The sequence below is a fragment of the Phocoena phocoena genome, chromosome 15 (genome assembly GCF_963924675.1).
Source record: "Phocoena phocoena chromosome 15, mPhoPho1.1, whole genome shotgun sequence".
In the NCBI taxonomy this organism is placed as follows: domain Eukaryota; kingdom Metazoa; phylum Chordata; class Mammalia; order Artiodactyla; family Phocoenidae; genus Phocoena; species Phocoena phocoena.
In genome coordinates, this window is record NC_089233.1 from 87,264,148 (window position 1) to 87,399,301 (window position 135,154).

Below are 135,154 nucleotides of genomic sequence, written 5' to 3' on the forward strand. Positions count from 1 at the left end.
AAACATACCCTTCTGTTGAGTGATTTCATTAATAGGGGAAGCCGTGCACGTGTGGGGGCAGGGAGTACACGGGAAGTCTCTAGAACTCTTTCTCAATTTTGTTGTAAACCTGAAAGTGCTCTGAAAACTTAAGCCTTAATTAAAAAATATAAAAATAAAACATACACTGTACAACACCAAAAATGAACCCCAATGTAAACTACAGACTCTGGTTGCTGATGGGTCAACTGGGGTTTGTGATTGTAACAAACATACTACTCTGGTGAGGATGTTCGTGCTGAGGGAGGCTGGGAAGGGGGTACCTGGGAACTCTGGGGGCTCCTGCTCAACCGTGCTGTGAACATAAACCTGCCCCAAAATGAAGTATGTATATTATAATACAACGAATAGAGAATATAGTGAAAATGCAAAGACAAGCTATAGGTGGAAGAAAATGCTTGCAAATCGCATGTCTGACAAAGAACTTGCATGCAGAATATAAAAAGAACTCAACAACAACAACACAACTTAAAAGCAGGCAAAAGTGGGGCCTTCCCTGGTGGTCCAGTGGTTAAGAATCCGCCTTCCAATGCAAGGGACGTGGGTTCGAGCCCTGGTCAGGGAACTTAGGATCCCGCATGCCGCAGAGCAACTAAGCCTGCACGACGCAACTAAGACCCGACGCAGCCAAATAAACAAATAATTTTTTTAAATAAATAAATAAAAGTAGGCAGAAGGTTTGAACAGACACTTCACCAAAAGGGAAGTCCAAATAAGCACACAGAGGGACTTCCCTGGTGGTCCAGTGGTTAAGACTCTGCGCTCCCAGTGCAGGGGGCCTGGGTTTGATCCCTGGTCAGTGAACTAGATCCCGCATGCCGCAACTAAAGGAGCCCACGTGCCGCGACTAAGACCCAGTGCAGCCAAATAAATAAATAGTAAAAGAAAAAACAGTAAACACATAGAAAGATGCTCAGCATCATTAGCCCACAGGAAAATGCAAACCCAAACCGTAACAACACTGCCACACCTATTAGAACGGCTCCAACGGCGCCAGCAAAAAGCTGGCGGTACGAAGACTGTGAGGATGTGTGGCAGCTGGCACTCTCACGCAGCTGCTTGGTGTGGCCACTCTGAAAAGGGTCTGGACGTTTCTCAGAAGGCTACGTGTACTCTTATTACAGGACCCAGCAACCCCACTCCTAAGTATCTGCCCCACAGAAACGAAGACTTGGATTTCCTTAAAAACCCGTACACACAATTCTATGACAGCTTTATTCATAACTGTCAGAAACTGGAAACAACTCACATGACCTTCAGTAGATGAAAAGAGAAACAAACCTCACAAAAGAATACTCCTCAGCAATATAAATAAATAAATAAATAAGCTACTCGATATGTGCGACAACCTGGCTGGATCTCCAGAGAATCGCGCTGAGTGGTTACACACGCAGACCCTGGAGGTATCAGCCACCACGATAAAGTGAACGTCACCATAAAGTGAGGCACATGGCGTTTTTCGTTTCTCAGTGCACATAAAAGTTATATTTACGCTATATTATAGTCTACTATGTGTACAACAGCATTACGCCTAAAAATGACATACATACCTTAATGAAATAATAAATTTATTGCTAAAAAATACTGACCACCATGTGAGCCCTCAGAGTCTTAGCAGTAAGACCAAAGACCACGGATCACAGATCGCTGTAACAAACATATTAATAACGCAAGAGCTTCAAAAATTCCAAGAATTACCAAAATGTGACAGAGACCCAAAGTGAACAAATGTTGTCGGAAAAATGGCGCTGATAGACTTGCGCGATGCAAGGTTGTCACGAACCTTCAATTTGTAAAAAATACAGTATCTGCGAAGCACAAAAAGTGAAGCCCAATAAAACAAGGTGGGCCTGTAGGCTGTATGAGTCCACTTACATGACATTTTGGAAAAGACGAAACTCTAGTGATAAGAGAACAAATCATTGGTGCCAGGGGCTGGGGGAGGAGGATAGGCATAAAAGGACAACACAAGGGAGATTCTGGGGGTGACGGGATTGTTCTGTATTCCGATCATGGGGGCAGCTACACGATAAATCTATACAGGTGTTAAACTCATAGAACTGTACACCAAACAACCATAAAAGTTTACCATTTGCGAATCTTTTAAAAAAATTAAATTGGCCAAAAAAAAATGCTACTGTATCCTGGCATATATGGTCAACTGATTTTTGACAAGGGTGCCAAGACCATTCAATGGGGAATGGGGACAGTCTCATCCATATGTGGAGCTGGGACAACTGGACATCTGCAGGCAAAAGAATGAGGCTGGACCCTTACACCACAGACAAAAATCAACATAAAATGGATCAAAGATCCAAACATAAGAGCAAATACTGTAAAACCCTTAGAAGAAAACACAAGGGAAAATCTTCCTGACACTGGATTTGGCAAAGATTTCTTTTTCTTTTCTTTCTTTTTTTCTTTGTTTTTGGCTGCACCAGCACAGCTTGTGGGATTTTAGTTTGCTGCCCAGGGATGGAACCCAGGCCCTCGGCAGTGAGAGCGCAGAGTCCTAACCACTGGACCATCAGGGGGTTCCCTGGCAATGATTTCTTGAATATAACACCAAAAGCACAGGCAACAAAAGAAAAAACACATAAATTAGACTCCGTTAAAATTAAAAACGATTGTGCATCAAAGGACACTCTCAGGAGACTGAAAAGACAACCTACACACTGGAAGACAGTGCCTGCAAAGCACGTGTCTGCCAAGGGATTCACATCCAGGATACAGCTCAACAAGAACACAACTTAAAGCATGGGCTAAGGACTCAGAGTAGACATTTCTCCAAAGGAAATACGCAAATAACCTGTAAGCCACTGAAAAGATGCCCAACATCCCTAATCACTAGGGAAATGCACACAAAAACCACAAGGAGATACCACTTCACACCCACCAGGATGGTTATTATAAACAAACGGAAAGTACATGTGGTCAGGATGCGGGGAAACTGGAAACACTGTGCACCATTAGCAGACAAGCAAAACGGTGAAGCCGCTGTGGAAACCAGTCTGGCAGTTCCTCAAAAGGCTACACGTAGGGGGGCTTCCCTGGCGGTCCAGCAGTTAAGACTCCGCGGTCCCAATGCAGGGGGCACGGGTTCAATCCCTGGTTAGGGAACTAAGATCCCACAAGCCACACGTTGGCCAAAAAAAAAAGACCACTTTAAAATCGCCCTTAAAGTAACGTTGCTCCGTGGTGCTTGGCTCTCACCGAGGTACCACCGCTTTCACCGGGTGGACTCCAAGGGGGCCAGAAAGCCACGCTTGAGCTCAAAGCTGCAGAAAGGCAGGGACCCACCCTATGGGTGGCTGTCCTCACCCACATCTCAAAACCGCACAGAGCGCTAAGCGGTGGGAACACACAAACCAGAATTCCTGCCTCTCCAATATCAAGTTTTCAAAATTCTTCTTTCCCAATTAACCTTGAGGTAAAGAAGATAGGAGGAAGTATTTCTAAAGTAGCATTCTTAGGCATAAATATACAAAAACAGGACAAAAATGTGAGTGTGTGGTCAGTACATTGGATTCAGATCTGACTTTCCGTTGTCTTCCAAATAACCACAAAATTTTTTTTTGATAAAAATACCACTAGAAACATAGCAGAGGTCACAAAGCAGTGGCCAACGGACACAAGTTTTATTTTTTTAATATTTATTTATCTTGGCTGCGCAGGGTCTTAGTTGCGGCACGCCGGATCTTCATTGCAGCACGCGGGATCTTTAGTTGTGGCATGCAAATTCTTAGTTGCAGCATTCATGTGGGATCTAGTTCCCTGACCAGGGATCGAACCCAGGCCCCCTGCATTGAGAGTGCAGAGTCTTACCCACTGGACCACCAGGGAAGTCCCAGCACAATTTCTTTGATTCTCACTGTGTTTCAAAATTTTTAATTAGTTGCCAGCTTTTTCAAATTTTACAGGGTTCACATTTTAAAAATCAGATTTCCGGCTTCTCTTGAAAAATGTCACAAGAATTCATCCCTAGAGGTGGTCCCCCTAGTCCTGCATTTCCTTGAGAATCTGGGCTTCCTGGCCCTGCCCTCCTGGGGGCAAGGGCGGCACAGCGCACTAGCTGACCAGTCTCGACCACACCCTGAGTCACACCCAGCCAGGACGCACCCGGCTCTTAAGTGTATGATGTATATGTACAAATCCCCGCCCCACTCCGCCCCCCGTCCAGTATGTCTTCCCAAAGTTTTATACTTCCTACAAAGAAACAATTTTTTAACAGTCTGCTTAATTTATCTTATTACATTTGGAATTTATTTAATCCATTTGGTTTTACCCTAAACGGACTGACCTACACTGTTGGTGGGAACATAAATTGGTGCAGCCACTATGAAAACGGTAGTACCCAGGTTCCTCAAAAGACTAAAAATAGAACTACCATATGTTCAGCAACCCCACTTCTGGGTGTACATCGGAAGGAAAACAAATCAGGATACCCAAGAGACACCCACACCCCATGTTCACTGCAGCGTTATTTACAATAGCCAAGATATGGAAGCAACCTAAATGCCCACGGACAGATGACTGAATAAAAATTTGGTATACACATACAATGAAATATAACTTAGCCTTAAAAAAAAAAAAAAAAAGGAAATTCTGCCATTTGTGACAACGTGGATGGATGTAGAGAACGTCATTCTAAGGGAAATAAGCCAGACACAGGACAAAATACTACATGCTACCACTTACATGAGGAATCTATAATAGTCAAACGCGGAGAAGCAGACAGTGGAATGGTGGTTGCCAGGAGCTGGTGGAGGGGGAATGGGACACATCAAAAAGTACAAAGCTTCAGTTATGCGAAATGACTAAGTCCTAGAAATCTAAGGTACAGCATAGGACCTATGGTTAACAATATCGTACTGTATACTTAAAATTTTGCTAGTTAAGCCTTCTTATCACAAACTAATGAGAACGGGAATAAACTTCTGGAGGTGACTGACAGGTTAATAGCATAGATTGTGGTTTTATGGGTGCACACTTAACTCATCAAGTTATATACTTCAGTTATGCACAGATTTTTGTAAGTTAAAAAATACTGATGTAACTGAAACTGTATTTGCAGTGTTAGCAAAGAAAGAAAACGTTGATTCACTGGAAGTGTCGCTCGACTACATGAACTATAAAGTTAAACAAATATGTGACAGGTCATTACTGGCAATGGACCCATATTGATTGGTTCCTACCACGGGGACCAAGGAGATACGGGTCTCACCAAAGGGTTGCACGCACGCAGCCCCCACGGGAAAGGGGGGGCATTCACCAGGCCCCCACGAGAGGGGGGTGTATCCACAAGGCCCCCAAGGGAGAGGGGCATCCACAAGGCCCCCAGGGAAGGGGAGAATTCACGCGGTCCCACGGGAAGTGGGGGTAGCCACGCGGCCCTCTCCATGCAGCCCGGCCTAATGCCCTCCCGGCACCCGCAGCCCGCGGCCCGCAGCCTTCCGGCAAGATGGAGGCCGCGCCGCCGCCGACGCGCCTGACGCGGGCCCGTGACGCCCGTGACGCCCGCCGCGCGCCGCCGCCCCTCCCCCGCTCCCCTCCCCCCGCCGTAACGTCCTGACGCTCCGCAGGGACCCCTGACTGGACGGCGGCGCGCGGCGGAGCGAGAGGCCTCGCCGCGGGGGGGGCGACGGGCGCTTACCTGGGCCGCGGCCGGGCCTGCGCGGGCGCCAGCGGGCGGGCGGCGGCGGCAGCGGCTGCGGCGGCGGCGGCCGCGGGCTCCGCTCCTTGTTGGGGATTCGGCGGCGGCGGCGGCGGCGGCGGCCCGGGCGCGCGCTTCCTAGTGACGCCGGCGGCGGGGCCGCGCACGCACGGGCCAGGGCGAGCCTGGATATTTATTTGGCGCTCGGCCGGGAAGCGGGAGGTGTCGAGAAATAAGGCCCGGCTGGGCCCGACGCGCGTGCGCGCGGGCGAGGGCGGGGCCGGAGGTGGGTGCTTAGGCCCGTTAGCTGGGCGGCTGCTCCGCGCCCCGCCCGCTGGCTCACCTGCCGGGACTGGCCGACGCACCAGCTCGGCGCGGAATTCCCGGGGAGAGGGTGCGTAGGGGGACGCGCTTAGGGTTGGCGAGAAAGGTGAGTGACCTGCCCGCGTGTGCAAAGGGTCTCCCCAGAGGCAGGCGGGAGGGCTGCCCCGGGAGTCGTACAGTCCGAATCCTGGGATTATCATGGCTTATTTTTGTAGCAAGCGTTAAAAACGGCTTTAAACATCCTTTAAACTTCTGGATTCGCGCGGCTCCCCGCAGTGTTCCTGTGTCGACCCCCAGCCGCGCTCTCCTGTGCTGTAGTCACTGGTCACGTGTGCTCATTTCAATTTACGTTAACTGAAGTTAAAATTCAGTTCCTGCGCTATCACAGAGGCATTAAAAGACACCCTGATGAAGGGTTAGGAACGCCCTGAAAACTCTCTTTTTTAATGGCTGGAGTGCAAAGTCCCTGCGTTTTCCAGAACGTGAGAAGGTTAGCATCACTCAGCTTTCCTGGAGTTCCTTTGACTTGGGAGCGAGTACAAACAGGCCTTGCTGTTTGATTGAAAGGTGCAGTGGGGGCCCAGGGGGTGGTGAGTGGGGTCACCTGCCCTGCCCAGGCCGGGGCACTTGTGAGGCATCCTGTTCCTGCCCCAGGACTCCTGGAGGAAGCGCTGCAGCCGTGGTGGTGTTGGGCACATCCCCACATCTCCCTGTGCTCTGTCTCCCCACCTGCACCGGGCAGTCAGGGGGACCCAGAGGGTGGCTGAGGCTGGCTGTTCTCAGACCAGGGAAGGCACGTACGAAGTTTCCTCGTGTGTGGTGTCACTGCTCTGGCAGCTGTCAGCTGCGGGAGACTCCGGTGCCCAGTGAAAGGCTTCAGGGTCTGCGGATGCTCCCTCAGGAGACAGAGAAGGCAGAAAACAAATGCCTTCTTCAAGACCAAGCCGTGAACCTGTGTTCATACTTAGGTAGGAAGACCACTGAAGGCCATTTCCCAGACTGGGAAGTTTCAAGCAAACTTCATTTCAGGGATGCTATAATTGGGAGAGTTACCGCTTTCATTCTGTTTTCAATAATATAGAGTGTACTCAAGCAAGTGATGAAAAAGTCACTGTTTTTAAAGATTAAACTATTGAGCCTATGTCAGTGCAGCTATTTTATTATATGGTAAATACAAGAGCAGGTGTGTCTGGTCTGTGCATATCATTTATTTGAGTTTCCCTGTCCTCACGTTCCGGAAGTAAATGCCCATAAAGTCAAAGGGAGAGGGCTTCCCTGGTGGCGCAGTGGTTAAGAATCCACCTGCCAACGCAGAGGACACGGGTTTGATCCCTGGTCCGGGAAGATCCCACGTGCCACGGAGCAACGAAGCCCGTGCACCACAGCTGCTGAGCCTGCGCTCTAGAGCCTGTGAGCCACAACTACTGAGCCCAACTACCGAATCCCACGTACCTAGAGCCCGTGCTCTGCAACGAGAGAAGCCACTGCAATGAGAAGCCCACGTGCCACAAGGAAGAGTAGCCCTGCTCGCCGCAACTAGAGAAAGCCCGCGTGCAACAACGAAGACCCAACGCAGCCAGAAATAAAATAAATTTTTAAAATTAATTAATTTTTTAAAACTGTTAAAGGGAGAAAGCTCAGAAGGATGCAGGAGGCAGACCAGGCCAGGTCCTGCGGCTGCACAGTTGGGGTGAGCTGTGGCCGCTGGCCTTGGAGTCTGGGCACCCCAGACTCCCCAGTCTGAGTTTCCACTGCTGCGTGGCCTCCACGTATTTCTGCCACAGGACCTCAGGCCTGGTATTTGAACCTGCGCTCACGTTTTCTGTCTCCGAAGCATTGGACTCTGCTTGGCTGACAGGATGGATTAGTTCCTTCTGGGGTCTGGAGTGGTGATTTCTCCCCTGTGCTCCCAAGGGGAGGGGAGCTTCCACTCTTGGTTTACTACAGAGGAGGGTAAACCAGGAGAGACTGTCATCATGGGCCCAAGGATGCTGTGGGGTTGTCATGCCCCACCCTCTACTTGGGCTCCACCACACACAGTCCCTGACCACACTGGAAGCAGGACCACGGCAGGCCCGGCTTACCCAGCAATACCCTGGCCCTCCCTTCCTCCACTCTGCAGGCCCTGAGGCCCAGGGCCTCCTGCCTGGGGGAGGGTGGCACACGCACTAAGAATTACAGAACCGTGCATGGGTAAAAGGTGTGTTTAAGCTCAGGACAGACCATTCAACCCGTGGAAGAGTATGAAAGGTTTATTGCTATGGCTTCAGATTCACAGTGCAGCCAACCTTTAAGAAACTACCCCTCATCTAGCTTTGGTTTAGTATTAAAGACCAAGCTATTGAAATAGTTTCTTTTTCCAACCATGTATCTGTGTATGGCTAGATTTTTTTCTCATATGCTTCAACCATTCTCACTAATTCTTTTCTTTTTTAATGAAAACGTCACTTTTTCATTTTAAAATGTTAACATGTAATGGGTGTATCATTTTTTAGTGACTTTTTTAAAATAAATTTATTTATTTTATTTATTTTTGGCTGCGTTGGGTCTTCATTGCTACGCGCGGGCTTTTCTCTAATTGCAGAGAGCGGGGGCTTCTCATTGTCGTGGCTTCTCTTGTTGCGGAGCATGGGCTCTAGGCGCACAGGCTCAGTAGTTGTGGCTCACGGGCTTAGTTGCTCCGCGGCATGTGGGATCTTCCCGGACAAGGGCTCGAACCCGTGTCCCCTGCATTGGCAGGCGGATTCTTAACCACTGCGCCGCCAGGGAAGCCCCTGAATTACTGCTTTTTTAAAATATGTATTTGGCCGCGCCGGGTCTTAGCTGCACTGTGCGGGATCTTTAGTTGCAGCATGCAGGATCCAGTTCCCTGACCGGGGGTCGAACCCGGGCCCCCTGCATGGGGGGCGTAGAGTGTTAACCACTGGACCACCAAGGAAGTCCCTGAATTACTGGCGGGTGTTTTGTTTGTTTGTTTTAATTTTTGGCCGCGCCACATGGCTTGCGGGATCTTAGTTCCCTGACCAGGGATCGAACCTGCGCCCTCAGCAGTGAAAGTGCGGAGTCCTAACCACTGGACCACCAGGGAATTCCCTGAATTACTGTTTTTTTAATTTCTGCGTTTTAATTCCCAGTGTGGTCCCTGTCGACCCGAATAGCCCACATAAACAGAGCTCTTTGGGGGTCCTCCATAAACTTTAAAATTATAAGAGGTCCCTGAATCCAAAAAGTTGGGGAAGTTTTCTCAGAAATCCTAGTACATCCATGAAATAGATGATTGTCCAACGCTTGAAGCGATGTTTGTGAGGATGTAGGATAAGTGCGAACACATCACTGTGCACGTCTCAGAGGTCTGAACTCGGGCTCACTTCAGCACCTCTTGAGGGGTAGGTCCTCTCCAGGGGAAGGAGTTTGGTGGATCAGGATTTTTGTCTTTACACTGTGTAGTCTGCAGTGAGCATGTATTATGTTTGTAACCAGAAAAAATGTTAGCGTCATAAGATAATGCCTACTCTGTTTTCCTCATAGTGGGCCTGGTGAAGGTTAAAAACTTTTCTTTCTTTTTTTTTTTGCGGTACGCGGGCCTCTCACTGTTGTGGCCTCTCCCGTTGCGGAGCACAGGCTCCGGATGTGCAGGCTCAGTGCCCATGGCTCACGGGCCCAGCCGCTCGGCGGCATGTGGGATCTTCCCGGACCGGGGCACGAACCCGCATCCCCTGCATTGGCAGGCGGACTCTCAACCACTGCGCCACCAGGGAAGCCCGGTTAAAAACATTTTAACGTGCTTTAAAAAATCATAAACTACCATATGTAACATAAGGTTGTATTGACTAACATGCAGTTTCTCACAGGGCAGGGCCTGGGTGTTCAAATCCATCAGTGTTCTCTGGAGTGAGACACACAGATGGAATAAGCACTCACTAACTCATGTTGAAAACACAAATTAGTGCATGGATGTTTTAAAGTTACGAATTATGTACCTACAACTGCTGCCTGGGATTGACTTGTGTCCTCCAGAGGTGTGGTGACATCACAAGTCCCAGGACCTCAGAATGAGCCCTTATTTGGAACTAGGGTTGTTGCAGGTATAATTAGTGAAATAATGAGGTCGTGTTGGACTGGGGATCCCTAATCCAGTGACTGGTGTCCCATAGGGACAGACACACAGAGAGAGAGGCAGAGACACATGTGCTGCGTCCACAAGCCAAGGATAGCCGGTGTCCAGCAGAGCCCAGGCTCAAGTTCCCAATCCCTGGGGAGGCCCCCACTGCGTGGAGGCTGGCACTGCTCGTCACAGCGCCAGCCGCCTGCAGGGGATAGAAGTCCAAACACTTCGTTCCCGGCCTCCTGACATCCAGGTCGCCAAGGAGAACGCGAGGCAGCCGAGCACCGACAGGACAAGCTTTACTCAGGAGAGAAGAGACCAGGTCGGCTTCCGCCGTGGGCCTCGTCCCCACGCCGGGTCCTCCCCACCCTGCTGGCCTGCACGCACCCATCTTGTGCTGCAGGAAGGACCTGACCCCTCCTGAGGAGTCTGACATGCTGAGCGCTGGGGGTGCATCCATCTCACAACCGGAGGGAGGTCCACACACAGGCTCTATGGGCCCCCATCTATTGAAAAGAAACGGTGCCGTTTGTAAGTGGCCCTTCGGGGACGGAGAGACGGCCTTTCCCCACAGCTGAAGCTGGGAGGGCTGATCGTGGTCCCCCACTCCCCTCCAGTCCTGACAGAGGTGGCCTGGCAGCACCTGACTTCCAGCTGAAAGGAGACACCTCTGTGGTCTCAAGGCCCCCAGTCTGCTACACACGTTACAGTCGAGAAAACTAATTCTGCCAAAGAGCCCAATGATTTTTCCTCAGCAGCAAGAGAAGCAGCTGCAGTTCGTACCATCCCTTCTACTCAGCCACACTCGAGCTCGCCCGGCAAGGACGTGTGAGGGGCTGGAGCGAGGCTGCGCTGCGACAGGCGTCTGTCTGTGCTTCCACCTTGCCTGCCTCGCTGGACACCCTGTTTCACGGTGGGGGCCCACTGCTGCCCCCAGGCACCGAGCCAGCACCCACTGTGTCCAGAACTCATAGGGTCATCAAGGCAGAGTGTCTGAGGTTTTGAAACCTGTCCCCAGAGTCTGTGACATTCCTCCTTTCCAAAGGTGGGGCCTCACCCACCCCACCCCTACCTTGAGGGTAGGCTGTTCTTAATGACTCACTTCTGCTTCCGTGACTAGTTCACCCCCATGTGAGCCAGCCGACTTGGAAGTGGGTACTCCAAGCCCACGCAGCCTCCAGACAACCTCCACTGATGTCCTGACTGCAGCCTCCTGGGAGGCTCTGGGCCAGAACCACCCAGCTCCTGGAGTCCTGACTCAACAGAAACGATGTTTGTTGTTTTCAGCCACCGCTTGGACTCACTTGTTACACAGCAGTAGGTAACGAATACAGCCCTAAATGGCTTCCCAGGAGTCCCCCATTCGTTTGCTGCTCTTTGTTAAGGAGAAGCGTGATTGCTTTTCTGCAAAGGATTCCCCATCATCTCCCAACCTCAGAGGCTCCATACGGTGACTGTCCCTCAGTGCCTTACCAGGGCCGCCTAAGAGGTAAGAGGCCCTGACCTTGATCAGCTGCTCTTCTGGGAGTTCCAGGGCTGTGCGCTTCTATGTGGTGAGCCTGTGTCTGTGAACCCAGATGACAGGCATACATAACTCACGCCTCATAAAAATATTTTCCATGTATTTCCTTCCACTCCTGCAGATTTCTGATGCCTCCACCTTACTGGAGGCTGTGTGTCCTGGGTTCTGACTTTCCCACCTCTCCCTGGACAGGGGAAGGTGGGGAGATGGTGAGAGTTCCCTGGAGCCTGGGGAAGTAGCTAGGACTGCCCCAGGAGAGGGCTGTGGGTTTGGGGAGAGGTGAGTGGGTCTCTGGGTCCTGGGGAGCAGGCATCTCTCCAGGGCCTGTACCTGAGGTCCATGTGTGGACCTGAGCATGGCTCAGCGTGGACATTACCAAACATGCCTCCTCTCCAGCAGAGGGGTCCCTCCCTGCTGGGCACCCCAAGGGGCAGTTCGGGGTCCCCTAGGACAGACATGTCCACCAGTGTGAGTCACGATGTCTGCTTGTCTCTTTTTGCCACTGCAGGTCCCCACGTTGGGACCAGATCTGTGTCTGTGAACCGTCAGCTGCCCATCGGGGTCCACAGAGTGATGGGACACACCCTGGGATTCTAGGACCACCCCCCATCCAAGCAAGACCCACAGCCGTGGTGAGTAGGGCAGGCCCCAGACCTCAGACCCTGATCTTCCTTTGCAGCGGCAAGCTGAGAGCCCGGCCCACAGGAGGGCGCAGCCCTGGGGGAGCTGGGGCGGCCCCACCTGCAGCGGAGGTCCCAGCCTCCCCCTCTCCCACCCCCACTGTCTCCTGGGGCTCCGGAGGGGAAAGTGGGCTTGCGTGCTGTTTATATGCTCTTTTCTTAAAATCGCCATTGTCATGAGAACTGTTTGCAGTTGTGGTGATGACACACGAGGGTGGGGTTTCCAGGGGGACGCCTGCACAGGCAGTGGCCTCGCAGCTCATCTGACCCCACAGATGCAGGACACACGCTGGGAGGGTTCAACCGTTTCTTAAACACACACATTTTTTTAAATTGTTCATTTGATTTAATTTTTGAGTTCACTTTTACTACGTGGATGAGATGGGTGTGTATTACACTAGGGCTTCCGCTATGAGAGAGCTGCCACCGCTCAGAGAAATCCAACCCTCAGTCCCTTTCTGCTCCCCTTTCTGAGTCCCACAAAAGCCACCGGTGGGCACTGCTGGGTTCCAGTCCTGGCTTGTCACTCCCTCGGGGGCTGTCTCAGTGGGGACAGGGATGGGGGGCACAGGTCCCAACTTCCCCAGAAGCCCACTGCAATGGATCAGTACCCACCCGTGCTCCCGGGCTTGGCTCTGGGAGGTCACCAGCAGTGTCCCCATAGGTTTCTGTAGAACGAAAGCCAGGGGCACTGAGGGCTGCAATCATCTGGTTTCTGAGGCACTGGGTCCTTCCTGCAAGAAACGCCTCAGGCTTTCCACCAAGAGGCTGGCCAGTGAGGACTCGGACCCCAGCGCCCAGTCGTGGGGCTGGGCTGCCAGGGAGAAGAGGAGGCTGCTGCTGTGTCCAAGCAGGTAGCCGTCCTCAAAGGCTGGCGCTGGGGGGTCTGGAGGCCCCCCCAGACTGAGGGAGGGGGAGGAGGCCAGCCGAGCAGGGTCTTGGCAGGAGATAGAGCCAGGCCTCCAACCTGCAGGCTGGCCAGAGTGGGCCACCAGCCAGGAATGGAAGGATGGAGGAGGTGGCTTGGGAACCCTGTCCCCTGCCCCCCGACATCTGAATCTTCAGGCACTGGTCCCCCGCCCCCCAGCATCTACTCAGGGCTCCCAGAGGGGCACTTGTGGCTGCCACCCACTCACACTGGGCCACCTGTCCAGAGGTGCGCCTGAAAGCCCTGTGGCCAGGAACAGTGTGGGAGCATCTTTTGACCAGAGCAGAGGGCACACGGGAGGGGGCTGAGACTCCAAAGGGATATAAGGATGGGTCCTCCAAGGGCATCCACAAAGCGTGGAGGAGAGGAGGGACAGTGGGAGGCTGGCTTTCCCCACACAGGTGCTGGGCTAGAAGGAGATGGCCCTTCTGGGAGGAGGGGCCGGCACGTGTCCATGCTGCCCACAACCCTCTAGTCCACAGCAGCTCGCTCACAGGTCCCTGGTGGAACATGCCCACTCCCCTGAAGACCCAGGCCAAGCCACACCCCACCTCCACTCCAGCCAAGGGCAATGACCGAAGCCTCCCAGGCCAGCCGAGGGTGCCAGCCTCAGGCCAGGGGGTCTCAGAGGGCCCCTGTGCCACCACATTAAAGCGTGCTGCAGCTCCTACCCACCAGTTCCAAAAAGCACCACTGCACACGAGATTCCCAGGGCTGGCCAGTGACAGGGTACCTGCCCCCCACTGCCCAGAGATCCTTCTCTGTCCCAGTCTGTCTTCCTCCGCCCACTTCTGCGTGCCCAGCCCCTCTCCCAGAAGAGGACATCCAGGTGGAGGTGGCCCTGCCTGCCGGCAGGAGCTCCCTCAAAAGACGTGCCCTAAGTGACAAGGTGCTCACAGCACAACGACCTGCGTGTTCCTGCCACCATCGCTGGATTTATTGAGGTCGCCACCACGTCCACTAAGAGGGCTGCCGAGAGGGGACCCAGCCACGGCCAGCCTGGGGCCTGAACTGCGGGGCTGTGTGCCACGCCCTGGGGGCTCCACAGGGAGAGCCTGTGGGCAAAGCCTTGCCACGAGGGCTGGACAGCTCGGAACGCGGAAAGAGAAGCTGAAGCTGGGAGAACAGGAGGGGAGGAGGGACGGGAGCAAAAGCCGCATCTAGACAAAGTCGAACAAAACAAAACCGAAACCCAGATGTGTTCCTGTCTCGTCTCGGGATCCAGGCGCCGCGGTGTCCAAACGGCCCCTTAGCCGGACGTCTCCTCTCGCTGCTCCCTGTTCCTGCGCACTTCGGCAGCGTGCAGCTCCTGCGGGACAGGCGGGGTGGGCGGGGCCCTGCAGCCGGCAGGGGCGGGGTCCTGCCCCCCCACCCCTCCTGGGCTCTGGGGGCCCTGCCTCCGGCTCCCGGGCTTCGGGAACCCTGGGGTCTTTTCCTCCCTAGACTGGCTCGGTCCCAGGTGCGGCAGATGCGACCAATGAGAACACCTTAGTGACCAGGAGCAACAAAGGGCAAGGGCAGGCCTGCGTCACGGACTGCAAGTGCGGCTTGAGGGTGGGGGCTGGCCCTCGGGGAGCCCGGGGTGGTGTCCAGACCCGAGCATTGTGACTCCGGGAATTTCCCGAGGAGTGCAGGCTCGGGGCTCCCCGGAACTAACCCGGTCCCGCTCGCAGGGAGGCTGCTCCGGCCCGGGCAGGGACTCGCCTTACCCTGGCTAGCCCCAGTAGGACGGGGCGTCACGGGGAGGCCGGACTGCGGGAGCGCCGCTGGCGTAGTGGGCAGGGACCGGCCAAAGGCCAAAAGAAGGGGCTCCTGGGGGCCCCCTGCTTCGGGCCCCGCCCGTCCTCGGCCCCGCCCCGGCGCGCACCTTCTCGCGCAGCCGCTCACGCAGTGCGGCCAGGTGCGCCTCGCGGATCTCCTTGCTGAGCTCCATCTTGTAGTTGAGCTTCTCCTCGGCCAGGCGGCTGAAGTTGTTGTTCTCCTCCAGCGCCTTGTGCAGCACCTCGCGCTCGTGCTCGCGCCGCTCCGCCAGCTGCTTCAGCACCTGCGCCTCCTGCGTCTGCGCGGAGGGCCGGGCGGGCGAGCGTGAGGGGCGGCCGGGCCCGCCCCGCCCCGCCCAGTGCCCCGCCCGGTGCCCCGCCGCCCAGCCCGAGCCCAGCGCCTCCCGCCCACCGGACTTGTCCTCGGGGGGTTCGGGCCTACCCTGTCCTGCCGTTGGCTGGGGTGACCACCTCATCCCCAGGCAAGCCCTCCCTGTCCACCCTCGGCCGCAGAGCTGCCCCTCCCCGCTGGGCTCCGGGCGCCCCCCGCACCATCCCGCTCCAGAGTCCCAGCTGCCCTCGGGGAACGTGGGAGGAGCGGAGGAAGCTCTTGTGGGCTGTCACGGAGCCTTCCCCGTCTTTTCCTCAAACGTCTGCCCGCTGAGCACGAAGTAGGTGCTTAATACACACCGGGTTCTGAGCTCCCTAAGGTGCCGGGGGCATGGGAGGGGTCCCAGGGCCGCTAGGGAAGGGACGAGTTGGAACGAGGAGGGTGGGGCTGCTGGCGCCACTGTCCAGCCCTGCTGGTGGCCGCGGGAGTGGACCCGAGGCTCCCAGAGGTAATTAGCCTCCCTCAGCCTCCTTCAGAAGGCTGCTGGGCTCCACCCACGTGCCAGTTACTACTAGTTAACCCTGAGAAGCCTGGGTCCCCAGGGCTCACCGGTCCTGCCGTAAGGGGGATAGAGCTGCTGCCCCTGCCCAGTGGACTTGGGCACCAGGACTGCACTCCTGAGAGCACGTGCTTCTCTGCGTGTGTCTCAGTTTCAGAGGGGTTGGTGTGAGAAAGGGTGGGGAGGGGCCTGCTTCTCCCAGGGGCCCCCTGAGCTCCCAGCTCATGGAAAGCCCTTCCTTCATGCTCCCCTGCTCAGGAGGCTGTCGCCCAGCCTCCTCTCCCAGGGCCCCTCCTGGGGCTACCACCTGACCCTCCCACCCTGCCAGCATGGCCAAGGGTGCCCCTCCCAGCAGTATCTGGTTCCTGTCTCCCTCCAGCTGGCTGCCATTGAGGAATCCTTCCTCCCCCGTCTCATTCTGATGGCTCAGGAGGTGGCCCCGGGACCGTGAGACCCTCTCTGCTACACAGGCCCACAGCCAGTCGAGTGCTTGGAGCAGCCCGCACCTTGGGGACGCTGTCTGTGGCCAGCAAGGCCCCCGACCGTCTTTAGCAGGACCCAGAGGGGTGGCTCCTTACCTTCCTCCGCCCCTCAGCTGCCTCCAGCCGCTTCTGCAGCTCCTCCAGGGAGGTGTCCTTCCTCTTGGGGGGAGAGGAGAGCATGGGACTCTCCGGGGAAAGGTCGGAAGGGGATTTGAGGATGACCTCAAAGCTCTGGCCGGAGGCCCTCTTGTCCAGCTGCTTCACCTCCATGTCTGCAGGGCAAGAGCAGACGGGGGCTTCAGGAGGGCTGCTCAAGGAGGGGGCAGGCCGAGCACACACCCAAGTCAAGGTCTGAGAGGAGGGCTGAGGCTGCTCACGTGGGACTCCCAGGACCGGCCCCTCCCCGCAGGGACCTCTCTCCGGAAGGCAGCCAAGCGCGGGTGCACAGACACCACGGGAGGGGGTAGCGAGGTCAGGGCAGCAGCAGGGCACACTCACCCCCATACTGGTAGACGGTGTTGGGGTGCGGCTGTGAGTAGAAGCAGGAGCAGAGGAGTGACAGCACCGACAGCTCCTTCATCTTCTTGTAGGCTGTGGGCGTGAGGCCGGCCTGAGCAGGCGCCGTCCCATCGCACCTCCAGCCCCACCTCCCTGGATGCCCAGGCCTCCCTGCCTCTGCCCCCGTTGCTGCCTCCTGGCGCCTGTCTGGCAGCCTGTTTACCTTGATCTTTTGTGTCCCACATCTCTGACTCTCTCCGTCCGTCCCTCCCTCCCTCCCAGATGTTGGCTGTCTTTCCCTGGGCACGCCTCCCTGTGGGTGTCCTGCATTGGTCTTTCTGTTCCTGTCTCTGAGTCCCTGCCCCCCTCGCTCTGTCTGTCTCTGCCTCTCTCTCCCTCCTTTTCTCTCTCTTGGCATTTCTGTCTCTGTCTCCGTTCATCCTTCTGTCTTTCTGGCTCTCCATCTGTCACTACCTCTCTTTGTATCTTTACGTCTCCATGATTCTTTGTCACTGTGTATCTTCCCGACTCTCCCCTCCCCCTGCCCCTCCGCGTACTTCTCCTTCCTCCCCTTTCCCTCTCGTGGACACTTGCCCGGTCGGTGGAGAGGTTAACCACCACACTGGTGACTGGGCCAGCACAAATGTAGAGCTTCTGCAGGCAACACTTTCTTGGTCTGTGCACTTAGGTGAAGCCCTCAGACCCTCCTGTCTGCCCCCCAGCCCACCCCCCATTTACCCTGTAGTGCGCCCACCGTGGAGTGAAATCAGGTTCTCACCAGACACGCACTGGCTGCTCATCAAAAGCCAAAGGGACGGGAGCTGTCCGTTCAGCACCACAGCCCGCCCTCTGGCCTTGCAGGGTGAGTGCCCACAGCCAGTGTCCACACTACCCAACCAGAAAAGGAGGTAAGCCTGCTGAGGCCCTGAGCCTTGTCAGGGAAGGGGAGATGCTCGCTCTCAGAATGGAAATAACTGAGCTCTTTGTGGTTGGTTCACAGCAAGCCAGGCCCCAAAGTAGACACATGGGTCTGATGTCTCACTGGCTCTCAACAAACCTGTATGCCCAATACTGTCACCCCCACTCAACCAAGAGAACACTGGGCCCAGTGTTCTTGTTCAAAGCTCCTCCAGAGCAACCCCAGGTGGTCTGTGTTCTTTCCACCACTGCAGTAGGTCCCAAAGACTTGGGGGCTCAGACCCATGCACCTGCCTCCCTGGCTGGAGAAGCTAGTATAGGTCTCTAGAGAGATACTCCACGGAGAGCGACTCTGGCTTCCATGAAGAGCACGCGTAGTTACCCACAGCGTTCTTCCAAGGGGCAGACAGGTTGGACAAGAGACTCTCTGATGAAATTTCACTCAAGATAATGTTTTTAAATTGATTTCACATAAAACTGGGGAAAGTGCTGGTGTAGAAACAGGACACAGGACAGAAGTGACTAGGCCCTGTCTGAGGGAACAGCTTGCTGTGAGCAGGGTCCTCCAACAACCAGTGCAGAGAATGATGTTATTTGATCTAAGTGTCCTGATGACCCAGACTCTTCCGGAGAGAGCCTGAGAAGTTGTGACGGGAGCACAGAGGATTCCTGAGCGAGCAGCAGGGAGAGCCTTTGCGGTCTTGGAGGAGATGCAGGGCGAAGACACATGACTTGGTCATTGGCTCGGGAGTGTGGGAGGGAGGGCCAGGTAGGCGTGGGCCTCAAAGAGGATTTTGACCTGACTTGTCGATTTTGCTTTTTCACAAGCAGAATCTACTCGCGTATTACTTATGTCATTAAAAGTTAACTTTAGAAAGGAGGCTGAGGGGTACCTCCCAGGATGTGTGCTTGGGAGTTAGAGGAGGCAGGACCAGGCAGAGCGGCTCTCCAGGAACAGCAGAGCAGGAGATATGTGGACACTTGCAGAGGCTGGGGAGGTAGCCAGGCCTGTGCTCAGAAGGGAAGGTGGGGCAGGGAGTGACAGGGAGTCTGGTCAGGGGCCTAGCTGGGTCCTGGGAGAGGCCAGGGAGGAGGGGCCTCAGTCTAACCCTGCCAGCACCCACCACTCTGGCAACAGACACCAGCCCCCTACCCTGACCTTTCAGAGAGTCCTTTCTCATCCCGTGTTAAAAGCTCCGAAAGAGGGCTTCCCTGGTGGCGCAGTGGTTGAGAGTCCGCCTGCCGATGCAGGGGACGTGGGTTCGTGCCCCGGTCCGGGAGGATCCCGCGTGCCGCGGAGCGGCTGGGCCCGTGAGCCATGGCCGCTGAGCCTGCGCGTCCGGAGCCTCTGCTCCGCAACGGGAGAGGCCACAACGGTGAGAGGCCCGCGTACAGCATAAAAAAAAAAAAAAAAAAAAGCTCCGAAAGAGTCTACCTTACAGGCCAGGAACCTGGGGCCTCACAGCTGCTCAAGGCCCTCACTGCCTCAAGCCTGAGATTTTCCCAGGAAAAGGGTTGCAAATTAATAACAGAGGAATTTTACAGACAAATGCCAGGGGCTCCCTTCCAGGCAGCTGTCACCTCAGCCTGGAGGGGGGCTGGTGGCAATTCAGGGGCAGGAGGGGGAGCTTGGGCAGGTGTGAGTGTAGGCAGGTGAGAGGGGAGAGGGCTGGGGGCTCAAGACTGAGGTCAGAGTCTCTGAGGTCATGGCTCTGCCCAGGGGACAAGTGTCCAACTGGGAAGTGAAGGACTATGTCCCGCGGCTGCAAACAGGGATGCAGCTTGGCGTCTGGTGGTCGTGGAGATCCCCTGGGTTGGTGGCCTATGAGGACCTTCCTTCTCAGAAGACCCTTCCTCAAGAAGCCCAGTGGGAAGGGGCAACTCCCCAGGAGGGGGCTTGGGAGTGAGGCCTGCGCTGTCGTCTGGTTGCAAGTCAGAGGGGACTGCATGGTGGGTGGGGAACCGGCAAATTTGGAGACAGTGAGCAGGGGGCAGCCTGCACCGGGGTTGGAGATCAGGGCTGGGCCCAGCCACATGCAAGACAGGAGGGTACGCCTGTATTTTCAGAGCCGGAGGGGCTTAAAGTTCCTCTCATTGCAGAGGGAAGAGGTGGAGGCCCAGACCTCTCCACAGACATAGCTCCAGCCAGGAAGTGGGGCCTCGAGGCACGCCCTCCCTTTTCTCTCCTCACCAGGACCCTCTCTTCCGTCCCCATCACTGACTTCAGAAAGTCATTAAAAACAAATCTCTACCGTGAACTGGATTGCTTTGATCCCCCTTCATAGTAAATGTTACACATGCAAAAGTGCATATTGGCCTGTTGGATGATTACATCTCAGAAGAGCAAGAGTTAGAAGGCACCAGGTCAGCCTAGAGTACCTGGTGACAACAGTAATCGTGCCCAAGGGGGATGAGGTGGGCACACCACACCCTTCCTCCGAACTGACTCTCGAGACCAGCCAGACCAGGCAGACACCCTCATCAGCCTCATTTCTACAGAGGAGAAGGAGGTGCAGAGAGGGCAAGTGGCACCCCCAAAGTCACACAGCATGCCAGGATGGCAGCCCTGTCATGAGCCCAGGCCTCTGCACTTTCCTGTTGGGAGCCTCATGGTGGGTGGGTGGGGGGTCTTCCAGAACTAGGAGGGAAGGGGGCCCACAGATTCCTGCTCACCCCTAAAAGGGCCCTGGAGGCTGCTGCTAACTGCCTCCTGACAGATGGAGCTTGTTGCCACCCAGGCTGCCCCTCTCTCACTTGTCAGAGTCTCCTCCCTCAGTGTCGGGAGCCCAGCATGGCAGGAGTTGACAGCAGCATTCACCTTTCTCTGGGAAAGGTGACTGCAACAGTCATGCTGCCTGGCGTGGACTGGGCACTCACCTCTTGCCAGGCCCCGGGCCAAGCACTGTTTCCTGAAATAGCTCATTCAACCCTCAGAACAAGCCTAGGGGAGGTGCTGTCACTATCACGGTCACCCCGATGGGGAGATTGAGCCCCTGAGCGGCGAGGTAGCAGGTGCAAGGCCTTGCAGCTTGCCAGAGTTGCATAAGGGGATGAACATGAGCGAGTCTACAAAAGTGCCTGAAGAGCTGAGCACCTGGGAAGGACACCAAGACGCAGTGTCCTCAGAACACAGCCCACCAGGAGGCACTCAAGGGCGAGGCAGGGGCAAAGCTTTCCAATCTATGCACAAAGATGAGGCTAAGAGCAATCCTGCAGCGGCCACAGACCAGAGCAGAGGTGACACTTCAAGGCCACTGAGGCACGAAAGTCTGCTCCAATCAAAGATGTGTTTTCAGAGAGAAGCCATAGCTGGTTCACTTACACCAATTTTGGCCACAGTTACCGGCGCTGTCACGTAGCCACTTCTGGGCCAGACCTCTCTCCTATCAAACTGTTATGTCCGGGAGAAGCTGCAGGGGAGCACAGGTGTGTGTACACACGGGCTGCACTCTATAGAGGGCAGTGCTGATGACAGAACATGAAAGGCCCAGCCCCATGTGATGTCAGCTATGAGCAGTTCTCCAGCTGGTACTGCAGTATGTCTTTGCTGGCCATGCTGGACAAAACTGACCAATGGCACTCATGGTCTCCTTCTTTCTTTTTTCTTTAAAAAAAAATTTTTTTTTTTGGCTGCTTTGGGTCTTTGCTGTTGCACGCAGCCTTTCTCTAGTTGCTGCGAGTAAGGGCTACTCTTCGTTGCAGTGCGCAGGCTTCTCATCATTGCGATGGCTTCTCTTGTTGCAGAGCACGGGCTCTAGGCACGTGGGCTTCAGTAGTTGTGGCATGTGGGCTCAGTAGTTGTGGCGCACGGGCTTCATTGCTCCGCAGCATGTGGGATCTTCCCGGACCAGGGATCGAACCCGTGTCTCCTGCACTGGCAGGTGGATTCTTAACCGCTGTGCCACCAGGGAAGTCCCATGGTCTCCTTCTTGACACCAGGGGTAACTTGGACACCCAGAACAATCCTGGGGAAAAGCATGGGTCAGCAGTGCCCCAAAGTCTGGCCAAGAAGAGGGTCTGGTGCCAGGAAACTCTGAGGTCGGAGGGTCTGGGCCCAAGCCCTGATGGCCATCGATGGTGTGGCTTCGTCTGCGTCCCTCCAGCGCCTAACCTCAGTCTGCTCATGTCAGAAGGATGAGAAGGAGGCCTGTGCAGGGGTTTTACCAACGAGGTGAAAAGCTGATAAATGCTCCCAGAAGTGGCTGCCCACTGTCCCCCAGCTCAGGCACAGATGGTGAATGAGGACGCACAGACCTGCCCCAGTGTGGGACTGGGGCCGCACTGGCCACCCTCACCTGCTGGTCCCAGTATCTCTGGGGATGTCAGGGAGAGGGTAGGGAGCGTATGAAGTCCAGATGGATAAGACCCCCAGATGGATGTGGGGGGGGTGGTCAGTGACGCACGTGGTCCCCTGCCAGGCTCCTGCAGAAGTCACTGGGGGCCAGAACCGCCGGCCCTGAGGGGCGGGGTCAGGGCGTTGCACACGTGGGTGGGCGGAGCTCTGGCGCCTCAGACAGAAGCGGGCACTGCGGACAGAGGCGAACTATCTGGGGAGAGGGGATTGCACAGAGCCGCCCCCAGGGCGGACGGAAGGGTGGGCGAGGAGACGGGGTGGAGGTGGGGGCCGCCTGCCCGCCTAGCCATCTCGGGCACCGAGTGCAAAGGTGAAGCCGGTCCTGGGAAAGCCAGACTGGGCAGAGCGTTCCTGAGGAGAGCGACCCCCGCGTCCTTGCCCCGGGGGTCGCCTGGCAGCACTCCCGCGTCCAGTATGTGTCCCGCGTTTCCCGCCTTGCCCGGTGCCCGCCCCTCCGCGGCAGCTCCGCGCCTTCTGCAGGCCCGGGAAGAGAGGGTCGTTGCCTTTGAGGGCGGTGGGTCTGCAGCTGGGGAGGTGGAGCGGCGGGGGAGGGAGGGGCAGACGCCCCCATCCTAGAAAGGCTCGGAAACAGCGGCAACCCATCCCCCATCCAAACCCGCAGCGTAAAGGGCGGTGGCTTTTTCGACCGGGGCGGGTGGCACCGTGTCACAGAGGGTGGTCCCGAGCCCGCAGCGGCGAGGGGAGGGGCGGCGACGCGAGGTGAGGGCGCGGCTCGGCTCAGGTTTCCGTTTCCCGTCTTCTCGCAGCGCCCCTCCCGTTCCCCGGCCCCTCTGTTGGCGCAGGGAGAGCCCGGGCCCCGCCGGCCCCGGGCTGGGACTCCTGCAAAGGGTCCCGCGCTCCTCCCTCTGACCCCCGAGAAGGCGCGGTCCGACCCGGGTCTGGGGTCCCCGGGCGCCTTAAGGGACCCTGCCCGCATCCCGCGAGCGCGCCCACCCACCCATGGGTCTCGGAGCCATCCTGAGGCAGTCGCTCCCGGCCTGGCACAGCAGCGCCCCAAGGGGCAAGGGCACCCCTGCACCGATGCCCCCACCCCGAGCGGAGCCCCTGCTCTGCGGCCCAAGTCCGTTAGGCTGGCGCCGCAATCGCCGCCTTATGGGCACCGAGTCTCCCCACCCGGCGGCCCTGAACCCCGTCTCCTGCGGGTTCCGCCCGGAGAGCGCCCGCGCCCTTGCAGAGCGTGGGGTCCGAGATGGGAAAACACTCCGTAATCGGCCCAGCGGTGGGCGAGGCCCGACAATAGCCTCTGCTCAGATCCGCCGCCCCAGGACTCCCGATGCCCCCGGTGCCTACCGGACACGGTGCTGGCCATGGTGCTGGCGGCGGTGGGGTTGCGGAGGCCGGAGAGACGCGGGCGGTGGCTGGAGCTGCAGTCGGCGAATGCTGCAGTGTCGGGGAGGGGAGGGGGCAAGGGAGGGCAGGAGGCGGGAGCAGCGGGGAGAGGGAGGGAGGGAGAGAGAGAGAGCGAGAGAGAGAGAGAGAGAGAGAGAGAGAGAGAGAGAGAGAGAGAGAAAGCGCCTGGCTGTTGCACGGGCTGCAGCCGTCAGAGGGAGGGGATGATGGGAGGGGAGAGATCAGCCTGGGACGCAGAGCTGAGCGCTGCAACCCGTTGCCCATCCTCCCACCGCTCACCACTTGGAGCTGGTGCCCCCCCAACCTGACTTTGTGCACTCCCCGGGGGGGTGGCGGAAACAGCCCCCAATTCCCCAGGGTGGGTGCAGCAGGAGGCGATGGGCCTCAACATCAGAGTGGGGTAGGAGAGCTCTTCACTGAGGCCAGTGGAGGCTGGGTGGTGCCTTCTGTGCGCCCAGGCTTGTGCTGAGGGCTAAGCGAGTCATGGATGGTGAGGGTGGGGGCTGATCTGGAAGGCCTCCAGGGGCATCCGAGAGCAGCTCCTTAGGCAGAGAAGAGGGTAAATTGATGTGAAGAGGCCTAGAACAAAGGCTTTGGAGCGAGACGGAGACTGGAGCCAATCCCAGCTCTGACATCTACTTGCTGTGTGACTGAGGGCGAGTTTCTGACCTCTCTGGGCCTCCATTTCTCGGGTGTGAGATGAGACAATGGTGTCAGTGCCCAGGTGGTGTAGGAGAGATGTGCACACTTGGTGAGTCGGTGGCGTCCTGCCCCTCCCCCCGCCAGACTCAGGGGTTTGGTTGATACCCCCAAAGGCAGAGCTGTTCCCGCAGTGACCATGTCACCTCTTTGGTGATGGGGATGGGAAGTCAGGCAGATGGAGCGTCATTCCCGTTTTAGGGACGGCACTGAGGCCAAGAGAAGTGCTGACTCCACAAGCAATGAAGTCCTAGAACCAGAGCTAGATCTCTGGGAAACCTCGGGAACACACAGAGAGATGAGGAGGGCCCAGGACCTCTGTGTGCACACACAGCAAGCATGTGACTGGTTAACATCTGTCCTGTGGTCCACATGGGGTCGGGTCCACCATGGGAGTCCCACAGAGCCTGGCAGAGCAGACACTCAGTGCAAGTTGGTTGACTTGCTCGAGATCGCAGTGCCTGCTGAGTGGGCTTGCTATGGCCAGCCTTCTTCTCCCCTTCTGCTCACCTCTCAGGACTCAGTACCACAGCATTTACGTGTTATAATTAATAGGAGCCTGGGCAGGAGTCCCTATGCACAATGTGTGACCAGGGTCCTCAGCTCCCTTTCTGGCCCAGGAGTTTGCCAAGTCTCTGGGTCCTGGACTTCCCTTCCTTGGACTTTTGTGGGGGAAATGCCATTACTCTCAGAAGATGGGGGGTGTGGAGGTGAAGAGTGGGACTCCTGGCTCTGGGACTTGCTGCCATCTTCGGGAAATCTACTAACCACCCACCCCGTGCTTCCTTTCCTCACTTGTAAGGAGTGGATCATAAAAGCACTTATCTCAGGGGTCGTTGGAAGGACAACCGTGTTAATGCCTGCATGGATGGTACTGAAATGTGTGCCTAGTGAGCATTCAGCAAGTGTGTGGCTGGGTCTCCTCTTCTCCAAGCTCCCTGCTGAGATAGACACTCTACTGTCCCCTCACTGGAACAAGTGGGTGTGGGTGGATGCCAGTGTGTGCCAGGGGCTTCCCCAAGCATGATCTCACACACATCAGCCTAGACACTCATGTGGCATTAAGGTGCCATCAGTGGGAAAACATCTGGACATTAAACAGCCCACAAGACCCTCTAAAATCAGCCTTGCCAGCTGACTGTGGGCTGTCACTTCAGCGTCAGTTTCTTCCTGGTGCTCTTTGGGGCATGCTGGGGTCACCTAGGCAAACACTTCTTTTTTTAAAAATATTTATTTATTTGGTTGCGCTGGGTCTTAGTTGCGGCTCATGGGCTCCTTAGTTGTGGAATATGAACTCTTAGTTGCAGCATGCATGTGGGTTCTAGTTCCCTGGATCAGGGATGGAACCTGGGCCCCCTGCATCGGGATTGCAGAGTCTCAACCACTGCGGCACCAGGGACGTCCACAGACAAACACTTCTGACCACACAGAGCTGTGCAGACCCCTGGAACCTCCCTGTTGACTGCCAGCTGGTGCTGGGTGCTGGGGATTCAGAGGTCCCGCCCTGACCAGTGGGGGACATTGACCGGAAAAGCGGCTGGACCTAGAGGACAGTAAGGAGAGGATCTGGTGAGGCTCTCAGGAGCCGAGTCACGGGCAAGGGGCAGCCATTTGCGAAATTTAAGGAGAGTGATCAGCTCAGACTCGAGTCTTTAAAAGACCTCTGGGTCTTTCGAGAAAAGGGAAGCCACAGGAAACCTGTTAGAAGGCTTGTGCTGTTGTCCGGGCAGTTGTCCGAGGGGGCTTGGCCCAGGGGGGAAGTGGAATGGAGACCCTGGTGGGGAGGGAGGAGACGGCGGGACCCCAGGTTCGTGCCCGCGGGCGAGGAGGTGCCGGTCACCGGGCTCAGGGTCAACTGAAGGGGCGGGTGCGACGTGGAACGCTGCGCGCCAGCAGAGCGCGGACCCCGAGGGAGGGGACCAGTTTCCGGCCGGAGCACTGCGCAGCGGACCGGAATTGGGGGCGGAAGTGCAGCGCGTTCACGGATGACTGCGCGCCTCAGCCCGCAAGGTCGGACCGGCTGCCTCCTGAGGACGCGGTGGTGGTGAGTCGGACGGACTGGGGCGAAGTCCTGGAGATCCCGGTCGTGGAAGGCTCCCCGCCGAGACCCTGGCACTGGAACCTGTGCCCAAGCGGCGGCTTCCGCAACTGCAACTCCCGGCAGGCCCCGCGCAGCCCTCGGGCCGCGCGCTGGCGATTTTGGCGCGCTGCATTGTGGGGCGCGTAGTGCCCGGCTCCGAGCTCGTGGAGGGCGCCGGGTACGCGGGAAGGGCGGCCCGGCGGGGTTTAGGAGCGCGGGCTGTTAGTCCGAGTGTCCATGCGAAACCAGGCCTCGGGGGGCTGAGTGGTTTGCTGGGCGCCGCACGGATTCGCGTCCCAGGTCAGACGCAGCACACGTGCTCTTTCGCTGCCCACCTGGGAGGGATGGGGCTGGTCCGTGGAGCGGAGGGTTGGGAGCCGCAGGGGCGGGGGGGTCCCGACCGGCCCAGGCTGGTGGGGGCGCTCCGCTGGAAACTGTGGCCCCTCAAGCTCTGGCGGAGGTCAGTGCAGTGTTATTGCGGGTGGAGCACGTGGAGCTGCATCTGGCCCCTGCCCTGTCGCCTCTCCCGGAGCACGGTGGAGCTGCCTGGGGCGGGAGAACAAGACAGGGCCGACACCTCTCCGAGCTTCTTATGACAGGATGTCACAGGCTCACCTTCGGACCTGTTTGTGGAGGCACTGCCTGAGGGCACTGGTGAAGTGGCCTGGCGCTCGGGGAAAGGGTCGCTACAAACAGTTTTGTCATTGCAGTCTCTGCCATAGGGGCTCCCGTGGAGAACGTGTCCCAGCGGCACAGGCTGGCATAACTTACCTGGAGCGGCTGAGACCCTGAGATGTTCGGAGAGGGGTTTGTCTCGCAGACCCACACAGCCTGCGTTTCAGCCAGCCTCTGTGTCCGCCCGAGACAGAGAGTAGGCCAGTATGCCCAAGATAACCCTGAATGGCGTGACAGTGGATTTCCCTTTCCAGCCGTACAAATGTCAAGAGGAGTACATGAGCAAGGTCTTGGAGTGTCTGCAGAAGGTGAGGCTGCAGACGGAGGGGCTTGTTCCTGGGGGATGGGTCAGAGTGGGTAGAGCCTCAGCAAGACCCAGTGTACACGTACTGTCCCATTTACTCCGGTCAGGTCCTCCTGGTGAAGCCACCCTTCTGGACGTGGGAGTCGGCCATAAATAGGGCTCATGTTTTAGGTGGGGTAGGAGAGATGCTAAACAAATAAACAAAAAGGATAATTCTAGATGGTGAGGAGTGCTGTAAAGAAAAGACATAAGGTGATAGACTTAAGAGCGCCTTGGGGGCCTCTCTGCGCAGGTGGAATGTGAGTGAGGCCAAGCGGTGAGGGCGTCCAGCTGAGGGTCTGGAGGAAGTATTTCCACACAGAGGGACAGGTGGTGCCCAGCCCTCCTTAGGGGAGGTCGTTAAACCTCACGGGTTGCAGCTTGCTTTCTGCTGGGTTTCTGGGCATGCCCTCTTGTACCCTGCCCAGGCCCCCAGCCCTTGAGGGCTGCCTGAAGCTGGGCCCATGTTCCCATGCCTGCGGCAGCTGGGGGCAGCTTTGCAGACATGGCTGTGTCGGCCCAAGTTTCCACTCAGGCTACCGGCCGAGAGCGGCATTTTACGTCCCCTGCTGAGTGGGGGCAGGGGCTGCAGGGCTTGTCTCAGGTGGGCTGTGTGGCCTGCACAGCCTGCCCCTGCTCCCCCGTGACCCTGTTCCCCACCCCATTTAGAAAGTGAACGGCGTTCTGGAGAGCCCCACGGGCACGGGGAAGACGCTGTGTCTCCTCTGTAGCACGCTGGCCTGGCGGGAGCAGCTCCGAGACGCCGTCTCTGCCCGCAAGATTGCCGAGAGGGTGTCAGGGGAGCTCTTCCTTGACCGCGCCTTGGCGTCCTGGGGGAACGCTGCCCTGGAAGGAGATGTCCCAGGTGATGCCCCTTTTTGCCCCTTTCCTGGTCCCGGGCTGGGAGGCGGGGAAGGAAGGGGGGTCGTAGCTGCCGTGTCATTTCTCGCCATCCTGGCTGTAAACCTAGGGTCAGAACCTCATGCAGAGACCCACTGCACTCCTTCGTGTAGCGAGTGTTGGGCATCGATGCTTAGCTGTCCCCGGGCCGAGTTAGCTGGGTGCCCCGGGTTAACTGCACACGCGGACCATGACCTGTCCTGTTCCCTTGTGCCGGGCAGCGTGCTACGCGGACGTCCCAAAGATCATTTACGCCTCCAGGACCCACTCGCAGCTCACTCAGGTCATCAGTGAGCTCCGGAACACCTCCTACCGGTGGGTCAGGCGGCGTCCACCCCTGCCTTGGGGTCACGGGGGTGTTCTGCCTGGACCCCACCCCAGGGTCGCGCCGTGCTCTGGCTGTGGGGCTGCCGCCCTGACCTCAGGCTCATACCCTGAGCTCCTCGCAGCCATCGGGGTGTCAGCTGTGGGCGTGGGTCAGGGCAGCTGTGCGGTGGAGGCCCTGCCCCGTGTTGGAGCCCCCAGCACTGCTGCAGGAGAGTTGGTGTCCCCTCCCCGCCGGCCTCCCACGAGAGGGAGGATGCAGGTGGCAAGGTCTCCCTGAGGCCTGCCCCAGTCTCTCGGCCTCGCCCTGGATGCTGACTCAGAGCAGGCCGTGCCACGGTGAAAGCCCCTCTCCCCTCTCGAGCCTGGGGCGGATTTCCGCCCCAGCCACTCCCTCTGGCTGCCCGGGGGTGTGAGCCAAGCTTCCCTGGGCTCCCGGTGCAGCCCATGTGGCTCCTGCCGCTGGACAGCACTGGGGCCCCCGCCCTCTGATCCTTGGGCCCCCCCAACCGTCTCCTCCACCAGGCCCCGAGTGTGTGTGCTGGGCTCCCGGGAGCAGCTGTGTATCCATCCCGAGGTGAAGAAGCAGGAGAGTAACCACATGCAGGTGGGCTCCTGGGGCGCCCAGCCTGGCCTTGGTGGGTCTGCTGCTGCTGCGTGGGTGCTGCCCCTGGGGGACGGAGGGGTAAAGAGCTGGCGGGGGTGGAGCTGGGAGGGGGTGCCTGGCTGGGGCTGGGGCAGGGCTCGGCCGTCACACGAGCCCAGACCCCATGTTCACCCAGGTCCACTTGTGCCGCAAGAAGGTGGCAAGTCGCTCCTGTCACTTCTACAACAACGTGGAAGGTGAGAAGGCTCGAGGTGGTGCCTCCTGCCCGCGGAGAGCGCGCTGCAGGGGGAGTGGAGTCTGGGCGCCTCTGAGGGCTGGGCTCAGCGGCCTCCTGGGCTGCTGGCTGCTGCCCCTCAGTGCCCCGCTCTGGGCTGTCGAGGTGCCTGCGCTCTGTCTCCTGACGACCGGCGTTGGCGTGCGTGCAGAGGAGCTCACGCGGTGGGGCCGAGGAAGGGCCTGAACCGTGCCAACAGCATGCTTTGTGCAGAGTGCGTGCTCCCTTCTGGAGGGCTGGAAATTGGGCGCCTGCCAGTCAGGGGTGCCCACGTGAGCAGCCCCCAGTGCCCCCTGGGCGCTGGGTCTCTGGAGAGCATTTCACTCGTGGTCTCAGCTCGTTCTGGGGGAGTCAGCCAGGGAGGGGGTACTGGAAGCTCCTCCACGTGTTTTTCCCTTTGCTGATTTTGTGGTGCATCCTGTCACTGCCGCCTGTAACTCGGTGGGTGTGACGTGCCCCGAGCCCCTGGGGTCCTCCTAGTGACTCCTCCAGCCTCATCCAGAAACGGACGAGAGTGGAAAGCGCAGTGTTTGTGACAACGGCCGGCCCAGGTGCGGCGTGGTTGTGTGACCGCAGGTGCCCAGGGCCCTGTGAAGGGGACCCTTTGTCTCCTGTCACTGACTTCCTTGGGGCCCAGAGTGGAGGGGCGGCACTGGTGCCCTTGCCTCCGAATTCCTGCTTTTCCGCCTGTGGCTGCCCTTTGTGTCTGTCAGGACTTCTGGAGCCAGAGGTGATGGCAGAGAGGCTTCTCTGTGGTGTGGCCTTTGCAGACGGGGCTGTGTGGCCTGGGGGCAGGGTCACGCTTCTGTGGGGTCAGGGTTCCCTCTGTTTCCTGCCTCAGGGTTGGGACTCAGACCCTGCAGTGAGCCGGGCCCCAGAGAGTTCACATTGGTGACCTGCAGGCCACCGTCTACTTGGGTTGCGAGAGCCCAGCGGGCCAGGCCTGTGCTAGGCAGTGGGTCAGGACAGCAGTACGGTCCCAGAGGCCTGAGCTGGGAGTCCCAGCGCCCTTGGAGAGAGGGAGGGGGGTTGCCTGATGCGGGCTTGGGTTCTGGCGGGCCGGCTGTGGGTAGGGCTGCACGGCTTGGCCTCTGGGGCGATGACCCAGGCTCCCAGGCTCATTCCTCACCGCCTTCCCTTTGGCGGTGTCCCTTGGTCTGGTGGCGCCAAGGACCCTCAGGACAGCAATGAAGTGTAAGGCTGAGGATGGCCTGTGGCAGCTGTCGTGGCCCCGGGCTGGAGACTGCTGGCCGCCAGCTCTGCTGTCCCGTCGGCATCAGGCCTGTGGGTGTCGGGTCGCCTGAAGGCTGCTCTCTTTTCTTCGTCCCCCTGCTGCTCGGCCCTCGGCCCTCAGTCCTGCCTTCCCACGGGCCCTGGTGTCAGGCCCGTGATGCTCGACGGAGCCCCCCCTTTGCTGCACTGTGGCTGCCTCCCCTGTCCTTGTCCCTGGCAAAGGGGGTTCCAGGTGTCCTGTTGGCCACAGGCCAGAGCCGTTAGGGTGTGAACCGCTCCAGCCACGTTTCCACAGCAGCTTGGAGTGGCCAGCTTGCCCACTCTGCTGGACCAGCCCTCACCTGCAGGGTCCTGTCCCTCACCTGCAGCACCCCTCACCTCACCTGGAGGGTCCTTGAGGAGGGAGGGGCCAGGAGGCCAGGGGACGGGTGGGAGCTGGGGGGAGCTTCCCGTCCATGGTGGAGGCACGCTTGGAGCTGCTGCGTGTTGGCCCCTGGCTGCAGGCCCCTCCCCGCTGCCCCAGGCCCTGTGTGGCAGAGCAGGGGCTGTCCCAGCTGGCCTGCTGGCTCCGGCCTCTCTGTCCCCTCCCCAGTCCCTGCCCCTGCTCTGCTGTGCTCTTTCTGCCTGTTCATCGAGGGCATCCACTCACCGTAAGCCGGTGCCCCCCGGCTGTCTCAGCCTCCTTTACCAGCTGACGCACGGGATGCGATGGGGTGTCTCCAGCAGGTGCCCAGGCCTTGCAGGGGGAGAGGAGTGGGCAGAGACCCCAGGAGGGGTCTGAGAGGCGTGCAGAGCGGGAGCCCTGCCTGGCCTGGCTGCGTCCCGCGGGGAGCAAGCAGTGTGGCCCGGCCAGGCCCCTCCCTCCTCTCCACTGCCCGCTCCCCAGCCCCCGTCGCCCCAGGTAGGGGACCGGCCTGCTGCAGAGCGTGCCGATTGGCTGGTCTGTTGCTGTGGTGCTGCTGAGTGGATGGTTCTTCTTCCTTCCCCTGCCTGCTGTCGGGGTTGGGGGGGCACCCTGGGGGCGGCCACTGCTGAGGGCTTGTGTGTTCTGGTCTGTGCTGTTAAGGGCTGGGCCTGGTACCTGCCCCAGTGGAACTGGGAGCCGGGGACCTGTGTCCACATGGGGCTGCCCTGAGACTCCGGGTGCTTATTAGAGGAGACCTTTGCTCCCATCTGCTGGGACAGGCCTGGGTGTCGCTGGGTTATAGTACTTCCCTGGCCGATTCCTACGGGCCCACCTGGGGGGCCTGTGTCCCTTCTTGAGGCCCGTCCCGCCCAAGGACACACAGCCAGCAGGGAGTGGGGCCTGTCTGGGCTGCATCCTGAGGAAGGGGCGGGGCCCCAGGGCTGCAGGGCCTCAGGTGGGCTCTGCGCCTCCCGCCCCGACAGCACAGGCAGTGACAGCAAATCGTTTGTGCCGCTGGCCGTGTGCAGCCTGGCTTCCTTAAGAGGGAGACTCTGGGCTTGTTCTTGGGGGAGTGCGGTGAAGCTAGAGGAAGGGACTTGCTGCCAAACTGAAGCCTGATTGCAGGGCAGGAACCCCGGCGCTCACGGGAGCCGCCCCGGCCTGGAGAGGGTCTGGTGGTGACAGGCTGAGGGCCGGCCCCCACCCCACCCCACCCCGGGGTCTCCTCTTGGTGTTCAGCCTCAGGCCTGCATCTGCCCAAGGCACAGAGCAGGGCTCCCTTGGGACTCGCTTTAGGCTTGGCGCCCTCCCCAGGGGCTGCCTGTTGCCAGGAGCCATTCCATCCCGGGTGCCTCCCGCGGTCCGGGTACTCTGGACCAGAGAGCCTGTGTTTACACCCGCCCGTGTCCCCAGAGAAGAGCCTGGAGCCGGAGCTGGCCAGCCGCGTCCTGGACATCGAGGACCTGGTCAGCAGTGGGACGAGGCACAGGTAACCCGCCAGGGCTGGGCTCCCTCCATGCGCACAGGCAGGCACGTTTCTCTCCTGAAGCATCGGAAGAAGTGAGACGCTCCTTCCCAGCCCCCAGCCCCGTGCCCCCGCCCACTGGGCCTTTGTTCCTGGGGCATCCAGCTCGTCCTCCACCTGACACTGCCCCTCCTCTCTGAAGCTGGCTGCGACCTTGTAGCTTCAGGGCTCCAGTCGTGGTGACACATGCCCGACTGCCCTGCTTCTCACCATCTCATCCACCTGCCCAGGATCAGGCTTGGTCTTTTTGTTTTTGTAGATTTTTAAATGAGTGACTCACTCACACGGTTGAAAACTGATGGTGTGAGGGGTGGCCGGCAAGCCTTCCCGCTGCCCCAGGCCATGGCTCTCTCGCGCCCCGGGGAACCCTCCCAGCCTGCACTGTGCCCCAGCACCTCTTCTTCCTCCAGAGTGTGCCCCTACTACCTGTCTCGGAACCTAAAGCAGCAGGCCGACATCATCTTCATGCCCTACAACTACCTGTTGGACGCCAAGGTAAGGCCTCGGCCTGCGTAGCTGACGATGCCTGATGGCAGGGCACGTCCCAGGCTCAGGAGGGGCCAGCAGAGCCCGTGCTGGGATCAGACCTTCGCTCGGAGCCAGCGCTTGGAGCCACAGGCTGGCACCGAGGGACCAGCCCCTCACCGGCCCGAGGCTGTGACTCGTTCTGAGCTCCGGGAGTGTGTGGCCTGGTAGGAGTGAGGGGACCCCACGCGGCTGGGGTCCGTGTCCCTCTCTCCAGCTGGACCCCGCGAGACCGCCTGGGAGCATCAACCTCAGCCTGGCGTCTTCCTCTCTTGCTGTAGAGCCGCCGTGCGTATGGCATCGACCTGAAGGGGACGGTCGTGGTCTTTGACGAAGCTCACAACGTGGTGAGTGTCTGGGTGGCCTTCCCGACACCCCCTTCCTCCGGCCCACTTTCTTGTGCACGACAGCTGGGCCTTCCTGTCCAGACCCCCGCGTCCCACCGTCAGGACCAAGCAAAACTGGGCAAGGTGGGCTGCCGACCTGTGCCTGCCATTTGCACGCAAGACCCCCAGACCCTTCCTGCCATCTCATTGCTTCTCTTCCCTTTTGTCCCTGGTGGCTGCCTCCCTGCTGCCTGCTCGCCCTGCCCCTCCTGTCCTGTGGCCTGTGTCAGGGCCCAAGGACCGTGTCTCCAGGAGTCGTGGACCTTGACCAGAGCACTGGAGGAAGGCCACCTGGGGAGCCTGGAGGGGTCCACAAGAGCCTGGCATCCTCAGCCCCACTGGGTTCCAGGCAGTTGTTGGCATGGGGACGGTGGGCCCATGGGCCAGATTCGGCTTTCGAGAGAATCTAGAAGCTAGAGTTTAACGGGAACTTTCTAACTATAAAATGTAGGCAGGTCAAGTAGAATTGTTTTCAAACACTGTCTGGGCCAGACATCCATCTCTGGGCCAGTTTGAGACCCGGCCTTGAGAACACAAGGGGCCTCTTGCTTCCCCTCCCTCTGCCCCCCGTCACCTCTGCCTCATCGAGCCCCGTGACGGGTGTGCTCGGGCTCACAGGAGAAGATGTGTGAGGAGGCCGCGTCCTTCGACCTGACGCCCCACGACGTGGCTTCGGGACTGGACGTGATAGACCAGGTGCTGGAGGAGCAGGCCAAGGTGGCGCGGCAGGCCGAGCTCCACCCGGAGTTCAGCGCGGACTCGGCCAGCTCAGGTGCGCTCGCGGGCAGGGACCGCAGACCAGACGAGGGGCCAGCCTGCCCAGGGCCCTTCTTTCAGGTCTGCCTCAGGGGCAGCGCCAGCCTCTGTGAGAGTCTTGGCCTCACAGACGGAGGTGGGGAGGTGGGTACCGCCCAGCCTGTCAGCACTCTCTCAAGTCCTTTTCACCGTTTCCCCAGGGGTGTGAACTTGCCTCTACTGCAAGGAAGTGAAAACCGAGGGTGTCAGCTGTAATGACGTTTTGTAAGGACCCGCGAGCATCGTCCACAGGAACGGCGCTCAGCGACTCACACCCCGCGTTTTTCTTTTGCAGCAGTGATTGCAGTGTGTGTAGAAATACTTGGTGGACGCAGTTGGTTTGTCCAGACATTCTGCGTGGCCTTTGTTAGTGTTAGGAATCCACCTTTTGCTCGCCAGACCACTTTGTAGCAAGCGTTCCTACTGTCGAGTTGCTGCAGGTTCGTAGCATTTGCGCCCGGCCCTTTGGACGTCACCCACGTCCCGTCGTGTCCTTCACGCGAGTGAGGGGCGGGGCGTGAACAGCCTCAGCTTCCCGGTCCCTTTACAGTCACACACATGGACAGACTCCAGAGGGCGCAGAGGCCCCTTCTCCCGCCAGGCCACCTGCTTCGGCCCCCTCTGCGAGGGTCTCCGGGCCTTCTTTGACGCGCTCACAGGCTGTGTTGGGGGAGAGAAGGTTTGTAAACGGCTTTGTGTGTTTAGCACAGAAGTTCTCAAACGTGTTGGCCTCAGGACCCTTTATGTCTTAAACTTTACGTTCTTTTTTTTTTTTCTTCGTGGTACGCGGGCCTCTCACTGCTGTGGCCTCTCCCGCTGCGGAGCACAGGCTCCGGACGCGCAGGCTCAGCGGCCATGGCTCACGGGCCCAGCCGCTCCGCGGCATGTGGGATCCTCCTGGACTGGGGCACGAACCCGTGTCCCCTGCATCAGCAGGTGGACTCTCAACCACTGCGCCACCAGGGAAGCCCAAACTTTACGTTCTTGAAATGTACTGAGCTTTGTTTATGTGAGTTACATCTATGGATAATTAGTGTATTAGAAGTAAAAACTAAATAACAAACTCCTACGTGTCAGTTTCCTAGGGCTGCCTTAACAAAGTACCACAAGCTGGGAGGCTTCAACAACAGAGGTTTATCCTCTCAGTTCTGGGGCTAGACGTCCACGTGTTGGGTGTCAGCCGGGGTGGCTCCTTCTGTGAGTTCCTGGGGCATGTGCTCCAGGCCTCTCTGTCCCAGCTCTGGCAGCTACTGGCAGACCTGGGCTTGTAGACGCCTCACTCCAGTCTCACTCCCATCTTCACATGGTGTCCTCTCTCATAGGGATGCCTGTCACTGGTTGAGGGCCCAACCCAGTCCTTTAGGACCTCATCCTAACTGACCATATCTGCAAATAAGGTCACATTCACAAGGGTCAGGGTTTAGGAATTGAACATAGCTTTCTGGAGGACACAGTTCAATCCATGACATGTTAACATAAATAACACTTTTTTGGAAAAATAACTATATTTTAAAAATTAGAAGAGTGGCATTATTTCAGTTTTGCAGATCTCTTTAATATCTGGCTTAATACAAGGTCATTGGATCTCGTAACTCTTCCTGTTTTGGGCTGACGTGATACTACACACCATGGCTGTATTCATTTCCTAGTGCTGCTAAAAGAAATTTCCAGACTTAGCTTAAAGCAACTCAAACGTATTACCCTCATGGTGCCCAGAAGCCCAGGATGGGCCAGCAGTGCTCTTCCTTCTGGAGTCTGCAGACGGGGATCCGTTTCCTGGTCTTTTACAGCTTCTAGAGGTGCCACGTTGTTTGGCTTGTGGCCCCACGTCTCCGACCTCTGCTTCTTCGGTCTCTTCTGATTCTGTAAGGACCCTGCTGTTCCATTTTGGGCCACCCCAGATAATCCAGGATTATCGCCCCATCTCGAGGTCCTCAACTTCATTGCATCTGCAGGTCCCTTTTGCTGCGAAGCTGACCTATTCATGGGTTCCAGGGATTAGAACACGGACATGTGTGGGGACCAGTATCAGCCTCTGGGAAACTACACTGTATATTTGTGAGAGAAAGAAGGGAAAAGGCAAATCGTGTATCCATAGGAAGACAGTAATGGCAGTAGCAGCACCACGGAAATAGGTTGGCCCTGCGGCCGTCCTGGGCAGGTCTCGGGCCGGGTCCCTTGGCCTGCTGTGCTCTGCTGCTTAGGTGTCCTCGTGGATGCATGGTCCTTGCTTCACCGTCTTTACCTGCGATGGGAATTTCTGAGTCAGCTGCTTTCGACCCCGAATGCATGTACGTGAGTAAATAGGTCAGCGTTTCTCCAGGGATGTATCTAGGAATGGATTTTCTGATTGGCAGTCACGTGCATCATAAACCTTGCTGTTTTAAAATTGTCTTTTACTTTTAAAGTTGGATGTTGTTTTAGGACTTTTTTGTCTTTTGAAAGCCCAGTAATTTTGCTGCAGTTTGTCTCAGTGTTGATTTTCCGGATCGACGTCTGATGACCTCTTTCAGCCTGTAGTTCCAAGTCTCCTCTTACCTGGGGGGATGTTGTCCCGCACAGCAGTGCTCACGGCCCTGCCTTGGCTTCGGTTTCTGCTCCAGGGATCATGTCGTGTCTCTTCCACCTGAGTTCAGAACCTGTTACTCTCTCAGATCCTTTTGTCTCTATTTTTCTTTGACTTATAAAAATTCCCCCCTTTCCCCATCTGTTTCTTTTAAGATGATGTGGCATGGATCTACTTCTGTGTTCTTCTAATTTAATCTTTATTTCTCAAGTGTTTTTTTCTCCTAGTTGTCTCTGAGTTCTGTTGCTTCATTTCTGAGCTTTAGAAAACCTGGCTCGTGTTGTTGTTTCATGTCTTTTTTTTTTTTTAATTATTTATTTATTTTTGGCTGTGTTGGGTCTTCGTTGATACGCGCGGGCTTTCTCTAGTTGTGTCTAGCGGGGGCTACTCTTCGTTGCGGTGCACTGGCTTCTCATTGCAGTGGCTTCTCTTGTTTCAGAGCACGGGCTCTAGGCACGCGAACTTCAGTCGTTGTGGCACGCAGGCTCTAAGCACAGGCTCAGTAGTTGTGGCGCACGGGCTTAGTTGCTCCGCAGCATGTGGGATCTTCCCGGACCAGGCCTCGAACCCATGTCCCCTGTGTTGGCAGGCGGATTCTTAACCACTGTGCCACCAGTGAAGTCCCCGTTTCATGTCTTATATCCTGTTCCGACACCGTCATTTTCTGTTTTCTCGCCAGCTCACAGATAACTTGCTACAGCTGCTGCGTGCCTTCCCCAGACCCCGCGGCTGATGCTCTGCCCCATTTGACCAGCCCCCCACTGAGTGGACAGCTTCCCTGTTTCTCTGCCTCCTTCAGGGCGGTTGCCGGCCTGACACCTTTACTCTGTGTCTTAGCGTGTGTTTCCTGAGAACAAGGACATTCTCTTTGACGATCCGATCATAAAACCAGCATCCGTACTGCACTCTCGTCTAATCGGCAGCCGCATTAGAATTTTCCCAGCTGTCCTCGGTAAGGCCCGAAACACAGCCACCCCTCTGCCCGGTGCTGTGGTCTCCGGGCCTGTGAAGAGAAAGGCTAGTTACTTCGTCGACTGTCCTACAGTTTGGATTTGTCCGCTGTGTTCTCGTGGTTGGATTCAGGGTTTGCATTTCGGTGGGAATACCGCGGACTTGCGTCGTCTAGCAGGTGATGTTGGTGGCGTTAACTTCAGTCTGGTTACGTGGCGGCTGCCAGGTGTTTCTGCCGTGCGGTCACTGCTTTTCCACTTGTGATTCTGAAGTCGCCTGTGGTATCCATTAATGAGTCGTCCCTGAAGTCAGGATTTCCACGATGTTTGCAGAATGATGGGTCTTCTTATCCTCCTGTCTTCTGCGTGAGGTCTTACACTAACCTCCGCATCCGTGTCAGCATGTGAGTCCATGTGCTTAGGCACTCACCCCCACGCCCGTGTGCGTAGAATTGTGAGTTCACGCTCTCCCCCGCCCCAGTTTTAGTCCAGAACCACGCAGTTATTCTTCTTTCCTCCCTTTCCACGTTTGTAACGCCTTTTGTGAGGAAACGAGCTTTCATTTTTCTCTCAGTATCGTACTTAATTTGTTTGATCCTAGAACCCACAGACAGTTGTTTGAGAATTGCCAGCCCACCCACGATAAATGAACATCTACTCACTAGGTTTAATGTTTGTTCACGTCCTTTCCATCGTTGGTCTGCGACCACAGAGTGAAAACGCTCATTCAGAGGCTCCTTGGGTGGTTTCTTTCCGCTTCACTGTGGTCATATTACTCATTTTAAGCTCATTTGTAATGTTTATATTTCATTTCGTACTCCATTTTTTGCCGTTTATGTTGATCTTATTTACTTATTTTTGGCTGTGTTGGGTTTCCGTTGCACGTGGGCTTTTCTCTAGTTGTGGCGAGTGGACTGCTCTTCATTGCGGTACTTGGGCTTCTCATTGCAGTGGCTTCTCTTGTGGAGCACGGGCTCTAGGCGCACGGGCTGCAGTAGTTGTGGCACGTGGGCTCAGTAGTTCTGGCACACGGGCTTAGTTGCTCCGCAGCATGTGGGATCTTCCCAGACCAGGGCTCGAACCCCAGACCAGGGCTCGAACCCAGGGCTTAACACACGCTAAGACACAGAGTAAAGCCCGCTGCATTGGCAGGTGGATTCTTAACCGCTGCACCACCAGGGAAGTCCTAGCAGGTGGATTCTTTTTTTTTTTTAAAGAAGGTGTCAGGAGTAGGAGTTTATTTATTTATTTTTGCTGTGTTGGGTCTTCGTTTCTGTGCGAGGGCTTTCTCTAGTTGTGGCAAGCGGGGGCCACTCTTCATCGTGGTGTGCGGGTCTCTCACTGTCGCGGCCTCTCTTGTTGCGGAGCACAGGCTCCAGACACGCAGGCTCAGTAGTTGTGGCTCACGGGCCCAGTTGCTCCGCGGCATGTGGGATCCTCCCAGACCAGGGCTTGAACCCGTGGCCCCCGCATTAGCAGGCGGACTCTCAACCACTGCACCACCAGGGAAGCCCTCCTTTGCCTTTGTCCAGGACAGTTTCTCAGACCTCCCTTGGTGGTTTGGAGGAGGACTGCTCTGACATTGTGTAGAATGCCCCTTCATTGGGGTTTGGATTTGTGTGATGTTTCTCCCCTGGACGTACAGGGGTGTGGGATTTGGGGAGGAAGGGCTCAGGTGCGCAGGGCCCGCCTCAGTGTATCGCATCCAGGTCCCTGCAGTTAATGCTGCATGACTTATGACCTTGATTGCCAGCTGAAATCGGCTTTGTCAGGAGCTCCAAGTTACTCGTTCCCCTCCTTTCCACACTGTTCTCTTTGGACGGAGGTCACTCTGCACAGCCCACACCTAAGGAGTGGGGTTATTCACCCAGGTGTCTATCTCCATGACCCTGCGTCAGGCAGCAGCTTCTTAGAAGTAACACCAACAGCACAAGCACCCAGAGAAAAAATAGATAAACAGGACTTAACAAAATCAAAATCGTTTGTGCGTCAGAGGCCACCATCAAGAAAGCAAACACATCCCACAGAACAGGAAGAATTTTTTGCAAATAACATATCTGATAAAGGATTTGTATCTAAAATAGGGAGGAAACCTTTTAATGACTCAACAAAAAGACAACCCAACCCAATTGAAAAATGGGCAAAAGATATGAATAGACACTTCTTGAGAGGCACACAGATGGCCAGTGTGCACGTGGAAAACGGAGCCCATTGGTCACCAGGAAAACGCAGCTCAGAACCACGTCCACGTGCATAGCCACAGGGTCTCTCTGAAGGTGACCGCCCCCCTCAGTTCAGGCTGCTGCTTCCAGGTCAAGTTCCAGCCGTGTGGGTTTCAGAGCCTCTTCTGTCAGTGTCTTGCCCTCCACACCAGCATCCTGGCTCCTTAGGACGGGGTGGTGGAATTAGAAGGATGCAGACTTGTGCATTTGCGCTTTCCTTTGCCCAGGGCTGAACTTGGAGCTGGAGGACCTCGCGAAGCTGAAGAGTAAGTGCCCCCTCCCCCCGCCTGCCGTGGACTGCCCCCCACAGCCCCGCCCTAAGAGCCCCTAACCCCACAGCGATCCTGCTTCGTCTGGAGGGGGCCATCGACGCCGTGGAGCTGCCTGGAGGTGACGGCGGTGTCACCAAGCCTGGGAGGTGAGGGACCTAGCAGGCGGCTGTGCTAGGCTCTGTCCCTGCAGCGTTCCACTCCATGTGGCCTGGAATGTCACTGGGTCAAAATCCAGAGAGTCTTTCCGTCTTGGAGGTCCGGGAGGGTTTGGTCATTGAGAGTGTCGGCACCGCCACCCTCTCCTCTGGTTCACCTCTGTCTGCACTGCAGTTGCCTTTTAGAACGAGGCACCTGCCTCCGTGCCACCTTCTGTTAGGACGAAAAGTCACCTGGAACGTTCTGAACGTCCCACAGGCCTCCGAGCCGCAGGGTTTGTTCCCCATGGGATGGTGGCCTGGGGCAGGTGTTACTCTCCTCGGTGCACCACTGCCAGCTGCGCTGGGACCCAGGCCCAGGTCTTTCGAGGCAGGGAATGTTCTGGAGCGCTGGGCCGCCTGCCTTGTCCCTGAGCCCCATCTGCTCCGCTCTGCTCAGGCCCTCACAGGGCTCGGTTGCTTCCCAAATGGCCCTGACGCCTCCCCGTCTCCCACACCCACAGGGCTTCCTCTGCAGCTTCCACTGCCCACCCTCCCTCCCGACTCTCCAGAACTGCCCTTTGGGTGCCCTGCCCAGAGCCACCACCTCAGGGAGGCCCTGATGACCTCCTCCTGGGCCCCATGCGGAGCCCGAGCCCCGAGCCCAGGCCTTGTTCTGGGTACGCTGGTCTCCTGCAGGCCACTGTCCTCCCCACTGAGGCTCCTGAGGGGAGAGGCCTTTCACCTCCAGGTTTGGGCCTCCCCGGAGGCCCAGAGCTTGTTTCTGGGTGAAGGAAACTTAAAATGCTTTTGGCTGTTAGGTTCCCAAAGTGCAGCCTCATCTCCTGCCAGGCCTGAGCTGCCTCTTTCCTCATAGCTACATCTTTGAGCTGTTTGCCGAAGCCCAGATCACGTTTCACACCAAGGGCTGCATCCTTGACTCCCTGGACCAGATCATCCAACACCTGGCAGGACGTGAGTCCCCGGCCACCGTGTGCCCTGTGGCTGACTCCTTACTCAAGGGCACAGCCTGACAGGAATTTGGCCCATAGAGCTGCCTTTCTGATTCGGATGTTGAGATCTTAGCGTGTTTGGTGGCGTGTGTCCTATAAAGAGCGGTCTTCCCTGTTTAGCCCCTTTTAGGAAAGAGCAGTGAGGACCGTGGGTGGGGCAGTGAGCTGTGGGCCCCACCATCCTCTCCCCCAAACCTCCTGCGCTCTGTTTCTGCCCAGAGAGCTTCCATGGGCCCTCTTCCCAGAGGCTGTGCCACGGAGCCCTCTGGTCTCACCGGGGGCGCCCAGCCTTGCCAGGCTCCTGGGCTCTGGGCAGCCCCAGCCTTATCTGGCTGCAGAGCTGCGCTTGTCCCACTGACCCGCGGGAGACCCACTGGGAAGACAGGGTGAGCTGCCCTCTGAGGGCACGCCCCTCAGCTGGAGAGAGCCCAGTGGATGGTCAGCACCCGCTGCCCCTACAGGTGCGGGGCTGTTCACCAACACGGCAGGGCTGCAGAAGCTGGCAGACATCATCCAGGTGGGGACCGCCGCCACGAGGATGTGGTGCCTCCTTTCCTTTCCTGGTGTAAGCTGGTGGGGCTTCCTTCTGCAGAGCTGCGGTAGATTCAAGACGTGGGGAAGGACAAGGCTCCCCCAGCACACGCTTCAAGTCCGCACTGCAGGGCTGGTTTCCTCTCGCCCCGAGCACCCGCCGCAAGCCTTGAGGGCAGGGCCAGGCGGGGAGTGGGGCCGCTTAGGGTGAGAGTGTGGCAGGTCCCTCCAGTTTTCAGACAGGCCCGGCAGCTCCTGCCCAGCCAGCTGCCCCCTGTTCTCCAGTTTCTTGCTGACACAGCTTTTCAGGGGAAAGTTAATGCAGAAGCCCGTACCGGAGTCGGGGGCGTGGACTCTGTCCCCCAGCCCCTGTTGCATTGCTGGGCCAGCCTCGCCCAGAGGGTGTTGAGACGAGGGGTGAGTGTGTCCCGTCGACGCCCATTAGGTGGGGCCTGGGGCTGGTGTTTGGAGTCAGTGGGTGGTCTGCAGGTCCTCTGGGCCAGGCCGGCCTCAATCTGGGCTTTGGGATCCGCTTGGGGGTAGGGGCAGCCTCCAGGGCTCACCGAGCCCCTCCTCTGCCACATGCAGACCCCACTTTCCCCAGGCCAGGCGACCAGGGGGGCTGTCACACGCCTCAGGGCCCCTGGATGTGACCACTTCCTGCCCCTGACGTGCCGTCCCGTGTGTCCAGCTGTCCTCCTCGGGCCCAGCTGAGCCGCTTCCTCAGCTCAAGTGGACAGGCCAGGGCCTTCCTTCCTTTGGCTGCGTGGCTGCCCAGCTGGCCGCTGAGGGCCAGTCTGATGGTTCCAGGCACTCCAGCCCCTCCTGCGCCTCGCTGGGCCTTTCTGCAGAGGCCCCTCGGCGGCTGTTGGTCCTTGGGGAAACCGGGGTACCCGAGGCCCCGTGTGGCACGTGCGTGGCTGCCCACGCTGCACGGGGTTACAGTGGGGTGCGCCTGGCTGCAGACAGGCTCAGTGGGCTCGAGGCCCTGGGTGACCTGCCCTGTAGCGCATCACTCTGTCGCCCCCTCCTTGTCTCTCCCCACCCCTCACGGTGCTTCCACGGCTACACGACACCTTCCACACTGCCCGCCAGGCCTGCGGTCGGCCTGTGCAGGGCGGCATCCCCGGGGCCCCTGGCCGCACCCACAGGTGCTCATCATGATGGGATGTGGGGTGAGCACCTGCTGGGTCACACTTCCTCCAGCTGGAGGGGACATGACAGGCTGGTGAGCGAGTATGGCCCGTAGGCAGCTTGGGCAGCAGAGGAAGCTGAGTCACCCGCCAGGGGCTACTTAGAGCAGCTGCCAAGGGAAATTCCAAACCAATGGGGTTAGTGGTGTTTGGGTTCCAGAGAGTTCCTCCAGAACCCAGTTCCTCTGGGTTCCTCCAGAGCAGGGAGGAACCCGCTCCATAAACGGCGTCGGGGAGAGGAGGGGCCGTGCAGGCCCGGAAGCGAGGGTGCCCTGCCCTGCTGGCCTGTTCAGCTGCAGGGACCCTTGAGGAGGGCGGGAGGACAGGCAGAGGGCGCCACGGAGGGAGGGCCCGCCTGGAAGGGACAGGGCCTCCGGGGCAGGGCCGGGGCGCCACAGCTGGGGCTTGGGACTCCCTGGAGACCCAGCAGTACTGGTGGGTCACCGCCCGGGGGGCAGAGGCCTGGGACGCTTGCTGCCCCGGCCGGAAGTGATGGGAGGAGGGGGGCAGAGCCCGGGCCTGCAGGATGCCACGCTAGAATGTTCCTTCTCCGTGAGCCCGGCTGCTCTTCCAGTCCCATCCCTGCCTCACAGATGGGACGGAGCCCCCAGGGTGGAGTGCAGAGCCGGCCGTGGGCAGGCAGCAGAGCCCAAGCCGGGGAGGGGGCTGCAGCGGGCTCCCCCAGGGCTACAGCTGCACCCGTGCCTGCCACCTCCTACCCGCCGCCCACCCGTGTCTGGCACTCGGACACAGGGCAGCCACACCGCTGTCTGCAACTCCTGGCCATCCCTCGAGGTGTGAGGGCCGCTCTGGGGCCACAATGCAGGGGTTTGCAGAGGAAGCCATGGCCCCGGAGCGGCCTCACCAGGCGGTGTGGCCTTCGCTCTGGGATCAGGTCCAGTGTGTGTGGTTCCGCCCTTGCAGGCGGACACTTCGGTGAATCGCGAGGCCCGGTGTTTTGCCGTCTGGACGAGGAAAGTGGTTCTCGAAGCTCCTCTCGCCCTTAGAACTTACCCCTCACAGGCTGCACTGCACCTGCAGGCCGTGCTTCTGGGCCCTCACGCGCAGGGCCACGGGGTGCCCGCTGCTCCTCCCGGCCATGCGCCCGCGTCCCCTGGGCCTGGCAGGAGCTTGCTGAGAACAGGCTGGTGATCCGGGCTTCCAAGGCCTTTCCTGTTTGTAGGAAGATTTGGTGGGTGGGGCTCCTGCCCATGGGTGCTGGTGGTGCCGGTCTTCTCTGTTTTCATGGACACCGGGTAGAAGTTGTGGCCTCATCCTCGGCCTCTAACCCAGCAGAAGGCGCCTGGGAGTGACGTGAAGACACGGGGCTGTGGAACACGCCGTCCCTTTTGAACGTGTCTTGGCCTTGTTTCTACCAGCCGAGTGTCAGAGTCAGAGTGTTCCCTTTCTGTGAGGAGCCTCTTGGGCTTTGGCCGGGATGCCTTGGACTTTCGGGTTATTGTGGGGAGAGCCGGGGCTCTGTTCTCCAGGGCGACCTCCCAGACTGTTCCGGAGCAAGTGACGTCTGTCTCTTGCTTTATCGCCGGTGTTACATACTTTTGTTGCTGTCGTGAAAGGGGTCTTTTTAACTCCCTGGTGCTTGTGCACAAGAAAAGTGTTGACTTTTATTTGTTGGTCTTGTGTGAAGCTACCTTACTAAGTTTTCAGTTCTAAAAGTTTGTTGTCTGGTTTTCTGGGTTTTCTAAGTAGACGGGCCAGTTGTTTGTAACGGCTGGTGTGTTGTGTCTTCTGCCCCCGTGTTTGTCCCTCTTGTGGCTTTTTCTTGGCTCGTTGCATCGGCTAAGAGTACAATTCTGCGTATTGTCCTTGGGGATTAATTTCATCCTGTTACTTCTGCATGTAAACGGGGTTCCTTTCCCCTATCCCCTGAGCCAGCCCTAGGGGAGAGCGGAGAGGGCGGGCTGCTGACCTGGACCCGGTCCCCGTGACAGCCTTGGACTGGCTGCCGAGGAGGGGCCTGCAGGGCGGCTGTGTCTCTAGTGCGCGGGGCCCCTGAGGGGAGGGGACAGGCAGCTCCGGCTCCTTAGCCTGGGGTCCTGCCCCAGGGACACTGTTGGCTTGGAAGCAGGGGCAGGTGGTGGCTGTGTCCTGAGTGTCCGTCTGTCCTGTGTGGGAGGGACTCAGCAGGAGTGGCAGCCTCTAAGTGTCCTGCTGACTTTTTCCCTCATCTCTGCTGTTCAGATCGTGTTTAGCGTGGACCCTGCTGAAGGTGGCCCCAGTGCCATGGTGGGGCCGGGGTGTCAGTCCTACAAGGTGGGTCTGCTTCCTGGATGGGGAGCTCCCAGGCCGCGGTCTCACAAGGTGGGGCTGCCTCCAGGATGGGGGCTCCCGAGTGGGGCCTAGGACACCTATCCATTCCACCTCTCCAGGTGCACATCCACCCTGATGTTGGTCACCGGAGGACAGCTCAGCGGTCAGATGCCTGGAACGCCGCGGCGGCCAGAAAGCAAGGTACGGCACCTCAGGTGGCTGGGACATGCTCCCCCTGGGGCGGTGCCCCATCCAGCTATGGGCTCCCGGCCACCTGTCGGTCCAGCCGTCTCCAGGTGATTCCCCACCTGCCCTCTAAGAGTCAGAGCTGTCAAAGTGAGAGACCTCCGAGGGCCCGGCGGCCCGGGGCCTGCCTGGAGTTTCCACGGGGGTTGGCCCTCAGACCCCCGCTGGACAGAGAAACCAGAGCGCCCCGAGACCGGTCTCCTGGCTCCCCAGTGTCCTCCATGGTCACTCCTGTCCTTGCTGGTGCAGGGCTGGCCCAGGACACTGTGGACTCAGAGCCGCACTTCCATCCTCCCCACTGAGGGGCGGGTCCCATCCCGGAAGTTGGAAAAGGCTTCTCTGGTCCCAGAAAGTGGTTTGCTCTTTTCTGGGAAGTGTCCCTGCTGACCTGTGACGTGGTCTTGACCCGAGAGTCACAGTTTGAGCATCCGCTTGTGCTATTCCATCTGCTGTTTCCGGAGCCACTGGGAGCGCATGGGAGGGCTGGCGTGTCTGCCTGCAGGCCGTGCTCTGGCATCCTCCCTGGCTGGGCAGGACGTGTGTAGGATGTCGCCCCTGGCTTCCTGCCTCCAGGGGCTGTGGGCCTGTGCCCCTCCCTCTTCTGCAGTCCCACCCGGAGTACAGGCATGGGGAGGCCAGCTCTTCACTGAGCCACAAGGACATCTAGGGTTGGGGTAGGCTGACCTCTCTGGAAGTGACTTCAGCGTCCCCCTCCCCCGGCGCCAGGATGCTGGCGGGCTTCTCTGGTCTGCTTCCTGCTCCTGGGACCCCGAGGGAGGGAGGGCAGGCAGGCCCCCCGGGGAAGACTTGTGCACCTGGGCCCCAGGGCCCAGCACCGCCTTGGGGGACACACGATGGCTGCTGGGCAGGCGGCTTGGGCCTCACACACGTGCTCCCGCCCCCCGCAGGGAAGGTGCTGAGCTACTGGTGCTTCAGCCCCGGCCACAGCATGCGTGAGCTGGTCCACCAGGGCGTCCGTACCCTCATCCTCACCAGCGGCACACTGGCCCCCGTGTCCTCCTTCACCCTGGAGATGCAGATGTAAGGGCTGACCCTTGGCCCCCCCGCCCTGGGCTGCCGGGGTGCTGGGGGTCCAGGATCTCACAGGGGCCACCCCCTGCCTCCCTCCAGCCCTTTCCCAGTCTGCCTGGAGAACCCACACGTCATCGACAAGCACCAGATCTGGGTGGGGATTGTCCCTAAAGGCCCTGACGGAGCCCAGCTGAGCTCCGCCTTTGACAAACGGTAGGGGGCCTGGCGGGTGAGGCGGGTGGCCGAGTGCCAGGCCCCTCGTGGCAACAGCCGCCCGCCCCCCCCCGGTTCCTTGCAGGTTCTCTGACGAGTGCCTGTCGTCCCTGGGGAAGGCACTGGGTGAGTGCCCACGCTGTCCATTCCTGGGCCCCTGCCCTGTTGCGAGGTGCCGCCCCCGCTCCACTCCCTGTCCTGCCTGGTCTTCCTGGGGCTGGAGGGGTCCTCGGCTGCTGACCCGGCCACGGTGCTTGCAGGCAACATCGCCCGTGTGGTCCCGCACGGGCTCCTGGTCTTCTTCCCTTCCTACCCCGTCATGGAGAAAAGCCTGGAGTTCTGGCGGGTGAGTCCCTCCTTCCAGTGTCTTCTGGGCGCGGGAGGGAGCCCCAAACTGCCAAGGGTCTGACAGGGCTGGGCCACGTGTCTTTGAGAAGGCGTGACGGGCATTCCCTCTCTGCCTCCTCCCATAGGCCCGCGACTTTGCCAGAAAGCTGGAGGTCCTGAAGCCCCTGTTCGTGGAGCCGAGGACCAAAGGAGGCTTCTCGGAGGTCTGGGTCACCGGGGCTCCCTCCCCCTGCCCTGCGGGCTGCCCTGGGCTCAGGCCAGCCCCGGAGTGTGTGTGGCCAAGATCCTGCTGGCCTTTTAGGAAGTTTGGGCTTGGGGACGATGGCAGCAGGTCTGTGCCCGCCCCCCAGCCCCGGGGCCCCTGGGTTTTCTGGGCACGGCAAGCAGGCACTGGGTGCTGGCTCCGGGTCAGCCTGGGAGCCCATGTGCCACAAAGATGCTGCTGCAGCTCTGCTGGCCTGCCTCCTGCCTCGGACGGTGCTTCGTCTTGCAGGGTGATTTCTGGGGTCTTGAACAGCCTCCCTTCCAGGTGATGGAGGCTTTCTACACGAGAGTCGCCGCCCCCGGGTCCAGTGGGGCCACCTTCCTGGCTGTGTGCCGGGGGAAGGTGAGGCCTCTGAGGTCCGGGTCCCACACACCTGGCTGCTTATCCCCGCCTGGAACCTGTGCCTGAGGGGGGCTTAGGGCTCATGACCTGGAGGCCGCACCGTGGGCAGGAGAGGCTGGTCACCTCCCTCAGGCCCCGTGTCTAGCAGACACAGGAGGGTGTGGCCCTGCTGGTCCTGTAGGGGCCGGCCCTCGGGTCCTAGGCTGGGCATTGGGGCCCACGCATGGGCAGTGGGCAGGTGGGCCGGAGGAGGTCCTGAGAATAAGAAGTTGGTTGTGGGATTCTGGGAGCGGTGGACACCAGGTACAGCCTGGTTCGAAGTTGGACGTCTCTCCCACCCTGCCCATCCTGGGGGGCGTGGGGCTGTGAGGGCCCAGGCACGGGTGGGCCCTTAGGGAAGGTCCTGGGCTTGAGTGGAGGCAGATGGGGGAAAAGAGTGCCCACTGCCTCCCAGGCCAGCGAGGGGCTGGACTTCGCGGATGCGAATGGCCGTGGAGTGATCGTCACGGGCCTCCCATACCCGCCCCGCATGGACCCCCGGGTTGTCCTCAAGATGCAATTCCTGGACGAGATGAAGGGCCAGAATGGGGCCCGGGACCAGGTGAGAGGCTGCACAGCTGAGGGGGGGCAGGTGGTGCTCGAGCCCCCGTGGCTGAGGCAGCCCCCCGCCCTGGCCCTGCAGTTCCTCTCCGGGCACGACTGGTACCGGCAGCAGGCATCCAGGGCTGTGAACCAGGCCATCGGGCGGGTGATCCGGCATCGCCATGACTACGGGGCTGTCTTCCTCTGCGACCACAGGTGCAGGCCCGCCCCCCCACCCCCACCCCTGCCGGCGCTCTCGGGCCAGAGCCCTTGCCCCCGGACACCGGCTCTTCCCTCCGGTGAGACTGCCAGGGAGCTGGGCTCCGGGGCAGGCGGGGCTCCTGGGCTGACGGCCCCACCGCCCTGCAGGTTCAGCTCCGCGGACGCCAGAGCCCAGCTGCCCTCCTGGGTGCGTCCCCACGTCAAGGTGTACGACAGCTTCGGCCACGTCATCCGAGATGTGGCCCAGTTCTTCCGCATCGCTCAGAGAACTGTGAGTCTTAGCGCTAGCTGGCTGTGCCCTCCTGTCCCGCCCAGAGGAAGGAGCAGGGCGGGACCTCCACAACCTCCTGTGAACGTCTAGATGCCCGTGCTGGCCCCCCGAGCTGCTGCTCCGAGTCTGGGCGAAGGAGAAGGCACTGCCTCGGTGGCCGTGTCACCCGGCCCCCTCCGCACCAGGAAGGCCACAAGTCTGGATGTGCACGTCCCTAGCCTGAGGCGCAGACGCACGGGTGCGTGTGACTGGGCGACACGGCCGGTTGGGGCCCCACAGGGTGGAGGGCGGGGCGCCTCCCGCAGGCTGGTGGCACGCTGGGGCCGACGACCAGAGTGCCCGGCAGGCGGTGGTGGACATCGTCACCCACGCGTGCTCCCGCAGGCTTGCTGGTCGCCGGGGACGCCGAGGGCAGCCTTTGTGTGGAGTACCAGCAGGAAGCCGTCCAGGCCCGGCGGAGGCCCGTGGGGCTGCTGGCCGCCCTGGAACACAGCGAGCAGCTGGCCGAGGGGCCTGGGGACGAGGCCCTGCCCGCGGAGGAGGAGGTGCGGGACACGGATGGCTCGGCCCACCTGGGCTCGGGCACCACTGTGCTCACCCCTGCACACCCGCTGGTCGGGAGGGCAGGGGGGTTTCAGCAGATGCCTGGTGGTGCTGTGTGCATGCCCCGTCCCGGCACAGCCCCCAGCCCTCAGCTGGGCCCCCAACACACCCCCGTGCTGGACATGGTCCGCTCACTTCCCGCTCCTGCTGTGCCCGAGCCTGGCCCTGTCTGGGAGCCTGAGCTGCGGGCAGGACCTTCTGCCCTGGGGCCTTTGTCCAGAAGCCCGTAGCTCCCCAGCTGACCTGAAGCTCCCCACTTCCCGCCGGGCGTCAGTGCCCGCCCCCTGCTGCCCCGCCCTCTAGGCCCAGGGCGCAGCTGCCCCACTCGGGTTTCTCGTCCCTTCCCGCCGGTGCCCTTCAGCTACTGCCACGCTGCTGCCCGGGACCTGCTCTCACGCTTGGTTCCCTGCAAAGGGCCGAGGGTACTTCTCCCGCCCTGCCGCCCAGGGCAGTGTCAGGGCTTCGGGGCCCTGAGGGCCTGTGGGACACACCTGTGTCGCCCCCAGGCCCCCCGCCACTCCGCCCCGTGGGGCCCTCGTGAGAAGAGGCCAGCGGAGGAGCAGCGTGGCAGGCGGAGGAAGATCAGGCTGGTCGGCGGCCCGGTACGTGGGCGGCCCGCAGACGGCGCAAGTTTGGTGGGTGCCTCAGCCGGTGTGGCTCAGGGTGGTGTGAGGTGTGAGCGGGCCAGACCTGCCCAGTGGCCTGACTCGGCTGTCCCCGCTGGGGGACAGGTTCTGCAGGCGCTCTGCAGGCGTGCCGGCTGGAGCCGGGGCCCAGGGGAGGGGGCAGCCGGGCCTGAGGGCGGATGCAGGGGTGGAGGGAGGGCAGCAGACCCAGGGCTCACGGCAACCCCACCACCGGTGTTTGGCTGGATTCACTTCCTCACGGACGAGCTGCTTGTTCTGCGGATCCCACTGTTACCCTCCACCCGCCAGGCTCATGCTGTGCCAGGGCCTGGCCTGCTCTGATCCCGTCCCTCTTCTGCTTTGATATTTTACTGTGAGAACATCTCACCTCCACTCAGCTCTCAGAACCAGCACGGGGTTCCCATGTGCCCTTTGCTGCAGTGCCACCGCCTGCCTCACGTCTCCTCCCCCTTACTGGGGTCCCTGGGCAGTGCGCCCCCCTCAGGGCAGACCCTCCACACTTTGGAGTCCTGCACACTTGGCAGATTTGGGCCTTTCGTTTTGTGTTGCTTTTTGGTGGGGTGGTTGGGTCCACGCAGGCCTGTGGGCTCCATCCACAGAAGGTGCTGTCTTCCCAGCTGGGCAGGAGCCAGGCCTGGTCCTTTGGCAGGTCTGGTGTGGGGCCTGCAGCCGGGCTGGCTCCCCTGGCCCGGGTCAGGCTGGGCTGTTGGCACGAACGTGGATGGTGAGGTTCCTGCGTGTGAGGCACGTGGCGTTCCCAGCCTCGGATGAAAGCAGTTAAGAGCAGCTGGGTTACATCCTAGAAGCTCCGGAAAGCCCCAAATGCCAGTGCCTCTGTCCACCACCCTTGGCTTCTGGGGAGAACCAGGTGGTGCCGAGGGGACTGACACTGAGGAAGTGGCCTAGGTGCCAGGGGCCTGGGCCTCTGAGGGCCGAGCTGGGGGGCAGCCTGGGAGCCTGGAGGGTCCTTTTCGAGGGTCCGGGATCAGGGCTGGGGTGTGCCGCACAAGTAGGGCACGGGGCTGTTCGAAGTCCTGGCGTGTTGAGAAGTGTCCCCTGCCGTGGGCACCGGGACCTCAGCAGAGGAGGCACCGCCAGCTTGCACTCTGCCTCTGCTGTGCTCAGCGGGCCTGGCCGTCTAAGCTGAAGCTAACCGGGGGGGTCCCCTGCCAGCTGGGCCAGGCCGGCTAAGCATCCTCCCCAGCGGCCCCCGACGGCAGCTCGCTGCCCCTGCAGATGGGGAGCGTTGGTGCCTCCTGACGGGCACCGGCTGTGTGTCGCAGGAGGGGCCAGAAGCCGGCGCGGACACAGGCAGGGCCAAGCTGTTCATGGCGGCCGTGAAGCAGGCGCTGAGCCAGGCCAGCTTTGACACCTTTACCCGGGCCCTGCGGGAGTACAAGAGCACCGATGACCTCCCGGCCCTGGCCGCTCACCTTGGCCCCCTCTTTGCCGAGGACCCCAAGAAGCACAGCCTGCTCCAAGGTGCCTTGGCCAGTAGAGGCTGCCCATTTGAGGGTCCCACCCTGGGGGCCGTGCTGCAGCCGTGGGCTGGGGGGGCCACCAGGGTCCCCGGTTGACCTGCAGAGGTGTTGGTGGGGACCCCGTGCGGTGGCTGCAGGCCCAGACCCCGCCCCTCCCCACAGGCTTCTATCAGTTCGTGCGGCCCCACCACAAGCAGCAGTTTGAGGAGGTCTGCCGCCAACTGACGGGCCGAGGCTGCAGCTCCCGACCCGAGTATGGCCTTTCCCGGAGGCAGGGAGCACAACCGGCCCTGGACCCCAGCGGTGAGGCGGGCCCTGCCTGGGTGGGACCCTCAAACTCAGACCCTGAGGGTGGGTGGCACCTGGCCCTTGGAGTGGGTCTTCATGTGGCCCAGCCTCCCTGTTCCTGAGGCTGACAGATCCGTGCGGGGGGCCCCACTTTGGGGAGGTGTGGGCCCCCAGAACACACATGGCCCGGGCCTCCGAGGAGGACCTGCACCTGGGGAGTCGTGTACGCACAGGGGTCCTGGAGCCCCGTCCACCCCTGTCTCTACCTGGAGTGGACCCTGCACGTCCAGAGCCTGGGAGTTGCTGTCCCCATTTATTAAGGAAGAGCCCATCTCTGGACGAGACTTCCCCAAGGACGGGAATCACAGGGGGCCCCTGGGGTTGGAGATTCCTGCCTAAGTCACCCTTCTGCTCCTTCCTGGACTGGGGTGTCCTTGTGCCTGCCCCCCACTTTCCTGCCCCCCGTTTAAGGCAGGGGAGCAGGCCTGCCTGCTCCCTGCTGTCGGGGGCCTCCAGCGGTTGTCTGAGGAGAGCTTGAGGCCCGGTTTCCCCTTGGACAGACCCGTCCCCTCCCTGGTCATGCTCTGGACCCTCAGGGACCAGCTGGGCGCCTCCTTGTCTCCGTGTTTCTTCAGGAAGGAGGGAGCCTGACCCCAAGCTGACCGTGTCCCAGGATGCAGCCAGGCAGCTGGACCCCCGCGAACACCTGAACCAGGGCCGGCCCCACCTGGCCTCCGGGCTGCTCCCTGCAGGTACCTGGTCCCTGAAGAGGCTTTGGACCAGAGCCCGGAGCAGAGGGAAGACACTGGTGGGGAGGAGTCTCCTGGGAGCCGCTGTGGTTCTGTGCCCCCAGAGCAGGGGAGGCCAATGTGATTTGCTGGGAAGCTGGTGGACTGAGATGTGTTTACCTTCCCACCAGGAGACCCCAGCCGCCGGCCTCCTGAGGGGTCCGGAGCCCCCGGAGCAAAGAAGCACCCGCCCGCTGTGAGTGCCTACCTGGCAGATGCCCACAGGTCCCTGGGGGCCACAGGCTACAGCCAGCTCCTGGCGGCGCTGACCACTTACAAGCAGGATGACGACTTCGAGAAGGTGGTGGCCGTGGTGGCCTCACTCACCACCGCCAAGCCTGAGGACCTGACCCTGCTGCAGAGTAAGTGGCCCGCGTGGGGGGCGGGTGGAGGCGGGCAGCGGGGTGGGCGGCAGGGCCACGCCTGAGCGATGCTCCACGCTCCCAGCAGGGTTCGGCATGTTCGTGCGCCCCCACCACAAGCAGCGCTTCCAGCAGACGTGTGTGGACCTGGGCACCCAGGCTCCAGGACCCTGGGAGGGGAGCCCTGCTGCGCCTTCTGACCTCGTCTGTGGGGCTCGCGGGCCAGGTAGGGCCGCCTGCCTGGTGCTCCTGCCGCCCTGTTGCCCCAGCCCCGCTCAGCCCTGGCAGGGTGGGCAGGTGGGCAGCAGGGAAGTGCCAGGCACCCTTCGGACTCGCTCCCTCCTGTTTCCAGGCCCCTCACTGCCAGAGAAACCCCCCGGGAAGACCCAGAGCAAGATCTCCTCCTTCCTTATGCAGAGGCCGGCTCGGGGGGCGGGGGCTCCCGGCCGGCCACCCAGTGCCCCCTGCGGGCAGGCACAGTCCGAGTGGGGTAGGTCTCGTGGGAGGGGCTGCAGGGACCATTGGGAGTGGGGGCCCAGCCCGAGCAGGCCTGTGGCGCTCACGTCAGCCCCCTTGCAGTGGGCTTGGTGTGTCCTGGCTGCAGGGCGGAGGACGTGGTCCCCTTCCAGTGCCCCTCCTGCGACTTCCACTGCTGCCGGGCCTGTTGGCGACAGCACCTCCAGGTCGGCAGCCAGACCCTGTGGACCCGGCCCTGTCCCCTGTGGACGTGGCCTGCTGGGCATTGCCCCACATGGTGGGCTGAGGGGCTGGGGTGGGCAGTGGGGTCTGGGAAGGTGTGTCCAGCGCCTTCTCTCCACAGGTCTCTAGGACGTGCCCGGCCTGCCATGCTGCCACCAGAAAGCAGAGCCTCACGCAGGTCTTCTGGCCGGAGCCCCAGTGAACATTGAGACCCTCTGGGCGCTGCAGGGTCTGCGGAGGCTGAGGCCGCCCCTGCCTGGGGCGCAGCCTGGACACTTGCCTGTCGGCTGGGGGTGGGCCAGGCCTGATACCAGAAACCCCTTGGCCAAGAGCGCACCTGACGGGGAGGCCAGTCCAGTGTCCGTGGGGAACCCCCTGAGACGGCAGCAGGATCTGGGCCCCCTGTGAGAGGCCCCGAGGCCACCTTGGGGTCTGGGGTGGGTCCACTGGAAGGTGCTTCCCCAGAACTTCCCTGACCGCCAGCCTGTGGGTGGAGCCCCAGCAGGAAGGAGGGGAGCCCTGCACCTTCTGTCCCGGGGACCTTCCAGGGACCTGCTTGTTCCTCAGGGGCCAGGGTTCTAATAAAGCTGCCGGTACTGCTGGGTAGCGGTCTGTGTGGCCCGGCCTCGGTGGTGGGGTGGGGGAGCCTGGAAGGAAGGAGGCGCCTGGGCAGCCTCCCTCGCACCTGGTTTGTTCAGAGCAGGAGCCGCTACCCCCTCCACCCGCCGGTTGCCAGGCCTGGTAACGGGGTCAGGAGTTGCCCGTGGTGCTGGTGGCCTGCACGGGACCGCCCTGGCACTGGGCTCTGCGGAGGGAGAGGTCAAAGCCTGGGCCCCCAGGTGGCCGACCGCTCCCCTCAGGCGGGGCGGGGCTCCGCGGGGGCGTGGCCAAGCCAGCCCTTATAGGACGCGGCCCGGGAGGCCGCTGCCACTCCAGCGAGACCATGAGGCCCCTGCTGTGGCCGCTGCCGGCCCTGCTGCTGGCGCTTGCGGCGCGGGGGTCGGCGGCGGGCGCGCCCACCTACCCGAGGCGGGACGCGGAGACGGGGGAGTGGCTGGCGTGCGACAAGTGCCCCCCGGGCACCTTCGTGCAGCGACCTTGCGGCCGGGACAACCCCACGACGTGCGGCGCGTGCCCGCCGCGCCACTACACGCAGTTCTGGAACTACCTGGAGCGCTGCCGATACTGCAACGTCATCTGCGGGGAGCGCGAGGAGGAGGCGCGGCCGTGCGGGGCCACCCACAACCGCGCCTGCCGCTGTCGCCCCGGCTTCTTCGCGCACGCCGGCTTCTGCCTGGAGCACGAGCCGTGCCCGCCCGGCGCAGGCGTGGTCGCCCCCGGTGGGTGCAGGGCGGGGCCGCGGCGCCGGGCCCTCCGCCGAACGGAGCCGACTCGGCTCTCCTGACGCCGGCCTCCCCGTTCGTCCTCAGGCACCCCCAGCCAGAACACGCAGTGCCAACCGTGCTCCCTGGGCACCTTCTCCGCCAGCAGCTCGAGCTCGGAGCGGTGCCAGCCCCACCGCAACTGCACGGCCCTGGGCCTGGCCGTCAACGTGCCGGGCTCCCCGTTCCACGATGCCCTGTGCACCAAATGCACGGGCTTCCCGCTCGGCTCGCTGGAGCCGGGGGCACCGGGTGAGCGGGACGGGGGGTGCGGAGGCCTCGGTGGGCTCCTGGGAAGGGCTTCCGGAAGTGCGGTGGGGACAGCCTAGGGGATGCCGTTGGCTGAGGACGTCAGCGCTGGCGGGTGATGCCGTTTCCCGCCGACCTTGGGAAACAGGCGCCGAGGGCTTAAATGGCTTGCGGGAGGGAACGGCAGCGAACGTGGCGGGTCCCCTTTACGTCGCATCCCACCCCCGGCATCGGCCCACGAGCCCCGCCTCCTTGCCGGCCGAGTTTCCCGCGGTCGCCCCGGGTCCTCCAGCACGGCTGCAGCCTCACCCACTCGTTAGCGCGCGGGGATCCCTCGGTCCTGCCCCTCCGGGGCGCGGAGGGACGCTCACGGCGCGCTGGCAGCTAGTCGGGTACCCCCTTGCCCCTCCCTCCCACAGGGACCGAGGAGTGCCAGCGCGCCGTGGTCGACTTCGTAGCTTTCCAGGACATCTCTCCCAGGAGGCTCCAGCGGCTGCAGCAGGCGCTTGCGGGCCCCGGGGCGCGGAGTCCGCCGCCGTCGCAAAGGGAGGATCTCGCGGCGCTGCGGCGGAGGCTGTGGCTGCAGCTCACGGAGCTCCGAGAGGCGCGGCCCGGGACGCTGGGGGCGCGGCTGCTGCGGGCGCTGCGCGCGGCCAGGCTGTCCGGGCTGGAGCGCAGCGTCCGCGAGCGTTTCCTCCGCACGCGCTGAGCACTCTCCCCGTTATTTATCCGCTCCCGGCCCGAGCCCCACGCATGGGCGGCCCGCAAGTCGCACCTAAGGAAGCTTTGGACCCGGCTTCTGTGGCGTTAAATTTATTTTTCATAAAGCCGATTGGCAAACGAGTGTGGTGTCTGGCCGGCGCGCAGTGCGCACATCTGGCAGGGGACACACCTGGGCAGGCTGCCCGGGCGCGGCCTGCTGCCTTCCCCACCCCGACTGGGACGGACCCTCGATGGGGGAAGGGTTGTGGGAGACGGGGACAGCGGGTGGCAGCCGTCCCCGGGCCTCACTGCGTGATCCTCCCCGCCCCAGTTGTGCTCTCAGTGGTTAGGATGGTGTGGAGGGAGGGTTGCCCAGTCCCCGGGCTCTCACCGTGGAACAGAAGCCAGCCCGTGAGTCCTGGGGCACCAGGAGAAGCGTCCCCCTCGTTACCCCTCCTTTGGGCTCCACCCTCAAAGCAGCAGGGGATTTCCCAGCAAGGGACCGGCCAAGACCTCCCGGTAGGACAGCGTGTCTCATTCGCTTTCTGGGAAACGTCGCTTTTCCCTTCTGGGGCAGGTTTGGATGACGGCTTGACTCACCAATCCAGGGGGACTCCCAGTCCTGGCCTGGCAGCCCCCTGCCAGCCCCGGAAACCCCTACCTGACCCCCAGGAAGGGCCCCCACTCCCCCATGACTCATTACCTGCAGCTGGTCCCCAGCCCCAGCCCTGACTCATCCCTTTCCCAGCATCTCCTCCTGGGCCCCATCAGGGAGAGCAGCTGGGGCTGTGACCCTCAGACACGAAGCCACCAGGCCTCTGGAGGAACAGTGGCCAGGAGCCACTCCAAACTGTCTTTATTTCACCCACAGCTAGGCTCATGGGGGGTTGGCAGCTCCTGCAGGGGGCGTGTGGGAGGGCCCTGAGGACCAGTCTTGCCTGGCGGGCCTCTGCTCCTGGACACAGGCCTGGAAAGGGCTTTCTAGATGACTCACCCCAGCCCTGAGGGGGACCCCGCGCTTCACCACCAGCCCACCCCCGAGGTGGTAACTGGTCATCCTAGGTGGGTGGCAGGCAGGCTTGCGGGGGGTGGGGGGTGGGGTGATGCCCACTCCTAGCACAACGCTCTAGCTTTACCGTCCTTGCTGGGGATCAAAACAAGGTGGCTGGGCCAGTGGAGGGGGCACACAGCCTCCCAGGCAGGTCTCCCCTGCCCCGTCCTGAGGCTGCATCAGGACAGGGACGGAGGCGAGCCCAGGTCTTACTGAAGCCGACATCAGCCCCCCAGTCCGCCTCCAGGATCAGAGGGGACAGAGGCTGAGGACAGCCATGGCCCCCCGGCCCCCTCCGTGGGCACGATGTAGCCCCGGGCACTGTGAAGGGCCCCACACCTCTGGAAAAACCCGGTTCCAAGCAGCTGCCCCACAAGGCCCCATGAGGGTCCAGGCCCGCAGGCCTGCTGGAGCAGCAGCTCCAAAGGGAGTGGTGGCCTGCCAAGGCCTCACCCCGGGGCCCCCAAACTGGGCCTTGGGGGCGGGGCCCAGGCCCGACGTGAGGGTCTGGTGGGGTCCCTGCCACCCCAGCTCCCCTCGACAGAATAAGCCTCCAGATGCCTACACTTTTCTGGATACAGAGAAAAGTTTGTCTTACAAGAAAAACAAAGCAAGTAGAACCACCACAAGGCAAAGCCAACCCAGCCCCCGGGGGGATCAGCGGCCGAGTCAGCAGGAGCTCTTCAGGACGAGCGGCGGGCGCCCTGGGCCGGCTGCGCCTATGTGATGTCCCGCTGCCGCGGCGGCCGGTGCACGTTCCGCACGACGCACTTCACCATCCACTCGATGCCCTCGCGCACCCCCTTGCTGTGGAGACAGTGGGTGTGAGGCAGGGCCGGCCGTGGCCCCCGGCGCCCAGGGCAAGCCCCACTCACCCCGTGAGGGCCGAGCAGGCCTGGGTCAGGCAGTCGCGCCTGCCGATCTTGGAGGCGCAGTCGCTGAACACAGTCTTGATGTCGGGGATGGAGAGGCAAGTCTGTGGGAGGCGAGGCTGCGAGGATCAGGCTCAGGCCCGGCCCCAGGGCAGCGCCTAGAGCTGCAGGGGGCACCCCGGGGCTACTCCGTCCAGGAGGGGTCCTGCCCGGTGAGCCGCCTCAGGGGAGCAGTGTCAGGGAAGGTCTACAGGGAAGCAGCGCTCAGGGCCCCCTCCACGCGGATGGCCCTGCACCACCAGTGGTCAGTGGTCCCAGGGGATGAGGCCGGCACAGCTGCTGTGCTCAAGGGCAGCAGACAGGTCGGGGTCAGGGCTGACTCCCACCCTGGTCCCTCTGCATCTTCTTTCCAGAGCTTTCTTTCACCTGGGTCTGCCCAGCAGGAGGCTCCCGCTGGCAGCCCTGTGGCCAGAGGCCTGGGGTGGGGGTGGGGGGCTCTGTCCCCAGGGCAGCCATGCTCTGGTGTCTGAGGAAGGCAGCAGCCCTCCCCTGGGAGAGGCACCCTGTCCCCCGGGAGTGGGGCCCGCTGGGCCCAGGGGCTCACCTCAATGTCCTGCTTGTTGGCCAGCACCAGGATGGGGACACCGTCCAGCGCCTCGCTTGTGACCATCTTCTCTGGGGCGAGCAGAGAGGAGGCAGTGAGCGCCCTTTGTCCGCCTCTGCCCAGAGGTCCCCAGGCCCTCACGGACCCCCTACAGGCGTGGACGCACTCAGCGGGGCCCTCCTGACGTGGCGCCCTCCCCCTCCCCCACCCAGCCCAGCTCTGGAGGTGGGCTGTGCAGACGGGACCGCCCGCTCCCCGCCTCCCCGGCCTGGCCAGCCGCACACACCGAATGCTCGCTTGGACTCGGACAGCCGCTCCTCATCCGTGGAGTCGATGACGTAGATGACGCCGTGGCACTCCGCGTAGTACTGGGCGGGAGCAGAACGGGGTGCTGAGCCGCGGGTACCCGGCCACCTTGAGGCAGCCCCCAGCTGGAAGACCCTTCTGGGGTGCTTCCTGGGGGTGGGGAGGGAGGGCAGAGTGGAGAGGCGCCCCAGACCCCCCGGGCCGGGGTGGCCACCTCCCTCACCCACTTGCCGGGTGCTGTGCTCCGAACACCGCTTCAGCCTCCGTTCTTAGCACCCACCCACACCTGCTGGCCTGACGGCAGCCGGAGGAGAAGGGATGGGGCTTGGGGTCTCAGCAGACCTGGGGGTGGGGGCAGCGGCAGCTTGCCATCGGGAAGCCATGGAAAGCCCACCGAGGGGCGAGTCCAGAACATTCAAAGCAGCTCTGCCCCCTGCGCGGGACAGAACCAACACCTGAGCCAGCGCCGGCGAGCTCGGAGCTCTGCAGGCTGGACCGGGGCTGGGAGGGTGGCCGGCCCTGGGTTCCCTCCCAGCAGTGGCCACACAGGAGCCACCCCGACACTTAAAACCACCAGAGCCCGGGGTATGGGGAGAGCTATGGGGGGTGAACGGCAGCACCCCTGGGAAAGGACAGACACACGAAACGGGCCTGGCAAGTCAGCCTTCTATTCCGCTCAGAAAAGAGTACAGAAATGCCCACACTGGCGGAGCGGGTGACGCCCCCACGCGCACTCCAGCTCCTGCCCAGCGTGATCCCAGGAACCGGGAACACCCACATGTCCCACAGGGCATGATGCCAACTTGTCCCCGCCCCCCCCAGTACAAGTCAAGCCATTGTACCTGCACTCGCTACAGAGAAGGAAGCCCGACACGGGTGGCCTCTGGGTCTGCAGACCGCGTGTCCTACACCCGGGGCCTCTCTGGCCAGCCTGCTGGGTGACGCAGGGCCAGGAGCTGCGGCCCAACCGTGGAGGCCTCCGAGGCAGGAGGGGACAGCGTGGGATTTGCAGCGAGCCAGTGAGGGAATCACTGCTCTGCCCCTGGGGCCCCTGTGGTGGCAGGGGACTTCAACCCATGTGCAACCGGGCCCCGGCAGATGGGCCCAGGTCCACCGCCACGCCCTCGGGCATTGGGTGACGGCCAGGCAGCAGCGGCAGGGACAGGGGCGGCACCCCTGGGGCTGAGCGTGAGCCCAACCTGGAGCGCGAGGGGCTGCCCTGAGCCCGCGGCACCCGCCGTGCCCAGACCCTGATGGTGGTGTCACCTGTGGCCTCGCACCGGAGGGCTCTCGGCTGTGGCCCGGAGGGACAGGCCAGAAGTCACCCCTGTGGCAGGGCGCCAGGGGTCTGCTTGGTCCACAGACCTGGCCTGAGGCTGGCATGCGCACAGACCAGCGGGCAGCAGTGTGGGCACGAGCGGAGGTGTGGGTGGACGGACAGCAGTGGACACGCGAGTGAAAACCCGCCAGACGGCGCCGAATGGCACGGGGGTGGGGGGCAGGCCCCACGACAGCGGCTCAGATCCAGAGCGGGAGCAGAAGCCCCACTTTCCACCCCTCCTGGTGACTCAGAGCTGGGGTTAGGGGTGTGGTCACCTCCATGCTACCTGCTCACGGGGGCCAGCAGGGCGCCCACCCTGGCAGGGGCACCTGACGCCGTAGGCAGGCGGCAGGGCACCCACTCCACCCGAGTCACAGAGCAGCCCGGGGTCCCTCCGAGACGGCAGGCTCAGTGAGCGGGGCTCAGCCCCTCGTGATGAGGTGACGAGGCCACGCCACCAACAGACGTGGAAGCTGGTGGGGGGTGGGGGGCACGACCGACCCAGTGTCCCCTCAGGAGGAGCCAGCCCCCAACCAGAGGCGTGTGTGTGCAGGTGCACCTGTCACCGGCCGTGGCCTGGCTGCCGTGACAAGCAGTGCACCCAGTGCAGATCCCCTTGTTGGCTCCTGCAAGACCCATTCTGACCCATAAAGAGCCATCTGACCATGTCACAGCCGCCCAGGGCAGCCCACTGTGGTGACCTGCCACAGGGATGGAGTCCCAGCCAGCTTGGCCCGACATGGGGCAGCATCTGAGATGACCCCACCCCTGCCCAGGCCCGCATCCCCCCCCCATACACTCGCACCCCAACCTCTGCCGCAGCATCTGCCCCCGAGACCCTGGCCTATGACAGAATATCAGGACCTGTCTCACACTCCCCGTGTGAGTCCAGAGTTTGCACAGACAGCCCCTGGCTTGGCTCTGCCTTGGTCCAACTTAAACGGCCACAGAAGGTCTGTCAGTGACCTTCTGGCCGCAGGATGGAACCTGTCCTCTTGGCTGGAGATCAGGACGAGGGGGACACTTTGGGAGGAAAAAGGAAAAAGTGACCAGGTACCTGCTGCTGGGGTCAAACCAGAAATCAAGACCAGGGCGTGCGAGCCACCGGCAAGTGCTGGGATGGGCACATCTGCCCCCAGAATCAGGGTGAGCTTGTCTGAGCCCCTGGCACTAGGCTGTACCAAACCCGCCACGTCAATCCATTGGGAGGGGGCTGAGGGAAGAGGCTTGTCCTGCCCTGTTCTCTGCTGGACCCCGGTGCCTGGCACAGGCCGACTCCAGTCTCGAGGTCTCAGAAACGCTTCAAACCTACCTCGAAAGAGGAGACACGTGCTGTGGGCTGTGGAGGACACCCTCCCCTGATGGGGAAGGGGCCACCATGGAGGACAGGCCCTAAGCTAGGACTGAGGGAGGACCCAGTAGGGGAGACTCAGGCCCCGGCGCTGCAGCTGAGCACCGAACAGGCGTTGCGTCTCCCCCAGGTCTGCCTCTCGACCATTCTTCACCTCGTGCGTCTCCCCCAGGTCTGCTCCTCGACCATTCTTCCCTCGTCCCGTTCTGATCAGCAGCAAAGTCTCTAAGCCAAAAGGAACCGAGTTTGTCCCCGCTCTTGGGGTGAGTGACTTGGGAACTGGGATGGAGGCGAGCCAGCCTCAGGAACCAAGTGGGTGACGGAAGCCGCCAACAGGAAGAAAAGAAGGGGAGTCCCAGGCCTTCTGAGGAAAGGCAGGAAGAGACCACGGTGCCAGCTAGAGAGATGGCACGACAGGCAGGCCAGGGAGTCGATGTGGCATCCGCCCACCTTACCTTGTCCCACAAAGACTGCAGCTCCTCCTGCCCCCCTAAGTCCCAGAACATGAGGCGGGCCTTTCCAAAGTCCACAGTGCCAACTGGGGAGAAAAGGAGACAGGTGAGGCTGTGGCCTTGGTCCCTGACACACGGGCTCCCAGCCCTCCCGGGAGGAGCACGCAGTGCCGGCGCTCCGCGATGCTGGGGCCAATGGGAGCCGGAGCAGTGGCCTCACCCTCGGCCTCGGTACACTGCAGCATCCTCGGGGCTCTGCCCCGCAAACCCACAGCCGTAAAGGACCCCCTTACTGTTTAGGCCCACAGTGGTAGTGATTTTGGACAGACTCATCCCCTTGTAGTTCTTGTTGAACCGGGTCTTTGACTGCTCCAAGAAAGTCTAAAGGGAGAGACAGAGGCGTGACGTGAGAACTGGGAGACTTCTCATGGCTGTTTCACAAATACCCCTACTTGGGCCTATTCCTCTAAATTGAAACAAAACAAAACAATGTTTTGCTTTTAAAGCAGCTAGCGGTAACTGTCCCATGGCCTTAAGCGGAGTTCGGATCCTATATGGGTACAGAACATGCAGCTAAAAGCATAAAACCAACAGGACCATAGGGCAGCGGGGTAGTAGGGGTGTTGACACGGGACCGCACGTACCGTCTTCCCGGCGTTGTCCAGACCCAAGATCAGGATGCAGTACTCATCCTTCTGGAACATGTACTTGTACAGACCTGACAGCAGCGTGTACATCCTGCCCTGGGAACCCGAGATCGGTCACGGGCGAACCGGCCCGCACCACGCCTCCCCAGCGCCCCTCAACGGGCAGAGGGTCTGTCTGCCTGCTTGACCGCTCAAAGCTGGAGCCCTGAGCGGGGCTCCTCCTGACCCGCCTCCCCTCAGCCCGGCACTGCCGCCGCCGCCTTCGCCTCCGCAACTGCTCCCGCCTTGGCCCGGAGCTCCCGGCGCCCTCGCTCCCACTCCCGGCCCGGCCAGGGCGCTCCGCTCGCAGGCAAAAGGCGGCCCGTCCCGCCCCGCTTCACCCCGAGCGCGGCCCTCGCTCCCCAGCCCGGGCTCCCCTCGGGCTTCGCTCCGCTCGGGTCTCCCCGCGAGCCGCCCGCCTCGCACCCGGCCCGCCGTGGGCGCCTCTCAGAGGCGGGGCGCATGGGTGCGGGTGGAGGGCGGCGCGGACAGACTGCGGACCGGCCGCCGGGCCCGGGCCCAGCTCCGCTCGCCCTCCTCGACTTACTTGCGCCCGCCCGGCCGGGCCGCGGAGCCGGGGAGCCGGGGAGCCGGGGAGCCGAAGAACCGGCGGAACCGCAACGCGCCTAGCCCTTCGACCCCACGCTGACCCCGCGCTGACCCGCGTGGCGCCCGACGGGACGCCGGCTGGCCACCCGGGGAGGGGCGGAGCCGTCCCGGCGGCCCCCGCGCCAGGCACTTCCGGCGGCGGCGGCGGCGGCGGCGGCGGCGGCGGCGCTCTGGCGGAAGTGCCTGTCGGTTGCGGGGGCGGAAGCGGGCGCGGGGCGTCTTTGGCCGGTGAGGCCCGCAGGCCGTCTGTGGCGGCGGCCGGGAGACGGCGCAGAGGAGGGCCGGAGGCGAGGGGGTCTGGGCGACGGGGCCTGGGCCCTTGGTGGCAGGCCGAGCGGGGGCGGGCGGCGCGGGGCCCGGGGGTGGGCCCGGCCTGGGGCATCGGACTGGGACGCAGATACCCCGGAGGAACTTGACGGCAGCTCCCGGGAAGGGAGCGGAGGCCGTGGGGCCAGCGACCAAGGGCTGGCTCTGGCTCTTCTTCTCGGAGCTGGAAACTTCTCTCGGCCCAAACGGGAGGCAGGGCGGTTGACGGTTCCGCAGGCTGTCCGCCGAGGGCGGCGGTTGGCCAGCGCTCAGTGCCAGCCTCGCGGGGACGGCCGGTCCCGGGTTCATCCGGCTTCTCTTCCCCGCATCTCTGGCTCCCACGCCTCCCCTCTGAGGACCCAGGGACCCGGCCCCTCCCGACAGGATGGACGAGGAGAGCCTGCAGACCGCTCTCCGGACCTACGACGCGCAGCTGCAGCAGGTGGAGCTGGCTCTGGGCACTGGCCTGGATCCCTCGGAGCTGGCAGATCTGCGCCAGCTGCAGGGGGACCTGAAGGAGCTGATCGAGCTCACTGAGGCCAGCCTGGTGTCCGTCAGGAAGAGCAAGCTGCTGGCGGCGCTGGATGGAGAGCGCCCAGCCCAGGAGGATGCTGAGTACTTGGCTTTCCAGGAGGCCATTGCTGAGGCAGTGGAGGTGCCAGTAGCCCCCGAGGCAGAATTGGAGACTGTTCCTATGAGAGAGACCGGGCCAGGACCCACGGAGCCTGGGCGGGAGGAGGACGAGGGGGAGGACGAGGACGGGGCAGAGCTGAGTGGGAGGAAGGTGAACGCCCCCTACTACAGTGCCTGGGGCACCCTGGAGTATCACAACGCCATGATCGTGGGCACCGAGGAGACGGATGATGGCGCCCCGGGCGTGCGCGTACTCTATCTCTACCCCACTCACAAGTCCCTGAAGCCTTGCCCGTTCTTCCTGGAGGGGAAGTGCCGTTTCCAGGAGAGCTGCAGGTAAGGCCTGGGTTCCCGGGGCCCCTGGGGTCGTGGGGGGGGTGGATTGCAGACAGGATCAGGGGCTAGGTGGGCCCTCTGGGCTTTAAAGTTTTGTCCTTCTTTGCCCAGCGGAGTGCTGACGCGAAGAGACCTTGGGGGGCAGGGGATTTTTCTAGCAGTGTCCTTGTTTAGGTGTTTAGTTGGATTTTCCCCGGGTAGATGAAGAAGTATGGAAGGGCTGATGTTGAAAAGAATGGACTCTCCCCCCCGCCCCCATCACCAGTTTTATTGTTCAGAATGAAACTTCTAAAATTTGCTTTTTTTTTTTTTTTTTTTTTTTTTTTTTTGCGGTACGCGGGTCTCTCACTGTTGTGGCCTCTCCCGTTGCGGAGCACAGGCTCCGGACGCACAGGCTCAGCGGCCATGGCTCACGGGCCCAGCCGCTCCGCGACATGTGGGATCTTCCCGGACCGGGGCACGACCCCGTGTCCCCTGCATCGGCAGGCGGACTCTCAACCACTGCACCACCAGGGAAGCCCTAAAATTTGCTTTTATTATAGAAACTTGATTATAGAAGTTGTCAAACACATGTGAAGTTAGAGGGAGTAGTGTACAGGCTGCCCGTGTTCCAGCTTCAGGCGTCATTGTCTGTCAAGATCGTGCCAGTCTTGTTTCAACTCTTCCTGCCTCTGGATTACCTTAAAGCAAGTTGTAGAAGTTACTGGGCTTTCCCTTATAAATACTTCAGGATACTACCCTAACCTGAGTGATAAGGATGTTATTTTTAAAACTACCTCCATGTCGCCGTCACACTTAACGGAATTTAACAGCAATACTTTGTTCGTATTCAAATTCCCACAGTTGTGATGATGTTGCTTTTTGCTTACGCACATGACTTTTAACTTTGCTTCTTTTTACTTTTTCTTTGCAAAGAATACTTATCGAGATTTCCAATAGATAATTTTGTTTTTTGTTTTGTTTTTGTTTTTGTTTTTTTTTGCGGTACGTGGGCCTCTCACTGCTGTGGCCTCTCCCGTTGCGGAGCACAGGCTCTGGACGCGCAGGCTCAGCGGCCATGGCTCACGGGCCCAGCCGCTCTGCGGCATGTGGGATCTTCCCGGACCGGGGCACGAACCCATGTCCCCTGCATCGGCAGGCGGACGCTCAACCACTGCGCCACCAGGGAAGCCCAAGGATGCAGGCGGACTCTCAACCACTTCTCAACCACTGCGCCACCAGGGAAGCCCGATAATTTTGTTTTTTAGCCAATAGTCCGGGGTAACTTCCTTTAGTTCTTCCGTTGTCTTATTTCTTTATAAGATCCTTGCTGGGCCTTAAGTCTGATTTGCTACATTTCCCCCTTTTTTCCTTTCATTCCCTGTAAGTTTTGTGAAAGGCGTAGGGTGCATACAGGAAAGTGCACGACAAATCAGTCATAAGCCTCCTCCAGCTTCCACAGGGTGGGTGCGCCCCTATCCTCAGCAAGCAGTCATGGAGCAGAGGAGGGAGCCCTCCATCCTTTCTGCCACTGGTCCCTCCGGAGGGTTCCTCCCTGTCCCTGTGCCATGTCCTGTGTGGTGATGAGAACTAACGTGTCCCTGTGCTGCGTCCTCTGGGCAGGCACTGTTCCGAGGGTTTCATGCGTGTTAACTCACCTGGCAGCAGGCCCGCCAGGTAGGCTGTAAGGCTGCTGTGGTCGCTGGGCCTCCCAGGCAGCCAGGCTCTGAGACGGGCCGGCTCCCCTCTGCCGTGGTCTCAGCTGCTGCCTGCTGTCAGCTTTAGGCCCAACCCCTGCAGCCCACAAACATGCCCCTCACCACCACCTGGGTCTGATAGTTATTTTCTTGCATTTGTTTTGGATTTTTAAAATTTACTTATTGAAAACTTTATTTTAAAGATAAAATAGTGTTGAAGCACCCTGTGACCCACCACTCTATCGCAGTCCCCTCCCCTTCTTGGGAGGCTTGTTGGAACATCTGTGGTGTGTTTCTCTCTAGTACACGAGACCTTTATAGACACGTGTATCTGTGAATAGGACATATTTGTGCTTTATTTTCTAATTAAGTGGTTAGCATGCAGGATGCTTCGTTTTGCAGCTCTTCTCAGAGAGCGTGTCTGTGAGAAAAGTCCACGTTGATATTTATAGAAATATTTTGTGCATTTTAACTGCTGTGTTATTTTCCTCATGAATATGCCACATTTTATTCTGTCTCCTGGTGTTTCCCAGTTTGTTTGTTTTTTTTAATTTATTGATTGATTGATTGCTGCGCGCGGGCTTTCTCTAGTTGAGGTGAGTGGGGGCTACTCTTCATTGAGTAGCTTATTGCTTATGAGCTTCTTATTGCTGTGGCTTGTCTTGTTGCAGAGCACGGGCTGTAGAGCACAGGCTCAGTAGTTGTGGCACGCAGGCTCAGCAGTTGTAGCTCGTGGGCTGTAGAGCACAGGCTCAGTAGTTGTGGCGCACGGGCTTAGTTGCTCCGCGGCATGTGGGATCTTCCTGGACCAGGGCTCAAACCTGTGTCCCCTGAATTGGCAGGCGGATTCTTAACTACTGCGCCTCCAGGGAAGTCCATTTTCCCAGTTGTTATTTATTACAAACAACGTGCTGTGAACATCCTAGTGCACATCTTTCGTCCCTGGTGAGAATGTCCCCGGTGTGTAGCAGTGTGGAGAACACGCGCGTTTTCTGTCCTTGTGCGCCTTACGGTTCCCAGTCCCTGGTCTGCTCCGTAGTCACCCTCGGTCATGTTCTCTTACTTGCGAATTCGTGCCCACTGAGAGCTGGGGATGTGATCTTGATTGAACTTGTATTTCCTTGATTATTAGCAAGATTGAGCATTTTTTCGTACATTTGTTCTAACTTCATCACTCTGTTTCAATGTCCTTATCAGTAAAAACAGATGAGGATGTCTCTCGCAGTCGTTGGGAGAACGGGATGCGTTAATAGAAGTAAAAGAATATTGAACAGTAGCTAACATGTAGTAAGGACACAGCGAACTTCAAATTTTTATCTTGTTACTGTAAAATAAAATCAGACAGAGGAAGTAAAGAAATGGCATGAGGAATCATTGTAACTTCCTAGTACTCGCTGCTCAGATCAAAACTACAGATTTGCCAGTTACCCCAGGAGCCCCTCTGTTTGCCTCAGCCCAGACCCAGCCTTCTCCCTCTGCCAAAAAGCAGCACTGTCTCGACTTTTGTGGTAATCACTTCCTTGTGTTCTTCGTCGCTTATCACTCAGGTGCGGCCGGGTGTAAACGTTGTAGTTTAATCTTGCTCGCTTTTTAAGGCTGCTGTGTCTGCACCCCGCCCCCCCACCCCTGCCTTTCCTGGCCTCACAGTTTCACTGTTGAAGGACCAGACCCTTTGACCGTCATCGGCCGCCCTGGTGCAGCCCAGCATGTTCCTGTGTCCACCGCAGGCTGGCATCTGGATCCAGGCACCTGGTCACACTCAGGGCCCCCATTTGGGCGTGTCTCTACGTGTTGTGCTTTTGTCAGGAGGCACCTGATGTATAGCTGCCAACGGTGCTCAACGCCGAGATCCACTGATACGGTGTGGATTGCAAAAAAGAACTCTTTAACTCTGTCAGTTCATTTACTAGCCGAACGTTGTAGAGAGATGCCTTTCCTTGTCTACAATTTGGCTATCTAGTGGTACAGATCATATGGAAAAGGCAGGGTAATGCCAGACTTTTCTGTTTTGTTTCCTTGGTTTCCAAGATAGCAAATTGGTTCTCTTTCATCCTGAGGTGATAAATTGGCTTTTAAAAAATATTTAATATCCATATGGACTGATGGATTTAAATATATTTGATGAATTTCAGTCCACGAAGATTCTGATCTTTTTTTTTTTTTTTTCTTTGCGGTACACGGGCCACTCACTGTTGAGACCTCTCCTTTTGTGGAGCACAGGCTCTGGACGTGCAGGCTCAGCGGCCATGGCTCACGGGCCCAGCCGCTCCGCAGCATGTGGTATCCTCCCAGACCGGGACACGAACCCGTGTCCCCTGCATCGGCAGGCGGACTCTCAACCACTGTGCCACCAGGGAAGCCCAGATTCTTATCTTTATTGAAACTCAAATTGTCTCACCCTTGTCAAGTGGGAACTTCTTCAGGTTGGCTCCCACATCCTTTTGACACAGCCCCAGGAGCCAGGGTTTCCCACAGTTATCTGCACTCTTCCTACCCCAGACCTGAAGGCACCCAAGTCTCCAAGAAGCCCTGGTTTCTTTCAATGGGAGATGGTATTTCACAACCCACAGTGGGGGCACCGGGATGCACTTTGCTGCTAGTTGGTTCATCACTGTAGGCTTTTTCAGCAGACGGACCTAGGAAATATAGGTGGACACACACTAATTAATGTACATGTTAGTGTTATGTACCCATACCACATACTTATGTTTTTAAGGACAAATACTTTGTGAATTTATACTGATATTTCCAATTCAAATTAAGGATTGCGGTGTTTCTACTTAATCTTTTCTGGATCACGTCCGTATTTCCTTCTTTATGCCAGGACTCTGGTTCTCAAGGACATAGGAAATGATGGGCTCCAAAGGACCCATAATTAATTTGTTTTATCCCATTTTACACACACAGGACACTCAGAATAACATTCATTCATTCTTCCATTATGATGATTGAAAACTGTTAAAAGCATTTTTTACACGTACTACTACCCACATTCTCCCTCTGTCTTTGTGATTGCACTAGACCTGCGTTGTTGGATCTTGTGGCTGTTACAGCCATTGTTTCCCTTTTACTCTCAACCTTAGTTCTAGAAGGACCTCTGCATTTCATGCTTACCATCATTCGATCTGTTGGGGTCCTTTTTAGCGTTTCGGTTGTATGAGACTCGTATTCTGGTAGATTCTTCAGGAAGGGCTCACAGGAATAATGTTTTCGGAGATCTGGCATGTTGATTAGGTTCTGTTTGTGTCTTTTATACTGGAAGAGCAGTTTTATTGAATACATTAAGTCCCCTACATATGAACGAGTTCTGTTCTGAGGGTGCGTTTGTAAGTGCAATTTGTTCATAAGTCCAACAAAGTTAGCCTAGGTACCCAACAAACACCATCAGCTATATAGTATTGTACTATAATAGGCTGTTAGTACTTTTCGCACAAGTAATATATAAAAAACAACACAAAAGATAAAACATTTTAAATCTTACAGTACCTTGAAAAGTACAGTAGTACAGTACAACAGCTGGCATGCAGTGGCACATTTGCATCTTTGAAAGTTCGCAACTTGAAGGTTCGTATGTAGGGGACTAACTGTATAAGATTCTTGTCTCGTATTAGTTTCCTTGAATATTTCATATAACTTATTCTATTTTGATATAAAATATTGTTGAAAATTTCCCTTGTAAATCACATGCTCTAATGGCGTAAGGGTCCAGCTTCATTCTTTTGCATGTAGGTATCCAGTTTCCCAGTACCATTTGTTGAAAGAACTGTCCTTTCCCCACTGAATTGTCATGACACCCCTGACGAGACCTGACTGATGTGTGTGAGGGGTTATTTCTGGGTTCTCTCATCCAGTTCATTGGTCCACACCAATGGACTGGATGTGTTTATGCCAGTACATACTGTTTGGATGACTGTAGCTTTGTAGTAAGTTTTGAAGTCGGGAAGTACATAGTCCTCAAACATTTTTTCTTCTTCTCAAGATTCTTTTGGCTATTCAAGATCCATTGCATTTCCATATGAATTTTAAAATCAGCTTGTCCGATTCTGTGTAAAAGAAAATTGGAATTTTGATAGGAATTGCATTGCATCTGTAGATCAATGTGGGTAATATTGCCATCCTAATACTATGAAGTCTTCTAATTTATGAACATGGGATCTTTTTCCAGTTATGTAGGTCTTCTTTAATTTCTTGCAGCAATGTTCTGTAGTTCACAAGCCTTGGTTAAATTTATTTCTAAGTATTTTATTCATTTTCATGCTGCTGTAAATGAAATTATTTCATTTTTAGATTGTGCATTTTTAGTGTATTAATATGCAACTGATATTTCTATGTTGATCTTATATCCTATAACACTATCAAATTCATTTTTTAGCTCTAATAGGATTTTTTTCTGGATTATTTAGGGTTTTCTGTATATACAGTTATGTCATTGACAAATAGAAGTACTTTTGCTTCTTTTTTTTTTTTTAATTTTTTTTTGGCTGCATTGGGTCTTCGTTGCCGTTCTTGGGCTTTCTCTAGTTGCGGCGAACAGGGGGCTACTCTTCATTGTGGTCCGCGGGCTTCTCACTGCAGTGGTTTCTCCTGTTGTGGAGCATGGGCTCTAGGTGCACAGGCTTCAGTAGGTGTGGCACGCGTGCTCAGTAATTGTGGCTCACGGGCGCTAGAGTGCAAGCCCAGTAGTGGTGCACGGGCTTAGCTGCTCCGTGGCATGTGGGATCTTCCCAGACCAGGGCTCTAACCTGTGTCTGCTGCATTGGCAGGCAGATTCCTAACCACTGTGCCACCAAGGAGGCCCACTTTTGCTTCTTCCCTTCCAATTTGGATGGCTTTTATTTTTCTTGCTTAACTGCTCCGCCTAGAACTTCCAATACTACACTGAATAGAAGTAGCGAGAGCAGCCATCCTTGTCTTGTTCCTGATCTTAGGGGGAAAGCACCCAGTCTCTCACCACTGAGTGTGATGTGAGCTGTGGGTTTTCCATAGTTGCTGTTTATCAGGTTGAGTGTTGTTTTGGTTGTTTTTTTTTAAAATAAATTTATTTATTTATTTTTGGCTGCATTTGGTCTTTGTTGCTGTGTACGGGCTTTCTGTAGTTGCGGCCAGAGGGGCTACTCTTTGTTGTGGTGCGCGGGCTTCTCATTGCAGTGGCTTCTCTTGTTGTGGAGCACGGGCTCTAGGGGCACGGGCTTCAGTAGTTGTGGCACGTGGACTCAGTAGTTGTGGCTCACTGGCTCTAGAGCGCAGGCTCAGTAGTTGTGGCACACAGGCTTAGTTGCTCTGTGGCATGTGGGATCTTCCAAGACCAGGGCTCAAACCCGTGTGCCCTGTATTGGCAGGCGGATTCTTAACCCCTGTGCCACCAGGGAAGTCCCTGAGTGTTTTTAACATGCAAGGGTGTTGCATTTTTTCAAGTATCTTTTCTGTATCAGTTGACGTGCTAGTTTTCTATTAATGTGCTCTGTTTTATTGAATGGCTTTCATGTGTTGAACCACCCTTGCATTCCTGGGATAAACCGAACTGAGTTGTGGTGTATACTCATTCTAAATGCTTGTTTTCTGGTTCAAGTTTTTACTTATTCTGGAGTGTATTTTCGTGAATGTTGTGAAGCAGATGATCGAGTGGGGTGTTGTTGGGGTTTTTTGTATGGGAAACCAATTTTTAATTTTTTCCTCATGAAATCCGCAGTGTGTGCTTTCCTGCCTCATTGGTAACACCTCCTCTGTCCTGCGTGAAGTTTGTTGTATGAGAGGCTCTTCCTGGGTGCACTTCATTCCATTGATCAGGCTGCCTGGGCTCTTGGTTGACGTTCGTTTCATGGACACGCCGTTAACTACTCCCCATGGTTGGGAACTTAGGTTATTTCCAAGTCACATCCTTCTGGCTCAGTCCTTACATACTTTCATTATTGTTGTTTTAGGGTCATTCCCTAGAAGCGCTTGCTGGATTAAGGGGGACACCAAATTTTAGGGCTTCTAAGAGTACCAAAGATTCTTGCAGGGAGGTTTAGTTGGTGGCGTCTGTAGTGTCTGGGTGTGTTGAGGGGGTGTTTGAGCAAATTCGCCGAGTCTGGCATCCTTTCTTGGTTGAGGAGGGCTTTCCAACCACTGTGCCCGCTGGAGGGCACGGGGGCCGGGTTTGCAGCTGCTTGTGCCACTGGCCGTTGGTGGTACCCTGGGTGCCTGAGGACAGTCGGGGTGAGAAGGAACTGGCCAGAACCCCGCCAGGGAGGCATCCGAGGCCACCTTTGTTTGCTCCTGGAAGGTGACTGAAATGCCTTGTTTCCTCTCCTTTCTCCCCATGGACTCAACCTAGCAGGCCAGCCACGGCAGGGCTGGCTGTGTGTCCGGAGCGAGTGCCTGTTTTCACTTACTCTCATGGGGTTAGAACCGCTTCCTCCTTGAAATGGGGGCACAGCAGGAGATGTGTGCGTGGTTGCTTCCTGTCTTTATTTGGCAAAGTTAAAGGTTGCGGCCCTCTGTTCCCACTTCCTCCCCCACCTCCTCCCGGTTTTCATTTTGGTTTCACTGTTTCACTGACATCTAGAAGTCAAGGCAGCACTGTTACAGCTCTTTCTGATTGGCTGGGGAGGGCTCCGTCCTGTGAGAGCACGCAGACACACTCGCCTTGGTGACCTGTTGTATCTGGTGGAGAGGCGCCGGGGAGCTCTCATCACAAGGACGTCTACCAGCCATGTGTGTGCCTGTGTATGCATGACTCTAGCCCAGAGACTGGGGAGAGACTCGAAGCATCTTCTCCTCAGGGTACCCAGGTCCATCCTGAGAGTGAGAGCACAAGCACAAGTGTGTGTGTCCATACATATGCACGCACACATGTACACATGTATGCACACGTCCACACACGTGTGCAGGTACATTGCGTACGTGTGTGTGTACCTATATGTGCACACGTTTGTGTGCGTGTGTGTATGCACGTGTGCACGCGTATGTGTGCGCACATGTACGCGTGTGTGTGTGCGTGTTTCGCACACGTGTGCATGCATGCATAAATGTGTGTGGGTGTATTGTGCGTGTGTGTATACGGGTGCGTGTATGGGCATGGATGTGTATATGTGTGCATACATGCGTACGCATGTGTTCAGTGTATATTGTGTGTGCGTGTGAGTGGGTGTTGTTTGTACACACGTGTTCCGTGTATATGTGCGTGGGTGTGTATTGTGTGCATGTTTATACACGTGTGTGTTCAGTGGATGTGTGTACGTGTGTGCATGGGTGTGTGTGTCATATGTTTGTACACACGTGTTCAGCAGATATGTATATAGATGTGTGTGTCTGTCTCCCCGTCCATCCTTTCTGTCCAGGCGGTGTCCAGGCAGGTAGACGGGATTCTCCCGGCTCACGGGGCCGTGGTGGCCGTATCTGAGTCTGCATCCCTATGGCCCTCTCTGCAGGTTCTCCCATGGGCAGGTGGTCTCTGTGGATGAGCTGCGCCCCTTCCAAGACCCGGACCTGAGCTCCCTGCAGGCCGGCTCTGCGTGTCTGGCCAAGCGGCAGGATGGCCTCTGGCACCCAGCGCGGATCACTGGTGAGGCTGCCCGGGGCCTCCCTGACGGGGTCCTTTCTGGGAACCCTCCCCGTGTGTCACACGTTAGTCCTGCCCAACAACTCCTCTGTTTGGGCATTGGGATCCCACCCCACGCCCAAGAGGAGCAAGGCCCCAACTTGGCCTCGGCCCCGCCCTGCTCCCAGCTTCCAGAGTGGCTCCTTCCATGTGTTGAGGCCACTGCCCTGCTGCCTCTGTGCCCCCCCCAGATGTGGACAGTGGCTACTACACGGTCAAATTTGACTCTCTGCTGTTGAAAGAGGCCGTGGTGGAGGGGGACAGCATCCTGCCCCCGCTGCGCACGGAGCCCGCAGGTTCCTCTGACTCAGACGGCAGTGACGTGGACGACCCCAGCTATGCTCGAGGTACGGCTGCTGCCAACCCGAGAGGCTCCTGGCTGGCAGGGTCCCATACTGTGGTCAGTACGAGGACGCACTCGGGGCAGGGGGCAGATGCGAGGCCCCCACAGCGGGCAGGGGAGATGAGAGGGTGCGTGATGGGTCTGCGGCAGGTCTGGAGACCCACAGATGCAGAAACCCGGAATGATGACAGTCCCACGCGAGCCACAGGAGTAGGTGGGATGCACAGGAAGGGACGGTTTCCTGCAGGGCATGGGGACCTGGCGGGTGGACAGAGGAACTGGCTAGCAGTGTCTGGCCCTCCCCCAGGGGCGTGTCCGCCTGGGGTCTGTTAGCCAAGTTGTCCATGCTGATGGAGGGGAGGACTGAGCTGGCAGGTAGAGGCGAGTACTGCTCTCTGTTAAGGGAACGGCAGCACCCACCTCCAGGGAATAGGACGGGGGCCACCACGTGACCAGGCTGTGACCCTGAAGTGTGGAGAGGGCTGGGCTCTGCCACAGGCTCTGCCTGTTGTTCGCACCACACAGCCCTGGCAACTGGCAGGGAGCCGGGGTGCCGGGGATTGGCCCTGGCCCAGAGCTGAGCTCTTGGGCTAACCTTGGCCGGAGCCCAGGATGCCCCGTATCCAGCTGGGTTAAGCTGTTGCCCTCTGACGCCTGCAGTGGTGGGACCTGCTGCTGCTGATCCCGGGACCTGCAGCTCCGCCTTCGCCGGCTGGGAGGTGCACACGCGGGGCATCGGCTCCAGACTCCTCGCCAAGATGGGCTACGAGTTTGGCAAGGGTGAGTGTGTGCTGCACGGGGGGCTGAAGGGCTCCCTCAGCACGGCCCCAGAGTCCAGTGGCAGTGCCAGCTCGGTGTACCCCCAGGTCTGGGCCGGCATGCGGAGGGCCGGGTGGAGCCCATCCACGCTGTGGTGCTGCCGCGAGGGAAGTCGCTGGACCAGTGCGCGGAGATCCTGCAGAAGAGGACCAGGGGCAGCCAGGCTGGCGCCAGCAGGCCCCCAAAATGCCGGGGCAGAGGGGGTGGGCCTAGGGGCCGCCCACCGTCTCGCAGTGTGTTTGACTTCCTGAATGAGAAGCTGAAAGGCGGGGCCCCTGGGGCCCTGGAGGCGGGGGTGGCGCCCCCGGGAAGGAGGAGTGGCGAGGAGGTGTACCACGCCAGCAGGAGTGCCAAGCGCGCCCTGAGCCTGCAGCTCTTCCAGACGGAGGAGAAGATCGAGCAGACCCAGCGAGCCATCCGGGGCATCCAGGAGGCCCTTGCCCGCAATGCTGGCCGGTACGTGTGGGCCCTGCCCGAGCCACGCCGCACCCCTGCCCGTGGTGCCTGGGTGAGAGCTCGCCCCGACCCGAGGGCGGCGGGCCAGATCTGAGGAGGGGCTGGAGGATGATGGGCAGTGCTGAATGGCGGCCCCTCCCTAGGCACAGCGTGACAGCAGCCCAGCTGCAGGAGAAGCTGGCGGGAGCCCAGCGGCAGCTGGGGCAGCTCCGGGCCCAGGAGGCGGGCCTGCAGAGGGAACAGAGGAAGGCGGACACCCACAAGAAGATGACCGAGTTCTAGGGCCCCCACACGTGGCGTGGACAGAGCTCAGGGACCCCGGCTCCCGCTGCCTTCAGGAAGACCAGCTGTCGCTCGACAGCTAGAATGCCACTGGAAGAGGGGCCAGCCCTCACAGTTGGCCTTCTTGCCGGCCTCGGGCATGTGGCCACTGCTGAGAGGAGACAGGCTGCAGGGGTCCCTGCCAGGTCCCTTCCTGACACTTCCTTGACCATTGAGCCCACCTACCAGTGTCCTGGGCTGTCTCCTGAGCAAGGACATTAAAGTGACTTTGTTGCAGTGTCTTTTAGTAGAGGCTCGGCTGGCTGTGGGGACTTTGAGGAGGAGGGGTCTTTGCACCGGATCACGGGGCTGGGCTGGAGGGGTCCTGAGTGAGGGTGCTGCCCAGCACCCTGCCCAGAGGCAGAGGGCCCAGGAGGACGGGCATCCTTGCTGCTCTCCCAGATGCGGTCACAGCCTAGGGTGCCCCCCACATTGCCTGACACCCACAGGCAGGTGAGCCCGGTGCTGCAGTGATGGAAGGAGACCATGGCTGTGTGGGGCCAAGAGGGAGCGCCGTTATCGAGGCAGGAGGACCCGGTGGGGCGGGGGGTGTTGGCACCCTGGGTCTGTGCCTGCCTGTTTTGTCGCCCACATGCACCCACTGCATCGTGGGTGGAGACATGATTTAGGGCCTCCGATCAGCACCAGCTCGCAGCACACCCCTGCCAAGCCCCGTCTAGGCCCCAGGCAGGGCCACGGCAGGTGGGTGAGGCTGCCGTGGCGGCTGCGTGGGAAGACGCGGCGTGGTGCACGGGCAGGAAGTTAGGTGGGGAGCTGGGCCAAGGGCGACACGAGGCCTTGCGGCTCGAGGTGCCCAAGCTGCCCGCCACCCTAGGTGCTGAATGGGCCCTACCAGGTCAGGGCATTGGGACCTGGGCCCTCTGGTGAGGAAAGCCCACTCCCTGGGTCTGAGCAGACTGGCCCCCACTTTCGGAGACAGTTCCACGCTGCTGGCCCCTCACCTCCGGCACCTGTGCCAGGACTCCAGGAAGCGGACGTCCGATGGCAGGGGCAGTTGGAGGGGAGGGATGGAGAGCCAGGGGTGGGGTGGTCAGTGTCCACAGCAGCCCTTCCTGCCTGCTGACCCCCAGCTTTCCAGCCTCTCGGGGGGGTCAGTCTCTGTAGTGGACAGCTAGGGGGCATCACCTGGACAGGAGTCATGCCTGGGCAGGACATGGCTGTAGGTGAGTCTGTGGCCTGTGGTTTGCTAGCCTGGGGTGTGACCTGGGGGCCTCCCTGGCTCTCAGGTTTGGCCTCAGTGACTACAGTGGGGCCTCAGCCAGGTCCCAGCTGCCCTGCCCCTCCTCAACTGGCCGTGCTTGGCCGTCACTTGAGTCATCTTTGCCAACTCAGGTCCTCATAGGGGCCAGGCAGAGCGTGCCTCACCCCTCACCAGCAGCCCCTGGGCAGAGGTGGGAGGGTAGGCGCTGAGGCTGTGTCCCCTCGGCCTCCGTAGGAGAGAGGGGCTGCTGAGCCCTGGGGTTTCCTGTGTGCTGAGTCAGAGCACGGGGTGGGGGACCTTCCGGCAGCACAAGGTGCAGAAGTGGGGCTGTCAGGTTGGTGCCCAGTCCCCCAGCCCCCTGTCTTCTGCCCCCAGGCCCATCCACGGCCTCACAGGATGAGGCCACAGGTACCCTCGGCCCTCCTGCCCCCCCTCCCCCCACACACACACGTCGCTACGGGCCTTGGACCGGAGGCCGACGCCCCTGACCCGCACCTCTGCCTCCCCGCTCTGATGACCCTCTTGCACCCAGGAAGCGGGCACAGAGGCAGCTGTCTGGGCCGCAGGACAGTGTAATGCCAGCAGAAGCGGTGAGTGCCAGGGTGTCCCTGGGGCCAGCGGGGGACCGGCCAGCCTTCCTTGCCCCCAGTCACTGCTGAGACGACCCTACCACTGCTCCCTCGGCAAGTCGGACAGCAGACTGCACGAGCTGCACTGCAGCTGGCTCTGCAGCAGACGTGAGCTGGTGGAAGGGCTGGGGCCTGGCAGCGGGCAGGCCTCCCCGGACCCCTAAGTAATCTCTGCCCTGCCCCCACCCTCAGCCCCACGGCCTGCCAGCATGGATCTGCGCCCACGGTGGCTGGAGGCGTCCAGAGGCACGACGTCCAGGCCCCCGGCAGCCTTCCCACACCAGGAGCTGCCCCTGGCCACGCCCTCCACCGGCCCTGAGGCCACCTATTCCAACGTGGGGCTGGCTGCCATCCCCAGGACCGGGCTGGCAGTCACCTCTGGGGTGTGGGCAGGGGCACAGCTGCCCGGTCCCGAGGCCAGACCCGTGGTGGCTGAGTATGCGTGTGTCCAGAAGCTCAAGGGAACAGATCGGGGCCCCCAAGGCCTGGAGCAGGGGAAAGCTGAGGCAACCCCAGCTGCTCAGGTGAAGTGAAGGGTGTGAGGTAGGGTGGGTGGGACTGGGCAGGTCCTCGGCTGAGTGGATGGTGCTGAGCCCTCCCTGGACTGGCTTCCTCTCTCCAGGTGGACATCCTGTATTCCAGGGTCAGCAGGCCTAAAAGGAGGGACCCAGGACCTTCCACAGACCAGCAAGACCCCAAGGGTGGGGAAGCGAGTTTGGCTCTGGGGAGGGGCCTGGCCTATGAGGTCCTCCCTCTCAGGGGCCTGGGCGTGGACAAGAGCCTCCTGGAAAACGTGTATGAGAGCATCCAGGAGATGGAGGCCCCTGGGCACCTGGAACCCCCCAGCTCCAACTCCTACCAGGAGAGGACATGTGCAGGGCATGGAGACCCCCTGCTTCCTGTCTAAGCCTGGGGAGGGGTCTTCATCCCCTCTGCCCTGAACACCCAAGTACAGATGATCCTTCCTCCAGAGTGGGGTGCGACCCCTCACTTCCCACAGAGTCCCCTCCCCCACACGCGGCTAACAGCACGAATTCCGGATAGCAGTGCTGTCAGCCTGTGGGGTCCCTAGGGTCCTGGCTGCCATGTCCTCTCTAGGGCAGGGTCTCAATAAAGCCCCAGCTCAGGGAGCATGAACACTGCTATACCTCAGCCTGCTCTTCTTGAAAGCCTGGGAGGCTTGGCGGGGTGGTGTCCGGAAGGAGTGAAAACCTCTCCTTGGGAATGGGCCTCCTCCCGCTGGGGGTGCTGGGTACCTGCGCCCTGTCACACCTGGGGCCGCCGGCTGGTCGGGCTCAGAAGACCGAGTGGGGAGGGAGGCAAGCCCTGGCGGGCAGTCCTCAGGCCGAGGGGCTCCTCCGAGCGGTGAGCCGGCCCACAGGGTGGCTACCCCAAGGTGGGACCTGAACCCTGAACGACAGGGAAGGCTCTGCCACCCAGCCCCTGGAGTTACATAAGGGGCGCGGGAGGTGGGCAGTCGTGCGTTAAAGAATAACCTGCTCCCGGGAAGGCCGCCAAGGAGACGCGGCCTCCTCCCGGGCCCGGCAGCTCGCGCAGGGGCATCCCTCGAGGAAGCCGGCCCGCCCCGGCGACGGGGGCGCCGGGGCGGGGGCCGTCGGGCGGGCGGGCGGCAGAAGCCGGGCCCCCCCGCCCCCGGAGCGGCGCGGGAGCGGCCAGCGCGGGAGCAGCCGGCCAGGGGCGGGGTGTGGCCGCGGGGCGGTCCAATGGGCGCGGGGGGGGGGGCGGTCCAATGGGCGGGGGGGGCGGTCCAATGGGCGCGGGGCGGTCCAATGGGCGCGGGGCGGGCGGGGCCTCGGGCCGCGAGGAGGGGGCGGGGCCGGCCGGCAGCCTCCGGGCGGCGCGGCGCGGGCGGCGGCCGATCCAGGGCGGGGGTCGGTGGCCCGGCCAGCCCGGCCCAGCCCGGCCCGGCCCGGCCCGGGGCCGCGTCCGGAGCGTCCGCCCTCGCCGCTGCAGCCTCGGTACCCGGCCGGCCATGGAGGCCGAGCGCCCCCCGGCGCCCGGCCCGGGCTGCGGGCGCCCCCCACTCCGCGCCGCCGGCCGGGACCCCGCGGCCGCGCCCGTGTCGGTGCCCGCGCCGCCGCAGGTACCGGGCTGGGGGCGCCGACAAAGTTCCCGCTGCGAAGATGGCGTCGAGCTGCACGAACTTCGGGCCCCGGGGCGGGGCGGGCGGGGGCGGCGCGTCGCCGCGCGTGTCCGTGGGTCCGGCGGGGCTGGGCCGGCGCCCGGAGCGCTTCCCGCCGCGGCGGCCGGGGGCGGGGCCGGGGGCGGGGCCGCACCGGCCGCAGCCGGTTTGGGGGCGGGCACCGTCGTGTCGGGGTGGCGGTGGGGGTGGGGACTCGGCCGCTGCCCGCGCTGAGCCGGCCGCGTCCGCAGGGCCCTGCCGTGGAGTTCGCGCTGCCGCAGGAGCCGGAGCCGCGGGCCGCGGACCTCGGGGCCCCGGGGGCGGGGGCGGCGGGGCCACCGACGCCGTCGGCGCACATCCCGGTGCCAGGGCATAGGTGAGCCGGGGTTCGCGTGCCAGGCCGAGGGGGCGTGTGCACCCGTGCGCCTGTGTGTGCAGGGGTGGTGGATGGGGCGCGGGCTGGAGCCTTCCAGACCCCACCCCTGCGAGGGGCGCCTCGGTGGAGGGCAGGTCAGCATCCTGAACTGGGTTTCTGTCCTTGCCTTTCGGCTCTCCAGCCCTGGAGGAGTTAAGCAGAAATGACCGATGTATCAGTATGCCTTGTTCCTCCCCAAACCCTGAGAGCCAGAGCGCAGAACTGGGAGGGGGCGCCTGTCAGCCTCTGTGCCCAGGAGGCTGTGAGGCCCGCGTGGAATCGACTGCCCAGGCATCCCGGGGCCCCTGATGGCTGTCTCGCCAGCTCTGTCTGCAGAAAGAGAAACCCTCCCAGGTGCCTGACACCCCGGGCTGGCTGCGCAGGCGGGGGCGGGCCCTGGCCTTGCCCGCTGGGGCCCAGGGACCCGCTTGTGCTTGGAGCCCAGGCTCCGCTGGCTGCTGCTGGCTGCTGGCTGCTGGCTGCTGGCTGCTCCCGCCCTCCCAGGTCTGGCGCTAGGCCCGCAGCTGCTGTTGCACAACCCTGGTTAATGTGTGATTGGGGGGAGGGCTGGCCTGGCCTGGCCCCACCGGCGGGGCCTCAGACCCCTGTCCAGCAGCAGGGTCTGAAGGAGCCACGGTGGAACAAAGCCCAGGCTGCAGAGAAGTCGGGCTTTGGAAAGACCCCAGCCCAGGCTTGTTCCCGGTGGTTCCTGGGGATTTGGAGCTCGGCAACCCAAGCTGGAGGTGGAGCTGGGCCTCCTGCCCGGCTCCTGGAGTGAGGGAGCTGGGTGCACACACGTGCCCAGGCCTGCACGTGTGCCGGGACGGGGACGGGCCTGGAGTACTTCTTGGGCCCTACCCACCCCTCCACCTCCCCCATCCCCATCTCCTCCAGAGCCCCCCCAGGAAAAGCCCGGCTGGACGAGGTCATGGCTGCTGCAGCCCTCACAAGCCTGTCCACCAGCCCCCTCCTGCTGGGGGCCCCGGCTGTAGCCTTCAGCACAGGTGAGACTTAGAGGCCCGGCTTGGGGTGGGGGGTGCCGGCAGGGCTCAGGACCCTACAAGCTGCTGTGGGGCAAGCAGAGCCGCTCGCCTGGAATACCATCTTCTAAGTGCATCCATCTCCCGAGGCCTGAAGCGACGTCAGGACCCCCAGGGCCCCTCCCTGCGGCCCAAGCTGCAGTGCCCCAGGCCCCTCCCTGCGGCCCAAGCTGCAGTGCCCCAGGCCTGCAGGCCTCCGTGACCTGTCCATCTCCACCTGGCTGGCCAGGCAGCTCCCCACCCCGTACGCTTCTGGTCTTCCTTCTCTGTGCTGGAGAGGCTTGTCCCCCGGCTGCCGTGGTCAGCTCCTCCCGGCCACTACCTCCTCCAAGAGGTTCTTTGCCCTCCAGGCTCACCTGTGGACAGGTGAACAGGCGGAGGTTTTGCACTCAGGGACTCGTAGCCAGCAGCGTCTGCAGCACAGCCGTGGCCCCCAAAAGTCCTGATGCTGGCGCCGGTGTGTGTCCGCAGAGCCCAGCTTGGAGCCTTGGCGGGAGGCCCCGGTGCGGCCACCGGGCAGCAGCGGGGATGGGGGCTGGGGCCCGACCAGTGACCAGTCCTCTCCATCTACCCCGTCGCCCCCGCTGCCCCCTGAGGCAGCCCACTTCCTGTTCGGGGAGCCTGCCCTGAGGAAGAGGAAGGTGAGCCAGGGCATCCCTCGGAGCGGGATGGACGTGGGGGGCGCCGAGGCTGACCGCCCCCTGTCACCCAGAGCTCGCTGCAGGGGCTGTTCCAGTGTCTGTGGAAGCGCTGCGGGAAGGTGCTGAGCTCGGCTTCAGGGATGCAGAGACACATCCGTCTGGTGCACCTGGGGTGCGGCGGGGCCGGGGGTGGGGGAGGGGCGGGGGGCGCCAGGCAGGCCTCTGCGTCAGCTCGCACCCCACCCCCCGCCCCCCAGCAGGCGGCAGGCAGAGCCAGAGCAGAGCGACGGCGAGGAGGACTTCTACTACACGGAGCTGGATGTCGGTGTGGACTCGCTGACCGATGGGCTGTCTGGCCTGACCCCGGGGTCCCCCACGGCCTCTGCGCCGCCCGCCTTGCCCCGCCTGGAGCTGCTGGAGCCCCCGGCCCTGCCCAGCCTGCTGCGCCCGCCCGCCCTGCCCCCGCCCCCGGTGCTGAGCTCCCTGCCCGCCCCCCAGGTGTGCCCCAGTGGCCCCGCTTGCCAGGTGGGTGAGGCCTCGGGTGGCTCTGGAGGGGCGCGAGGCCACAGCGGTGTCTCCTCTCAGGGCTGCCTGGCACCCGTCCACCCGGAGCCACAGCCCATCCCGGTCAGGGCCTGCGCGCCAGCCCTGCCCGCCAAGCCCGGTGCCAACCCGAGGTGCGTGTGTGTGTAAAGGGGCTGGGGAAGGCACCGGGCAGGAGGCTCCCGGCCCGACAGCACCCCATGCCCCCCATGTGTCCCCCCAGGAAGCCCCGAGGTGACGCCAAGAAGTGCCGGAAAGTGTATGGCATGGACCACCGGGACCTGTGGTGCACGGCCTGCCGCTGGAAGAAGGCCTGCCAACGCTTCCTGGACTGAGCCCCGCCCGCCCGCCGGGGCCTCTCCTAGCTGCAGGGTCTTCTTTTTAACCGGTGGGGGGCGGTCCCCACCACTCAAAGTGCCTCTGAAGAAACCAGCCTCTTGGCCTTTTGCACTAAAGCCAAACCTCACAGCTGTCCCCTTGGCCTGGGGTCCCCAGGGGTGGCCGCCCCCCACCTGTCGGCCCTGGACTTGTCAGGGGTGTGACGGGCCCCGCTTTGGGGCCACACGGGGCCGTCCTCGATGCACTTTGAGGGGTGTCGGGGAGGGGGCGCCCCTGCCCGCACTTAATCTGACTGTTTGAGGGCCCGGGTGGACATTTGTACCGTGTTTGCCAAGCTCAGGTGTCTCACGTCTGGGCTGAACCAGGCGAGGAGTAACATTAAAGATTCGGGATTTTTCCAAAAGCTGTGTCTGCCTCCTGGGGGGAGGGACACGGAGCCAGGACCCCGCCATGGGCAGGGATGGCGGTGGGCAGACAGGAGGCCAGCAACCAGGCCACAGAGGGCTGGGGGCGGGGGGCGGTTACTCTCTGGCCCCCTCTGCCCAGGGTGAGGCCGGAGGAGGAGATGCTGTCTGAAACACACACGAGGCATCTGCTCAAGCAGCAATTTCCCAGTTTATTGAAAGTGATCGCTTTGCAAGAAAGTCTAACTAATCCCGTCACAGAAAGGAGACCCACAGGCGGGCCCGGAGTGCGCCCGGCAGACAAGAAATCTCAAGACCACTAGGGAGGAGGTGCTGTTGGCCGTTGACGGCTCCGGGGAAGCAGGCGATGGCCGTGATGTCCCACTGACCAGTTACAAAAGACTCCCCCAAATATGAAACACATCTCCAATACAAACACAGGTTTATAATAATTCATATAAAGTCGATATAATATAGATTATCCCCAGAAAAAAATCAACAATCTTCAAACACTGCCCTTTTTCTGTTTTGTTTGTGTTGACAGGTTGAAAGCATGTTGAAAAAATAAATATTTAAGAAAAGCACACACACAGCGCCCTCACTACAAGTAGTTCTAAAAAGGGCCACATACAAAACACAATATAGGATCTAAAAAATAAAAACACCATTAAGTATGGCTTTCTTAAGAGTTGCACATGTCACAGAATGAGCGAAAATAAGATTATCTTTCATATAATATTGCAAAAAGTTCCAGTTTTTGCATTTTTTCAGAGTTCACTTTTTTAAAAAGGAAGATGTGCAAAGTTGGAAGCAGTAGCTGTGTTCTTTCAGTTGAGGTCCCTATCCAGTCCTGGCAGTGTTGTGACTGTTCCCAAACCCAGAGTTCAAGCATACAACCCGGTCAGGATCCAGAGCTTGATACAAAATCTTGGTTCCCCCGCCCCTCCCCCACCCCCAAAGACCTTGCCGCCCGATGGACCGCGTCCCACATCGGCGTTGCAGACACCAAACACAGACGCACACAGACGGAAAGGTACAAAATGTGAGATGTGATCTACACGCTTTTCCGCTTCATAAAAAAATATTTATTAGTTTAAACATTGATTTGGGAAAAAAAAAAGATCACGTTAAAAAAGAAACTTTCGTTACGCGTCTTTCCCTCCACGCCTCTGGAGGCGATGTGTCCGCCTGCATCTCTGAAATCCAGCTCTCGAGTTAACCGCACACGAGAATAGTGAACACATGGGGCTCGGGGGCGGGAGGTGGGACCCTCGGTTTTCCAGGGTATTGTTTTGAGGAAGAAAATGCCCTTGTGGCACTGAGGGCCCCGTTAAAAGTCAGCCAGGACGGTCCGGAGCGGAAGTGAGCAGGTCCTGAGTGTGGCGCAAAGGTGGCCCGGGGCGCAGGCGGCGGGCTGAGAGGTGGCCCCATACAAAACCCAGAGACGCTTGGTAGCAAAGGTCTGGTTTCCAAATGCATTTGATAAGAAAGTAAGTCTGTTTATAAAAGGCGTTAGAAAGTGGGGGAAAGGTACACAGTGGGGAGCCCCACTGAGGGGCTCAGCCGGGCCCCACTGTGAAAGGCAGACCGGGGCACCGGTCCCGGAGGCACCCCAACCCGCCCTGGGCTCATGCCCCCAGCCCGGCCCGGCCCTTCCCTAAGGATGCCGGCATTGAGGAGTTCGCAGCGTCCCCAGCTGAGGATGGGAGGGCAGCCCTCTTCTGACTGAGAGAAAGGTGGCTATGTTTAAAACAAAGCAAAACAAAAAATGAAGCTGCGACTCCTCCCCGGGCAGGGCTTCAAGGACAGCACCCGTCCGTGTCCACGCAGCTAGCCACTTACTAAGGAGGGTTCTGTGGGATTTGCCTTTCTCCACCTAGAAAGAGTAGATGGGACCCGGGAGAAATGCAGTAAAGCCATTCGGCTTGCAGGCTGTGGGGAGAGAGAAAATCAAGCCAGTGTCTCCTTCGGCTCTAGCTCAGCACCCAAGGGGCCCTGGCACGGTGTCCCGCAGGGGCTCCCAAGCGAGGCGGGTGGAGGGGATGGAATGTATGTGTCATGAGCCTGAAAGGGAGACAGGCCGGGGTTGGGCCCACAGTGTCCTCACAGCACACGGCGGGGCCCCGGCATCTCAGAAAAAAGATAGAGAACGGGTCGTAAGCGTGTTTAAAAGACGGCGAGGGGGCTTGGGAAGAAACCAAAGGAAAGACACGTCTGCGAGTGTGGTCGAGCGGGAACGATAACACCAAACAGAACCATGTTACGTGCCAGCCTCAGTTTCCTTAGCTACTCACGGAACCGGGGCCCGAGCACCTGGGGAGGGGCGGCCCCCGCAGGCGGCGTGAGCAGCAACGAAGGCGAGCCGCCGGGAACGGTCAGCAGGAGTGGCCTGGGCGCGGCAGGACGGGAGGGGCGGAGGGGCGAGCCAGCCCAGAGAAGTGCACACAAAGAAAGAGGAGGCCCCTCCGGTGGGAGCACCTGGGCCCCCCGCCCGGCTGCCTCAGTGGGGGGATAGCACCTGGGCACCCTGGGCCGAGGTCGGCAGCTGCTGTGTGTTGAGCACCAAAGCCCAGAGGCGGGGGGGCCGCGGGGCTTTCTGGACGCCAGACCTGGATCTCGCAGGCTGCCACCGGACGGCACAGCCCTTGAGGGCGGGGGGCAGTGGCAGCTGCCAGCAGTGACCCCACTGCTGAGAAGGGGGAGCGGAGGCGGGGGGACTCGGCCCTGGACGGGGCCCAGGGTCAGGAGAACTCTCCTAACAGCTCCCGGACCCGGGCCTCGGGGCCACACTTGGGACCACAGCCAGCGCTGGCCCCCACACGTCACGGCGCGTCCGACGCCAGACCGGTGCGTCCTGGGCACCCCTGATGCCCACCCCGCGCCCCCGCTGGGGGAGGTGACAAGGGCTCTCCCTGGGCTCAGACCCGCCCCACGCGCGTCCCCAGCCCCACTCGCCGGGGCAGCGCCTGCCTCTGAGCCCCGGGTGTCCTCGAGGGGTGGGGGAGAGCAGGTGAAGGGGGCCCGGGGCGCACGCAGGCGGGGGCGGCCGCGGCCCAGTGCCAGGCCCAGCCTAGGAGATCCAGGTGAAGTCCTTGTCGGTGCCCCCGGCAGGGCTGCGAGGCCCCCGCGGCGAGTCCTCGACCTCCCTGTCGTCCCCCAGTAGTGCGTCCTCGGGGGCCAGGCCCACGTCGTCCTCGTCCTCGCCCAGCTCCTCTTCACCCTCGCCGCGTGGGTCCTCGGGGTCCTCCAGGTACGGCCCGTCGCCCGCGAACAGCTCAGGAGAGCCCTCGGCGCCGCCGCCATCCAGGGGCCCGGCCCCGCCGCCACCCGCGCAGTCGGCACACACGCCGTGGCGCCGCGAGCCGTGCTTGATGCCCACGCTGGCGGCCGACATGAACACGCGGCTACACAGCTTGCACACGTACTTCTTGTCCTTGCTGTGCACCTGCGGGGGGACAGCGGTCAGTGCGGGGGGACGTACTGTTAGTGAGTGGAGGGGGAGGTCTGGGTGGCCCAGAAGCTGAGATCTGGGTGGGTGGGGGCAGTCTGCTAGGCTGCTCAGACCCCTAGCCCTGGCCGGGGGCCGCTGCACAAAGCCGGAACACGCAGAATTGCAGGTGCCACCGGAACTCATCCCCACCCAGAGGGCTGCTGGGCACTAGGCCGGCCGTGCCCCGCCCCCACCCTGGGGGCTTGCTGCCCCCACACCTCCCAGTGAAGCAGGCAGAGCGCTCACCTCTGCCCCGCCCCCGCTTTTGCCCCATGAGGGGATGGCCAGGGCTCTGGCGGCTCCCGGCTTGGGCCTGGGGGGCCTGGGAGCACGGGTGATGGGAGCCCAGGACAGCAGTGACCAAGAGAGACTCGAGGCACCTGCCTTCTGGGAAGCCGTCAGGACAGCCGGGCGCTGGGCTGAGTGCCCAGCCCGCGGGGCGGCGGGGTCGGGGGTCTCAGGGGGGCCGTGATTGCCGCTTGAATGCTGCCTCCTGCCTTTCTGAATTCTCCAACCGACGGGCCTGGCCGAGCGCCCTTGGCTTCCCAGCTCGGCGGTCCCGCAGACCACCGTGAACGTCTGCCCCATCACAGCCTTCCCTGAAACCCGACCACGAGGACCTATGACCGCTGCCAACCAGCCTAGGCCGGCGAGAGGCCGGATGCGCCCTGGTCGGACGGCAGGAGGAGCCGGCCCGCCTCACAGGTTCTGATTCCAGAAACGAAGCCTCAAATCACTTGGCTCCCGGGACCCTTCCTGGGTCTTTTTTGTTACATTTTAAACCCAGGGTTTCCGGGACCCTCTGCAAAGAATAAAGACCCCAGTCCGGTCACAGCAGGGCTGGGCAGTGGGGACAGCTCCCAGGGAGCCACGGAGCCTGTCCTCCGGGACCAGACGGCTGGACACTCGTCCCAGTGAACACATGGATGGGCGGGGAAGGATGTGGGCGCCGTGGAGACCCAGAACTCGGCTCCACAGGGAGGCGGCTGCTGAGACTGCCCACCCACCCCCTGCCCCCTGGCTAAGCCTCCCGGGGCGGGTGGGGCAGGAGCAAAAGCTGCCCTTCTGCCGTCAGGGGAGGTTCAGCTGCCTCCCAGCCCTGCAAACCTGCCCGTCGGGGGGAGTCCACCAGCCTGGGCCCTGGCTCCGGGGGCTGCCTCCCCCTCCAGCTTTTCCACCTGGCCTCAGGGAGCCTCCCCGGGGAGCCCAGCCCCAAATGAGGCCCAGGCCGTGGGCTGTCCCTCGCTCCCTCGCATGGCTCACCCTGTTGGGGCCACCCCTGAGGTCTCGCCTCGGCCCCCCTCGCCGCAGGGATGTGGCCCCTCCACCCCTCCTGCTGGTCAGAGGATCAGGGTGCTGCGGGGGTCCGGCCCAGCCTGTGTGGCCCTGAGGCCCCCTCACTCATGACATCACCCCAGCGTCCTCTCCCCACCCATGCCCCAGCCGCCTGGCCTCCCTCGTTTCTCACCCGCCCCAGGGTTCCTCACGCTGTGTTTTGATGAATCTGCCTCCCTGTTTCAAGGGTGACCTTTTCTATCACTTCCTGGCCAAGCAAATTCATCTGCGCAGCACCTGCTCCTGAGCTGCGAGCCAGGCCGTCAGAACCTTCCAGGGGCTGCGGGGGAGAGAGGCCAGGGTCCCACGGCAACTGCAGGGTGGGGCACGGAGGCAGTGGCCACGTGGCAGGAGCCGGGGGGCAGGGGCAGGGTCCTGGCAGGTTAGGGAGCACCTGCAGAGGCCGGGCGGGAGCAGAGGGGGTCCCAAAGGGGAAGCTGAGGAGTGGGGCTGCGGGGCGATGTGCTCACCTGCCCTTCTGCACCTGGGGCCGGGGGCGGAGCTGCTCAGGAGGGATGTGGGCTTGGGGTGCCTCCCCGCTGTCCTGGTCTTTCCCGCTGCCGGGCGGACCCCACTTCAGGGCTTCCCGTGGCATCCTGGGCAGCCCAGGGCCCCGTCCTGCCCGGACACCGCAGCCCCATGCAGAGCGCGCCCTGGACCGACCCTGTGCTGACCGCACGCTGACCCCATGATGACCCCTATGCTGACCACAGGCCAGCCCCCCGCGGCCCTGCGCCCACTCACCAGAGTGTGCCGCTTCATGTGCTCGCGCCGTGTGAACTTCTTCCCGCAGATCTCGCAGGGGTAGGGCCGCTCGCCCGTGTGGGAGCGCATGTGTCTCTTGAGGATGCATTGGTGCATGGCCGAGAAGCTGCAGTAGGGGCAGCGGAACTTCTTCCTGATGACCGTGAACTCGTTCACTGCAAGACAGGTGGTGGCCGGTCAGCCTGCGGACCCTGCACAGCCCGCCCACCGCCCGCGCTCGGCTGTCCCCGTGGGGCTGGGGGTCCAGAGCCTCCAGTCAGGCCTGGCCCCGAGCAGAGGGGGCTGCTCCCACGTTCTAAGAAAGCGCGCTTCTCAGATCAGCCAGTACCTCCCGTGTCAGCCCCTAAAACACACGAGCGCACGCGCAGAATCAACAGACACAGGAGCGCGGACCCGTCTCCGCCCCGTCCACGTGTCCGCACGCCGCAGCCAGGGCAGGGGTGCCACCTGGCGGATACGGCCCAGCGAGAGGCCACCAGCCCCCGGTGCGCAGCAAGCTGTCCCTCCCCGTGTTTCAGGGAGTGATACCGTGGGCCCCGGGGCCGGGGCCACATTCCAGGGGGCTCGGGGAGAGGTCAGGGGTTGGGGTCCGTGGGGTCAGTCCCGCTCTGCGAGGCCCCCGGGCACTGCAGAGCTCACCCCGAGTGACACCCTTTGTGCCGAGCACCCGCGGACACCGCAGTGACCCCCTCTTGAGCCAAGGGGCGTCCATTGAGGACTCAGCCCTAAGGCCTCCTGGGCTGGTCGTCCCCAGCTCACCAGGGCTGCTGGGAGCCCCCAAGTGCTCGATGGTACTGCGTCCCGGGTAGGGAGCCCGGGTCACACGTCTGCTCTCGGGCCTCTGGAAGCGGACCCAGTCCTCACCCCACCCACAGCGCTCACCGGCCACACCCCAGCACCTGCACCCAGGGGACAGACCAAGGGTCCCGATGGTCAGGCCAAAGGCAGGCAGGCGGGAGGGATGCACGGCAGCAGCAGTGGGAGCCCCGGTCAGACCCCACGAAGTGTCCGTGCCTGCCGGGCCCCGGCCACGCTCACAGCTGCCCCCGAAAGTGCCAGAGGGAAGCAGACAAGGAAACAGAGGCTGCAAGTGACACAGCCCACGGTGTGGGGAGAAGCCGGGGAAGCTAAGGTGACCAAAGCCGACCCCTCTCACTCGAGGGAGCCAACCGGGCCACTGCACAAACGACGGGACGGCTCCATCCTGCCCAGCTCCCCCAACCCCGGGCCACCCCGCACATCACACGGGGGCAGGGCCCTCGCCGCCATCTCCGCGAAGCGTGAAGCGTGCCCCAGGCCTCCAATCCATTCCGGTGCTCAGACCCAGCCCCGGGCAGGTCGCCATGGAAATGGTGCCAACTGGAAGGTGCACTGCAGTGACACGGAGCCCAAGGCCCTGGACGCACCCAGGTCCCCTGAGCATCGAGAGGTTGGCGCTCACTCTGCGCCTCCATCCCTGAAACACACCAGGCAACACTGGGTGTAATGTTTTATTTTGCTTCTTAAACAAGCCGTACATTTTCTCCTGAGACATCTTAAAGGGTGCCTAAATAATCAAGCGACCAGATTTCTTTATCTTCCAGAACACGGGTCAGTGAGGCCGTCTGCAGGGCCTGCCAGGAGCCTGGCCATTCTCATGGACCCAAGAGCTCTCACTCTGGCATCTCCCGCACCCACGGATGGCAGGCACCAGGGACACATCGCCCAGGATGACCCCTGTCCACGCGCAGGCCAGACAGCTTCACCAGGGGAGGCCATCACGGCCGCAAAACGGCCGTGCGGACCCCATCACAGCTCATGACCGATGCCACCCCCGGGGCCCAGCCGCCCACTTGCCTGACGGTGTCTGCGCACCCAGAAGGGGCCCCACGTCCCCACAAAGGCTGGGCAGTCACCAGGTGTCTCTGAGAATCCAAGCCCTGTCCTAAGAAGTAAGGCATTTTCTCACGTGGAGGAGTTTTCGACATGCATGTGGCTGGGAGCTGGGGCAGACGAGAGGCGAGAGGCGTGGACAGTCGCCCATACCCCTTCACACAAGGCGGCCACAGTTCACAGCATGACGGCTGTGACCACATTTTCGTGCTACGATTTTTAACTGTTAAGTTCTTAAATGTACGAATACACCATGATTTGTTCAACAAACACGTAAAGTGTTTCCATTTTTTTACCCTTGTGAACAATGCTTCAGCAAAGTGCTTACAAAAGAACCTTTGCCCCTGGAGAGAAATCCTGAGAAGTGGGCCATGCCGGCCGTCGGGGCCCGTGGGCCATGCACCCTCCTGAGGGTCAAGGCCGTGCTCCGGTACACGGGACACAGATGGCGGTCACCGCTGTTGGCAGAGCTGCTCCCTGCAAGGCTGTAGGCCGGGGTCCCAGCTGCAGGGGCGACCAGAGCATCCGGCAGCTCTTGGACCCGCGAGGAAGCAGCCTTTCCCGGGTGGCGGCTCCAGCCTCCCCACGGAGGGCCCGCAGACAGGTGGGTCCGGGTGAGGGTCCAAGACAGGACAGAGGGAAGGGCACCTAGCCTGGCACGTCTGGATGGACCGCACCTGGCAGCCCCCACTCTACGTCTCCCTTCCTGTCTGACCACCAGGCCCGGCCCGACCTGCCTGGTCGACGAGGCAGCAGCACAGCCCTCCACACCTGCCTCCCGCCGGTTCCCCCAGCACAGACCCCGGTTTTCACGTCAGCACGGAACACAGCAAGTGCACCACCCACTCTGGGATGGAAAAGGCAGGTGAGGAGACAAGCTTTTACGTTATTTTACTTCAAGTAACTTTTTTGAGTTATTTTCTGCTTTCTATTTTGCTTCTATAAACATAAAATGAAAATCTGACTTATTTACTCTAGTCTGCATTTAACAATTCAGACCTACATGTTAAAAAACACTCATCTCTGAACATAAGTGCTGTACTTCTTCCCCAGAAACACAGTTCAGCTGCATAAGCATGAGCGTGACCCCCGCCCCACGCCTCCACTGGGCGCACAGCTGCAGGCTTCTGAGCCTACCCTCCTGCGCCATCAGGGAAGTCCCGAATATCCACAAACCGGGCAGCTTAAAGCACCAGACACCTGTCCTCTCTGTCCTGGAGGCCATACATCTGAGGTCAAGGTGTGGGCAGGGCCACACTCTCTTCAGAGGCTCCAGGGGAGGGTCCTTCCTGCCTCTTCCAGCTTCTGGAGGCCCAGGCGGCCCTGGGCTTGTGGCTGCATCTCTCCCGTCTCTGCCTCCGTCTTCTCGTAGCTTCTCCTCTGTGCCTGTGTCTCCTGTCTCTTATAAGGACACCCATCACTGGATTTAGGACCAACTGGATATTCCAAGGTGATGTCATCTTAAGATCCTTAATTTAATTATGTCTGGAAAGACACTTTTTCCAAATAAGGTCACATTCACAGGTACCAGGAATTAGGATGTGCACGTGTCTTTTGGGTGGAGGGCACCATGCAACCCACTACTTTCATGAACAGTACTGAGGAAAGTTTTCATTGACTGTTATGATTAAAATAACTTCACATTCGGCTCCCCTGGTGGCGCAGTGGTTGAGAGTCCGCCTGCCGATGCAGGGGACACGGGTTCGTGTCCCGGTCCGGGAAGGTCCCACATGCCGCGGAGCGGCTGGGCCCGTGAGCCATGGCCGCTGAGCCTGTGCATCCGGAGCCTGTGCTCCGCAACGGGAGAGGCCACAACAGTGAGAGGCCCGCGTACCGCAAAAAAAAAAAAAATAATAATAATAATAACTTCACGTGGGAAAGAAGCTAACAGTTCCATAACGCGTGGTTTATAGTCTATATGTCTTAGAAAACCTTTCAACGTCATGTAGTTTGACTCTCATAAACACACTAATAAAGCCTTAAAAATCCACATAGAGAAAAAGTAATTGAAATAAATGAAAAAGCACAAATAGCATCAAATTGAAACAGACACTCTCTACCAATCTGCCCTCAAAATGGAGCCCTTTTGTCTGGAACCAAGTGTCCAGGATGAACGGCAAGCTTGAAAATGAGGAAGTGACGTCAGAAGCTGGCACCAGATTAAAGCATGAAGTGCAGTAACACTGAGCTACAACTTTGCAGAAACGTACACACGAGAATACCACTCAGCAAAGCAGCCTTACAGGAAGCCACGTCTCCGCGCAGCCCTGCCGAGAATCAGACCTGTCGTAAACGTCACTGACGAGTGAACGTTCCAGAACGATTTCAAGATAACGCACAGGACACCAAGGGACCGCCAGCAAACGGAAGGCCCTGGCAGGTGGCAGGTGAGCACAGAGGGGAGGCTCCTCCGGAAGGGCACTCAAGTCCTTAACCCGTCACTGGCCTGGATTTGTACTCTTCCTCTGATCGTAATTCTCAAGACACTGCACTTCAAGTGCGTTTCAGAAAGGGGTTCTAACGTGGACCAAACTTTGTTTTTCCATTTATAAGTTCATGCGGTTGCCACTTATCGTGTGTCAGAATATAGTGAAGCTATGATGCGTCCAAATTACTTTCGGAAGGTTTTGAACCATACGTGACGTGCACACACCTTAAGTGTACCTCTCGGTGAGCTTTTACCTGCAGAAAGACCTGGAAACCACCACCCGAACAGGACACCGCACACCCAGGGGCCTGCGGCTGGTCAGTACCACCCACCCCAGGTGACAGCCGCTCGGCTACCCATCACCAAACGCTGGGCTACAACTCAGTCTGTGGGGACCTGACACCCAGGTGTGGCCTGGCTCGTTGCCACGTTGTCATCCACGTGACCACAGGACCCCGTGCCTGTTCGGCAGCGATGGGCAGTGGGTCAGGCTCTCACTTCTGCCGGACGCGCACCTGAGGACATGTGGGCCCCAGTGGAATCAGCACCTCCCAGCCACCACCGACGCCTCGCCCCAGTCATTCGCACACCCTCTTCTGTGACGTGCTCGTCACGTCTTCTGATCCTTCACTGAGCTGCGTTTCCTTTGATGTTTTATTCTTGGGGATATTTTTTGTTTGTTTTTTTAATTTTCTGCCTGCACCGCAAGGCATAGGGGATCTTAGTTCCCCGACCAGGGATTGGACCCGGGCCTCCTGCATCGGAAGCTCCAAGTCCTAACCACTGGACCGCCAGGGAAGTCCCATATGTTAATTTTTTTAATAAAAAATTTTATCAAACTTTCATCGCGAGTGCTTCTTAAGAAGTGCTTAGGGCTTCCCTGGTGGCGCAGTGGTTGAGAGTCCGCCTGCCGACGCAGGGGACGCGGGTTCGTGCCCCGGTCCGGGAAGATCCCACGTGCCGCGGAGCGGCTGGGCCCGTGAGCCATGGCCGCTGAGCCTGCGCGTCCGGAGCCTGTGCTCCGCAACGGGAGAGGCCACAACAGTGAGAGGCCCGCGTACCGCAAAAAAAAAAAGAAGTGCTTAAGAAACTTTTGCCCATCACCATGATCACAAGCACCACCACCGTCCCCTGCTAACCACGTTTAGGTTTGTGGTCATTTCCATCTTAATTCTGAGGCAGGAATCAAGATTCATTCCTTCATCCGCGCCGGCATCCAGCTCACTCGGGTCCCCATGTTGGAAAGACCACCCGCCCCAGCGCCCTTGACAGGGGCCCACATCACGGTCCAGTCAGACCCTCACCCACGGCCTCCTTGCCTGGCCCCCTCGGCCGCTGTCAGGCTGGGCGTCTGCCCCTCCTCCCCTGGAGCCCCCGCTGTCTGCGTTGACCCTGTTCCCAGTCTCTGCACCCTGCGGCGTCTGGGGCCCTGTGACCGCGGCAGGGCTGCCCTCCGGGGGCGGGGTGGGGGGGTGGGGGACATTCCAAGAGATGATAAGTAACCGGCCTGTGAGCACAGCTTCCTGGCGACCAAGCCAGAGCCACCCTGTCCTCTACCAGCTCTCACACTCTGAGTCACAATCCCAGCCTGATCACCCCACGACCAGACAACCAGGGGCAGCCCCGTGTGCCCAACGGGGCTGCCCTCTGCTCAGTTTTGATACACCGTGTTTTTCAGGGAATTTGCCCATTTCTTCCAACTTGTCAAAGGTATTAGCACAAAATTGTTCACGATATTCTCTTACTCTCATTCTAACGTCTATAGGATCTTAGCAATGATCTTTTTTATACCTTTTATTGACAATCAGCTTCCCTCTCTTTTTACAGATCACTGTGACAGGAGTTTGTCTGTTTCATTCATCTTTCAGTGTACCGGCGTTTGGCTTTGGTCATTTTTCTATTGTCTGTCTGCTTTCTATTTCATTGACATTTGCTCTCTGTTTTGCTCCTCCAGCTTTCTTTGGGTTTAATTTGCCATTCTTTTTCTCACTTCTTGACCGCCCAAATTAGAACTTTCCTTCTTTTCTAATAAGTGCAACTAGAGCTATAAATTTCCCTTAAGTACCACTTTAGGTGCATCCTACAAGTTTTGATATGTTGTACTTTCATTATCTTTCAGTTCAAAATATTTTATAATTTCCATTGTGACTTATTCTAGTATCTTTCTATTGTTGACTTTTTAAATCCAATTTCACTGAGGTTAGAGAGCACAGTCTGCATGATTTCATCCTTTGGGATTTGCTGGGACCTGCGTTACATTCCCGCTTGGTCTATCTTGTAAATGTTTCCTGTGCATTTGGAATGTTCTGCACTTGTTTGGTGCAATGTATGACTTGGTTAACCATGTTGTTATAGGCCAATACTTCTCTGAAAAAAGATGCAAAACTCCTAAACAAAATAGCAAGCTGAGTCCAACTATATAGAAACAGAACAGCATCTTGTGACTCGGTGGGTTTATTCCAGGAATTCAAGGTTAATATGTGAAAACTGTGTTCAAATCTTCTCCATCCTTACTGACATTTTGTATGCTGATCTAACAATTACTGAGGAAATCTGTTAAAAATCCTCAACTCTAATTGTGGACTTGTTTCTTTCTCCTTTGAGTGCTGTCAACTTTCACTCCATATATTTAAAAAGCAAGCCTATGCATTTCAGGATCTGCGTTTCCCACTGAACTGACTCTCTTGTCATTGTGTAGTGGCCTTAGAGCAACACCCCTCCCAGTTTACTTTGCTGCTGACATCAATAAGCCTCTTTAGGCTGGTGTTTCCTTGGTTTCTCTTTTTTATCTTTTTGCTTGAAACCTTTCTGTGCTCTTATCTACAAAGCATGTTATCTACAAACAACAAATTTCCTTTAAAAAGCAAGCTGATAATCTTTTCTTTTTCCTGCAGTGTTCAGTCCATTGGTAATAACGGGCTTATTAGTAGAGTTGGGTGATGTCTACCATCTCCCTATGTGTGTTCTATTCTGTCCTTTTATGGTTTTGTTCCTTTAAACTTCCTTGCTTGCTTTCATATTAATCAAGTATTATCCCAGTTTTCTCTTCATAAGCCTTTGAGCTGTACGTGATGATTCTCGCCATTATTCATTGCAACTTTGTAGAAAAGGCTAGACTCATCCAACAGCCAAGCTCGTCGCCCCCACCCCCCCCCCACCCTTTGTGCTGTTTGTGTCACGCGTTATGCTCCTATTTGAGTCAAAAAGCCCACAAGGAGCCGTAAATATTGCCTTAAGTGATTAAGATCTTTCTATAGAGGGCTGGTTTTTAGTACTTCTTGTCAGCCGGCAATGAATCCCCTCGGTTTTCTTTTCTTTGTGTGACATTGTCATCACGTAGCCTTGGTCTCTGGGGGATACTTTTGCTGGGTATAGAATACTGGTCTCGGCATTTCTGCAGCACCTCAGAGACTAGCGCCATCGTTTCCATTGGAAAGTCAGATGTCAATCTCGATGTTGTTCCTCTTAGTGTCTTTTTCCTCTGGCTGCTTTTAAGATTTTTTTTTTAAAAAACCTTTATATTTTTTAATATTTATTTATTTTTGGCTGTGTTGGGTCTTTGCTGCTGTGCGCGGGCTTTCTCTAGTTGTGGCAAGCGGGTGCTACTTTTCGATGCGGTGCGCGGGCTTCTCATTGTAGTGGCTTCTCCTGTTGCAGAGCATGGGCTCTAGGTGCACGGGCTTCAGTAGTTGTGGCGCATGGGTTTAGTTGCTCCGTGGCATGTGGGATCTTCCCAGACCAGGGCTCGAACCCGTGTTCCCTGCATTGGCAGGTGGATTCTTAACCACTGCGCCACCAGGGAAGACCAAGATTTTTATTTTTGTCTTTGGTTTTCAGTAGTTTGACTACAACATGCCCAGTTTTGTTTTTTGGTGGTTGTTTTATTTTAGTGTTCATCCTGCTTTGGGTTTGCTGAGCTTCTTGAATCTGTGGACTGATATCTTTCATCAGTTTTTGAACATTCTCTGCTATTGTCTCTTCGGGTACTGCTTCTGCTCCATTTTCTCTCCTCTCTCCTCTGGACCCCAATTACACGTGTATTAGACATTTTCACTGCTCCTCTGTGTGTCTCTGCTTGTCCCCATGCTTTTCTTTCCTAAGCTTCAGCCTGGATCCTCTCCATCGCTCTGTCTTCCAGTCTCCTCGTCCTGTCTCAGGTGATACCCAGACTTCTGTAAACTACTTAATGGATCCCAGCCTCACACATTGTATTTTCAGTTCCAGCAGGTTCACTGGACTCTTTTTTACAGATTCTTCCTTCCCTCAAGGACTGCAGCCTTCAAGTCCCACCTGCACTGATTGCTCCCCAGGATGTGTGTGTGTGTGTGTGTGTGTGTCTATATTTGTGTATATGTGTATGTAAGTGTGTGTATGTATGTATATGTGTGCGTGGTTTTGGGAGGCCAGCTTTTCAGGTAGTTTTTGCCTGGAGGGTAAGCCCAATACAAGCTAGTCATGGTTGAAACTGGAAATTCAAATTTTATTTCAGAATTCTTTCTTTAAAATAAATTAGTGCCTTTTCTTAGCTCCTGAGTTATGTGCAACCACCAGACTGACAATGATCCAGACTGGATTCTTAAATATTTTAAATGCAGTCTAAACAGTAAGTTAGTATCCCCAATCAAGTAGGAGTCCCCATTTCTACACACACAGACACACACATGCACACACACCCTACAACACATGGTTGGTACCCGAGTTTGTGAGGTCACCCAGTCACATTTTGTGAAAGTGGTAATAGGCCAGGAAGCCCACAGTAAACTTGTAGACATGGAGCAAGTTTTGTGGCAGTAAAGAGACCTAAATTACCAACCTTTTATTATTGCAATCCTTTGTATTCAAGAAAGATTAACATTACATATTGATAAATTTTTAAAAACTCTTTGAAATCAATTCCTGAGCCAAGATATTTCAATGAGAAATTCAATAAAATGTAAGCAATGGAACACCTAAATGGACTTGCTTAAAATTTCTTATGTTGGATGACAGTACTGTTTTAAGGGAAATAATACTGGAACTAAGAACAAACTCAGGGGCCGTCTATCTTAAAATGTTTCCTATGTTCCCATCACTTTACCATCTATACATCTTTTTTAGAAGAAGAGATATTATCTCTCTTTCTCTCTCTATCTGAAAAAGAAATTCAACTCATGTAAACTAAAAAATGCACCAAAACAGTTCATTCATTTCTCTCACCACCCCCCCACCCCCGGAAATCCCCAAACTGTTTGTTCTCTGTATCTATGGGTTTGTTTGTTCTTTTTGTTTGTCTGTTTTTGTTTTTAGACTCCATATGTAAGCGAAATCATACAGTATTTGTCTTTCTCTGTCTGACTTATTTCACTTAGTATGATAAGCTCTAGATCCATCCATGTTGCTGTGTCATTATTTCATTCTTTTTTATGGCTGAGTAATATCCCACGTGTGTGTGTGTGTGTGTGTGTGTGTGTGTGTGTGTGTATGTGTGTGTATACACACTGAATTTTCTTTATCCATTCATCCACTGATGGACACTCAGGTTGTTTCCATACCTTGGATATTGTAAATACTGCTTCAATGAACAAACCTATTTCTTTTAGGTACAACGGAAATTTTCTGAAATTTCTTCATTATTTAAAAAAATTAACAAAGCCTTTTTGCACAACAGTGCGGGGCCTCTCCACAGGGCAGGCTTCCTTGCAGGCGCAGGTCACGCTCCATCCACGCAGGGAAAAGTCCCACAAGCGAGCAAGTAACAGGGAAGCAGCCACAGGGTCGCATCCCCGGGGGCGCAGGTAACCCAGGGCCCAACGTGGGTGGTGCACACGTGCATTCTACGACAGCGTAACCCCATCTGGACACACAATCTCTGCGACCTAACAGCCAAAAATCCCACCGTGACCAGCAAAAAAGGAAAGGAAAACTTCCTTTTCTCAGAAATGCTGTGTATATGCAAACAGGCACTTAATAAACCCTCTCAGAAGGAGTGACACCACCGACAGGTCTTTGAACTCCCAGGGACACTGCTCCGGTGAGGTCACCTTGGCAACAAGCATCCTGGGCCTCCCTCAAAGCCCAACTTTCCTCCATCTTCAGAACTCATCTAATGATTATAAAGACTGGGGTGACTGGGGCAGGTGGGCAGCCTGAGCTGCATGTGGACCACGCCCTGACCATGGCCACGGCCACGGGGCGGCAATGGGCCTGGCAACTCCAGGAATTCGGAACCTGGAATGGGCCGCCTGCTTCCTTCCTAAGCCCACCTGCTGCTTGGCCAAGGGTCCTGGAGTCCCCACAACCTCAGCCACCCGCAGACATGGACCCAACGTGTCCAGGGCAGCTGGACACCAGCAAGGACAACGCGCTTTTTCTGAGAAGAAGCCAGTTTGGTAACTGTCTCCCTCACATGTGGCGGGCAGGGTACTCCGAGGTCGTGGAGACTGGGCTTCATCCTCACATCTTTCTGGAAAGTAACGGGCTCAGAGACATTTTGTTCCAAGCTCTGACACAATCCCCACTGCCTGGAGGCTGGAGGTACACCTGTCCTACCTGCCCACCACTGGGCACTGAAAGGCCTTCACCAGGCCTGGTGAAGGATTTGGGAAGTGACCGTTTTAAAGGCTCACACCGACGCCTGGTGCCAGCTCTGCCATCACCTGCTGGCCACCTGGACCCGACGCCAGGCTGCCCGCGGCAGAGAGGCCCATGCAAACGTCCGCCCCCAAGTGCCAAGCGCCTGTTCCAGCCTGGCCGCCTCAAAACCATTGTCCGCAGTGGAGGCGTCCGTCTCCTTGGGGTTCCTTAGCTGACTTCAGGGTGGAGCCCTGGGCAAGTCCATCGAGGCCGTGAAAGTGCTCCTGGCCACACAATGAGCCAGAAGGAGACCCTGGTCATCCTGGCCGGGCCGGCGGACCCCGTGGAAACCCCAGGCACCTGCTGGAGCCACCTCCGGAGGGGCCCGTCCCTCGGCCCAGGCCTCCCGGTCCGAGGGACGTCGACCTAGAAGGAGAGACAGATGAGTTACAGGCCGTCGGGACGCGATGGAATCGGGAAGATTGGAGTGCAGACGCGCGTCACCCCCTACTCACCGTGTCCCCGTCCAGTCACCACACGGAAACCGCCACGCGTCTGGAAAGGAAGCTGCAGTTAATTCTTGATGAACGGACGCGCGAAAAATCCACGTCAACCGAACGCCTGCCCCTCCCACCAAAACCATCCTGTTTTCAAACGCACGGGGAATAGCATTTGGTTTATTTCAAATTACAGAATATGTGCTCAAGCTCTCCCTCCTTAAATATTTTTTCCTTCAGGGAAACAATGGAACCTAACAGACCTGTCTTTAAATAACCAGCTGTGACCTGAGGCACAGGAAGTGGATCTCAGACGCCTCGGGACAAACACGCAGCCGTCGGCACCGGGGCAAAGCCTGGTGGAGACGGGCCGGCACTGCTCAGTTTGAGGAACTGGGTTTTTAACCTGCTGCTGTATGAGTCTGTATATTAGGGGGGGAAATGCCTCCAAAAACTATTCTAATTTAAATGTCAAAACGGATTTAACTTCATACAACATGTTGCAACTATTACTGCAAAGCTGACGCCTGTGTCACTTTGAGTGACAGGGGGCCGAGGGGACTGTGGGGCAGAGGGTGCACGGGAAAGCAGCTGTGACCACACAGGCTCGCCCAGGACATGTTGAGCACGCGGGTTCTGGGGCGCCATGCCCGCAAGGACATGCGCGGTGGACGGGCGTCTGGCCGGGGCTGCCCCGACGTGGCTGGCCGCCCTCCCGTCTTACCTGGGCTGGGGAGGTGGCCGGCTCCCTGGGCTCCGTCTGGCCGGTCCCCAGAGCGGGCATCCCGGGCTCTGAGTGCAGGAGGGTGGAGGGGCTGGAGGGAGGTGACTCGGGTTGGCGCCAGGCCCTGGGGACACAGGAAACGAGTCTCACCCACGTGAACGGACACCAGCTGGCGGGCTGTAGAGAGTTCAGGAAGCACCGTCCTTGGCTATCCTGCGGTGAGCCGTGCTCTGCCATGTGGCGAGGCCCGGATCTCGCTGGGCGAGGGCGTTTGGGGGCTTCTATCGGCTCGCCACTCCCAAGCGCCAGGGTGTCCACACGTGACTTGTCTGGGGCGGGATCTCTCTCCCAGAAGCAACGTGATTACAATGGGGTGTCTGCACAGGAAGTCAGAACCCGTGGCGTGGACATGGCACACGCTCACCTGTGCTTGAGGAAGGATCTTCTGGAAAGTCCTTCATGGTGTGTTGGCCTGACTATTCACCTAAAAGGGTGGTAATACTTCCATCAAATGCCCTTTCATAAGAGACTGCTTAAGATTCCAGTATCAAGCCAGACTCAAGTAAAGTCCTTGATCATTTTAAACACCAGAAGGAAATACTCTTTCAGCCACAGTCAGAACGAACTCAGCTGCCACTGTCCCCCGACAGATGTCGGGGGCGTCCCCGGAGAAAAGCTGGGCGGGGGAAGCCCGCGGCTGGTGGCCCCCCGGTCCAGGGCAGACCCCGCCCGCCACCACCCCAGGTCTGAGCTCTCCTCCGCAGCAGCACATCCTTCCAGCCAGACGGGGCAGCCCTGCCCATCGTCGTCAGGAGGAATCCTCGACTGCTGCTGCCGGAGCCGTGGCGGCGACGTGCGCAGGACAGTCGGGGTTTCTGGGAGTCTGGGGACGGCGCCGCCCCTCGGGCACTCAGCCCCCGATACCCAGGGCGGCTGCTTCATCTCCGCTTCATTCCCGTGAAATCACAGTTACTCATGTTCTCTCAGCATTTTTCAAGGTCCCTCCCGGATCAACACACACCCACAATCACAGCTCAGGGAAATGGCCGCATTTGTGTGCCGTGAACATGCTGGTCACGGTTTCTATTCCGTGAACAGTGACTTTTAACCGGTGGGATGCCAGCCGCCTGTTGCAAACGTAATAAGAGCAAAAGAATCAACTTAAACCGAATCAAAACAAAAAGTACAAAAGTCCTCTTATGGAGAAATCAGTTAAACAGTGATGATCCAGCAACGAAACCATCTGTGGAACTTAATTGCCAAGCCAAACGCTATCAGACTTGGGAAAGCAAGGAAACTCGGTTTTTCTCGGAGGCTCCAGAACCTTCCAGAAAGGACCATCGGTTACGGCTCTGCACAGCCTGCGAATTTGCTGCATTTCATTTGAACATCTGCGACCACCACCCCTTTCTTCTGCAACACTGCATGCCCGGCAGGCCACACTGACGCACTGCAGGGCTCGCCACCTCAAGACCAGGACGACCCAGCAGGGCCGAGAGCCCCACTCAGCACACCCCACACCACACAGCCGCCACCGTCAGACATCACGATGGGGACGTGCCCTCCCCCTATTCCTCCAACCACGAGTCATGGCTACTGGGACGTCAGTCCTACGGGCCCCCCAATATCACAAAACGAAAGGCTCAGCCCTGGAAAAACCTTGTTAACAACCTGAGACGCCTGGGGGCCGGAGCCAGGAAATAGCCCCCCCCCCCAACGCCCTCGAACCAGACCAGGGGCGAGGGACCCCCAACACAGCAGCGCAGGGCTCCCATCTCCCTTCCGGGCCTCCCCAGAGGAAGTGCGCCAGGCTCTACACCCACCGAGCTTGGGGGTGTCTCCATACTGGAGCCCGGGGGGCGGTGCCACTGCTTTGCCGTCAGTAGTGCCCAGTGTCAATCCAGTTTTCTCCTTCGAATGTGTTTTTAGGTCCCCTGTGCTCCCCGGACTGGGGGTCGCCTGGGCTCAGGGATCGCGTCGCCACTGGGCGGCACCCAGGAGGGGTGGGCGGCACCCAGGAGGGGCCTCCCCATCCGCACGTTCCCGTCGGGCGACCCCTGACAACATCTGCAACTGAACGGAAACCGTGGCCCGTCTGGAAGCAGAGCGGTGGCAGGGGGTGAATGCAGGGGCTCCGGGGGGCCTGATGCTTTGTCGCATCCGTGCACAGAAGCCTGTGAACTGAACGGCACGGAGCAGATGCGCCCACGGGCGCTCCGCAGGGGCCGCCCAGCCCCGGCTCAACACAGGAAGGCAGCCCACCGCCCCTGCCCACCTGCCCGCCGGGGACGGAACACCTGCCACAGGGAGGTGACCGCACAGTCTTGGAAAATAAGTTCTTCTCTGCATATTTCCACTCCTCATTTCAGTGTATGCCCAGAACAGGCAGATTTTCCTTAGGATGTCAGAAAAGAATGTTCTAAAGTAACCCATTCCTCCAGCAAGCCCTTCAGCCTCTCTGCCTGAGGGAACATGGGAGCCCACGCCTGGCCCCCTGGACACGGCCCAAGTCACCAGCTCCCAGCCGCCAACTTCTCAACCCTCTCGTAAGGGCAGAGCTAACGAAAAAAGTGGGAAATTTAGAGTATTTACAGCAAAGAGGTTAAAACATAATAGAAATAACAAAATATCAAAACCCACTAGTCGACTTCACCCCGGGTTAGTCACAGACGTACTAAAAATAGAGCGGATGGGGTTTTACTCCCCCGCGCCCAGCTCCCTGCGAACTGCGAAGGGGGGCACGTGCGCGCACGGGGCCTGGGGACGTGCCCGGGGCGCTGCGGCTGCCCGACTGCGTGTCCACTGGGAACAGACCACCCGAAAGGGTCACCGCTTGCCCTCTGACTCCGCCCAGCTACCCCACCTGCTGCCAGGCCGGGTCTGGGCCTCTGCAGGGACAGGGCCGGAGGACGGGGGGCCCTGGAAGTGGAGAGCATCTCTCCCTGTGCCTCACTCGTCCCAGAGCCCCACACTCAGACCCCTGGCTCGCGGCTAACGGCCTGACCAAATGAGGGTGCAACCGGTGCTTTCGGGCCACCCGGATCCCCGGCCCCATCCCTAGCACAGCTCTGCACAGAGCACCAAAGGCCTGGGGAACAGGCCCACCCCGGAGGAGAAGGCTGCCGGACGCGGGGACAGGAGGAGAAACACCAAGAAACCGTCCACCTCGTGACAACGCGGTTCAGCCACGGAGGAGCTGCTGCGCCTCCCGGGGCCTCTGACACGTGGGGTTCACTCCCACCAACTGGGAGCGTCCAGAAAGAGCCAGAACAAGTGTCCAGCGCTGCAGTTACACACCCAGCCTGCTCCTTCCACGACGTCTGTGAAGCTGCCCAGCCGGCCCCTCAGCAGGACGTTCACCTGCGGACTCGCCGATTCTAATCCCCAGATACTGCAGATACCCCAGGACCACCTCCTCGAGCTATCAGAGCGTCACAAACCCAGATACCCCAGGGCCACCTCCTCGAGCTATCAGAGCGTCACAAACCCAGATACCCCAGGACCACCTCCTCGAGCTATCAGATCGTCACAAACCCAGATACCCCCGGGCCACCTCCTCGAGCTATCAGAGCGTCACAAACCCAGATACCCCAGGGCCACCTCCTCGAGCTATCAGAGCATCACAAACCCAACAGTCTCTGCTGACAAGTTCAGGGTTTGAGCTGAGCGGGAAATGGACTAACGTTGTGGAGCGTTTATCAAACACACTTTGCTTACGTGTCCCGCGTTTCACGTTCACAACTGTGTGAGTGACTCTTGCCATTCCCATTTCTCAGATGCAAAAAATGAGGCCTAAACGGATTTTCTAAAGTGTGTCCAACAGCCTCGGGGGATGCACCCCTGGATCCGACTTCACAGCCAAGTCCTACAACCGCCCTGGCGTCCCACCTGCCTCGGACTCGGCACAGTAAATAAAGAGAAGGTGATGCTGTTCTCCACGGTCAGACTTTATTGGCCACAAGCCATTTTCGTCACGAATCCTTAGGATATTTTAGTGCTCGTGAAAATCTTGTTTTTAAGATTAGAGTAAAAATTAAAGACACGCTCCCCAGACCCCCAACACTGGCTGCAGTTTTCCCCCTGCTTCCTTCAGCGGTGCTCAGGGACCCACACACAGCCCCGCCAGCCATACACGCTTGGACCGCAGGGCCCTGGGACAGGGCCCTTGCCACGCCCTCTGCACTCAGAGCCGCCTGTTCTGGGGTGTGTCACTCTGCCCCGAAGAGGAAAACGGGGCCACACCCGACTCTCCCTCACAGACACCAACCCAACAGAGCGTTTCTCTCGGGACGCCGGAGACAGGGTCACACTGCCCCAGACACCCAGGACCCGGGCACCCGGGATGGATGATGTCAGAGCACCCGAGCCGAGGGGGCATGGCATCCTCCCAGGCCGGCGCCCGGGGAATCCCCGGCCAGCACCGCTGTACCTCATCCGCTCCTTAGGTGACTCCGTTATTTGCTTGTGAGCAACTGCAATCTAGCTGGAGACACTCGAGGTGTAAACACAACACCCAAAGCCTTTTTAAATCTCACGTGCCAGCAGCACCGTCTGGTAGAACGCGAGGATCTGCAGCCTGGCCACACTCCCCAGGCGGGAAGAGTCGCACAGGCGGGGGGCGAGGCCAGCAGAGGGAGCCCGAGCCCGTCACGTCCCAAGGCCTCCCCAGCGCAGGGGTCCCTGTCCCAGGCCCGCTCGGCCCAGCACTGGTCAGCCGGCTCAGGGTTTAGGGTTAGATGCCTCGATTTCAAGTATGAACGTTCGCACAGACACTCGGCCGCTTCCCTCCCGGTGCCCCGACAGCGCTGCCTCCTCTCCGAAGGCCCCTCGACTGCCACGACCCCCACGCACACACCCTCAGCACGTCCCGTCTCGCGCTGAGGCGCGTCGCTCCCGCCCACACTGCGCGCCCGCGCGGCACTTACGGGACAGGGAGTGGGTGCCCTTGGGCAGGTACTCCAGCAGCAGGGAGCTGTCGTCCGCCAGCACGTCGGCCTTGAGGGCCAGCAGGCTGTTCTTACTCATAAGCGCCGCCCGCAGGTTGGCCACCGCGGTGGCCTGGTGCAGCGTGTCGTCCTTCTCCGGGGTGAGGGGGGCTCCCAGGTAGCTGCCTTCTCCTCCCAGGAGCCCCTCGTCCACATGCGCGTAGAGCTCGGGCCTCTCCCCGCGGCTGTCCGAGCTGCTGGCTTCAGCGACGGTCAAGTCGGCGTCTGGGGAGGGAAACACACGTTAGAGACCTCGCCCGCGACTCAGGACCCTCCGAACAGCAAGCAGGCAAGTTTAGGAGAAGCTGGAGCCACGAGCGTCCTGAACCCCAGCGGCCCGGCCTCGAGCCCGATCCCGGCCTGACACGAAGTCCCAGGACAGTGGTGACATCACAGCCAAGACCTCGCGTGGGGCTCAACCCAGAACCCGGGGGAGAGGTGGGCGGGATGGGCGCCCACCCAGGACAGCGGGTCTGCTCCGGGGCTGAACATCTGGGTATTTTCATCCCTCAGAGAAGGGGCAACACTCAAAATGGATCCAAAAGGCCAAACTACACAACTCTTAGGAAAGCTCCGCGGCCTCAGGCTGGGCCACGGGTTCTCGGCTGTGACACCAAAAGCACAAGCACCGAAACAGATTAAACTGGACGTCGCCAAACACTAAACCCCGGAAGGCCTCCAAGGACGCCATCAACACAGTGAGAGGATGCGCGGGAGAGAACATCTGCAAACCGCACGCCTGACACGAGAGCCCGTCTACACACTACAGAGGACTTTACTGCTCCATAAAAGACAAACACCCCAGCTTAAAAGTGGGCGAAGGACATGAACCGGTATTTTCCCGAAGAGGAGACACAAACGACCAGCGAGCAGTGCTCGGCGCCGTTCGTCACCAGGGAAACGCAGCTCAGCGCCAGGACGCCGTTCCCACGCCCTCTGCGACGGCTGCCACCCACAAGTGCCAACGGGACGTGGGACCCTGCAGCCCCCCGGGCTGCTGGTAGAGACGTAAAATGATGCGGCCGCGGTGCAAGAGCTTAGCGGGTCCTCCGAGGGTGGACACCAAGTTGCCACGTGGCCCGGCATTTCCACTGGTGGGAGGACGTCCAAGAGGGGTGAGACCCGCGTCCACGCTCAGAGCAACAGCACCTTTGACGCTCAGAAGTGGAGCAGGGCGTCCCTGGTGGCGCAGCGGTTGAGAGTCCGCCTGCCGACGCAGGGGACGCGGGTTCGTGCCCCGGTCCGGGAAGATCCCACATGCCGCGGAGCGGCTGGGCCCGTGAGCCATGGCCGCTGAGCCTGCGCGTCCGGAGCCTGTGCTCCGCGACGGGAGAGGCCACAGCAGTGAGAGGCCCGCGTACTGCAAAAAATAAAACAATAAAAAATAAAACACATAAATAAATAAATAAATGGAAACTGGGTTTGGTTAAAAAAAAATTAAAACAAAAAGAAGTGGAGCAGCCCAAACGCCCACCTGCCGATGAAGGATAAACACAAAGGAATATGATTCAGCCGTAAAAAGGAATGACACACCGGTGCAGCCTACGATGCGGATGGACCTCGGACACGTTACGCCCGGTGAAAGGGACAAATGCTGTCCGAGTGCACTCACGTGAAATACCTAGAAAAGGCAAATCCACGGGGACAGGAGGAGACTGGGAGCTGCCAAGGGCCGGGGGAGATGGAGGGGGCGGGTCTTGGGGTGACTGTTAAGGGTGCAGGTTTCCTTCTGGGGCGATGAACATGTTCTAAAGTCGACTGTGGTGACGGCTACACAGCCCTGTGAATAGACTAGAACCCAGCGAATCACACACTTCAAATGGGTGAGTTGTCAGCAGTGTGAATTACATCTCAAGAAAGCTGCTACTAACAAGAGGATCTGTGACAACCTCTAGCTCAGGGCCGCATATGCAGGACCAGGAGCCTCCTGTACCATCTGGGCCACGGAGGTGCCCCCAGAACGGGCCGGCGCCAGACGGACCCCAGGGAGAGCTGCTGCCTGGCCAGGGCCCCCCTGGAAACAAGTGGTGACTCGAGAAATCAAAACAGAAATGGGAAAGCAAGACCATTCCCGAGAGGAGGGGAAGGCAGGCGGGGGAAAAGGGATGGGCCCCCCTTCTCCTCCCACCCCCAGGCTGTCTTGGGAGGGGGGCAGCGGGGGCACTGTTGGCGGGGGGAAGCTGGGCAGCCTCAAATGTGGGACGGGCCCGTGAGCCAGTCCCGGAAACGACAGGTCCCTCCTCAGAACCCAGGGAAGCAGGGCCCAAGGCTGCGGAAATCAGAGAGACCCCGAACCAGCCTGAGCATCAGGACCGGACACGGCCTCGTGCACCTGGGAAGTGGGGCCAGCAGGTGCCAGGTGGCACCACAGGGGACCCCATGTGGTGGTTCTATGGCTCCTCCCACAAACACATGCTTGGAGGTGAGCGGAGGGCGGTGGCTGGACCGCCCGCTCACAAAGCACAGGACCCGGTCCACGGAGCCAGGTGTGCAAGGCAAGGACGGCGGGGGCCTGGGGCCGCACGAGCTCCCCGCAGAGACCTGCACGCCAGGGTGGTGCTGAGCGCCGGGGCAAAGACACAGGAGGCTCCGGAGAGCTCAACCGAACATGAAGAGGGCGAGAGCCCGGTGGTCCTCCCCAGGAGACGCGGGAGGACAGAGGGTCTCCTCTGTCCTGAAGGGGCTCAGCCAGCCTGCCCCATGACGGCCCCCAGAGGGCAGAGCGACTTCCGTGACGAGGCCACTCCTTAGCCGCCTTGATGGGTGCACGAGAAAACTCAGACCCAGCCTGCTTCATGGTGCGCCTTCGTGTTGGAGGAAATTACTCGAAGCTGCAGAACCAGAGGGCACGGAGGCAAGAGCCACCATCAGCCAACCCACCAGACTCACCCAAAATGCCTCAGACAGCTTTCACACGACAGCTCGATAATTGCAAGAGACTGGATTTCTGACTGTGGTCCTTGGACAGGAGTCAGGATCAGAACCGAAGAGCCAGGGTAGGCGGAGCCAGGAGCCAGGGCCCCAGGCACCCTGGGGACACATGGCCACTGACCGATGTTTGCAGACACTCCCGAACTGGAAGGGCACATTTGTCCACGCAAGGTGCATAGGAACTGGGTTTTGGGGTGTGGGGTGGGCCCACCTCAGCAGAGCCCCTCAGGTGTCGAGCGCCCTGGGGGCACTAGGGCCCCGGGGAACAGGCTGAGAGATCACAGGGGCCCCGACCAGGGGCGTCACGTCCCACAGGGCAGCTGCCTTCTCCTCCCAGGAGCCCCTCGTCCACATGCGCGTAGAGCTCGGGCCTCTCCCCGCGGCTGTCCAAGCTGCTGGCTTCAGCGACGGTGTCACCGTCCACCACCGGGATGCGTCTCACCTCTCCCCGAGGATACGAGACACTAAGGACACCGTCGAGGTGTAACGCCAGGCTACTGCTGACTGAAGCTCCGGAAGGATACTTTCTTTTTTTCAAGCTATAAGCTTTTCATATTTTCCTGTCAATTCTTAAATGCTATATCAGCACTGACTTTGCATTTCTAGCCACTAAGTGTAGGGATTAAATCAAACTGAGATGAAGGCTTTGCCTCTGTCTGCATGGGCTCCTGTAAGACTTAAGCGGTTCTCAGTTCCGGGGCTGGAAAGGCCAGGATCTGGGTCCAGCAGGGCCCTGTTCCTGGCAGAGGCTGCTTCCTGGCTTGCAGACGGCCACCTCCCCGCTGTCCTCACCTCGGTGGGTGGGCAGACGGAGGGCAGGCTCTGATGCGACACAGATGCCGAGGGCCTCCGTTTAACCTGATGACTTTCTCACCGGCCCCATCTCCAAATACAGCCACACCAGGGTTAGGGATTCAACATATGAATTTAGGGGACACAAACATTCGGCCCGTAACAGACTGAAAACTAAAAAACACCAGATTTCAAAACCAAAATTTTAATGAAATTATATTAACAGTTTAAGTTCAAAAGCATGTAAAAGAAATCAAGATTAGCTGAAAGATTCCAACCACATGTGAAAAGCTAAAAGTTGGGTTTCGAAGAAGGATGTCTGGGGTCTGTTACTGAGAACTGCCGTGAAACGGTGAACCGGCTGCTAACTGCCGTGAAACGAGGGGCGGGGGGGGACCGGCAAGCACGAGCCACAGACACACTTCACGGGTCGACGCTCTGAAGATGCTCGTGGGTGAGCGGTGAGGGCCCACGAGAGGTAGGGTGACAGTGAAGGGAATGAAAGCCGTCGACTGAAAAATTCCCACATGAATATTTATGACTCAGGAAAGGTACCACCGTCCAGGGAATCGAGACCAGACACGCCTGCGGTCACTCAGTGTCCTAACCTAGAGCCCTCGCGGGTCCAGTGGAGAGCCAGCTGCACAGCCCCGAGCAGCTCGTGATAGGACACGCGGACATGCTCTCAGCGCCTGAGTGCACCCTCCATCTCCCAAGCCTTGCGGCCTGTCGGCTGAGCACCCAGGTCGAAACTGAAGCCCCCAATTCTGGAAACAGCACTTGGGACGTCTCCCAGTATAGGGATGATACCAGTCAAACGGAGCTTGGAAGGAACTGGTCATTCTGAAGGTGAGAGCTGTGAAGGAGACCAGAAGGGCTAAGGGGACTTGACTCTCCGACGTCATCTTGATGGGCCGGGCACACGCACAAGCACGGCCTAGGGCGCCCCACGCTGGCCGGGTGGGCTCCTGCACTCACTCTGGCATCCACTTTGGAGGTGCAGGGAGACCCAGTTTCCCCAGAATTTCTTGTTCGAATGAGAAAGCGGAGGAAAGTGCCCAGAAGGGAGAAGGTGTGAGGTTGACCCTGGGCCCTCCCAGGTCCTAAGCCTCCTGCCCGGCAGACAGGCTGGGAGCCTGGCGAGGGGCAGGGGGCAGGGGTGGCGCCTGGGGGCACCGGCCAGGCGCCAGGAGAGAGAGCGGGTCCTTCCCAGGCCCTTGCAGACCACAGCCTGACTTCAAAAGGAGGGATTAAGACGATGAGGTCAAAAATGAAATTCTACAAACAGAACAGGGAGTTGAAAGCAATAGTTAACATTGCAACAAATCCTTTCACAGATAAAGAATTTGATGTTACATAAAGCCACAAAATAGGCTCTTACTAGATTATTGTTATCAAAAAAACTAAAACCTTTCCAAACACTCCGTGGGGGCAGGGGGTGGCGCCAGTACAGCTGTCCTACCCGTTAGCAGCAGCGGCTTTCCTTTAGCAACTTGACATTCATGGGTTAAACCCAGACTTCATTTTGTGCCGCTTTCAGGTGGATCTCAGCTGGAGCCGGGAGAGCTGGGAAGCCAGGCTCGGACCTGAGCTTCAGGAACGGCCTCCAGCCTGAGCCATCAGCCACCGTGTGTGACAGGACTGTCCCCAAGTCCCCTCCAGGCAGGGACATCTCCTGAGCGAGGACCCAGGGGCTCCTTCCTTCAGCTGCTGGAGCTCATCCACCAAGTGACGACCCTGAAAACGTCTCATCTAACATTTTACCTCCGAACAGTGACGAACTTAGACTCGGTGACTTAGAAAAACCCTTAAATAGTGAGGTTAAAAAACTGACAGGGACTTCCGTGGTGGTGCAGTGGTTAAGAATCCGCCTGCCAATGCAGGGGACACGGGTTCGAGCCCTGGTCCGGGAAGATCCCACATGCCGCGGAGCAACGAAGCCCGTGTGCCACAACTACTGAGCCTGCGAGCCTGCGCTCTAGAGCCCGCGAGCCACAACTACTGAGTCCGTGTGCCACAACTGCTGAAGCCTCACACCTAGAGCCTGTGCTCCGCAACAAGAGACGCCACTGCAATGAGAAGCCTGTGCACCACGAGGAGTAGCCCCTGCTCGCCACAACTAGAGAAAAGCCCGCGCACAGCAACAAAAACCCAACGCAGCCAAAAATAATAAAAATTTTTTTAAAAATGTGCAGACCCTTTGGGCCAGCAATTCAACTATAAAAAAAAAACAACAACAACTGACAAACCAGGGGCCAGATGAGGTGCGATGGGCTCGACTGGTAGCTGTGGGGCGGTGGACCCCTTCCGGGTCACCTGGTGATGCCACAGGGGGCTTCCTCGTACAGAAGAGACCACGGCGGCTGGACGGGGAGACCAGCCACCAAGACAAGGGACAGAGTGTGTGCAGCCATTTCACACACGCGTGTGATGGCAGGAAATGTCCCTCCACCGACCGCCCAGGGCAGGGGAAAAGGCGCTCAGGGCTTCTTCCCCAGGCTGACCTCTTTTTAATAAACAAGGCAACCAGGATGAAAAATACCAACATCTAACTGTAAAGGGCCAAGTGCTAAATGTAAAGATTGATTCTAGAGCAGAAAGGGGTTTGGGGGGGGGGTCCTTCTTCCCGTAAGTGATACATGATAACATTTTGAAAATTTCACTCACTTACAACCTTTAGCTGAAAAGCAGAAAAGAGATTACAATTAAAATAAGCAGACTTTCTAAACAATTAAACTAGAAGACGCTGTGTGAGCTGCAAAGTGGGTAATAAACAGATGATGGAGCAGAGGAGGGAACAAGCCCAGGGCCGGGGGCGATGGGACAGGGGCCGCCTCACCACGAGCGCCTGGTCAAAAGCAGACACTCGGCTTCTAAGATTTCCCCAAATCTCCACTCTTCACGATTCTCAAATACGCTCCCAAGCTGCCTTTGAGAGGCTTCCTGCAGATGTCCCAGCCCAGCCCGCGGCCTCTCATCCAGGGAACAGGCACCCCGCGAACACAGATGTGCAAACAGCAACACAGCGGAACCTTCCGGAAGAGTGGAAACTGCGGGGCCGAGGCTGTCTCCCTGGGTGACTCCACCCTCCTGAGTTACAGCTCAAACCAGACCTTAGTCCTAACTTCCGCTAGATCTCACAAACATTGCAAAATAAAGTTCAAAAAACTGTTGTAATTATGCACTTTGTCTAAAATCTACCTTCTTACTTTATGTGTCCAAGGTGTATTATTTCTTAAGTGCTTCTGTATCCAAGTTAAAATCAAGTTACCTCATTTTCTTTAACTACCAAAATGTTTTCACCTCATGGAAGAAATTCTCTTTAATTAAAAAAATATATACAGTTAGTAAGGTAGTTCCATGGGCAGGTGGTATCAGAACAGCTGGACACCACATGCAGAAGGTGACCGTGAAGGTGGACCCCTCGCCTGCCACACGCAAAGATCAACGCGCATCTCAGGCCTGTAGTCACACCCAATCCTCCAGGGGAACCACGGGAGACATCTCTGTGACCTTAGGCAGAGGTCCCTTGGATTAGACCCAAATAGCATGAACCACAAAAGAAAAAAGTTCACATACTGGCCTTCATGAAAATTTAAAATGTGTACACTCTTCAAAAGACACCGTTACAGGAAGAAACGAGCCAAAGGCTGAGAGAGAGTGTTTTCAGAGCACACACCTGACGAAGGACCTGCCACCAGGACACTCGGAGGACGCTCTACTCAGCAGAAGACGCTTCCCCAGGAAGAGGGGTCAATGGCAACTAGGAAACAATGCTCGTTGTCAGAGCGGGACCCCGGCCAGCACAGGGTGCTGGCCGGCCCAGCTCTCAAACCCGCCACCATGCACGGCCCTGAGCAGAGACCGCTCAGAGGAAGACAGGGGAGGCTGGCGAACCCCTGAGAAGACACTCAGAAAACCATAATGAACCTAGGGGCAGGACAGGAATAAAGACGCAGACGTAGAGACTGGACTTGAGGACACGGGATGGGGAAGGGTAAGCTGGGATGAAGTGAGAGAGTGGCATGGACATATATACACTACCAAATGTAAAATAGAGAGCTAGTGGGAAGCAGTTGCATAGCACAGGGAGATCAGCTCGGCGCTTCGTGTCCACCTAGAGGGGTGGGATAGGGAGGGTGGGAGGGAGACGCAAGAGGGAGGGGAATGGGGATATTCGTATGCATATGTCTGATTCACTTTGTTGTACAGCAGAAACTAGCACACCATTGTGAAGCAATTATACTCCAATAAAGATGTTAAAAAGAGAAAGAAAACCGTAAGGAGATGCCCCCACGCCCTCCAGAACCGCTACGATTTAAAAACAAACCAATCCACGGTGTGCGGGACGCTGACACGAGTGTACATCACACACACCCCTGGTTTCTTGCACGCACCCTACCCGACGGCCCAGCAGCCCAGTCCTGGGAGCAATGCAGAGAAATCACACAGATACTCGTCCTGGGACGTTCACGGCAGCTTGATCATAACTGCCAGAAATCACCCAGACAACCCAAACGTCCATCAGCAGGGGTGTTACAGCAGAGAACGGAATAACCTTGGCAGTGAAAGGATGATTGGTGGACGCACGTGGCAGCCTGAGCGAACCCTGAGAGCATGTTGGAAATCGCAGCCAGGGACAGATGAGAAGTTCCCGAGGCTGTGGAGGGAAGCGGCCCGGGGTCCCCTGGTGGTGACTGTGCGGGGCCAGGCTGGTGTCCTGGCCGTGACGCTGACACGTCAGCGTTGGGGGAAGCTACCTAACAGGTGCACGGGCTCTGGCTGCATCACTTCTCACAAGTGACTGCAAATCTGCATCATCTCCAGATGGACACAGGCGGGCACAGCACACCCTGCGTGACGCCCTCCCTCGCGACCCCCAGGCTGGCAGGAGGCGGGGTGGGGTGGGGGGTGTCCAGAGGCTGAGGGGATGTCCTGAGGGGACGTCCGTCATCCAAAGGCACGTGTACGGTGTGGGGAACGCGGGCTCTGGTGAGAGGCGGGCCGGAGGGCCGGGACGAGGTGCTGGTGGCGGCCCTCTGAAATTCAGAGAACGAGGTGGGTTTGGGTGGTAGATGCATAAACATGTGAACACAGCAAGACGTGAGCAGGAGGAGAACCTCAGCGCAGGCAGGCTCACTTGCGTTTTTTCAACTTTTCTGTAAGTGTGAGTATTTCCCCCAATAAAACGGCAGGGAGAGAGACAATAAATTATTCTAACCATACACTTGAAATCTGTACAGTTTATTTTACTTTTTTAATAAATTTATTTATTTTATTTTGGGCTGCGTTGGGTCTGTGTTGCTGTGCGCAGGCTCTTCTCTAGTTGCGGCGAGCGGGGGCTCCTCTTCGTCGCGGTGCGCGGGCTTCTCATTGTGGTGGCTTCTCTTGTTGCGGAGCACGGGCTCTAGGCGCTCAGGCTTCAGTAGTCGTGGCTCGCGGGCTCTAGAGCACGGGCTTCAGTAGTTGTGGCACGCAGGCTCAAGAGCTGTGGCTCGCGGGCTCTAGAGCGCAGGCTCAGTAGTTGTGGCGCACGGGCTTAGTTGCTCTGCGGCATGTGGGATCTTCCCGGACCAGGGCTCGAACCCGTGTCCCCTGCATTGGCAGGCGGGTTCTTAACCGCTGCGCCGCCAGGGAAGCCCTGTGCGGTTCATTGAATGTGTATCGTACTTAAAACAATAGCAAAGGGAATGGCAGTTTTCACCAAAACACCTCGTTATTATCTGTGTTCCCATGATGGTCCCCATGTGTCTGGGTCCTAATCTCTGTGAACACGTCACCTCACGTGGCAAAAAGGACTTTGCAAGTGGGATGGGAGATCACCCTGCCGGTCCAGGGGTCCCTGTCCACACAAGGGTCCATCTCAGAGGAAGAGGGAGGCATGAGGGCCAGAGCCAGCGAAGGGGATGCGGCACCAGAGCTGAGGTCCGAGCGACACAGGGCCACGGGCCAAGGAACGTGGCGTCTCTGGAAGCTGGAAGAGACCGGGATTCTCCCCTGAGCCCCCAGAAGGATCCGGCCCTGCGAACCGGCGACATCTGGGCGAGAGATAATACAGCTGGGCTGCTTCAAGCCACTACGTCTGCGGTGATTTGTCATAGCGGCAGGAAACAGACACGCCCCTAGAAACACCTCTAGGTCTACACCAGAAACACACATGCCACCAGCACCAGAGGGCATGCACCGAGGGTCCTGGCAGCCAGGCCCGTCAAGGTCAGGACAGAGCCTACGGCTGGGGAAGGGGCGGGCACCCCCGTGGGCTCCGTCAACAGCAGACTGACCGGGAGAAACCAGCACACAGGGGCCGAGTCAGGACACACTAGCTGGGGAGGTGGTCCCCAGGATGGGTGTCGGGGTGTCTGGGGGGTGGGTCATGCCCCCCTTGCCGGCTGAACATCTGGGATTTGACTTAGAAGAGTCAAATGTGTATGTCTGCTTCCATCTTTTAAAAGTTTGATAAAAGCAGCAGCATAAAAGTTTTCAAATGAACAGTTAAAAATTACACTCACAGCTCCTTTTAAAATCTCCATTTAAATGTAAGCTCCCAAGCTGTGCTTTTAAGTGTATGTATATAAATACACGTCTATACAGCAAATACAAAATGTACGAGCATCTCCCCGGGCACTTCAACACAGCCAGAGCCTCCTCGTCCCTGGGAGGTGGGTGCCTGTGGGGCTTCGGTCCCCACCCCGGTCGGCACCCTGGGGGCGTCACTGTCACAGTGTCCAAACATCAGAAGAAAACACACACCTGGCTGAAGAGGACAAAACCCCTCAAATTCAAATCAAAACAGGACCCAGCGAGGTGGCGGCACATCTGGGAACCCGCCTGGAAGCAGCCAAGGCAAGTGGCCTCTGCGCCAGGTCAGCAGGGGGCGCCCGCGAGATCAGGAAGAGCAGAAACGCACCCCGGAGCAAACGAGCCCTCGAAAAGCTGCCAGCCGGCTCTGCCAGCACCAGGGGCCCAGCCAACCCCCACCCCTCTGTCGCGAGCGGAGCCTTGCGGGTCCCGAGCGCGACCGCGGGCCGCGCGCACCTGTCGCCTCCCAGGGGCCCCGCCTTGTCCTGACGCACCCAGACCCAGACCCTCCAGCTCCCTCTCAGGGCGGGGTCGGGGGGTGGCCCCGGGTGACCAGCCTCGGCTCCCACATCTGGATGATGAGAGACCTCAGGGGCTCGGTCTTCAGGAACTGAATTTTCTAGAAAGTCCAGGAACTTCCATTTCATCAGAAAAGAAGCTCCGCTGGCCACTCAGCAGAGCCACAGTGACGAGGATCTCCAGTCCAGGTGGTAACTCGGAAGTGCGGCCTCAGGCCAGGGCTGGGCGGCCAGGGGGGCACAGGCCAAGGGTCTCGGTCAGGGCCGAGCCCCGCCCTCGCCCAGGCCCCGCCCCCAGAGAGCCCGCCCTCCGGGGCCAGCACGAGGCCCCTCCCCCACCCCCCACCTCAGCAGCAGGTACGCTCCCCTCCGGACATACCGCCCCGTGAAGACCACTGCTGGGGTGTCAGGGCAGCAGCTGCCCCCTGACCACGGCCCCAAGGTCGACCAGAGGAATTCCAGGCAATTCCAATCCTTTCTGAAAGGAAAACGTCTCGGGGTACAGCCAAGGGAGGGACTGCCGGCCTGGCTTCAGCCCCAGCATCGGGCTGCGAGGGAAGAGACCCTCCGACCTGGGCAGGGGAGGGCTGGGCCCTGGCCCCAGCAGGACGGCAGCTGCGAGCTTAGAGCACCCACCAGAGTCTCTGGAGGCCACCTGCACGCCCTGAAGCCGCTCTGTGGTCCCCACGTACTCTTCAAAATCCCAGGACGCCAGGGTCCACCCTTACCGAGGCTCAGGGATAAACAGTTCCTTCACAAGACCCACACGCTTTATTCTAGCTCAGAACTTTATTTCTGCAGATCCTTTTCGGAACACGGGTGGGATGTCGGGATGGGGCACCTGGGCTCTCCTGACACCAGCTTCTGAACAAGTACAAGCCGTCGCATTGGAGGCTCACGGCCTTGGGATCATAGACAAGGGGCCGAGGCCGGAGCCGGCAGCTACCACGGGCCCGGCCTGTGTCCATCGCACCTGCACGTTTAAACGCCGTTTCCCACAGCTGTAACCCGGAGGTACATTTCAACGGATGTTTTCTTGGAAGCTACTGGGTTAGAAAGCTCTTGGCTGCCTGCTTGGAAGAATCACTTTTAAATGCGAACAGGCCCCAGAGTCCCTGACGCCGAGGTGGGGACACGCAGGGGACAGGGCGGTGGTCCGCTGCAGGGCTGGGCATCAGAGCATCTTCGTCAAGCGCCCTGAATGATCGGCAGGAACCGGCTGACACATTCCTTTGGAAAAGGGCCTTTTCTCCTATAAACGGGATGAGAAGGAAACAATACTCTCCTCTAAGATGTGATCAATCTTTAAGGAAAGCAAACTCTCCTCCACTGCGGATCACAATTTATGCCTCCAAACCCCAGCCCAGGGCCAGGGCAGAGGAGTAAATGGCCACTGTGGCGGGCAGAGCCGTCCCACGCAAGCCCACACCTCGGGTCCTTGTCTTAGCAACTCAGGGGAAATCTCGCAGTTGCCTTGGTAACCCAAGGGATTTCAGACATTAGCAAGAGTACACCAGGAGAAATCACTTGTTGGATTCTAAAAACACCTTCTGCTCGACAACTGCATTTAAAACATCAAACCCACAGGCTTAGGGAGCGTCCCGTTCTTAACGTGCTGGTGGGCTCTCCGATCTAGAGCCTCCAGCCCCGCGGCCCGCCGGACGACCCGTGACGCAGCAGGTGTAGGACAGGACGGGAAGGCTCTGCGGCCCTGACCCACCCAGAAGGTTCCTTAAGTCAGTCCCTGTGGACGCTGCTCTCCAGGCTTTAGTCAGAGCTAAAGGGACGTTTAGTCGTCACGGAGAGAGCAGACACAGACAACCACTGTGCCGACCGCTGGCAGGGAGACAGGTGGGCTTTCTATCATCTCAGAAACTTAACCTTCTTCTGAGTTAGTTCAGTTACACTCAACGGTTCTGCGGGGGGCTTCCCATCAGGGACACTGGCAACGTCACGACCAGGGGTGGGCGGCTCCTGGCATGCAGTGGGCGGAGGCCATGGCACTGCCGATGTCCTACAGCGCGAAGGACGCCACCTCACACAGACTCATCCTGCCGAGGGGGCGACACTGGTGGAACCCGCCTGGACTGAACCTGCAGGAGGCTGGCCCAGCGCTTGGGGCTGGGGACGCACAGGGGCAATGAGAATGAGAACCAGTAAGAAAGGCCACAGTGTCTCCTGGGGGTGATGAGAAAGTTCTGGAGATGGATAGTGGCAATGTATTTAATGCCAGTACACCTAAAAATGGTTAAAGGGGTGAAGTTCATGATACGTACGTTTTACCACAGTAATCAAGCTAGTGTATCAAGAGCCCCAGGGTCGCCCTCCCAGCCCCAGCACAGGCCTAGCACTGGTGACACCTTTCAGGGCTTGTGCCCACGGTTCACTGCCTTCTCTCCACCTCTGTCCACCTCTGAGCCCCCACTGGGTTCTAACCTCCTTCCTGGAGGGGCCTCCCCAACGCGGTCACTTGCTGAGAAGCCTCCATCCTGCTCTGGACCAACCCCGTCCCACCAAAGCCCCTCCTCACTCCAAACGCAGCCCTCGTGGTCCCATCTGTCGCTCGGGAAAGCTCGGTGCGGCCGTAATTATCACACGCTCGGCGCCAGCGAGAGCACCTGGCATCTAGTAAACGTTTCACTTGTTTACGAGCCTGGGAGACAGAAAAACCATCCTCCAGAGGGCGAGGGCCAGTGCCAACACAGCTAAGCTAAGAGCCCTCACGGCTGACGGACTCGGGGCCCAGAAGGGGCTCCCCACCTGTGCGGTAACGCCCACCGGCTGCCCTGTGGGCGAACCACAGAACCCGCACTTGTTGGCAATGAGGAAATAGCCCTCATCGGGAGGGGAGCTTGTGGCCACGAGCCCTCGCGTGCCCAGGACGAAACACACACACGTGGTGTTTCTTCCACGTTGACAACAGTGGCCACGGCTGGAGCCCACACACCTGGCCTGGCCTCCCCTTCCACCCGAGTCACGTCCCTTCGTGCACTTCTTTATCTTCTCAACACCGTCACGTTTAAATCTTTAAAAATTAAGTTACGCCACCCAGTGCCTACGAGAGGCTCCACCACACCCCACGCTGGGGCTCCTTCCGGGTGTCACCCCGCCTTTCCAGCTCCAGAAAATCCCCAGCCCAGCAGCCTCGGTGTGTCGGCGGCCCTGGCGCACCCGCTGGGACGCGTCGGCCCCCTTCCCCGCGCTCACACCGATTTACTACGAGAGGGGGTGACCCGCGGGAAGCCACCAGCGTGAGCCTGGAAAGGTGCCACTGCACGGACAAAACGAGCGGCCCCGGGGCCACCGACAAACGCCCCAGGGCGCCCGAGCCCGGCCTGTAACAAACCAAAGGCTTACTTGAGTCTCGGCTGCTGAAGGGCCACCCGGACGTCGGGAGGAAAGATGGCAGCGGGGAGCCGGCCCGGCTGTCGTCCTCCACCTGCTGCGTGATGTGCCGGACCGTGTCTTTGTTCTTGCGATTCTTCCTCCGGCCCGTGGGCTGCCAGCCGTCCCCTGCCGCCTGCTCTGAGAAGGAGTTCTGAGCGGCCCCATCCCCGGCGGACGGCGGCTCGCTGCCCCCGTAGTGAGCCGGCGAGAGCCGCTCCTCCTTGATGTGCAGGGGCCCGTAGCCCGCGTCGCCAGGCCACAGCGGCTGGGAGGACAGGTCCGCGGGGCCGTCGGCCTTGGGCTCCTGGTCCTCCTTCCCGCAGCTGCTCCCGCCCTCGTGGCAGCTGGCGATGGCCGAGTCCCCAGAAGAGTTGGCGGGGCTCGTGCGGCGGGCCAGCCACGGGGAGATGCTCCTCCCGGCCATGACGGCGGAGATGAGGGCGTCCGCGCCGCTGCTGGGCGGGGCGCCCACCTCGAACTCCGAGAGCTCGTCCGAGGCGTCCGGCTTGATGCTGATGTCCAGCGCGGCCTTGATGAAGTCGTGGCAGGCCTGCACGATGTCCGTCATCTGCAGGAAGCTGGCCGCGGACATCACCTCGATGACGTTCCTGCTGGTGAGGGCCAGGTGGGCAGAGTACATGAAGTCGATGATGGCCTTGAAGCCCTGGGCCGTGACGATGTCCAGGTGCGTGACCGTGGCCTGGTCGGACGCCTTCTGCACCTGGCAGTAGAGCGTCTTAAAGTAGCGGCTGCTGCCGAGCAGGACGTTCTTGTGGGCCTTGAAGACCTTGCCCTCGACCACCACGCACACGTCGCACAGGACGCCGTGCTGCCTCTGCTCGTTGAGCTCGTGGAGCAGATGCCGGTAGTGGGACGCGATTTCCATATCTTCCCGCCGGCTGTTCATCTGGGATCCTGGGGTGGTCTCTTCTACGGACTCTGTGGGGCAAGAACGGAAGGGTTACCCGCACGGTCGACACACACACCGAGGGAGTTAGGAGGGTGCACGGAGGGCGGCCACCGGGCACAGGGCACTCGACGGTGGGCACCTGAACCAGCGTCCAGTTCGAGGCTCACCTGTCGTCGGGCATGTGGCGCTCTGAACTGAATCCTACACGCTGCGGCCAACCCTCCGAGCCAACAAATATTCCAGAGAGGAGGAGAACACCCATCCACAGTCGAAGTGACTTTCTCACCCAAACAGAAAATCAGAACATCTAGGCCAAGTAACCCAGGGGCACCTTCATCCCTCACCCTTGAAGAAGCATCCTTTAAAAACAAAGTGACAGGGCTTCCCTGGTGGCGCAGTGGTTGGGAGTCCGCCTGCCGACGCAGGGGACGCGGGTTCGTGCCCCGGTCCGGGAAGATCCCACGTGCCGCGGAGCGGCTGGGCCCGTGAGCCATGGCCGCTGAGCCTGTGCGTCCGGAGCCTGTGCTCCGCCACGGGAGAGGCCACAGCAGTGAGAGGCCCGCGTACCGCAAAAAAAAACACACAAAGCAACAACATCCTACACAAACAAAACCCCTAGAACAGTAAGGACTGAAGTTGGACATCCACAAACTCCCAAACTCCAGCCCAAGCCAGCTCCAGAGGGAGAAGGCCCTGTGACCAGCTCAGCCCCCAGGAAGGTATCTTTGGGGGAGGGACCCAAGGTGATGAGAACCCCCTTCGCGGTCCCAAGCACCCGAATCATTTCTCGAGTTGGGCCCCACGCGCTGCTCTCCCCAGACTCGTTCCCCAGCTCTTTGCTGCTCCCAAAGTTTCCCGGGGCCACCGGACTGGGCAGACGAAACAACAGAACTTCAGTGCCACCCGACTGGAGGCCAGAGCCCGACCGAGGCTGAGGTGCGGGCAGGACTCCCTCCGAAGGCCCCGCCGGGGGATGCATCCTGGCCTCCGTCAGCTTCCGTGGTGACTGGCTCAGCGTCCTTAGCTCGTGGAAGCATCACCCACCTCTGCCTCTGCCGCCTCCCTGTGTGCGTGTTTGTCCCAGTGTCCCCTCCTACAAGGACACGGTCGTATCGGATTAGGCCCATCCTACTACCTCAGTACAAATCACATCCAAACTAGGTCAGGTTCTGAGGCTCTGGGGGCTAGGACTTCACTGTACAAAATCTGGGGCCAGGCTCACAGCATAAGATGCCCTGCAGAAGACAGGTCTTCCCTGATAAACACACCATTTTCCAGCTAGTCAAAGATGCGGACATCTGTCCACCTTTCCCCAGTTGGGGGGGGGCAGGGGCGGAGGGCGGGGGCCACCTCACTTGTGCAACAACTTCCTTTAGACTTTACGTTTCGCATCACCATCTGAGGTCACCTGGAAACACCCACAGTCCCCAGGCTGGGAGAACAAGGCTGGGGAGGGTCCAAGCCTTTCGCTCCCTTGTCTCCCTCGACAGCCGACCCAGCACCGTCCCTGCCAGGCAAGAACAGAGACCCCCCACTCCAACCAGCCCCCTGACTCGAAGCCCAGAAGTAAACACTCTGCTTCGACCGTGTGACAGCAGCGGGACCTGACCCCGCGGAAGAGCCCTGAGGAGAGTAGGCAAGCCCAGAACTGGCTGCGGGGGCCCTGGGCTCACAGCCAACACCCAGTGCTCGGCCCTGGGTGCGTGGACCACCCCCGAGGGTGGTCAGCAGCCGGTCTGCCCCTCCCCCAGGGCGTGGGAGGCGGGGAGGGGGGGGACAGACAGGCCGTCCAGGTGCGGCTTCACACCGCACACCTGGCGTTACAGACTCAGGTTAGTCAGACACTGAGGGAGGACCCGAAACACACGTCAAGCCGGGAGATCGACCATTTAAACTCAAAGCATCGGCTTCATGCCCCGAGTCCACGCGGAGCTCCGGCCGAACATGGGGGGAGGTACTGAGAGCCCTAAGGACCCTATATTCAAGTTAGGGAGAGGCATGTTTCATCCCCTGACTTCCTATATGAATAATAAGGCTCTTTACTCGCCAGTGAAACAGAGCCTAAGAATTAGGAAGAGCACTGCAAAGGGGCAGAATGCTGGTGCCAGTGAAACAGAGAGCCTAAGAATTAGGAAGAACCCTGCAAAGGGGCAGAATGCCGGGGCCAGTGAAACAGAGAGCCTAAGAATTAGGAAGAACCCTGCAAAGGGGCAGAATGCCGGGGCCAGTGAAACAGAGCCTAAGAATTAGGAAGAGCCCTGCAAAGGGGCAGAATGCCGGGGCCAGTGAAACAGAGAGCCTAAGAATTAGGAAGAGCCCTGCAAAGGGGCAGAATGCCGGGGCCAGTGAAACAGAGAGCCTAAGAATTAGGAAGAGCACTGCAAAGGGGCAGAATGCCGGGGCCATTTTAGAGAAGCAGCAACCACCTCAGGTGGCTTTCGCATTTCTCAAATAATTTCAACTCATATGGAAAGTTCTAAAATAAACTAATGTTCAATCGGAACAGCTTAAAATCAGTTATGTACTTCACAGAGATCTTGTTGTAAGAAAACACAGTTTTCATTAGGGAAAAAAGTCACCTGTACACTAAAAAGAACAGGCATCTAAAGGAATGATAATCAAAAATAGATTAGTCTGGGGGACTTCCCTGGCAGTTCAGTGGTTAGGACTCCGCGCTTCCACTGCAGGGCGCACAGGTTCGATTCCTGGTTGAGGAACTAAGATCCCACGTGCCGTGCGGTACAGCCAAAAAAAAAAAACCAGAGTAGTCTGCTATGGAAACATTAAGGATACACGTAATTTACCCAATTTATCCAGGAAACTTTAAGGGAATAACTGAATTTTCATTACAAAGTTGGTTATGTCTCCACATCAGTAAGAGGTCATGAGGGTCCCACCCACCTGACCGCAGCAGAAGAGCGGCTGCCCAGTTGCATTTCAGCAGCTGTGACCCTAAAAATGGAAGCATCCTGGGTAGTCATGTCATACGATGGCCTGATAAGAAAGATGCAGGCTTCAGACTAGAGCATGCTCACCACACTTTTTCTTTGAGGGCAAGGGCAGCAGAGCATCTGCTACTGTCCAGTGAAGATGCACCTGGCCGTGGGCCACACAGCTGTTCAGGGAACACACACCTATGGACCCACACCTGTTCACAGGACACACACCTGTGGACTGATGACCTGTCATCTCTGAATTACCGGTGCTGCTGCACAGATCACAGGGCATGTTCACGCATCCAAAGGTCCACGCAGGCAGCCCTGTGACGAAGGGACCCTCAGAGAGAAGCCTGCGGTCCTCAGGGACTCAGATGCCACACTGACAGGAGAGCTAAGGCTGGCTGAGACCAAGGGGCATTTGTTGCCACACCGGCACCTGAGACTTCACCAAAGTGACCCATGTGCCACCTGGAAGCCACACCATCTCTCCAGTGTTTTTGTTTCTCCTGTGGGGTCTCTACTGTCTATTTTATTTATAGCCTACTAATCTCAAGACACTTCAGTTTCGGACAGTATCACTTATGAAACGTGACCACTTTGGTGCCAGAACAACTTGAATCCATGATCCAGACCACACTCCAAAAGCTGCGTCGCCCTGCGCAGCGTGGGGCTCGGGGCTGGCCGCCCTCACATGGGTAACCTGGGGCACAGGGACCATGCCAGAGACCCCACAGCGAGTGACGGAGGGGGCAGCCGCGGGTCTGTCCTGCCCAGTGGGCAGCCTGCCTGCTGCGGGACCCATTTCCAATCCCGCAGCCTCCGGGAAGGGCGGAGGTGGTCTCCAAGCTGCCAGGCAGGGAAACTGAGGCTCGGAGATTCCCAGAGTCCGGCCGTCGGGGAGCCACCATCCCGGGCCCCCGAGTCTCACTGTTGCGAGACAGCTCCCACGGCCCGAGAGACACAGGGTCAGCACGGTGACCCAGGGGCGAGGGGGGCTTTGAGGTCTCTCCCAAACAAGCCGCACTCAGATGTGAGCACAGACCTGCTCTGCCAGCCTCTCTGAGAGGCAGGTACCCGATGTGGGTGTCAGGGGTGCTCCCCTGTCTGTCACTTCCAGGGTTCAGAGCCCCCGGCACCCCAATCCCAGAGCACCTCCCGAACCTTTTCCCTACGTCATCTGAAGGTACAGCGGTCTTAACCAAAAGCCATCTTCACAAATTATCAGCAGGAGCTATGTGTCTTATTCATCCAGCGCGTCCATGAGACCACTGATGCTTCGTGGGCAAAAGCCTAATAAACCGCCAAGCCTCAAAATGCACGAGAACCATGAAACGTGGAGACTGTGCTGTGAGTGCGTTTCATTCGCCGCGCTGTGTGTTCAAAGTAGTAATTCCGGGAGCTGGGTGGGGTATTTTTTTCCTCTGGTCCCTGAGGAGCTCCACCTGGAAGGCAACTGGTTTTAATAAGAATGTAAAACAGTGGATGCAATTTGGACGTGTGTCCTGCTGCACCCAAACAAGCCCCAGGTCTGTACAGGGGGCCCCTGGTGGGCCGGCCCCTCCCCCAGGCCAGTCACCAAGTCTCGGTGCAGAAAAACCCAACCCTAACAGGTAAGTGCCTCCAACACCCACAGAACCTCCTTGCCAACCCAACTTCACCTCCCTTCTCACTTCTGCATTTTCATTGCACTCAATTTACACTTCCTTGAAATGTTCCTTCAAACGTTACCTAACGGGCAAATATTGTTTTAAAGCAGAAGCAAGATATCTTTAGCGCTAGAACCAAGCCGCCCCGATGCTGGTCTGCAGAAGCCAAGCTGCTTCCCGCAGGCCCAACCGGCCGAGCCCATCTAAATGGCCCTTCCGCAAAGACACGGGTGAATCTCTCGATAACTATACGGCGTGAAAGCAGCTGGACAAAGGAGACAGCGCAGGAGTCCCTGCCATGAAACCGGAACCTGCAAGGCGACCTACAGGGGAGGGGACAGGAGGAGGGTCAGGGGCTGCCTGGCCTGGGGACAGCGAGGGATGGAGACCCCGGGCGTGCGCAAACCCACCCAGCTACGCTCTCTGATGAGTAGTTCGTTGTAAGCAAATCGTTACCAGGTCGATTCGAATCTATTTTTATGGAAACATTCTTGTTCAGCTACAAACAGGTGCGTATCTATTGCCTTTTGCTGTGGGTCGCACCGTATCCCCCAAACTCACTCCTTGGAGCCTTAATCCCCAGAACTCGGCATGTGACCTTATTTGGAAGTAGGGCCCTTGCAGATGTAACTGGTTAAGACAAGGTCGTTAGGGTGAGCCTTGATCCAATGTGACATGTGTCCTTATAGGAAGGGGACACTGGGACACAGACACCTCACAGGGAGACGGCTGTGTGATAACAGTGATGAGGCCACAGCCAAGGAACCAGCAGGAGCTGGAGAGATGCCTGGGACAGAGGGGGCGCGGCCCTTGCCCTCCAACTTCTGGCCTCTGGGACTGCGATGGGATAAATCTCTGTTAAGACATTCAGCCCCGGGTTGTGTCAGGAGCCCCGGGACATAGCATATCTACCACGGAACGCCGCTGATGCCAACGGCGTGATTCGGCGTGGATGAAAAGCGCTCCGATGTTTCTCGACAAGCAAAGCCCGCTCTGCCTAACCCCGGGTGTCCCAGGGCAGAACCCAGGCAACTCAGCACCCTCACTCCACGGACACTATTTCCCTCACCCTGAGGGTTACGACGTTCTGAAAAACCCGAGGTCAAGACACCAACGACGGGAAATCATGTTATAACCCACAGTTTATATACATTGTATTGTCAGTGTTCACGGTTGCCTTTTAAGATTTAAAACCGAGCTCCTGCCTGGGAAGAAATACTCCGCATGCGTTAACAGAAGTCATCCTTAACTGGATGGGGGTGGCTTCGCCCAAAGCTTCTCCGGTGACCACAGTCCGACGCCCTTGGGTGCTGGAGACCAGCGTGATCTCAGAAGGCAAAACTGCCGCCAGGATGGGCCCTGCCCCACGCTCTCCCTTGCTGCCGCCTCTTTCGGTTCCTTCGCCCCCATGCAGGCTGGAGCGGCCCCCCACCCTGCCTTTCCTACCTGCGTAGATGTCACCTCGCTCTCAGGATGCACACCCTGACCGCGTAGGGCCGGACACATCCTGTGACCACGGGGACCCCCCCCTTCCAAGACCGTTGGGGTGGCTTCCCCACCCCCCGCCTGCCCAGCTCTCGCTCTCAGTGAGGAAGGACCCACAGAGTCCCAGGGTCTCACCCACGTCCCGGCGTTTCCCCAGGCCATTTCCACTTTGGCCCCTGCGGTGCCCAGGAGCCTGGAGCTGCGCTGGGTGCTGGCGCCCAGGCTGAGGACGAGGCTCCCCTAGCCACGATTCCAGAGCAGCACACAGGTGCCGCGAGGGCGCCCGCACTTGGGCAGGTGCCAGGGTCGGGGAGACTTCCCAGAAGCGGGCACAGGCCAGTCAGGACAAGGGAGTAGGCGCTGGGGGTGGGAGGGCGAGGGGAGGGCCCCAGGAGGGAGCAGCACATTGCGGGTGGCGCTGGCCTCCACACAAGGCCCCGTGAGCTGCCATTCCCGGGTTCAGGGCCTTGGGGTGGGGGGCCCTCCCACGGTGACCCTGGCCTGGGGCTAAGCAAGCCTCAAGGGGGCTGGACAGAGTCCACCTTCGCACTCCAGGTCTGCGCTGGCGTGGAGACAGCACAGCGACCCCAGTGACCCAGCCGAGCCCTGACCCTGGAGGTGCCAGGCCACTGAGCCACCGCCCTGGCCATTCCAGCCCAGCCCCAGAGGACGCGGCCCTGACCGACGGAAGAACCGCGGAAGTCGGCCCCAGCACCTCGGCACACAAGAGCCCCTGTGTTTCAGGGTGGGCAGAGTGCAGCGAGCGGTGGCCAAAACACAGGCAGCCCAGAGAGCACAACACCTTGGGCGTCTGGCGGGAGAGAGCACGCGACAGTGAGATGGGGCAGGGCCAGGGAAAGACCCCGCAACCAGCCAGGGCGGTGCCAGTGTAGGCCTCAGGGTGGCACCAGCCACCGAGACCAAGAGCCCAGGGCCCAACACACTGAGGGGAGACCTGGACTCTCAGGGGAGAGCAGCCCCCCCGGGGGGGTCCCAGACATCCTGATTCGGGTTCTGGCACAGGGGAGGGTGCCCAGGGCCCTGGGAACAAGTGTAGGGGCAGGGAGAGAACAGAAGAGACCAAGCAGGAACAGGGGGGACCTCCCATAAAGGCCTAAGTCAGAGCCGAGGCCCCGGCCGGGCGCGTCAGCCCGAGCGCTCTGTCACTTCTGCTGGTGGGAAGCTGGTCGGGGGAATTTGTTTTGTGGGACTGGGGAGAGAAAGAGGAAGAGGTCAGCACTTTACCTGTGCTCCCAGGCACCTCCTGCTACACTCGACCCCCATTTTGGACGTTTCGTCTCTAAACCACGCTTCATCATAACGGGCAGCTAAACTGTCAGCTCCCTTAGTGCTCGCTATACAGGTGGAGCGACAAAGGCAAACCCTGCTGTGGAATACAAAAGGGACGCAAGCGCCCAGCTGGTGACACTGCCTCCTCCTCAAGGGAGCCTCCAGGGGCTCCTCCCACTATGGCTCGCAAGGTGCCTCTGTCTCCCAACAGCTTCACACCTTCCCACCGAATCTGACAGCCTCTCCACACAGGGACCACATCTCGACGCTGTCCTGGTGCACACCCTTGGGGGGGGGGTGGTCAACAAAACGACAGTACCAGGCTTCCCTGGTGGTGCAGTGGTTAAGAATCCTCCTGCCAGTGAAGGGGACACAGGTTCGAGACCTGGTCCGGGAAGATCCCACATGTCGCAGAGCAACTAAGCCCGTGCGCCACAACTACTGAAGCCTGCCTGCCTAGAGCCCATGAGCCACAACTACTGAAGCCTGCCTGCCTAGAGCCCATGAGCCACAACTACTGAAGCCTGCCTGCCTAGAGCCCATGAGCCACAACTACTGAAGCCTGCGCTCTAGAGCCCGTGAGCCACAACTACTGAAGCCCGCCTGCCTAGACACCGTGCTCCGCCACAAAGAGTAGCCCCCGCTCGCCACAACTAGAGAAAGCCCGCGACCTGGCTGGTTGCGGGGTCTTTCCCTGGCCCTGCCCCATCTCATTGTCGCATTGGATCTTGGCAGATTTAACCAAGTTAAGATGAGGTCATAACCCAAGTGGGTCTGATGTGTCACCAAAGGGGGACATCTGGACACAGACATGCACAGAGGGACGAAGACAGAGACGGGAAGGACGTGGCCACAAGCCCAGGGGCGCCTGGGCCCCAAGAGCTGAAGAGGCAGGAAGGACCCTCCCCCAGAGCCCCCAGAGGGAGCACAGCCCTGGAGCCCTTGCTAAGAGGGGACACATTTCTGTTGTGTCTGCCATCACTTTGCGGCACTTCGTTACAAAAGCCCTAGAAAAAGCCACACATCCACTTAAAATTTTTGTAAATTTTTCTTAAAAAGAAAGCTGATCAGCTTAACAAGGCAGAAGAATGCTTTCCAAGGGTTTTAAATCTGAGATACACTGTGACTCGAAATGTTAACTAACACTTGTGCGCCCTGCCGCCAAGAAAAACGTAGAATCTAAATAGGAAATAACCTAAAAGCAATGCCTGTTCTCAAGCCATAGGATGGAATCTTTTGTTGTCTTTTTCAACATTTTACTTTGAAACACTTTCCAACCTAAGGAACAGTTACAAGAATAATTTCAGAGAACTCCCACCTAACCCTTAACCAGAAACACCACTTTTTTTTTTTAACATTTTGCAACATTTGTTTACATCAAGTAACTGCTGGAATCTTTAACAGGTCTTTCTCTTTTGTTTGTTTGTTTATAAATTTATTTTAGGCTGCGTTGGTCTTCTTGCTGTGCCTGGGTTTTCTCTAGTTGCGGCGAGCGGGGGCTACTCTTCGTTGCGGTACGCAGGCTTCTCATTGTGGTGGCTTCTCTTGTTCCAGAGCACGGGCTCTAGGTGCACGGGCTTCAGTAGTTGTGGCACGCCGGCTCTAGAGCGCAGGCTCAGTAGTTGTGGCGCACGGGCTTAGTCCGTGGCATGTGGGATCTTCCTGGACCAGGGCTCAAACCCATGTCCCCTGCATCGGCAGGTGGAATCTTAACCACTGTGCCACCAGGGAAGCCCTATAGGTCTCTTTTTTCTTAAAAGTTGCATCGCTGGAAAACGAGAGAAGCCACCCAACAACCCAAGGTGCTGCCTGGGAAACCCAGTACTGATGGGTCACTAGGCCTGGACCCGGGGCGGGCAGAAACGTGGTCCATCACTTTCCGGCTAGCGGCGGTGAGAGCACCATGCAGGCCTGGACCAGCACAGATGTTTGCTCTGGCATCCAACGGAATTTCAGCCACTAATCGGATGTCTCCAAGTCCCCAACTATCACTTCCGCACAGGCCTTTCAGAGGGTAAACGCATTAGATGCTGAGTAAAAGAAGTCTGGGTGGACGGCAGCTGGGTGAATGAAGAGCGTGTGTCTGCCACGAGGACCTGCACCACGCGGCCCTCCAACAGCATGGACGTCAATGACCCAGCAGCCCCGGACCCGACCAGGCCTCGGCAGTGAAGGGGTCACGCTGGCCCTGACGGGGGTGGGGGTGGGCCGACGCAGCAGCAGCTGGGGGCCCAGGCCAGGCCACAGGACCTGAGGCAGGGGCGTGTGATGGACGCGGGAGGCCAAGGTGGGACAGACCTGGCGGGAAACGGGCCCCAGCACGGGGATTACCTGGACCCACTAGGATTCAGCCTGGCGCCAGCTCAGCAGGTGCTGCGGGCCCCGGGGTGGGGGCTCCTTCGGGGAGAATCCCTGGGAGGAGGAGCCGCTGGGGGCCAGTTCCTCCTCCCCCTGGCTGGGGCCGGGCTTGGGCTCCAGGGAGGGCCCGGAGGTTGAGGGCACCCTGTCCCCCCTCTGGCGTGGGAGGGATAGCCTCCCCCCAGGGAAGCCCCTCTCTGTCAAGTGCGGCTGGGACAGCTCCAAGGTGCTTTAAGACGTGAAACCCCGATTCACGAGGCTGGACTTGGGAGTTGCCACTGACCTGGGGAGGGCCTCGGGGACACAGGGGCTTCCCAAGCCCGCCCTGGTGACAAGTGGCTGCAGCCCACGGGTAGGGGACCCCCACCCGACCCGGGGGCTTCGCCGTCCCTGCCACAGAACCGTGCAGCATGGGGCACAGTGGGGGTCGGGCAGCGCCTGCTGGGGGTGGGCACCCCTGTGTTAGGACAAAGCCCACACGGGCTGTGCCGTGAAGCAAGGTGTCCCTCTGGAACTCGTGCCCCGACCCACAGATGTGCTGCCCCGATTCTACTTTTGGAAGCTCCCCCGAGGAAATAACCCCAGCACACTGAGAACGAACCAGCCCCGACTCGGAGGAGAAAAACAACGTGCCTTCCAGGGCTGCTGAGAATTCATGAGAAATAAGTGGGTGTCGGAGCAGCACGGACCCGGCACATGTGCTCTAACCCCCATCCCTCCACGCCAGTCCCTTATTCACAGACTCAGAGATGACATGCCTGTCCACCACCCGCTCACGTGGGGCCGGATGACACCAGACCGACGACCAGGAGGCACAATTGGCATTGGTGAGAGAGAACCCACGCTGACCTTCCTACTCCTACGGGCCCCGAACGCGTGTGGGCTGGGGTCACACGATGGGCGGTCCATGCTGGACTTTCACACACTTGCCTGAAAGGACAGCGGATGGGCCACCCCTCCGGGCCCAGAGCCCCGCAGGGACGCACTGTCTCGTCCACAACCTCAGGCTGCCCTGGGGCGGCCCCCGGGGACACAGGCGGCTCCCTCCTGCCCCCAGCCCCGACTTCCGAGGAGCAGAAGGAACCCCTCGCTGGCGCCCTGAGTACAACCAGCGCTTTCTCCAGTACTTCCTGGGAGCCTGGAGGAAGGCGCAGGCTCAGGAGACAGTGGCCAGGCGTGCTGAGCTGCCTTGTAGGTCCCCTTAAATACGGTGACATTGCTGAGTGACTCCAGGAAGGGGGGTGGCAGCCATGTGACATTTCCCACCAGGACCTTGAGCTGGACGCATGACCACTTGGACACACCCGCCGGCCGGTAAGCACACGCTGGGGACGGCCCTGCAGGGACCCACTGTGTCATCCTCTGGGGCCGGGGCTGCCCCGGCACGATTCTGTGCTGGCTGCTATCAGGGTCCAGGCGGCGGACAGGAACACATCCGAGAACCTCACCTTCTCAGGACTTGGGAAACCGGGCCACGACCATGAGCAGACCCCACTTCCCTCACCAGCTCGGCCAAAATCCCAGTGTCTTCCTCATGAGACAGAAATTCTAGACTCAAGCTCCCATCACCCATCCATACACCTATTTCATGAGCTGCCACTGCTCTAGAGGGGCCAGCTCACACACTTCAGGCCCAGGAGTGGTTTTTACCCAGGGATAAAAATGACTTACCTGGGAAAAAACTAAGGTAAAAATAGCTCATGGCTCCAAACAAACATTAAAATATCCGAAAGGAATAATCTTGCCAAACAAATTATGTTAAAAAAAATTCCAAGATGTTCCTATACTTTAGTAACCAATGGCAAATCTAGAATTTTTCAAATAAAACTTATATAGGTGATAATTATCTTGAAAATTCCATATACATCTCCTTGGGACTTCCCTGGCCGTCCAGTGGCCAGGACTCTGCGCTTCGAACGCAGGGGGCACGGGTTCGATCCCTGGTCGGGGAACTAAGATCCGACTGCCTTGTAGCACAACCAAAAGAAAAGAAAAAGATAAAAACCCCAAACATATGCGTCTCCTTAACAGAAGGTACAAGCATCTTTCACAGCAGGCGGCAGATATGAAAATGATTCGTTTTTAAGCCAGAAATTCCGATGCAGACGTCACCGTCACGCTTTGGACCCTGAGTACCGGACACATGGGTCCCCCTCGCCTGGCCCTATGACCCCTCACGGGATAACAGGGCAGGGCTCCTGACGGTCAGAGGATGCCACCAGCCAGACCACCACGTGGGATCAACAGCTCCGATTTTTCAACAAACAGCACAAAACAGAATAAAGATCTCAGAGGCGCCACCCCAAGTGCAACCCGCCCCGTCCCACCCCAGCAGGCGAGGGTCCTCATTCAGGGGGTGACCGTGAGGGTCAACCGAAGCGACAGCAAGGACCCTGGCCTCCCAAGGTTGTGGGGCCCCCAGGCTCCTGGTGACCTTGGAACCCACCGTAGAGGGACTTCGCCCGTGAACGTGGAGGACACGCCAGGGACAACAGCCCTGTCCACAACCACGGCCGCTGGTCACCATGGGGCACCTCCACAGTCACCACTGTAAGAATCAGGGCTTTCAGACCCGCCACTTGACAGCCTTGCCTGATGGTACGTGAGGCTCCTCCTGTTACCTCAGCATGGAAGGAAGTTTTCTAGATTGTGAACACCACGTTTCAATAGCTGCCACACTTCGTTTTCCAGCGTCTCCCACAGGAAGCAATAAAAACGCCATCCAGAAAACAGGCCACAAGCCTCACCAGCTGCCTGGGGGCGAGAAAGGCCTGGGTCCGACCTGGGGGGGCAGACGGGCACACGGGTATCCAGCCATGCAGAGGGGTCCAGAGGAGGGGCTGGGTCCTGCTTTGGAGCGGCGGCAGCCAGTACCCACCCCAGTGGCCCCGTTGGGGACCCTGGGCTCTGCCTCTGCTCCCCGCCCCATGCCCTCCCTCTGGGCCCTGCCGCATCCCTCTCCGTGGCAGGTGTCGACATCTGTCTGCCCCGTCCCTTCCCCTCTGGGAAGCAGAGCAAGGACCTTGTTGGCTGCCGTGTCCCTGGTCCAAGAGCCCGGCTTGCCGCAGGCGTTGGGGTGAGTGCAGGTCCGCAGAGTGAACTCACCAATACCGTTGTCACTGGCCACGTCTGCTCTACCAGCAAGGGAAGGGCAGGAGTGAGAGGTGACAGCTGGAGACACACGAAGAGGCCTCAGGAAACGCTGGGATTGAGAAATGTATGGGGTAATGTGTCAGGCAAATACAAGCTGTAACGGTGTAGTGGGTTGAATCACGTCCCCCCAAAAGATATGTTCAAGTCCTAACTGCAGGGGCATGTAACCTCATCTGGAAAGAGGGTCTTTGCAGATGTAATAGAGTTAAGATTAGGTCATTACGGTGGACTCCAATTCAGCGTGACTGGTGTCCTTATAAGGAGAGGGAAATTTGGACACCAGGGTGAAGGCCATGAGAACAGGACAGGAGGTAGGAGGGATGTGTCTTGGCCATGAGCACCCAGGACTGCCAGGAGCCGCCAGAGACTAGAAGAGGCAGGAAGGGTCCTTCCCTGGAGCCTCCAGAGAGAGGGTGGCCCTGCCCGCACCTTGATTTAGGACTTCTGGCCTCCAGACTGTGAGAGAATAAAGCTCTATTGTTTCAAGCTGCCAGGTTGGTGGTCCTGTGCTCTGACAGCCCCAGGGAACGCATTTAAACAGCAGCCTAACTTACACCAACTGCTCCCCGGTCAGACGGTAGGAAAGGCCTCTGAGATGGGGCATGAGGGGTTCCCACCTAAGATCCACACAGTCCAGTCTCACCCCTGGACCCTGGGCCAGGGTGCTGGTCCCCTCCCAGCGAGCAGCTGAGGGGATATGGGGAGTACACGTTCCCTGCCAGCAGGAGAAGGGACAAATCATTGTCTATCCTAACAGTTACATGTCCGTTTCAGTGTGCACCAAGAAAAACATAACTGAGATACCAAACTCAGGACTTCACGGGTATTCTTGCTTCTTAAGACGAGGCAAAAGAAATGTTAAGTCAATGTGAGGACGGTGTGACCCACGGGCTGCAGCGGGCGAGCTCGAGAGCTGGCGCTCGCCCTGCATTGCTTCTCCAAGGCTCGGTGAGTCTGCTGATCTCAGGGGAAGACACCCCGTCTTCGTGGATGGGGCCACAGCACCCCGCCTCAATGGGGCAGATCCGCCGGCCACAGCGAAGGCGGGTCCCCCGGCACTAACTTCCCGACCTGCTTCTCGGGCCCTCAAGGGCGCTCACACACCCGGAAGTGCTCCCAGTTCCGCGGCCTCCTGAGCCCCCGCTCATCACAGAGGAACCACGGCCCCCGCAGCCACGTGGTACTGCCACCATTGGAGACCTCTACCCTCCCTCTGCCGCCGGGTCCAGGCAGGTGGGATTTCCACCC

At 59.1% G+C, this 135,154-nt stretch overlaps 8 protein-coding genes and 2 non-coding genes across 12 annotated transcripts; 5 read left to right on the top strand and 5 right to left on the bottom strand.

The window, feature by feature from the left end:
* Window positions 1-3,809: 3,809 nt before the first annotated feature.
* Window positions 3,810-3,882, bottom strand: TRNAE-CUC (transfer RNA glutamic acid (anticodon CUC)). Its single transcript has one exon. It is a non-coding gene; the product is annotated as a tRNA-Glu (tRNA).
* A 5,149-nt stretch (window positions 3,883-9,031) lies between these two features.
* TRNAE-UUC (transfer RNA glutamic acid (anticodon UUC)) lies at window positions 9,032-9,104 on the bottom strand. Its single transcript has one exon. It is a non-coding gene; the product is annotated as a tRNA-Glu (tRNA).
* Window positions 9,105-14,166: 5,062 nt separating this feature from the next.
* On the bottom strand, window positions 14,167-23,635 carry STMN3 (stathmin 3). The gene is made up of 5 exons (XM_065893057.1): window positions 23,465-23,635; window positions 16,882-16,974; window positions 16,480-16,655; window positions 15,119-15,310; window positions 14,167-14,560 (listed from the first exon to the last, which is right to left on the bottom strand). The coding sequence occupies exons 1-5, from the start codon at window positions 23,481-23,483 to the stop codon at window positions 14,501-14,503; spliced, it is 540 nt and encodes a 179-aa protein (XP_065749129.1). The 5' UTR covers window positions 23,484-23,635; the 3' UTR covers window positions 14,167-14,500.
* Window positions 23,636-27,184: 3,549 nt separating this feature from the next.
* RTEL1 (regulator of telomere elongation helicase 1) lies at window positions 27,185-54,039 on the top strand. The gene is made up of 35 exons (XM_065893332.1): window positions 27,185-27,286; window positions 27,991-28,186; window positions 28,443-28,536; window positions 29,071-29,152; window positions 29,328-29,388; window positions 32,479-32,554; window positions 33,001-33,085; window positions 33,397-33,462; window positions 34,120-34,273; window positions 40,262-40,300; window positions 40,374-40,452; window positions 41,318-41,415; window positions 41,915-41,970; window positions 45,380-45,451; window positions 45,568-45,649; window positions 46,603-46,735; window positions 46,826-46,939; window positions 47,025-47,065; window positions 47,200-47,285; window positions 47,413-47,490; window positions 47,817-47,894; window positions 48,349-48,495; window positions 48,577-48,692; window positions 48,846-48,969; window positions 49,060-49,207; window positions 49,354-49,514; window positions 50,115-50,174; window positions 51,503-51,701; window positions 51,863-52,003; window positions 52,624-52,740; window positions 52,908-53,138; window positions 53,227-53,364; window positions 53,491-53,612; window positions 53,678-53,821; window positions 53,959-54,039. The coding sequence occupies exons 1-35, from the start codon at window positions 27,185-27,187 to the stop codon at window positions 54,037-54,039; spliced, it is 3,801 nt and encodes a 1,266-aa protein (XP_065749404.1).
* Window positions 54,040-54,780: 741 nt separating this feature from the next.
* Window positions 54,781-56,311, top strand: TNFRSF6B (TNF receptor superfamily member 6b). Its single transcript, XM_065893051.1, has 3 exons — window positions 54,781-55,177; window positions 55,268-55,471; window positions 55,888-56,311. Exons 1-3 carry the CDS (start codon window positions 54,781-54,783, stop codon window positions 56,175-56,177), a joined length of 891 nt encoding a protein of 296 aa, XP_065749123.1. The 3' UTR covers window positions 56,178-56,311.
* Window positions 56,312-57,940: 1,629 nt separating this feature from the next.
* Window positions 57,941-62,864, bottom strand: ARFRP1 (ADP ribosylation factor related protein 1). Its single transcript, XM_065893056.1, has 7 exons — window positions 62,772-62,864; window positions 62,421-62,508; window positions 62,131-62,213; window positions 58,984-59,065; window positions 58,698-58,768; window positions 58,097-58,197; window positions 57,941-58,028 (listed from the first exon to the last, which is right to left on the bottom strand). The coding sequence occupies exons 1-7, from the start codon at window positions 62,862-62,864 to the stop codon at window positions 57,941-57,943; spliced, it is 606 nt and encodes a 201-aa protein (XP_065749128.1).
* Window positions 62,865-64,038: 1,174 nt separating this feature from the next.
* Window positions 64,039-76,137, top strand: ZGPAT (zinc finger CCCH-type and G-patch domain containing). Of its 3 annotated transcripts, none has more exons than XM_065893039.1 (6): window positions 64,039-64,697; window positions 73,786-73,919; window positions 74,147-74,302; window positions 74,959-75,078; window positions 75,165-75,573; window positions 75,717-76,137. In XM_065893039.1, the coding sequence occupies exons 1-6, from the start codon at window positions 64,114-64,116 to the stop codon at window positions 75,853-75,855; spliced, it is 1,542 nt and encodes a 513-aa protein (XP_065749111.1). In that variant the 5' UTR covers window positions 64,039-64,113; the 3' UTR covers window positions 75,856-76,137. The 3 variants fall into 3 exon arrangements, with proteins under 3 accessions (XP_065749111.1, XP_065749110.1, XP_065749112.1); XM_065893038.1 differs by having other exon boundaries at window positions 64,114-64,697; window positions 74,881-75,078; window positions 75,717-75,855; XM_065893040.1 differs by having other exon boundaries at window positions 64,114-64,697; window positions 74,147-74,269; window positions 75,717-75,855.
* A 916-nt stretch (window positions 76,138-77,053) lies between these two features.
* Window positions 77,054-78,652, top strand: LIME1 (Lck interacting transmembrane adaptor 1). The gene is made up of 7 exons (XM_065893333.1): window positions 77,054-77,078; window positions 77,492-77,524; window positions 77,618-77,706; window positions 77,766-77,853; window positions 77,938-78,116; window positions 78,162-78,269; window positions 78,368-78,652. The coding sequence occupies exons 1-7, from the start codon at window positions 77,054-77,056 to the stop codon at window positions 78,650-78,652; spliced, it is 807 nt and encodes a 268-aa protein (XP_065749405.1).
* A 1,505-nt stretch (window positions 78,653-80,157) lies between these two features.
* SLC2A4RG (SLC2A4 regulator) lies at window positions 80,158-82,862 on the top strand. Its single transcript, XM_065892812.1, has 7 exons — window positions 80,158-80,264; window positions 81,198-81,307; window positions 81,815-81,984; window positions 82,056-82,156; window positions 82,245-82,486; window positions 82,547-82,661; window positions 82,751-82,862. The coding sequence occupies exons 2-7, from the start codon at window positions 81,232-81,234 to the stop codon at window positions 82,860-82,862; spliced, it is 816 nt and encodes a 271-aa protein (XP_065748884.1). The 5' UTR covers window positions 80,158-80,264; window positions 81,198-81,231.
* A 3,379-nt stretch (window positions 82,863-86,241) lies between these two features.
* ZBTB46 (zinc finger and BTB domain containing 46) lies at window positions 86,242-121,032 on the bottom strand. Its single transcript, XM_065893436.1, has 4 exons — window positions 120,096-121,032; window positions 105,859-106,143; window positions 88,840-89,015; window positions 86,242-86,715 (listed from the first exon to the last, which is right to left on the bottom strand). The coding sequence occupies exons 1-4, from the start codon at window positions 121,030-121,032 to the stop codon at window positions 86,341-86,343; spliced, it is 1,773 nt and encodes a 590-aa protein (XP_065749508.1). The 3' UTR covers window positions 86,242-86,340.
* Between the last annotated feature and the right edge of the window lie 14,122 nt (window positions 121,033-135,154).

Bases quoted from the DNA above. Each gene is read 5' to 3' on its own strand.
- STMN3 (XM_065893057.1), bottom strand. The intron at 16,656-16,881 runs GTGAGTGTGCCC...CTTGCCCTGCAG, and splicing joins CACCGTCTACCAGTATGGGG to ACATGGAGGTGAAGCAGCTG. The intron at 15,311-16,479 runs GTAAGGAGCCAC...CCCTCCGCGCAG, and splicing joins CAGCTGAGGGGCGGAGGAAG to ACGCAGGAGGCGCAGGTGCT.
- RTEL1 (XM_065893332.1), top strand. From the start codon at position 27,185: ATGCCCAAGATAACCCTGAATGGCGTGACAGTGGATTTCCCTTTCCAG. The intron at 41,416-41,914 runs GTGAGTCCCCGG...CTGCCCCTACAG, and splicing joins CATCCAACACCTGGCAGGAC to GTGCGGGGCTGTTCACCAAC. The intron at 50,175-51,502 runs GTACGTGGGCGG...TGTGTGTCGCAG, and splicing joins TCAGGCTGGTCGGCGGCCCG to GAGGGGCCAGAAGCCGGCGC.
- TNFRSF6B (XM_065893051.1), top strand. From the start codon at position 54,781: ATGAGGCCCCTGCTGTGGCCGCTGCCGGCCCTGCTGCTGGCGCTTGCG. The intron at 55,178-55,267 runs GTGGGTGCAGGG...GTTCGTCCTCAG, and splicing joins CGCAGGCGTGGTCGCCCCCG to GCACCCCCAGCCAGAACACG. The intron at 55,472-55,887 runs GTGAGCGGGACG...TCCCTCCCACAG, and splicing joins GCTGGAGCCGGGGGCACCGG to GGACCGAGGAGTGCCAGCGC.
- ARFRP1 (XM_065893056.1), bottom strand. From the start codon at position 62,864: ATGTACACGCTGCTGTCAGGTCTGTACAAGTACATGTTCCAGAAGGAT. The intron at 62,509-62,771 runs GTACGTGCGGTC...CTCTCCCTTTAG, and splicing joins TGGACAACGCCGGGAAGACG to ACTTTCTTGGAGCAGTCAAA. The intron at 62,214-62,420 runs GTAAGGGGGTCC...TTTTCTCCCCAG, and splicing joins TACCACTGTGGGCCTAAACA to TTGGCACTGTGGACTTTGGA.
- ZGPAT (XM_065893038.1), top strand. From the start codon at position 64,114: ATGGACGAGGAGAGCCTGCAGACCGCTCTCCGGACCTACGACGCGCAG. The intron at 73,920-74,146 runs GTGAGGCTGCCC...TGCCCCCCCCAG, and splicing joins GCACCCAGCGCGGATCACTG to ATGTGGACAGTGGCTACTAC. The intron at 75,079-75,164 runs GTGAGTGTGTGC...GTGTACCCCCAG, and splicing joins GGGCTACGAGTTTGGCAAGG to GTCTGGGCCGGCATGCGGAG.
- LIME1 (XM_065893333.1), top strand. From the start codon at position 77,054: ATGCCTGGGCAGGACATGGCTGTAG. The intron at 77,854-77,937 runs GTGAGCTGGTGG...CCCCACCCTCAG, and splicing joins CAGCTGGCTCTGCAGCAGAC to CCCCACGGCCTGCCAGCATG. The intron at 78,117-78,161 runs GTCACCTCTGGG...CCCGGTCCCGAG, and splicing joins TCCCCAGGACCGGGCTGGCA to GCCAGACCCGTGGTGGCTGA.
- SLC2A4RG (XM_065892812.1), top strand. From the start codon at position 81,232: ATGGCTGCTGCAGCCCTCACAAGCCTGTCCACCAGCCCCCTCCTGCTG. The intron at 81,308-81,814 runs GTGAGACTTAGA...GTGTGTCCGCAG, and splicing joins GGCTGTAGCCTTCAGCACAG to AGCCCAGCTTGGAGCCTTGG. The intron at 82,157-82,244 runs GTGCGGCGGGGC...GCCCCCCAGCAG, and splicing joins ATCCGTCTGGTGCACCTGGG to GCGGCAGGCAGAGCCAGAGC.
- ZBTB46 (XM_065893436.1), bottom strand. From the start codon at position 121,032: ATGAACAGCCGGCGGGAAGATATGGAAATCGCGTCCCACTACCGGCAT. The intron at 106,144-120,095 runs GTAAGCCTTTGG...TTCCCTCCCCAG, and splicing joins CTTCAGCAGCCGAGACTCAA to ACGCCGACTTGACCGTCGCT. The intron at 89,016-105,858 runs GTAAGTGCCGCG...CCTGTCTTGCAG, and splicing joins GGGCACCCACTCCCTGTCCC to TGAACGAGTTCACGGTCATC.